General features: G+C 48.4%; 3 protein-coding genes across 10 annotated transcripts in view; 1 reads left to right on the plus strand and 2 right to left on the minus strand.

Moving 5' to 3' along the window:
• Positions 1 to 23,637: 23,637 nt before the first annotated feature.
• Positions 23,638 to 93,958, minus strand: IQGAP1 (IQ motif containing GTPase activating protein 1). 4 transcript variants are annotated; one of them, XM_061595903.1, is made up of 38 exons: positions 93,350 to 93,958; positions 87,207 to 87,306; positions 72,056 to 72,212; positions 70,538 to 70,615; positions 69,939 to 70,015; positions 68,495 to 68,562; positions 68,002 to 68,115; positions 67,487 to 67,665; positions 66,400 to 66,490; positions 65,857 to 66,020; positions 65,338 to 65,422; positions 64,284 to 64,447; positions 62,918 to 63,078; positions 62,337 to 62,461; positions 59,442 to 59,605; positions 56,784 to 56,874; positions 52,576 to 52,743; positions 52,125 to 52,270; positions 50,376 to 50,546; positions 49,434 to 49,517; positions 42,414 to 42,485; positions 42,108 to 42,177; positions 41,376 to 41,584; positions 40,574 to 40,729; positions 40,301 to 40,464; positions 39,133 to 39,357; positions 37,935 to 38,075; positions 37,762 to 37,846; positions 36,163 to 36,395; positions 32,310 to 32,442; positions 32,070 to 32,172; positions 30,539 to 30,677; positions 29,155 to 29,242; positions 28,719 to 28,931; positions 27,748 to 27,914; positions 26,968 to 27,090; positions 26,263 to 26,371; positions 23,638 to 24,121 (listed from the first exon to the last, which is right to left on the minus strand). In XM_061595903.1, the coding sequence occupies exons 1-38, from the start codon at positions 93,402 to 93,404 to the stop codon at positions 24,008 to 24,010; spliced, it is 4,986 nt and encodes a 1,661-aa protein (XP_061451887.1). In that variant the 5' UTR covers positions 93,405 to 93,958; the 3' UTR covers positions 23,638 to 24,007. The 4 variants fall into 4 exon arrangements, with proteins under 4 accessions (XP_061451887.1, XP_061451888.1, XP_061451891.1 ...); XM_061595904.1 differs by lacking the exon at positions 93,350 to 93,958 and adding an exon at positions 92,751 to 92,832; XM_061595907.1 differs by lacking the exon at positions 93,350 to 93,958 and adding an exon at positions 92,451 to 92,715.
• A 4,202-nt stretch (positions 93,959 to 98,160) lies between these two features.
• TUBGCP4 (tubulin gamma complex component 4) lies at positions 98,161 to 115,762 on the plus strand. Of its 4 annotated transcripts, none has more exons than XM_061595196.1 (18): positions 98,161 to 98,246; positions 98,573 to 98,803; positions 100,110 to 100,214; positions 102,124 to 102,177; positions 106,455 to 106,511; positions 106,851 to 106,930; positions 107,212 to 107,413; positions 107,883 to 108,048; positions 110,122 to 110,246; positions 111,020 to 111,070; positions 111,184 to 111,289; positions 111,586 to 111,693; positions 111,968 to 112,106; positions 112,302 to 112,479; positions 112,683 to 112,817; positions 113,481 to 113,597; positions 113,893 to 114,032; positions 115,492 to 115,762. In XM_061595196.1, the coding sequence occupies exons 5-18, from the start codon at positions 106,479 to 106,481 to the stop codon at positions 115,505 to 115,507; spliced, it is 1,596 nt and encodes a 531-aa protein (XP_061451180.1). In that variant the 5' UTR covers positions 98,161 to 98,246; positions 98,573 to 98,803; positions 100,110 to 100,214; positions 102,124 to 102,177; positions 106,455 to 106,478; the 3' UTR covers positions 115,508 to 115,762. The 4 variants fall into 4 exon arrangements, with proteins under 4 accessions (XP_061451180.1, XP_061451178.1, XP_061451177.1 ...); XM_061595194.1 differs by having other exon boundaries at positions 98,166 to 98,491; positions 100,128 to 100,214; XM_061595193.1 differs by having other exon boundaries at positions 98,167 to 98,491.
• Positions 115,763 to 117,106: 1,344 nt separating this feature from the next.
• TP53BP1 (tumor protein p53 binding protein 1) overlaps positions 117,107 to 141,616 on the minus strand; it is a 33,118-nt gene continuing 8,608 nt past the window's right edge. The window contains exons 9-25 of one of the 2 annotated variants that reach the window (XM_061594870.1): positions 139,997 to 141,173; positions 138,937 to 139,056; positions 137,795 to 138,019; positions 137,210 to 137,261; positions 136,676 to 136,768; positions 135,102 to 135,660; positions 132,115 to 132,267; positions 126,585 to 126,868; positions 125,813 to 125,986; positions 125,266 to 125,690; positions 124,962 to 125,153; positions 124,445 to 124,642; positions 123,912 to 124,112; positions 121,716 to 121,810; positions 118,128 to 118,327; positions 117,852 to 117,997; positions 117,107 to 117,435 (exon numbers count right to left, since the gene is read on the minus strand). In XM_061594870.1, coding sequence (XP_061450854.1) covers positions 117,251 to 117,435; positions 117,852 to 117,997; positions 118,128 to 118,327; positions 121,716 to 121,810; positions 123,912 to 124,112; positions 124,445 to 124,642; positions 124,962 to 125,153; positions 125,266 to 125,690; positions 125,813 to 125,986; positions 126,585 to 126,868; positions 132,115 to 132,267; positions 135,102 to 135,660; positions 136,676 to 136,768; positions 137,210 to 137,261; positions 137,795 to 138,019; positions 138,937 to 139,056; positions 139,997 to 141,173 — 4,479 coding nt within the window. In that variant the 3' untranslated portion in view covers positions 117,107 to 117,250. The remainder of the gene's footprint in view (positions 117,436 to 117,851; positions 117,998 to 118,127; positions 118,328 to 121,715; positions 121,811 to 123,911; positions 124,113 to 124,444; positions 124,643 to 124,961; positions 125,154 to 125,265; positions 125,691 to 125,812; positions 125,987 to 126,584; positions 126,869 to 132,114; positions 132,268 to 135,101; positions 135,661 to 136,675; positions 136,769 to 137,209; positions 137,262 to 137,794; positions 138,020 to 138,936; positions 139,057 to 139,996; positions 141,174 to 141,616) is intronic. The other variant, XM_061594871.1, reaches the window with a different exon arrangement.

The raw sequence follows: 141,616 nt of genomic DNA on the forward strand, positions 1-141,616 counted from the left end.
TTAGAAAAGACAAGCCTTTGCTAATTTGTAAAGTTAAGTTTCATTTTTCCAGCTGAAGATGGTTAGAAGAAGCCTTAACAAGCTGCACCTGGTTATCTTGGCTGATTAGCAAGTGCCTGGCACCCAAGGTCATCCTTGGCCTATGCAGTTGGAAAACACCGTTGGGAGGGGGGCCTGAAGGCGCGAAAATGTGAGAAACATCGAGAAGAAAGTTACATCAGTCACTTTCTGATTGGTCAATTAATCTTGGGCCGTTAGGATCCTTTTCCCTTAAGTATAGGGCTAGGGACCCACAGCCTTTGTTCTCTGTTCTCTGCCTATGCTGACTGGCACCAGAGTTCCAAACCTTTTCTGCCTTATGGTTCCTGGGGTTGCTTATGGGAAGGCAACCGATGTCTGGTTCCATTGCTTTATGTTGAACATCCATCTCTCTTAGGAGAGGTGCCACGCAACCAACTACCTCGTATGTAAGTAGTTAGGTGAGCTAGTTTATTATTTTCTTGTTGTGTGTATGAATTCTCTTGTAAGAACCTAAACCCCTGTTGGGTGAATGGTCTTAAAGGATTACTTGCTGCTATATGATATGTGCACTTATATATTTTAATAAAGCTACTTCTATTTAACCTGGTGTGTTCATTTGAGAGAAGGGGTGGTTCTAAATTCAGTGTTTTGACCCAACCTCAGTCACTCACTACCAAAGAGGGTTAAGAAGTTAAAAGCTTGGATTTTAAGTGTTAAACCAGAGGTGCCTGGCAATGAGTGTAACTGTGACTCTTGCCTTTTAGGACCTTGGTTTTATATACCTTCTGGGCTCAGAGATCCCCTGGCTCTGAGTGGACCAGTATACAGGGGTGGTGGCAGCCTACCTTCTACCTTGCAGGGTTGTTGTGAGCGTACACAGCCTTGGCAAGGGTGAAGTAATAGCTTTTGGTTCCAGTCTCATTTCCCTAAGGGTGGGGGTTTGAGCCTGATGCATGATCCCGGGACCCTGAGGGTCGGGCGGGCATGACATGGCTGGCAGTGGTGAGGATCGAAGCCATTCCTGCTCTTAAGTGAACACGCTGTGTGAGATAAGTGCATTGCAGCAAGTTGTAAATTTTAAAGAGACTTCTGACACAATTGTTTGTTATTTTGGGTAGTAAGGTTAGTGCAGAATGTCGCAAAAGATAAAAACCAGATCTCAAAAGAATGGAGCCGAGGATGTGCTCCTGGCAGACACTGCGTTGCCTAGTCAGCTTGCTCAGCTGGAAGAAGGCGCTGCTGCTCTGTCGTTTATACCTCAGCCTTCTGTGGATGACAAGGAGTTCGTGTCTAAGCAAACTGAGGATAGCGAAGATGAGGAGGAATCAGATTTGGATGAGGAAGAGCTGCCTAGGAGCATGCAGCGCTACCTGGCTAAGCAAATGAAGCTGTTGTCCCTGCAGTTCAAGGCTATGGAGGAAGATCGCCGGAGTAGGGAAAGCTTTGCTCGTGAGATGCAACAACTGCGAGGAGGAAGACCAGACCTCCATAAAAAATCCTTTCCGACCTTTCGTAAGACAGATGACATCTTTACCTTCTTCCAAGTTTTTGCTCACTCTTGTAGAGATCAAGGTGTGCCTAAAAAGTACTGGATGAGTGCTTTACGCATTAATGCTGAAGGCGAGTTGAGAGAACTGTTGAACTCTTTGCCACTGGAGTATGCAGATGATTTTGACTACTTTTATGCTTTCGCCAAGTCTCACTTTGCGGTAACGGCAGAGGATTGTTTTCGGCACTTAGAAGCAGACCAGAAGAAGTCTCGGGAAAGCTTCTCAGCCTTTGCTGCACGGATGGGCAGAAATGTGGAACGTTGGGCTGACACAGCCGAGGCTGTAACTCGAGAGGAGGTCTTAGATCTGTTTGCTAAAGAACTGTTTTACAGACGCCTTCCTCGAGATTTGATGGCTCTGGTCAGAGACCAGCAGCCCCGTTCTCTGACTGAAGCAGGCATGCTAGCAGATCGTATGTTTAAAAACAGAGCTGGAGAAAAGTATACTTTGTTTCGGAGACCGGAGTACGTTCCTGTGAAACCGCCGGGGCGAGAGACTGCAGGTATGCAGAAACCAGGGCAACCAGCGAAGGAAGAGAAAGGGGGGCCTGCTGGCTACTTCAAAGTGCCTTCCGCCCAGCCCGAGGCTGCATTGCAAGAGAAGCCCCGTGGAGAAATAATTTGCTTTAAATGTGGGGAAATTGGTCATAAGGCTAATTCCTGTTCTAAAACCTTGTCTAAGCCCAATCCTGCTGGAAGGAAGAACCCCAAGGTTGCTCTAGTTGCAAGTGTGAGAGACTTAACGTCCCCTGGAGCGGAACCCCCTGAACTTTCTTCATGGTCGTCAGCCGAGGAGAATGAAGGAGCAGAATCGGATTTTGTATTTTCTGCCCCAAATTCACAAGACCGTCCTGAGACTCCTCGTGGACCAGTTGTTAAAGCCCTGCCGGTGAGTGTTGTACAGACTGTGTCAGGGGACCGAGAGGGAGGAGTAAAGAATAGTTTGTTTCCAGAGAAAGACTCTCCAGGACCCCTTTCATTGGAATGTAAAGAATGGGTTCAAACGCAGTTTTCTGAATCCATATATGTAAACTGTATTAAGGTCAAGGGAAGAATCGATTCAGGCTCAGAAATTACCAGTATTGCGGAACGGCTGGTTAAGCCGGAGCAATATGTTCCAGAGTTACAAGTGGCGGTCACAGCGTATGGCCAGCAGACAGTGCAAGTGCCTGTAGCTGATGTGGTGCTTTCATACCGAGGCTGGACTGGACGCCATAGAGTTATAGTTCATTCGGATGACCATTTATGGGATGTTTTAATAGGAGTTGATCTGTTGTTCCTAAGCCATCAAGAGACTGTACGTGAAGCGGAAATAAACGCTCTTACCAGGTCTCAAACTTTGTCACAACCTATGGAAGACTGTGGGGAGAAATGGCCTCTGGGTGGCGAGGAAGAAAGGGCTGCCGTTGGGAGGGCTGGGACCCTGCCCGAACAACAGGGAAAAAACTCCTTTCAACCCAGTGTGGGGGAGACGGAGGAATGTAAATTACCGGCAGCCAGCTCTCAAGCCTTTAAGGCAGCTTTATTGAAGGATGAGAGTTTGCAAAACTGCAGAGAAGAAGCCGAGAGAAGCCCTCCTGCCTTATCAGAGACTGTGAAAGTGAGATTTTATTGGGACAAAGGCTTGCTTTATCGAGAACATGTTCCTGGGGGGAATTCTACGGACTGGCAACCAGTCAGACAATTAGTTGTGCCAAAACCTTTTCGCTTGGATGTATTGCGGCTGGCCCATGATGTTGTGACTGCGGGGCACCTGGGTGTGAAACGGACTTTGTTTTCTGTTACCCAGCATTTTTATTGGCCCTTAGTGGCTAAGACTGTTAAAGAATATGTAAAATCCTGTGATATTTGTCAACAACTTGGGTATGCGCGTGATCACCCCAAGGCACCCTTACAAGTATCCCGGATTGTGGCAGAACCTTTTGCTCAAGTGGCTGTGGACGTGATCGGCCCTTTCAATCCGACTAAGACTGGGAGAAGATTTATTTTGACTGTAATTGACTTTGCCACGAGATTTGCCGAAGCTATTCCTTTGAGTTCCATCACTGCCCCAGTCATTGCTAAAACCTTGTTAGAGTTATTTTCGCGTTGGGGGTTTCCCAAGACTATTTTGTCAGATCGAGGGCCGAGTTTTGTGGCCAAGTTAACTAAAAAACTTTGGGAACTTGCTGGCATGGAACATCACATTACGACTGTTGGTCACCATTCCTCGAATGGGTTATGTGAGAAAATGAACGCCACTATTAATAAAATGTTAAGGGCGTATGTGTTAGAACATCCTAGAGAGTGGGATGTAGCTTTACCTTTCCTGATGTTCGCCTATAGGGCTACTCCCTCTGCCAGCTTGGGCTATAGCCCCAACCAGCTAGTTTTTGGAAGGGATCTGGTGGGGCCTTTGTCATTACTCAAGAATGAGTGGGAAGGAAGATTGGAAGCTATGCCTGTGTCGGTAGTAACTTACCTCCAGAAGTTACAGAATATTTTAAGAGATGTTTTGGCTGTCGCTCATGAGAATTTGGGGGAGGCTCAACAACAGCAGAAAGCCCATTATGATGCTCACGCTAAAGAAAGGCACTTTGTTGAGGGGTCAGAAGTTTTGGTACTAAAGGCCCAAGTAGACAATAAGTTGTCGGTGGCCTGGGAAGGCCCTTTGATTGTCAAGACCCAGTTGAGCGACACCAACTATCTGCTAATTGACCCTAAATCCCATAAGAAACCTAAAGTATACCATGTGAATATGATGAAGCAATATTTTTCTAGGAAACACCTGGTTTTGACTTGCACTCCTGCTGTGGAGGTTGCTGAAGATGCCCTATCTCGGTTACCTGTTCCCGTTGACTGACATTTGATTCATGCCTATTCCACGGACTGATTTTCCGGCTCTGATGACCTCTGGACTGTTTTTAGACCTTGTTTTACTCTTTTACGCTTTTAATATGTTTTATAGACTTTTATAAGATTTTATGGCTTATGACCTTTTTTTTTGAATCCGGACCAGCTTTTGGATCACCCCATTTTTTATTCTATCTCTTTATTTTTTAATAAAGTCTTCTTTTCTTGGGTGTTTTAGGGGTCCCTTAATTCTTTTTTTTTGTTTTGTTACTTTGTAATTTAGTATATATTAAGAAGGCATAAGTCAAGAAGTAGCTCACTTGCTTAAAAATGTATTAACTTGTTCTTTTTTCTTTTTCTTTTTTTTTAAATATATGTTGTAATGTTGGTGGAATTTTTTTTTTTATTATTATTATTTTTATTTTTTTTTTGTTTGTTTGTTCCCTTATCCCTGGTTGCTGTGGCGATGACGCAGAACTATCCAGAGTTCTGACATCATCTTCCCAAAAAGGGGCGTGTCATGAACCTGTAATGGTCATGAGTTATTAAAGATCTGATAACCATACTTTGGCTCCAGTAAGGGACTCTGGGAGATGGCTATAGTTAGAAAAGACAAGCCTTTGCTAATTTGTAAAGTTAAGTTTCATTTTTCCAGCTGAAGATGGTTAGAAGAAGCCTTAACAAGCTGCACCTGGTTATCTTGGCTGATTAGCAAGTGCCTGGCACCCAAGGTCATCCTTGGCCTATGCAGTTGGAAAACACCGTTGGGAGGGGGGCCTGAAGGCGCGAAAATGTGAGAAACATCGAGAAGAAAGTTACATCAGTCACTTTCTGATTGGTCAATTAATCTTGGGCCGATAGGATCCTTTTCCCTTAAGTATAGGGCTAGGGACCCACAGCCTTTGTTCTCTGTTCTCTGCCTATGCTGACTGGCACCAGAGTTCCAAACCTTTTCTGCCTTATGGTTCCTGGGGTTGCTTATGGGAAGGCAACCGATGTCTGGTTCCATTGCTTTATGTTGAACATCCATCTCTCTTAGGAGAGGTGCCACGCAACCAACTACCTCATATGTAAGTAGTTAGGTGAGCTAGTTTATTATTTTCTTGTTGTGTGTATGAATTCTCTTGTAAGAACCTAAACCCCTGTTGGGTGAATGGTCTTAAAGGATTACTTGCTGCTATATGATATGTGCACTTATATATTTTAATAAAGCTACTTCTATTTAACCTGGTGTGTTCATTTGAGAGAAGGGGTGGTTCTAAATTCAGTGTTTTGACCCAACCTCAGTCACTCACTACCAAAGAGGGTTAAGAAGTTAAAAGCTTGGATTTTAAGTGTTAAACCAGAGGTGCCTGGCAATGAGTGTAACTGTGACTCTTGCCTTTTAGGACCTTGGTTTTATATACCTTCTGGGCTCAGAGATCCCCTGGCTCTGAGTGGACCAGTATACAGGGGTGGTGGCAGCCTACCTTCTACCTTGCAGGGTTGTTGTGAGCGTACACAGCCTTGGCAAGGGTGAAGTAATAGCTTTTGGTTCCAGTCTCATTTCCCTAAGGGTGGGGGTTTGAGCCTGATGCATGATCCCGGGACCCTGAGGGTCGGGCGGGCATGACAACCACTATTCCGGCACAGGATGTAGCGCTTTGGGTAATGAAATATGCAGACATTTTAATACGATGAAGAAGGTTATTGGACCGGAGAATACCGATGTGTGGTTTCTTTTAGAAATCGCTCTGAAGAGACTAGGCAGGGTTATATACCTAAATATTTCTTTTTGGGATCAGACCGGGGTATTACAAGATACAGTGGCCAACCTGCTGCATGTTTTCAGTGTGGGGCGTATGATCACATATGACGTAATTGCACAACATCGCTTTGCGCAAAGTGTGGGGAGAGAGGTCATCAAATGGCTTATTGTCATCGTGGTATCACGTGTAATCTGTGCGATGAGATGGGTCATACGTATTTATGGTGCCCCCAATCATACTATAACAGACAGGATGCAGATAGAAGTGCAAAGGCTGAAAGAAGGGCAGAGTCAGGAAAACAAAAAGCTGTTACGCAGATGAAAAGGAAAGCTAGGCAAGAAAGAGATATGGGAAAAGAAGAGAGGACAAGTAGACCACAACCCGAAAATCGGGCAGAGACTGATACTCAAGGGTGGAAAATTGATTCTATAAGAAATAATTCTCAAGAAAGACAGGATAATTGGAATACAGTTCAGAAGGGAAAAGGAGGAAAAAGTAATCAAAAGACAAAGCATTTAGAAATGGTAAATAATGGAACATTAATCACAGAAACAAATAGATACCGAGTCTTAGGTGAAAATTTGGAAATAGTACAGGATGCAAGGTTAGATCAAAATTTAGATCATGGTGTTATGAGTCATAGTAATAAGGAAGGACAACAAAAGACACAAAATAATATTCCAGACAGAGATTTCATAAAAGAACAAAGGAAACCAAAGAAAAAATATATAGAACAAAGGCATCAGGAAGGAACTAATCTAGAAGAAGAACAAAGGAATGAAAATATTAAAGAAACAAAGTCTCAATTTTTAGATTCACAACAAGAAAATTCTTTGCTCATCAAGCCGGTTGTTGAATCTATCGGAAGAAAAGACTTAGAGGAATTGCAAGAAGTTAATCTGTCACAACAGAATTTGCATGTACAAACAGTGGTAATAGATAACAGTTCTCCAATTTTCCCTTTAAATATCCCTGAAGAACCCCCTCCTATTCCTTTTACCAATACTTCTCCCAGTAAGACTACACTTAGGCATGTCGGAGATCGAAGGGAAGAGAATTCCAGAGAGTGGGAGCCACAACCGAGAATGCCCTCTCTCTGGTCCACACCAGCCTAGCAGTTTTGACTGGTGGGACCGAGAGAAGGTCCTGTGTGGCTGATCTTGTCAGGCGGCATAATTGGTGATGCTGGAGGCGTTCCTTCAGATAAACTGGGCCGAAACCGTATAGGGTTTTAGAGATCAGGACCAACACCTTGAATTGGGCCCGGTACACAACTGGTAACCAGTGCAGATCTCTTAACACCGGGGTAATATGATCCCGGCGGCGACAGTGTGTGATCAAACGTGCCGCCGCATTCTGTACCAGCTGCAATTTCCAGACCGTTTTCAAGGGTAACCCCACATAGAGCGCATTACAGTAGTCTAAACGAGTGCCTGGAGGCTGGGAAGCTCTTCCAAGACCCTTCTTTCCCCGCGGCCGCCTCTTCCCTGGGCTACAGCGAACTGGGACCAAACTCCTACAAAACTAAAGGCATCGTCTGGAAGAGACCGACGGCATGTGGGTAACTTTACTCGAATGCACTCGGGTGCCCACCCTCTCCTACCCCTTTGTTAGTCCTGAAAGCTGTCGGGAGGCAGGAAGAATGCCGCTGCAATCTGGAGCCGGGGGACGAGCGTGGTCTACTCACCCTTTTTGTCGGGAGGTCGGTGTTGAGGGGTCCGGCGTTGGGGAGAGTGGGGGGTTGAGAGGTGGTCGGCTTGGGCCTCCCTCATCTCGTATTCTCCTGATGGCTTCCTTGCCGCCTCTCTCCCGCCACCTCTCTTCTGCTGTTGCGGCTTGCTCCCTGCCGCCTGGCGGCCTTTCTGGTGCGGCGTTGTTGGGTCGGCCCCGGGCCGCCTCCTGTTCGGACTGGGTTGAGATTGCGGCCCGGGTGGCGGCCCGAGTGGAGGTGCTGTCCTTGGGCGGCTTGGAAGAGATCTCTGGGGAGCGGATTGGAGTGGGGCACGGCGCCTTTGCTGGCCACAACAGTGGTGATACGCCCTCCATCGGCCCGAGTGGCGGCAGCGCTGCTCGCCTTGTTCTCTGGGCATCCCAGGAGGAGGAGGAGGACTCTGGGGTGCAGTGCTGGGGAGCGAGGCAACGTCTTCCACTGGCTGTAACATCACGACACGCCCTCCATTGGCCTATAAGATTGGCGACACGGCGCGGCATAGTACTTTTGCTAGCCGCGACATCGGTGAGGCGCCTTCCATCGTCCTGTGGATTTGGGCGGACGTTTTTTGTCGGCCCGAGAGGGGAGGAAAGAAGAGGACGATGGGACGCTTTGGCCGCGATGCCTTGCCGCGAGGGAGACGATCGCCGCGGTGGAGGCCTAGGAATGGGAGGAGGTGGAAGGTCCATCATCAGCTGCAAGTGAACTAACCCCACGTTAGGGGAGACGCGGACTATTTTTTACTTTTATTTTTAATTATTTTATTTTTATTTTATTTTTTTATTTGTTATTTGTTATTTTTATTTTTCATTATTTATTGTTATTTAGGGACGGAAGGCCTGCCTGTTGGCGAATAGGAGGGAGCTATGTGTAGACCGGAAGGGGATAATATAGGAGGGGTGGAGAGCCACAATATTCAGAGGCTAGGCGGCATATTCTGGAGAGGCGTGGGTAGCAGGCCAAGCCGGCATCAGGGAACCAGGGATAGATGCTTAATATCCATCCCTTGTTCCGGGCCTGTTTACCACCAGAAGATAACTGGGGAAGGCAGAACTCCATCCAATCTTCGACTGCTGTTGTGTAACACCAGGTCTGTGGTACAGAAAACATCACTCATCCATGATATGATCCTGGATGAGAATGCAGACTTGGTGTGTATTACGGAGACCTGGCTGGATGAGGCCTCAGCTCCTATACTTGGGGCCATGTGTCCGGCCGGTTTCCGATATGCACAGCAGCCGAGGATTGGTAGGCGGGGAGGGGGAGTGGCAGTCATCTATCGGGAATCTTTGTGTTTCACCAGACCCCCTCTCCATGAGACCAAGTTTGTTGATTGCATGTACTGGAGGCTGGGCCCAAAGGGCAGTTTAGGGATTCTACTTGTGTACCGCCCACCCCGCTGCACAGCAGAATCCCTGACTGAGGTGCTCGAGGTGATCTCGGGCGTGCGGTTGCTCTCCCCCAATCTTATGGTGATGGGGAATTTCAACGTACACGCCGAGGCTGTCCTCACAGGAGCCCCTCGGGATTTCATGGAAACCATGACTTCCTGGGATCTGCACCTTAGTAATATAGGGCCTACCCATGTAGCCGGTCATGCTCTCGACCTTGTGTTTGTCTCGGGAGGGGAGGATAGTGCTCTGAAAATGGGGGTGAATTCTTCTAACCCCGTGTCATGGTCAGATCACTATCTGGTGAATATAGATCTCTCAATGCCACACGCCCTCCGCAGGGGACAAGGACCTATTAGGATGGTCCGCCCCAGACGCCTGATGGAGCCCAATGGATTCCTGAATGCACTGGGTGATATGGAGCTGACTGAAGGACGCCCGGTCGAATCGCTGGTGATGGAGTGGAATAAGGAGATCACTAGGGCAGTGGACCGGGTGGCTTTGAAACATCCTCTCCCCCTGAATAGAACTCAGACAGCACCCTGGTATATGCCATGGTTGCGTGGTCTGAGACAGGAGGTGGGACAACTTGAGCGCCGGTGGCGGAAAGTTCACACTGAAGACGATCGGACACGGGTTAGAGCAGCAATAGCTGCCTACCAAGTGGCAACAAAGGCAGCAAAGAGAAATTTCTTTGCTGCCTCTATTGCTTCGGCAGAGTGCTGTCCCAGGAGACTGTTCCAAGTGGTCCGAAGCCTGGTCGGTCCAGTTGCTCAGGAACCCATGGAACATTCTAAAACCTCCTGTGATACTTTTGCTAAACACTTTGCCGATAAAATCGAGCGCCTGAAGAACATGCTTCCGCTCGCCGTGGAGACAGGAAGTGGGCCAGAGTTGGCCAGTTGCATTCCGGTCTGTTGGGATCGGTTTCAGCCTCTTCTCTCTGAGGAAGTGGACAAGGTGCTCAGTACTGTGAAGCCGACCACCTGTCTGGTTGATCCTTGCCCTTCATGGCTCATTATGAGCTGTAAAGAGAGACTGAGCAAAGGGATCAAGGCGGTGGTGAATGCATCCTTGCAAGAGGGTGCAATGCCATCAGCCCTCAAGGAAGTGGTTATAAAGCCCATCCTAAAAAAACCGTCCTTGGATCCCCAAGAGCTAAACAACTTTCGCCCAGTCTCTAACTTACCATTCTTGGGCAAGGTGATTGAGAGGGTGGTGGCTGCGCAATTACAGACACACTTGGAGGAAATGGATTGTTTAGATCCATACCAATCGGGTCATGGAACGGAAACAGCCTTGGTCGCTCTGGTAGATGATATGAGGAGGGCATTGGATAGAGGTGAATACACCTTCCTTGTCCTCCTGGACCTCTCAGCGGCTTTTGATACCGTTGACCACGGTATCCTTTTAAATCGCCTAGAGGGATTAGGAATAGGAGGCACTGTTTTGCAGTGGTTCTGTTCCTATCTCTCGGATAGGCAGCAACAGGTGGCATTGGGAGATGAGGTTTCAGACCCTTGGCCTCTTCATTGTGGAGTGCCACAGGGCTCTATCCTCTCTCCCATGCTATTCAACATCTATGTGAAACCGCTGGGGGCTATCATCAGGAGTTTTGGGTTGCAGTGTCATCAATATGCAGATGACACTCAGCTCTATCTCTCATTTAAGTCCTTACCGGAGTTGGCTGTGAACACCATGTCCAAGTGCCTGGAATCCGTAAGTGGATGGATGGGAGAGAATAGGCTGAAGCTGAACCCCGATAAGACTGAGGTGTTACTTGTGGGAGATAAAAGAAGGTTAGGAATTACTGACCTGATACTTAATGGGGTGAGTTTACCCCTGAAGGACCAGGTCCGCAGTCTTGGGGTCATTCTTGACTCCCAGCTGTCCATGGAGGCTCAGATTACAGCAGTAAGCCGGGCAGCTTGGTATCAATTACATCTGATACAGAGACTGCGACCCTACCTTCCTGTTCATCTGCTCCCCCAAGTGATACATGCCCTGGTCTCCTCTCGCTTAGACTACTGCAGTGCGCTCTACGTGGGGTTACCCTTGAAAATGGTCCAGAAATTACAGCTGGTACAAAATGCAGCGGCACGCTTGATTAAGCATAGCCGCCGCTGGGATCATATCACCCCAGTGTTATTAGATCTTCACTGGCTACCAGTTGTTTACCGGGCCCAATTCAAGGTGTTGGTGTTGACCTTTAAAACCCTATACGGTTTCGGCCCAGTATATCTGAAGGAACGCCTACAGAATCATCGATCATGCCGCCTGACAAGATCAGCCTCGCAAGACCTTCTCTCAGTCCCACTGGTGAGAACAGCTAGGCTGGTACAGACCAGAGAGAGGGCATTTTCTGTTGTGGCCCCTGTCATCCCCACCCTTTGGAACTCCCTCCCTTTTGATCTTAGACATGCTCCCTCCTTGTCCAGCTTTCGCCGAGCCTTAAAGACCTGGCTATTCAGGCAAGCCTACCAGATTGGGACAGATTAATTTTATGTTATTATGAACTGAAGGATGGTTTTTTAGCTTAATTTGGTTATGCTGATATTTATATGTATTGTTTTTAATTTTGTTGTACGTGGCCTAGAGTGTCCCTAACCCGGACAGATAGGCGACTGAAGAATAAAATGTATTATTATTATTATTATTATTATTATTATTAAGTGAGAGGAGACCAGGGCATGTATCACTCGTGGGAGCTGATGTACAGGAAGGTAGGGTCGCAGCCTCCGTATCAGATGCAATTGATAGCAAGCTGCCCAGCTCACTGCCGAAACCTGAGCCTCCATGGACAGCTGGGAGTCAAGAATGACCCCTAGGCTGCAGACCTGGTCCTTCAGGGGTAATCTCACCCCATTAAGCACCAAGTCGATATCTCCCAACCTTCTTTTGTCACCCACGAGCAACACCTCGGTCTTATTTGTATTTTGTACGTCGCCTAGAGTGTCCGTTAGCTCGGACAGATAGGCGACTAACAATTTATTTTTTATTTTTTTTAATATGTTTTAAGATGTTTTTCATGTTTTGTCCCTTGTTTGCCACCCTGGGCTCCTTCTGGGAGGAAGGGCAGGATAGAAATAATAATAATAATAATAATAATAAGCAGTGATGTGTTTTCCTATTCCCCTGACAGAGCTCCAGTGGCCAGAGTGGTTTAACAGTCAGCCCCTCTTCTGGCAGCATAGGTCTGTAAGGGAAGAGGGCATCTCCTAGCAACTCTCAGCCCCCTTCACAAACTACACTTCCCACAATTCTTTGGGGGAGGCCATGACAGTCTAAAGTGAAATAAAGGTCTGATGTGGATGTAGCCAGGGACAACTTTGGTTTAAATTTGGGTGGGAGGTTACATGTGCCTGCTGTAGAATAAAAAGGTGGGGGAAACCCTGAACAGTGATACTGTTCACAATGTTTTCCTTTCGGAAAGGGCTTTCCCTCTGTCCAGTGCCCGCCCACCCACCAACCCAGTTTCCTACCTGCCACCTTCCTCCCTACCTTCCACCCCTTGTCTCCCCTTTTCCCCTCCTGCCCCAGGCCAGTTTTACCTATTCTAAGCATTGTAGTGAAAGCAGGAAGTTCCACTCCTCCTACTTTTACTGTCCCAGGAATCAATCCCCAGCCTTGGGCAATTGATCCTAGCAAACCTGGTCTGCTAGGGCTGTGTAGGCTTACACCAACCCTGCACGGTAGTACTGCCACCACCCTTCTATTGGTTAACTGGGGTGAAGGGACCCCCAGAGCCCACTGAACACCTAAACCTCTCAGGACCAGAGGCTTGATACCCTCCTGGCCCCTTCAGAGGTCTTAAGTGAAAACGTTCCTCTAGTACACGGTAGTTTGGTCAAGCAGCCAGGACTGAACTTAGTAACTGAACCCCTTCTCTGGAATAAACACACGTTGCTTTAAAATAAGTAAAGTTTATTAAAAGAAAGAAAATAAGAAAAGGGATAAAGGGTACAAAAGATAAAAAGGTACATACAAATAGTTTGGAGCAGCAAATCAAATCCTAAAACCAACACCCAAAAGGGGCAAGGTATATAACAAACAGGATATAAAGGTTCTTGGCACAAAATGAAAATAATAAAGCTAACTGCCTCAGTCGTACTTACAAAGCCTCAGCTCTTTCTCAGTAGTTAGCGTCCTTCCCCTCAGAGACGGCCAGTCAGGAAGTATAATGGAGCCACCGCAGAGCATCACCATAAGCAAGGTGGTGCCCACAAGTGGAACACAGCCCAGAGACCGAGGCCTTCTCTTATGGAGAAAATCCCTGCCTCAGCCGGAGACAATCAACTAATTAGTGGTTTCATCACAGGAATGATGAAATGATGTTCCCACAGTACCAGGCCCCGTTCCTCCTGGTTTCCCATAACAAGCCGTAGGAGTTTTTACGGCCTTGACGGAACCAGGCCCCTCTTGCTGATAAAGAGGTGCCAAATTGCTGTAAGCTGATACAGCTGGGCTGTAAAAATCACCGGGTCACCGGGATGGAAAAATATCAAAAGATTTAACTATCTATGACCAGGGACCCAGGAAAATAATTAAGGGGATCAAACTGGCATGACACGCCCCTTTTCGAGGAAGATGACATCAAAGGTTGAACACCTTTGATATCATCGCTCTAGAAGACATCAAAGAAAAAGAATTGTCACAATAAAAATACAAAACTGAATTATACACTTATTAAAAAAATTTCAGGCATAACATAGCAAGATCAGTTACAAATCACAGGATCAGCATCAGTCATCTAAATGATACATACGAGATAGAGCATCTGCGGCTTTATTATTCTTCCCAGCCACATAATTTATGGTGTAATCAAAATCTTGTAATAACAGAGCCCACCTCAATAGTTTTTGGTTTGAATTCTTCATTCTGGACAACCAGCGCAGGGGAGAGTGATCCGTTTGCAAATGGAAGTGACGTCCCCAAAGATATGGCCTTAATTTCTCCAGGGCCCAAACTATAGCAAGACACTCCTTCTCAATGGTCGCTAGATGGCGCTCTCGCTCTATTAGCTTTTTACTCAGATAGGCTACAGGGTGGAGTTCTCCATCCGTATCCTTCTGCAAAAGTACAGCACCCAGACCAAAATTACTAGCATCAGTCTGTACCACAAAGGGTTCAGCAAAATCTGGGGCTTTTAAAACAGGGTAATTTATTAATGCAGCCTTTAAAGCCTCAAAGGCCTGTTGGCAATCCGACGACCACACCACCCGTGCTGGTTTGCATTTCTTACATAAATTAGTCAAAGGAGTGGCAAGACTACTGAAGTGGGGAGTGAAACGCCGATAGTAACCAGCAAGCCCCAAGAATGACTGAACTTGTTTCTTGGTTTGAGGTATTGGCCAATTAGAGATTGCTTCAATTTTGGCATCCAAAGGTTTCAAACAGCCACTACCCACCCTATGGCCTAAATAGGAAACCTCTCCCAACCCAAATTGGCACTTCTGGGCTTTAATGGTAAGTCCTGCATCCTGCAGCCTTTGAAATACAGTTCTTAAATGTTTCACATGGGATTCCCAGTCCCCACTATACACCGCGATATCATCAAGATAGGCGCAGGCGTAATCTCCTAAACCATTCAGGACAGAATTTATTAATCTCATGAACGTACTAGGAGCATTCCTAAGCCCAAAACTCATCATTTTAAATTGATACAAGCCCATATGGGTAACAAAGGCATATTTCAAGACAGCATCTTCATCTAGGGGTACTTGCCAGTAACCCTTAGTTAGGTCCAAGGTGGTGATGAACTTAGCAGCCCCCAACCTTTCAATCAGATGGTCCATCCTGGGTAAGGGGTATGGATCCACTTGGGTGATTGAATTTAATTTCCTGTAATCCACACAAAAACGAATTTCATTAACATCCTTCTTGGCTACCAGCACAATGGGGGAAGACCAGGGGCTAACAGAAGGTTCAATAACCCCTAAGTCTATCATGGCCTGTATTTCTTTTTCCACCACTTTAGCATGTGGTCCAGTTACCCTATAAGGGGAGGACTGCATTGGTGGATGATCACCTGTCAAAATAGAATGTTTTGCCAAATGTGTTTTTCCTGGCTTACTAGAAAACAAGGATTGAAAGTCTACCAAAACTTGGCGTAGTTGTGAACATTGTTCATATTCCAAGTTATCAGGCAAAAAAGCCTCATCAATACCCCCTTCTTGTTGACTTTCTGCCACTAGGTCCACAAACCCTTCTTCCTGCTCTTTCGCCCTAGTGCAGGCCAAAACCAGCTTTGCCCTAGACCAAAATTGCTTAAGGGTATTAATATGGTAAACTCTTGGTTTCTTTTTTGAATCAGGATAGGCCAATAAGTAATTGGTATCACTCAGTTGTGCCTTAACCAGCATAGGCCCAGTCCAGGCTACTGACAATTTAGATCCTGATTGTGGTTTTAACACCAGTACCTCAGAGCCAACTGCAAAATGACGTGCCTTAGTATGAGAATCATAATAAGCCTTTTGCTGTTGCTGGGCTTCTGCTAAATTCTCATGGGCAGTCTCCAATGCATTCTTTAGGGTCTCACGCAAGTTTTGCAAATACGTGGTTACTGGTACAGAAGAAACTTCCATCTTTCCTTCCCAATCTGCCTTTAACAAAGACAGGGGACCTGCAATATCCCTGCCAAATACCAACTGATTTGGAGAAGATTTTAAACTGGCCTGGGGAGTATCTCTATAGGCAAACATAAGAAACGGCAATGCCACATCCCAGTTACCTGAATGTTTTACAGCATGTGCCCTTAGCATTCTTCCACTCACTTCCTCCGCCCGCTGGTTGATTTCCTTTGTAATTGCCCGGTTTTTTAACATATGCCTTAGGCAATTCCTCTTTGTCCTGAAAGGAATCTAGTTCATCAGCATAATGACCTGCTTCCTGCAAGCTTTTTGGCTTTTTGCCTCGCACCGCCGCGGCAAGCTCTTTTGGCAGCATTTTGTAAAATTTCTCCAGAGTATACACAGTCCTTAACTGCTCAAAAGTATTAGCTTTTGCAGCTGCAATCCACAAGTCCATAGCTTGAGCAGTACGAGCGCTTAATGCTGAAAACGTCTCTTTTGATTTTTTTGTCAAAGTCTCAAACTTTTGGTAACATGCCCTGGTGGATAGCGCAAACTGTGCTGTTGCCAATTTTACAAAGTTTTCATAATCATCAGCTAGCTCTCTCGGGAGTTTACACATTAGACTTCTTAACTCTCCCTTTCCTTGAGTGCGTAGAATTTTCATCCAGTATTTTTTATCTAAAGACTGGTCCACACACGCTTGCTCAAAGATTAAAAAAAACTCGGAGATATCCTCTCCCGCTTGATAAAACGGAAAATCTGCTGGATCTGCTCCTCCCAAACACACTCTGCCAGACCTCAGTCCTTGGCTTGGTGGGGCAAAAGCTTGTTGTTGTTGTACAAGGGTAGTCATAAGAGCCATCTGTTTCGAGAAGAAGTTGTGCATTTCTGCCCACATATCCATGGGTGGCACACCCCCACTCTGGCTAACTTGACTATCCATACTCCGTCGACCCCGTACCGGCGACGGTGCTCGTTCTCCCTCCGGAGTAAAGCTTTGGACTGGCAGCCCCTCTGCGCTGCCTCCTGCTGCTTCAAAATTGCCTTGAGGTAACATCTCTGTTTGTTCCTCATCACTACTCTCAGTAGAAACCTGATCTAATGCCTTCTTTTGTTTAGATCTTGTATCCATCCTGACTTTCCAAAACAACAAACCTTTGTGCCAGAACCTTTAATAATTATAATTTATCCAATTGTACCTTTTCCACAACTATGTTTAACCAGAGATAGGTTCAGTCTTTTTTCGACCCCAAACGCTGCCAACATGTAGTGAAAGCAGGAAGTTCCACTGCTCCTACTTTTAGTGTCCCAGGAATCAATCCCCAGCCTTGGGCAATTGATCCTAGCAAACCTGGTCTGCTAGGGCTGTGTAGGCTTACACCAACCCTGCACGGTAGTACTGCCACCACCCTTCTATTGGTTAACTACTCTGGGGTGAAGGGACCCCCAGAGCCCACTGAACACCTAAACCACTCAGGACCAGAGGCTTGATACCCTCCTGGCCCCTTCAGAGGTCTTAAGTGAAAACGTTCCTCTAGTACACGGTAGTTTGGTCAAGCAGCCAGGACTGAACTTAGTAACTGAACCCCTTCTCTGGAATAAACACACGTTGCTTTAAAATAAGTAAAGTTTATTAAAAGAAAGAAAATAAGAAAAGGGATAAAGGGTACAAAAGATAAAAAGGTACATACAAATAATTTGGAGCAGCAAATCAAATCCTAAAACCAACACCCAAAAGGGGCAAGGTATATAACAAACAGGATATAAAGGTTCTTGGCACAAAATGAAAATAATAAAGCTAACTGCCTCAGTTGTACTTACAAAGCCTCAGCTCTTTCTCAGTAGTTAGCGTCCTTCCCCTCAGAGACAGCCAGTCAGGAAGTATAATGGAGCCACCGCAGAGCATCACCATAAGCAAGGTGGTGCCCACAAGTGGAACACAGCCCAGAGACCGAGGCCTTCTCTTATGGAGAAAATCCCTGCCTCAGCCGGAGACAATCAACTAATTAGTGGTTTCATCACAGGAATGATGAAATGATGTTCCCACAGTACCAGGCCCCGTTCCTCCTGGTTTCCCATAACAAGCCGTAGGAGTTTTTACGGCCTTGACGGAACCAGGCCCCTCTTGCTGATAAAGAGGTGCCAAATTGCTGTAAGTTGATACAGCTGGGCTGTAAAAATCACCGGGTCACCGGGATGGAAAAATATCAAAAGATTTAACTATCTATGACCAGGGACCCAGGAAAATAATTAAGGGGATCAAACTGGCATGACAAGCATGACTGCACAGAAATCCCACTGAACTCAATAACCATGCAAATTAACAAATCTATCCTCCCCTCCCCCTTCCCACTCCCTCCTCCCAGTCAGTTTTCTCTATCCTAAGCATGATTGCATGAGAACAAATCCCATTGAACTCAGTAAGCATGCAAATGATCAGACCTGTGTTTCCTTTCTCTCCTCCCCTTCATTCTTCATTCTCCTCTGCCCACTCCAGCCCTCCCATCCCTCTCTCCTGTCGCCTGTGGTCAATTTCACCTATACTTAGCATGATTGCTCAGGAGTAAATCACATTGAACTCAAGCATGCAAATGATCAATCCATTCTCAACAAGCTTGCACAGGATCCCATTTCTTACCTCCTGGATTAAAAAGCAGAGAAATTCACTATTAGGCCAAAAAACAAAAACAACAAAAACTTGCGGTTCAGGAGTGTGCCTATAGCCAACAGATATTTCTCTCAAACTTTAAAAAGCAGGGAAATCGGGCAGCTATAGTGAATGCACCAGGGGAGCAGGAGACCTGACCTCCTCAGAGGCACATATTACCAAATTCTTCCAAGCTACAGAGGAAGTAGATTGGACTGTGAGACAGACTAGCTCAACTTGTATTTGCATTTTGACCAATTTGTAGGGCAGTACAGTATCTCAGAGAGGAGTTCAGGTCTCCTGTTCCCCTGGTGCCTTCACTATAGCTGCCCGATTTCCCTGCTTTTTATAGTTTGATAGAAATACCTGTGGGCTATAGTTCAAACTCATCCAAGCTTGCTTTGGATCCCTATAAGGATTCCATTAATCACCTAAAGGGTAACAAAACCGAGGTTTTTATTTTACCAGCAAAACGTTTCTGCTTCCATCTTCATCAGCTGCTAACATACAAATGTTGCTACCAAGGTGGCAGTTATAGAGCTTTGAGGATGAAATGTTGGGCTTTTCTATAACAGCTGCAGGGATGCCAACAGATCCAGCAGCATTGACTAAGAGGGAGAATGTCTGGATATACTCTCTGGATACATTGGCATCAGGTGGCCTTAATCTGTAGGTCAGTACAAACATTACTTAGCTTCTGCAAATGAAGCCCTTCTGAGCTTTCCTGAGGTACCAAAGACTAATTAAGAGTTCTGTTATGAGTGCTCAGCTAACCCTCATTTTGGTTCAAGTGGAATCAAGGGGGTGCAAGGCCCAGGTGCATTCTGGACTATAATTCCCACCCCACACCCCGTTTTACTCGTTATGCATTCCTGAGGTACTGTGAAAAGGACAGCAAGGCCATCCTGTGAGCAACAAAAATAACCAAGAGAACCTGAAATAAATGTTACCTTCTTCCTTGGTAGGCTTCCCTCCAGCATTAGAAAATAGCCTGAGTTTCTCAGTGTCAGCTAGAAACACACACACACACACACACACACGAAATCACCCATATCCAGATCGCTCCTTTTTCAGGGGAGTTGGAAGAGAAAAAGGTCTTTAAAAAAGAAGTGGGGCTTGAGACCGGGGGGGGGGATGGCAATCTGAGCTCCAATACAGGTAACTACGCTCTCAAGGAAAAACATGGGACTGTGGGCCACAACCAGGAAGGGAGTCTGTGTCTTGGCATAAGCCTTGAGGCAGATTCCTTCCTGCTTTTTGGCCAGAGTTCCTTCACATCACTTCACCTGCATTCCACTGCCCACTCCTGGGCCTAGGATAAGTAATCTCTTCTGTCACTCCTTGTAGTAATAGGGTCCTTTGATCTCTTTAAAGTCATGAATGGGTTAGGATATTAATGATTAATGCTGCCACACACCCAGTAATTTTGTAACACTATTCTTCTTTTCTCTCAATAAAAGAAAGCTTTGCTTTAGTCTGGTTTGGACCTGCATGTCTTGGGTTATACATGCACCATTTAGGCACATCTCAGGGCAAAGCGCTTGTTTTATCCCTAGCAAAAGATCCCCATCCTCTCAAGTTTTCATGGGTGGCAGGGTCACACACTCAGGTTCCCAAGGACACATGTCATAACAGTTCCCATGACTATCTGAGGATAATTAAGCCTGGTTAAGAGTTACCATGACAAAGACTAATTTAGAGTAAGACTAGACTAAATAAGACTAATTACAGGTAATAAGTTTGATTAAGCATATGTTGCACTTATTAAGGGTAATTAAGCATATAAGTAATTAAATTTCTGTGATATAGGGGCTCTTTGGGCTGCTCCCCACTTAGGGACTAGGGCCAAAAGTAGGCTCAGGGCTCATTTTGGAGAATGCTAAACAGACCAACTGCAGGTTCATCATCCTCAATAATTAGGGCTTGGGCTTGTGGCTGTTCATGTTTAATCAATTTTATGTGAGGCTTAACTATGCTAATTGTGATTGGCAGTCAAGGCTTAACTGAGCTTAATTTGGAATCATGGCTAACTACTACACAATGAGGCTAACTGGAATTCAGGTCTAAATTCGGCTCAAGTGCTTCATTAGGGTTAGGGCTAATCGTACTAATTAATTAGGGTTAGGGTTCAGGGCTGTTCATGCTTAATTAGGGTTAAATTAGGGTTAATTACACCTGTCAAATATTGCCCTCCTGGGGTCCCTTGACTTCTGCTCCCCAAGGGGGTTCTTTTGCATCCGAGAACAGTCTCAACACGTTTGGGTCTCTGCTTCCGAGGCAAACCCTCCTTCCTTCAAGATTAAGTTTACGGTAGTAACTGCCACCACCCCTTTTCCAGCTTCCTACTCTGAGGAAGAGGACCTCAGAGCACCAACAGAATTCCTAGAGCAGACTGCTTGTTACAACCTCTACTCTGGAGCATTAAACCACACTAATCAACTGTAGTCAGTAGCATTCAGCAATCAAGGACTGGATTTTGAATCATTAATTTCAAGCAATACACACCATTTATAAAAGGATAGTTTATTTAAAAGAAAAGCATGTACAAAAAAGAGAGCAGCATTTGTTTCCTTAAAGCTAATTGCCCCCAGCCGGGTTACAAGAGGTACACTGGATAACAAAGGTGAGAGGCTCAATACAGAAAAAAGAACTTAACAAAACCTTTCTTGCCTAAGATTCTCTGCTCATAGTATAGTAGCCTGGTTCCCAATGGTCTTTACTGGAATCCTTAGATGAGTCAAGGTAGATGGAAATAGGGAACACTAACCGAAGGATCATCCTTCATTCTTATGGATTTTAGTGGTCAACGGGGAGAGGGACCGATTAGCCATATTTGGCACCCCTGCTGTGATCAGCTTCTTTGAAGATAAGGGGGGCTAGAAAGTCCCACTAAGGGGTCCTGATCTATAATACCCCCTCTTCCTTTTGATCTCAGGAAGCAGGTAAGAGATAAGAGCTAAGGTTCAGTCACATCTTCTTGACATTTGTAAATTGCCTGTCTGGCACTGAGCCGTGGACCTTCCTCAACCAGGTGTCCCAGGGACCCACAAGGCTCCCAGAATTCCCTCTGATTGAACCATTTTAGCTTGACCAAAGATAGCTATTCTTGACAACACCTATTGGGATTTCATAATATTAAGGCTAATTAGGATTCAGGGCTTAATTAGGGTCAGTGCTTTATTAGTCTCAGCAGTAATTACAAATAACACAGACTGGCTGTCTGGGGGCTGATGGGAGATGGCGTCTCTCCCCCCAGCACTCCCTTGCCTTGTAACATTCTCCTGGGTTTTGCCAGTCATCCCATTGGGCCAGAGGACTGTCAGGATGATTGGGGGCTAGGGTGGAGGGAGTACATGAACTGATTAGCTGGGAGGGGAGGGGACTGCTTTGAGATATAAAAGCCAACACACACACACACACAAACACAGCCCACTGTGCTATGGGGAAGGAAGAAATGAATCTCTTAAAGCTGCTGCAGGCAGCTAGGTACAAAAGGAGCAGAAACCAAACATACATATGTATTGCATGTATTTGCAGTACAGCCCTGCGAGGTAGCACCACCACCTGGTCATGTTATGTTCTGCAAAAGTAAGCAATTGACTGAAATTCTCATTTTCTCTCTCTCTCTTTTATTCTCTTACCTCCCTACCTTAACAGGGCTTTGATTCCGGCATTTACAATTTGGTGCCTGACGTATTTTGTTCCTAAACATCTGTTTGTCAGAGCTATTTTTTTTCAATATATATGGTTTTCATAAAAAGCAAATCTAATGCCAGATGTTGACTCTTATGTTCTACTTTGTTCTATTTGTGCTGTACTGAAAAGATTAATTAAATGCTTGTTAAGGGAAATACTAAACTTCCTCTAGTTTTTTGGTTCTGTTCTTTTGGGGTTTGGTTGAAGGGCAGGGGGAGAGGGGGGATTAATAACAATAATTAGCAACTGCATTATAAAAAATTGAATAATCACTCACCTTCTTTCCTTGTATTTACACACACACCTCCCCCCCCCCATTCTTACACTCTACAGTGGCATCTACTTGTAAAGGGAGTGCTGACAGCGCTCTCAGAAAGGCACCAGCAGCGAGGAGGTATGCTTCTTCACATCTACGCTGCCACAGCAGCAGCCAATCTCGCTCCTGGACCACCTGACTGAATCCTGCTCCAGGTCCTTGGCTAGGTGCAAGACCTGTAGCACCTTCGTGGTGTTCTGCCCCACCTCCAAAATGAGGCCTTCAGGTCATTCTGGCAGGGCCAGATGAACTACGGCTTCTCCAATGGTACTATGCCATTTTGGAGTTGGGGCACAGCTCCCACCTCAGCATGATGTATGATGGCCTGGGGAAGGTCTTTGCTTGCTCGCTGTTCCTGGTGAGGCCCCTTCTGGTAAACAAGCTCCACCAGCTCCTTTTCTGTCTCAGATGGGAGTCTGGGCTGGAGGTTGTCTTGCCGGAGACGGCAGCGGCAACAGCAGGCAGAGGGCAGGTGGCAAGGTTGGACACCTCTGCCTTTTACAAATGGGTCCTGTGGCAAGAAATAAAGGGCACCCTTGCCACTCTTACCCTCAACAGCCTGAGGGTGCCCATCAATGACTGCCGTCAGTGCCATGCACACAACACTCACAAGAGAACCCGGCACACACCGGCAACGCCAGGCTGCTCCCCAGGAGCCAAAGCAAGGCAAGCTTGGAGAAAACTGCCATGGTAATGTGACCGCCTTTCTAGCCTCTCAGCATGTGAAGCTGTCTTCAAAAAGGCCAGGCTCAAGTTGGGTTCCAGAATGTGAATGGACTCCATGATTACCTCGACAGCACACTCCCCGTGGACTGGAATGCAAATTCCATGACTAAATCAAGCAAGTCTTTCCCCCCTCCATTACAACCACAAACCCTATGACATCTGCGAAGGCACCTCCTGGCTGGTAGCACCTATGACGACTTGCTAGTTCTCACTTCCTGTAGGCAGCCCATGATATAACACACAGAACTTACTCACAGAAATCATTTTTTTCCCTCCCATGGTTCTCCTTAACATAGACAATCAGGCTTTAACAGAATATTTAATAGTCACAATTCAGTTATACATTTGTAAGTGCAGGCATTAACGTGTTTCTTTTCTTTTAAAACAGGTGTGCCTTTTTAAAAAAAGTACGCTTACTACTGTTGAAATTATTTTTAATGGTTTTTATTCACCCTGCAAAAAGTATGTGAAATCCAACCTGCCAATGTAGCCCAAAGGTGCCAACCACCCACATACTTACACAAAAGCACAAAGCAAAACACACAAACCACTCAGAACTTGAACAGAGAGTCTAATAATGGTTTAATTCTTGGTGCCACTGAGTGAGTACATGGGAAATAATATATGCAGGAGCTGACACAGAGGTATGCCAGGTTGGGGTGCAAAGAGCTGCAGTCTCCCTACAGAGGGTGGCTACGCCTGTGAGGGTAAAGGGCTCAGTTAGGGATCCACTGCTGGGCAAAAAAGCTCACAGAAGGAAACACAAAGCTCCCTTTCCACAGACCTCCAAGGAATGAGTTACTTCCCGTAGAACTTCTTGTTCAAGAGAAAAATAAGAAGATTAACGTTTACTTTTGCTCGGTCAAATAACTTCATGACAGCCACACCTTCATACTGAAGCTGCAACAGATCCTGTGGGAGGGAGGGAAAGGAAGAGTGACTGAATTTTCAACCATAGCTCTACCAAGAAGGAATAAAAATAACTCCAGTGTGGCAGATGAGTTGCTGTTTCCTGAAGTGGTGACGTCAACTCCCTACCCTGGTAAAAGTGATAGGTTACTTCGTTCCACCTCCTCCCAACTTTGTTCTCAATCCAGATTTAGCAGATTCCTGCAGCTAAGCGCTTTGAAGGTTGGGGGATAACAAGCAGGCATCCTCTTCCAGGCAATGAAGCGAGAGGCACATTATTGTGTCATTTTGGGAAACCTCCCAGGGACTGTAATCTCTCGGGGGGGGGCTGTAGCTTTCATACTTCTTGCCCAATTTAGACCCCAAATATGGGCAAAATCTTACTTTGGGCATGTGCTGTGGTATGTGAAAATGAAGAGTGTCTTGATGCTTTCCCTGAATAACTGGGAAAAGACTTCAAGCCACAAGGATCAATCTATTGCATGCTTGAAAAATTTGCATCTTCAATACCAAATGTTAACAATTTCTAACATAAGATGCTCTGGACAGCAGTTCTTTCTAAGAAGAATGGCACATGCTATCATCCATTGATGAGGCTCAGTAGAAAGGAAAACTATAAAGCTGCTATAATGAAGTACCCTTTTTTTTTTTTGGCAAAGAGTTGGGAAGGACCCTTTTCCATGCACTGATACCTCAACCCTAACAGATTTCCTCCTTGAAAGCATTGATGTCAACCATGCTGGGCAACTGGAGTTTTAATTTTATGTACACATTTCTCTTCAATGCTGCCAAATGGGCTCCTGCTGCGAGGAAGGGCGGGTTATAAATCAAATAATATATAAATAAGAGAAATAATTTTACAAATTTCCCATGTAAGAATGTGGATGTGCTATTCTTCTTGAACAAATTATTCTTGAAATGTCCATGCACTGACTCGTCAACTCCTTTACAAGAAATGAAAATGGAGCGCACATGAGGTACCATGAATGTTGCCTCTGGTAACATCTGGAAAGCAGGGGGAGCAAGTGAAGTTTTAAACTAGCAGTTATACCCGAATTGTTTGCTTCTTGCATAGTTTCTGAGAACATGCTAAATGGACACATTTGTTAGCAGTTAAAAGATTTAAGTTCTAGGAGTTAATTTTCCTACACATTATACAATATTTTGCACTCCTTATTCTGCATATTTTCCATTATGCTGTCATAAAATTATTTCAGCACATTGCAGATCTCTTCAAGTTATTTTGAAACCTCTAGGGAGCAAATTGGGCAAAAAAGGTGAGTGAGAGAGCGTCAAACTCTTTCACTGATCCATGTACAAATTTTGATTTCAGGACTGGAGATCCCAACACTTTCCTATACAAGGAGGGAAAGGAGGAATAATGAACTACCTTAAAATAATAGCTCTAGACCTCTGGCATTAGGCATGGCTGATTTGGAGGGTGGGGTGAAGGAAGGTCCATGCACCCTCCAGGAGCAACTAAAATTGGATTGACCCCTATAATGGCCAAGAAAGGGCCTATTCCCAAACAATCTGGGAATGCCGATTTGCCTCAGGGAAGAAAAAGCAGTTTTTCAGAAAACTGAAGCAGCCAAATCATTCAGCACCTGCATTCAAAGAGGAGCAATAAACCTTCCCACAACCAACCCCTGGTGGGGAAAAATAAAAAGTCATGAGTAAAAGTTCCAGCATATTTAAATACATCCGTATTTGATTAATGTACTTTTCATCGAGGTCTGCAGTTAATTGACTTTTTTTTTTAATTCAACTAAAACCTCATCTAGGGCCCACTGCACGTCTCCCCTCAGATTCTAAACACACAAGCCCTTCCATTTCTTTCTTCCTGTTTATGTGTCCGGTTCACTTTAGAGAACATAGGCTAAGATTTTGCTCCAAAAGTTCCCCAGATCTTCATCTTACACTTCCTAGAAGAAATTTGCTCCCGGATCTAATTTAGATAAACCTGGAATAAAATAGGATTAAAGTGACTTCCATGTAAAGCTATTTAGGAGAAAAACAGGTAGTAATAATTTTTATTCAGCATTTAGTATCTTCCTCTCCCCATCAACCACAAGTCAGAAAATCTTTCACAAAATCCCCAAATGCAAACTAAACTCAAGGGTGGATGGTACCCAAATGCATACCTGATAATGCAGCATGAATGTCTCCATCTGAACACCCATGAACTTTGCTTTTACTTCAAAATCTCCAACTTCTTCTGTTGGACCAATTTCAAATATCACATTTTTAAATCTATACACAGTTAGGGGACAAAAACAGGCATTTGTTACTTTAGCGTGCAAGCAGGAGTCAAACTGCAGAATAAAAGAATATTGCATTGGAAATCAAGCTTTTGTGCTAGGCTCCTTTGCAGCCGATTAGGGACTGGAAAAACTGAAAGGCATTGGCTTCCCAGATAAAGTCATTCCTCCGATTACAAGCTTGAGCTGCCAGCCACAGCAGCCCGTTTCCCCACTCTCCCTTCCTCCATTATTCCACTGGCATAGAATTCCCTTTCACTTTTAGCAGATGCTTTGCAGCATGTTTTTTTTAATGTCTGAACCACTGAGATACTCTGAAATGCTGAGGCACTCCCACTTTGACTTGTGCTATATTGTATAGCTCCTGTTGTGCCTTTGGCAAGCTAAAAAAATCCCTCCAAGGCACCCTGCTTCATTTCAGGATTCATCTAAATCTGATACACACCCCTACCCTACATGTATACATACATACATACATACAAGCACTCCCAATCCATGAAAATGTTCATGCACAATTTTATCCTGGCATGCTACCACCTGGGTGAGATTTGCCTCTTCACATGCTCCTGTGATAAATGACATACTCACTGGCTGACTTGCAGATCTTCAATTTCCAACAGGACTCCCTTTTCATGGAGCCGGGCTGCTGTGTATTTCAGGAAAATCTTTTTACTCTTCTTTCCTTTCATCTCCCGTGGCTTTTTTGAGACCCTGATGAAAAGACAGGCAAACATCTCACAGAGAGACATTCCCCTACTTGCAGGATTTGGTGGCCTTGGCTTGACAAGTGTTGGGCTAAAGAAAACAGCTGAGGAGGCATCTTCCCCTCTTCCCCAAGGATCACTGACACACCAGGAGGTGGAAACATCTCTCCCTTGCTCCCCCCACAGCACTTTCGGAGTTTACTCCGTGCCAATTCCCAATTTTTTATTCTCTCATAACCTGGCAAGTCCCTCCCTCCCTACCTTCCCCCCATAAGAACATATTGGTAGCTTCATTTTCGATACTTTTCCTAATGATCCCTAACATGCAATTTCCTTTTTTCACAGCTGCCACACACTGGGTCGACACCTTCATCAAGCTATCCACAATGACCCCCAACGACTCATTTCTGCCCCATCACTGCCAGTCCAGACTCCGTGAGTGTATTTACTAAGATTTTTTGCTCCAATATGCATAACTTTACACTTGTTTACATTGAATTGCATTTGCCATTTTACTACCCATTCACTAGTTTGGAGAAGTCTCTCTCTCTCTGTCTCCCTCTCTCCATACCAGGAGAGTTCCTAGGGCTTAGTATGGCCACAGTAAAACACAAAGTCCCAGGCTGAAAGGACCTGGGGGAAAGGGAGGATGTGTGTGACTCACTTGCCCTTGCTAGCCAAGTTATCCAAGCAGGTTTTGATGTAGCTCTTGTAGTAATCCACCTGCTCCTCATAGAAAGTAGCCTTGGAGTTGAGTGCATTGTAGGTCTGCTGCAGCTTCACCAGTTCCGCTTTCCTTCTTTGGCGATAGCGCCGCTGATTCCGGATGTCCTAGATTGGGTGAGGAGCAGATGGAGTAAGAAAGTCTTAACTTCAACTCATCACCACCAAGTCCAGCAGGGACCACAACCGGGTCATTATTTTTAATGGTGTGTTCCAAGGGTTCCAAGGGTGTGCAGGGGGTGGGGGGTATCACCAGGGCTGGCACCAGAGGGCAGCCAGGGCTGGCACCAGAGGGCAGCCAGGTCAGGCCCTGGCCATGCCCCTGAAGGGCCCCTCCTTAGGGTGGGGGGTTTGTGCTCCCTTCTGCGATCTGTAGCAGCAGCGGCTCCCAACCCTGCCGTGATTGAGAGGGAACTCCCAGACACCCTCCCGACAGTCACGTAGGCCCCACCTACCTCTCCCTTGATATAAATGCTGCTGGCGCTGTGGGCACAAGCCTGTCATCAACCAAGATGGCGGCCAAAGTTTCCCTAAGGAGCTTATTCCCCTTCCGCCATCTTGGTTGATGTCAGGGATGTGCAGATGTAGCACGCATGAATGCAATAAACCAAAATGGCGGCAGAGGCAGTGGGGGGGGGTGTCTGGGAGCTCCCTCTCTGCAATCTGTGGCAGGGTCAGGACCCGACGCTAATGCAGATCACAGAAGGTAGGTAGGTGGGATGTGAGTGCAGGTGCTGGGGCCCAGGGCAGGCTGGTGCCCAAGGGCCCCAGGTATCACCCCCAACTCTGCCCACCACCATCATCTTTACCTGCCATACAGCTATTGGGGCAATGAAGCAGGAACCAGCTGCCAACCTACTGGCTGCAACTGCTCATCTCCTAGAGCGCCATGCTTCCACAGGCGCCGCCTACCTTTGCCACGTCATTGATCAAATCCTGGTATCTGTTCTTGGGGTTCACTGTGCCCAGCTCAGTCAACTTCTTCAGCCCCAATTTTATCTTTTCCTTCTTCTCTTGAAGACTGAGGTTGCTGTCCTCCTTGACAGCTTTCGATTTCTTCATCTTGTCAGGAGTCTTGGCATCCCGAATTGCTCGCCTCTGCATGGCTCTCTGGTGTTCAGCTTCCTGGGCAAGGGGTCAGAAGGACTGTTGCAACCGGTTTGTTCAGACCCACTTTGTTCCCTGCCCCAACCAGGTGCCACTTGCTTAAGCCCTGCCCTTCTTCAGTCACTCACAGGTCTCTACCCCAGGTCTGGCACACAAGCTCCTGCCCCGCAGACACAGGAATACCTTCACTTCTGCTCTAACATGGCTAAGCCAGAAAGGTAAACATGGTTCCTGCCCATACCTGCTCAGCAGTGGCTGAACTTTCCAGGATCTCAGTCAGGGTCTCTCCTGGCTGGAAGCGGATTACATCCACAATTAAGCGCTTTGTGCTGAAAAGCAAAATGAAAGAACAAATGCACAATCACTGAGTGCCTGATGTCTCCATTGGCAACTATTCTCTGTCACGGAGCTGCTTAAGAGGAAATAATTAATAGGAACAGCCTCGACGGCTCACATCTCAGTGAAGCAGAAAGCAAGCTGGGGCTGTCTCTCAACAGTGAGAGCCTTGCCACTGTGACTCAAGCACCATTAACTTCAAGGCTGGATTACTGCAATGTGGTCCATCTGGGATTGCCCTCATGGCTTGTAAAGAAGCTGCAGCTAGGGCAAAATAAGGCAACTCTGCTACCATTGGGGTACTGTATCACCTGTCCTGAAGGATTTGCACTGGTGGCCACTTAGCCACTGGGCCAGTTTTGTTCTTGTTCTGACCAATAAAGCCCTAAGTAGCTTGGGATCTAGTTACATGAAGGATTGCCTCTCAACTTGTTCATTACAAGCAGCCGAGGAAGCCCCCTTTGTCAAAACACCTGGTTTGTAAGGTTGTTAACTAAAATGGTTCTGTGGCAAGGAATTGTGGGGGAAACATCTTGCCTGAATTAGGACCTCTGGGAGGCCATGAGACTGCTGGTTCTCACAGCTGAACTCAGTTAACTAGGCAGTGAGTGAGAACACCTGCTTATCAGCCTGAGACTGGTACCTCAAGCCCACAGGCCTGGGAACGCTGGAGAAGCGGGTGATCATTAGGCACGAAAGCTCCAGAAGATTTCATCATAGAAAGCCTCCTGATTGGCTAATTAATTCCTGGCTGTTGCTGGGCTTTTCCCCATAAAAATAGAACTGTGATTCTGGGTCTTTGTTCCCCCAATGTTCCTTGGTGCTACCTGAGGTTGGGTTTCCATCTTCCATCTGCTATCCTGGCTATTCATCTCTTAGGAGATGTGGAACCATGATGTTACTCCACTGGTTTACCTATATTATGCGAGTATAGATTAGGCCAGACAGATTTGTTATTTTTATCTGTTACTTGAACTCTCTGCCTTTTGTATTTTACCTAACCCTTGGGGATGTTTGGATTAAGGAATTATTTTGCTGCTATATTTTTTGAATTTATATTTTGTTCTAATAAAGCTACCACTTATTTACCAAGAAGAGCCAGTGTGGTGTAGTGGTTAGAGTGTTGGCCTACGACCTGGGAGACCAGGGTTCAAATCCCCACACAGCCACGAAGCTCACTGGGTGACCTTGGGCCAGTCACTGCCTCTCAGCCTCAGAGGAATGCAATGGGAAACCCCCTTGGATGCAAACCTGAGAGAGGCACAAGGGCTGTACCAGCCCCCACTTACTTTAGCAGAATTGTCTTTGCGTCCATCTCCGCATTCTCGTCCCCAGGAACATCAAATTTATTAGTCAATGTGAGCGAAACTTCTGTCTTGGCCAGCATCTCTTTACTGGCCGGATCATTCACAATGCCAGATCCCTCTCCTGGGAGAAAAACAGAGAGGGGAAGAATGTAGTTGCTTGCTTCATTCCTTTAGTTACTTGCCCTTGTCAAAACAATTTTTTTAAATAAATGCTTTTAAATACTGGATTTTTTTTAAAAAAAATCTCACTTTCTGCACAAATGTCACCCATGGTGAGAAAAGAGATGAAGGGCAATAAGATTAGACAGAAATAAAAACCAAACTCCAAAAGGCTCACCCAAGGTTGCAGCAAAGCATTTCAGCTTTAAACCATTTGTTGCTTGAAAAGGTTTATTTACTTATTTGAAAGAAAATTTCAGGGAGAACACAGATGGAATGGCTTGTATTTAGTTTCATATACCTATAGCCTGGGTCTCCAAGGTGGTTAAAAAAAATCATGGGACAGAATATAAAACCCTAATTTTAAAAACAGCAACAACTTCACCAGGTCCCCCCTCTGAAGGAAGCTCAGAGGATGGTGGCAAGGGAGAGGGGGGCCTTTTTAGTTGTCGCTCTCCATCTGTGGAATGCACTTCCCAGTGAGGTCCACCTGGTGCCTTCACTGACATCTTTTCAGCACCAGGTGAAGATTTACCTTTTTTCCCTCAAAACATTTGAGAGTCTGAGATGATGTCTGTTATTAGTATGCTGCCAAAGCTACCTGTGTTTCATTGTTTTGTTTTTATAGCATGACATATTTATTTTTGTTTTTAACATTGTTGTAAGGTGCTTGGAGACCGTCAGGTATCAAGCAAGTACTAAATTTAATAAATCTAAATAATAATAACAATAATACAAACTAAATACAGGAAAAATAAAACCCTAATCTCTAACTGCTTAAGGAAACGTATATCCCACATTTTTTAACAAAAGATAGCTTAATCAACTTAATAAAACAATTCATTAAACAATTAGCAATTTAGAAAGTTGAATGCTTGCTGAAACAATGTGGTAAAAGATCAACGAGGCATCCATAGGAAGGGAGATCCAGTCTAGACATGACCAATGGAAAGACTCTCTCTGCTGCCAGGACACACAGGAAAGCCTTAACAAACACACACATCTGTTTTCTGAATCTCAGAGGGGTGAATATCCAAAAGGATTAAATGGCATGCCACAAGAATGGCCTCTGTGTGTGTGTATGTGTATGTTCCTAGATGCCAGCCTTGTCTCTCCTGTATAACACTGTCCAATCATTTTAGGAATAGCAATGGCGGCTTGTGCCTGCACTGTGGCTGCAAGGGATTAAAGTGAGCTTGGCCTCAGTATGGAAGCAGAAGTAAGGCTGGTGTGGCCTTGAAGATACTGGAGAAAATCTTAGTTTTGCTTCTGGACCTTTTGTGGTTAATTTTTTTTCATACATTAGGTGCACTTCAGCCATGTTCCTCATTGCTAAACATCATAAAAAGCTCACCTATCAGAGATTCAATGGTGGAAACTTCCCCCAGGTCATCCAGCAGTTCATGGATCGGGTCATTGTGCTCAGGAGCAATTGCATCTTGATGATCCAAAAGCAGCTAGTTTGTGAGTAACAAAGATTAAGTGATTCACTGCTGCTTCCACCTCGCTTCCAATAGTCTTTGGAAAAAATACTTTAATTTATACAAAGGTAACGGAATACAACACTACAGTCCAATATGCAAAAAAGACTTACTGTGTGTGTATTGATGATTTCTCCAATGGAAATATAGATCACTGGCTTCGTGAGGGTCACCAGGTCAGAATATTCATCAACATTAAACTTATCTTGCAGTTCTGGGACTTCACAAGCAGCCTGGAAAAAGCGCCTTCAGAAAGACCAAGAGAGTCAACCCAATCTGGCAAGTCCCACTCTTGGCACAAGCACCATCTTGTCCTCCACTAAGAGACACTCAAGAGGGATACTTAATCATGCTTGACACAAGTCACTGTGGAGACCCATCCTAAGCTGAGTCCTTTAAAGCAGGAATGAGGAACCTGTCACACTCCAGATGATGCTAGCCCACAGATGCCGTCACCCGTGACCACGAGCCATGCTGGGTTGCGCTGAAGGGAATTTGGAGTCCAATAACATAATCGGAGTCCAACAATAATCTTGTTTTTTTTAAATGCAGTGGCCAGTTTGGTAACAGGGACCAGACGGTCTGAACATATAAAACCGATTCTGGCCCGCTTGCACTGGCTGCCTTTACGTTTCCGAGCTCGATTCAAGGTGCTGGTTTTGACCTATAAAGCCTTACACGGCTTGGGACCACAATACCTGATGGAACGCCTCTCCCTATACGAACCCACCCGTACACTACGTACAAGATCAAAGGCCCTCCTCCCGGTGCCTACTCCAAGGGAAGCTGGGAGTCTGGCAACAAGGGAGAGGGCTTTCTCAGTGGTGGCCCCCAAATTATGGAATGATCTTCCTGATGAGGTGCGCCTGGCACCAACACTGTTATCTTTTCGGTGCCAGGTCAAGACTTTCCTCTTCTCCCAGGCATTTTAGCATGTGTTCTATATTGTTTCAAAATTTTAAATTGTGTTTTAAATTGTTTTTTAAAAGATGTATTTTAAATTGTATTTGTTTTTAATTATTGTAAACCACCCAGAGCGCTTCGGCTATGGGGCGGTATAAAAGTTTAATAAATAAATAAACTTGATTTTAATTTTTTTCTTGAGGCCTAGGGAATATTTTGTTTAGTCTACTATGTTACGAGTTTTTCCCCTTGTATTTCTTGTACTTAATTTTATATGTAATGCTTATTTATTATTTATTTTATTTATTTATTATTTGATTTATATCCCACCCTTCCTCCCAGCAGGAGCCCAGGACGGCATACTATATACTATATATATTATACTATATGTTGATACTAAAGAGGATGTTTTGTTCAGTTAATTGTATTTTATCGAGTATGGTTTTTTGTATCTACTGTTTTAAGATGTCTGACTGATGTTGTACACTGCTTAGGTTTTATTTAAATATAAGCGGTACATAAATGGTCTAAATAAATAAATACATATGGGAAGGCCACTAGTTCCCCATCTCTGCTTTAAAATTCGGTCAAAAGACCCCAAAGCCTCGTTTCAAAGCGCTGCTTGCTCAAACTTGCATGTGCACATGGCCGCATGTTCCCCATGTGAATTGGGAGTCTGTCCCCTGGCAGGCATCTATCCTATCAGTTGTGCCAAGGAAACTTGGCCTATATTTCCCGATTGCTCTGTCTGCCTGAATCCACAGAGGCAATGGTCTTTAATGGTTCAGGTACCGTGGGTTTTGCACTAATGGGAAGGGAGTAGCTCTATTTCTCTGTAACATCTGAATCGGGAGAGGCCGTGCAAGCCCTTGACCGCTGCCTGGTGGTGGGCTGAGGGCCACTAAACTGAGTCTGAACCCTAGCAAGACGGAGGTGCTGTGGGTTGGTGGTTCCAGAGTTCAGATAATTGGTCAGTTGCCTGCTTTGGATAGGTCGTACTCCCTCTGAAAGAGCAGGTCTGTAGTCTGGGGGTGCTCCTGGATCCATCTTTGTCGCTAGAGGCCCAGGTAACCTCAGTGGCTAGGAGTGCCTTTTACCAGCTTCGGCTGGTATGACAGCTGCAGCCGTTTCTGGACCGGGATAGCCTGACCACTGTTGTCCATGCACTGGTAACCTCCAGGCTGGATTACTGTAATGCACTCTATGTGGGGCTGCCCTTGAGGTTGGTCTGCAAGCTGCAGCTGGTGCAAAATACAACAGCGCAACTTCTCACTGGGGCAGGGTATCACCAACATGCCACCCCAATGCTGAAAGAATTGCAATGGCTGCATATTAGCTATCGGGCCAAGTTCAAGATTCTAGTTTTGGTGTACAAAGCCCTTTACAGCTTGGGACTAGGATACCTGAAAGACCGTCTTATCCCTTATATACCCAGTCGATCACTGCACTCTGCAGGTGAGGGCCTCCTGCAGATACCATCTTATCAGGAGGTCCCTTCCGCACAACATAGGCAACAAACCTTTAGTGTGGTGGCACTGACCCTTTGGAATTCTGTCCCCTTAAATATTAGACAGGCACCATCTCTGTTAACTTTTTGGCACCACTGAAGACATTCCTCTTTCAACAAGCCTTTTGAGACCATATCCCAGTCTGCGTCTGTGTTGGAATTGCTTTTTAATGTTTTTAAACCTTTTTTTATAGATGTCTTGACGACTTTAAAAAAATGTTTTTAAAGATGTTTTGTTTCAATGTATTTTAAAGTCTGTTTTTATGATATTTTTATGGTGGGCTCCTGCTGGGAGGAAGGGTGGGATATAAATCAAATAATAAATATGTTGTTTTTGCTCTCTGAATACAGAGATCTCTCCCTTCAAGGAGGATTTATGGGATGGGCTAACGCACCCAGGTAGTTATTTTGTTCCTTGGGGACAGAAAACTATGGAAATAAAAACCTCTTGCTCCTTTTCTGATTTTGTTTGCAAGTTACAGCATCAATTTCTCTTTAAACGGCTGGCTGGCTCTTCTGTTTTTTCTGCCCTGAAGAACTGTGGCAGAGCACCTGCCTGGCATGCAGAAGGCCCCAGGTTCAATCCCTGGTGTCTCCAATGGAAAAGAAGCAGTTAGCTGGTGATGGGAATGACCCTTCTCTGCTTGAGACCCTGGAGAGCTGCTGACAGCCAGAGCAGGCAAAAGCAGGCTAGGCTCAAGGCACAAATAGTAAATCTGACTTTAATGTAGCTCCGCAGGTTCCTGGCCCTCCAGCACTGTGGAGCCAGGAAGTATTTCAGTTAGAAACCTAAAACTCTTAAAGACTAATTTTTGTGTTTACTTTCCCCCACTTTCATCTGTAGCAGGGGTCATTTTATTATACTTCGTGAGGGTCTGTATTTGGTTTGTAGAGTGGTGGTGGTGTTCTTAAATTAGGGCTACATATTATATTCCATTTTTTTAGCCACTTTGGAGACCCAGGCTGTCTTAAAATAACCCTAAATCTAACACAAATTTTACCTATGCTACTGCAACATTACATTATCAAGTGGTTTGAACCTGTTCTACTATAAAAAGGTTCATTTTTCTAAACTCTCTGTGGATATCTCACAAGTATTTGAGGGTAGTGATGGAGTTCTGTCTATAAAAGGGGTTGATACCCTGAATTATCAAGTGATGGCGCAAATGGAGAACAGGGACATTTTGGGGGAGGGGGTCCTGAATTTCCCCTTCCTAGTTTGCTGGAAACCATACTTTAGTTGGTCATCACATCTGAAGTGGCAAGCTAAGGTTTGCGCTATCCCTGCAAGGTAAGATTGTCAGTCAAGATCAAACCCTGGTCTGGAGGAGGGCACAAGTGTAATACCAAACTAAGGCATTTGGACTGTGTATGAACCATCCTATGATGTAAGCCAGGGGATGGGAACCTGTGGGGGCCCTTCTGACGTTGCTGGACTCCAACCCGTCAGCCCTTGCAGCCAGCATGTCCAGTGGTCAGGAATGATAACCCCATCATTACTTTCAAAATATGCCCTCCAGCCCACTTCTCACCTATCACCTAGAATTCCCCATTACCTGAATTTCTGGTAAGACTGAGAGAGGTATTCATTAATGATACCAAGATGCGCATTGTCCCCCAGGAACATCTTATTGGACGCTGCATGCTGCAACATTTTTGCAATGGAGCCAAGATTTCGCCGCTGGTCAGTAGTCAACTGTCCTCCGGCTGACAAATCAATGATGTCGAAGGCATCAGGAGCCACAATGGCTGGGTTCATGTAGCGATAGTACAGAAGGTTACCTACAATCTGAGGAAATAGTTCTCTGTGATCACACCTGTTCAGAGTAAGCCACTTTCCCCATTTCTCTCCCCCAATGCCAACCTGCTCAGTTGCACAGAGATGCAGAGGGAAGATGACAGTTCTCTAGAAAGGAAAGGAAGTTGCAAATGTTTGTCAGCTGCTGTTTTTCTCACTCCGTAGCTAATTATCTGCATTGGCAAGCACAGCTCAGGTGCAGAAAAAGCCAGAACAGCAGAAACTAGGTGATTACTTGGCAAACAGAACGCCCGGGTGGAACGTTTCAGGGCTCCCCTTTGTGGCTGCATTACCAAGGTACCCTCTGACCATCTCTTAATAGGCCACTTGGAGACATGCAGGGAAAAGAAAGGAACAAAGGGTTGTTTCCCATGGAAGTTACATTGGCTTCCCTGCCAGCCTCCCCTAGACACTTGAAAGGCACAGGCCAGGAGGCTGTAACCATTGGACTCAGGGAAAGGCGAGTTACCTGTGGCTTGAGAATCCCTGCTCCTTTCTCACAGGGGCATTGGGAAATCATAGACAGAAGGAAGATGCCACAAATCCACAGGGTGCTTGTATGAAGAAGCCCCAGAGTGCCAAGAATGGCTTCAGCTCATTGGCTGCTCTAGCAAAGCCCTCCCCCAATCATGTGCGCACTTGCACCCTACATCTGCTGCTACACTGTCATCACTGGAAGCTACTCAGCCTGTTTCCCACTAAATGCACGCTTTAAAAAAATAATTCACCTGCAGAGAAAGCCTAGATTCGATGCTTCAATGTGGGAAAGCACAGAACTAGAAGAGAAGAAGAAAACAGCATTCAGGACGTTTTTAGAAGACGTAAGATGGCTTTTTGTCTTTAAGAGAGAAACCACCAGGCATACGTCACGGCTGTTGCTCTCACTGAGCCAGAAACACAGAACAGACTCACTGAACCAACTCATGGAATTAAAAAGGTCAAGTCCTCCTGGCTTTAAACTCAAATGCAGATTTTTTTAAAAAAAGATATATATCCAAGAGCAGGGTCCCATGGCCATCCACCACACATCCAAACGCGAGGGACTTCCTTGTTCTTTTAAAAAACATGCTTTACAAGTTTTTTCTCTTTTCACCTGACATGCTCTTTTTAAGAAAGAAGAGCTGGCCACCGAGACAAAGTGAGGTCACTGACTGCAGCTCTTTAGAGAGGATTAAGAAGCCCAGCAGAAAAAGGGGAGAGAGAGAGAGAGAGAGAGATGCAGCAGAAGCAGCGTGCCACCCTTCTCATGCCACTCCTGAAGCAACGCCCAGCCTTGGGCCACCTGAGTTACCAACTCGGTTGAAACGTAGCATGACAAGACTCAGACCGGAGGTGGGTGGGAGACTCCCTTCCTCACCTTCAGCAGTTCATCCTCGCTGGCATCAGGAAATTTCTCGTGCAGCGAATCTTTCAAGACTTTGGCAATGAAGCGCATCCCATAACTGCAGTGGGAACAAAACAGGGAGTAAGGAGAGAGGAGAGAAGGAACTTTTGCCCGTAGCTGTCTTTGTCCCAACTGGTGGAACTCACGGGATTTTTTCCAGGGAGCCAATGATGGCCAGCAGAAACTTGTCGGTGACGCCCCGCATGTTTTTGATGGAGGCATCCAGGCGTGTCTTGACCTCATCATGAGCCAGGGCTTGCTCTGGGGTAACATCATAAGGCAGCTTACTGTCAGAAAAAGCCACAGGCAGATGCGTGTTAGAAGGGGTTGAAGTGGGCCCTGGTCACATTCCCCTCTTCACCCCCTTCCAGCTCAGGCTGGACACACACATACAGCAATCAACAGCAACATATTAAAATGGCATCGAGATCCTTTCCACAGAGCAATTGATGATAGATGGTCCTGGGGATGGAGGGAGGAGAGGAAGGGTCCTGCTGGAGCCAGCTGTGAGGAGGGCTCTGCCTGTGTCCCTCTCCTGGGATGCCCCGCCCTCTGCAAAGTGCCCCCAAGCAGGAAGGAAGGAAGGAAGGAAGGAAGGAAGGAAGGAAGGAAGGGAGCTCTCTCAATTGTAATCGCTGCTTTTTAATAATGTTATTTGTTATTTAATTTTTGTAAATTGTATTGTTTTTATTGATGTATTTTTATATTTGTGTTTTTCTTGTAAGCCACCTTGAGGGCCTTTTGGCCAAAAGGCGGGGTAGAAATAAACTAATAATAATAATAATAATAATAATAATAATAATAATAATAATTCCCCTTCCCTGAGGGGATGGCACAAAAACAAAAACAAAAGGTTCTAAAACTTCTTCTGTGGATCCAGAAGCAGCAGGAAAAAAAGGGGAGAGGGCTTGTGGTTTAGAAAGCTGACAGCATTTGAGCCAGAGGGTGAGGTTGGGGGCACACACTCGCACCCACTTCCACAGATGGGGACAGCTCATCTGCCTGGCAAGGTTTCAGATCGCAGGCATTCCACAGAACAGAGACAAGATCTTTTCTAAGACAAGGGATGCAATGCCTCCCTGTCTAAATGTTTAGAAGTCCTCATATCTATATGAATCGCATATATTTTTAAAAAACTTTCCAGAAAAAGAGAAGGGAGCATTTTAGATATCAACCTCCACAAGATGGGCAAATCAAGATGAGTCTGCCTGGTACTTTGGGGCACTAGCCCTGGACTCTTCTCTCTCCTTCTCTTTCTCATTGGAGTCTAAAACCTCCAGAACTTCTTTGGCTCGTCAAACACCTTAAGCAACCAGAAGCTTTGAGCGTGAGCAGCTGCCACACCTGGCCTCTCCGGTCTGTGACTCCATCTGGTTGACCCATGACTTGTATATATCCACGGGATCAGTTTTGATATTGAGAGACTTGTCCTCCATGATCTCCTTCACAACAGGTGCCAGGATCTGCCTCAAGGCATTCTGCCCACGAGCACCACGATTGAAGCTCACCACCATCTTGATCACTGTGGGGTTTCCAGTCACAATCTCATGCAGCTGATCCACCTTTGACCTGGGAGAAGGCAAGAAAGGTCTTACTACAAAACACATACGTATGAAAACCAGATCGCCTTCCCAGGCGAAGGCTCAGCTGTTCAAGCCCAGAGAACGACACTCTGCCTTGTCCTTTTCGTGTTTCTCATATGTGCATTTCTATCATCATCATTCCCAAGTGCCTGGGCCTGCCCTTTGTTTACAGGTTCTTTCAGAACCTTAAAAAACAGGGATTTCCTTCCTGCTTCTGGAAAACCCTTCCTGTCTCTTACAAATCAACTGCCTGCCTGCCTGCCACCAAGAGGACGAGGGGGCACCTTCCTCCAGTGTGAAGGCTTCCCCAATCCTGTATAACTGAGAATGCAAATTCATGAGCAAGACACGTTCTCCTTTTTGAGAGATTACATTTAATCATTTTCTTACACTGGGAGGGGGATCCTTTGGCCCTCCAGATGCTGCTAACTACAACTCCCATGATCCCTGGCCATGCTCTCTGGGGCTGATGGGAGCTATAGTTCAGCAACATCTGGAGGGCCAATGTTTCCTCACCATTACACCACTGCTCCCCCTCACAACCTTACATAGATTTGTTAGGGGTTTGGAGGAGAGGGGGGCTTGTTTTATTGTTTTTTTTAAAAAACTGCCTGCCTTTCCAGCCTGGGAGCCAGAGTGAGAGCAGGAACCAAAAGACCCAGAAGAGCTGCTCCCTGTGACAATGCTTGAAGGACCTGAGCCTGAACTCAATTCCGCAGGCAGCTAAAGCCCTCAAGGCCAAACTGCTGCCTGAATCACAACCAGCTTGAGCAGAGAGCCTGGGTTGCTCCACTGAAGAAATGAGACCACAGCGTCCAATGACGGAGGAGGACCGTCATCTTTACACCCCAGTTGGTCACTGAGAGTTCCAAGTCAGAGAGACAAACAGCACTCAGCATGCAGCATTCCAGGCTCCACAGCGGACATACTTGATCTCTTCCTGCAGCGCGGTCTTGAACAGGCGCAGCAACAGGTATTCCTCTCGCTGATTGGAGGCATAGTTGTACAGTGTGAAGATCACAGAGTCCATGAATTTAGTGGATTTGTTCTGGGGCATTTGGAAAATCAGCTTAGCCAGGTAAGTAGGGTTTGTCTGCAGCAAAAGAGGGAAAAGGTCACAGGGAGCAGCTTACAGAGGAGGCAAGGATGAAGAGGCACCTCTGCCTGCGGTGCAGACCCAAAAGAGCCGGCTCCTCTCTCACCTGCAGCAAGTAGAAGAGATGCTGATAGGCCTCCAGCTTCTCCCTCTTCTCTTTGCTCAGGGCCTTCAAGCCTCCTCTTTGCTTGTTTAGCATCATCATGTCCGAAAGCTGCTCCTTATTCTTTTTGGTCAGCTTCTTACTATGAGACACGACATCCTGCAATGAGAAACGCCTGGTTAGTGTCCTATCCCTCCCGCTCACACTCGCCTCATTTCCACGCATGAGGCTGGAGTGCAAATGCAAACCCAATCCAAGAACAGACTTGAAAATTAGCCAAGTTACTCGTCTGCCTAGATTCTGAATGGCACCTTCTGGTCTTCACATTTAAGACTTCCTTACCTGCTGAGTAATATCACTCAAAGAGAAATATTGAGGCACAAAAAGAGTGAAGATGTTTTGCAAAGCCACACAAACCACGGGCCAAATCTGGGGATTTCGATGTTGCTTGAATTGTTGAGAATTAGGTCATCCACTGGCCAGTAAACCTTGGCTGGCAGGCACATAGTCTACATATTCAAAGACGGATAGAGACCTCCAACTGCCAGGTTACTTGGTCAAGAGCAGAAGGTGGATGTGGCTATAGTGGGGCTGCTGTCAGCATTCGAGCCACTATGCAACATATGGATAATTGATCTGACCTGGCAGGGAAATTCTTGTCTAGAGGAACAATCTTGTTTTATGAACACACAACTTCAGAGCCTGCCATGTGCATCTGTGCCCTTATTGTCTGAGCAGGATTTGTACAGCAGGCCCATGGGATTGCTCCCCTGCCAGCCATCCTCCAAGAGGGCAGCTGCTATACCTGCAGTGTGATTTTGTTTTTCACCAGCAACCCAATTTTGATATCCATGAGGTTGAGGTCATTCTCCAGCTGCTGATTGGACCGGATCAAGGTCACAACCTCCTCACGCAGCTTCATCACGTCTAGTTCCTCTTGAAAATCTTGATCGCTCTGATCCAGCAAGTGCACAAACTTCCGGACAACAGCCATGGGGGGGTCTTCAGCACTGACTGTGGAGGGAAAAAAGAGGGCAGCCAAGCAACAGTGAAAAATGTTGATGGTGCAAAGAAGGCAGACCTTTCCTTTTCCTTGAAAAGTGGGGGTTTCGCGTTCTTGTGTACAGAAGAAGCAGACGGAAAGGAAAGAAACCCGAAACCCACCCTTTTTGCCCAGTTTTGATGGGAAGGGGTCAAGAAGCCACAGCGAGCACTAGGCAGGCAACACAGCCTAAAAAAACTTTGGCTGGGGCCACATGCCAGCCCCACTACCATTACCAGCAGAGAGAGCACCAGGGCAAAATGCTGGAGGACTGTTGCCACGGCAGCCTCACAGAAAAGGAGCTCCATCAGGTACTGGGCTGCCTCTCCCAACCTACGTTCCATATTCATCTCCTTGAGATCTTCATCACCCAAGAAGTACAACCCCGGCAGGGTTGGGGAAACCAACTAGAAATTGCTACACAGAAGAATCCTCCCTTGGCCAGGTGAAGGACATGAGTGGCCACTCTGGGCCTCACTCCCTGGCAGTACTCACTTAATGTCTTGTAGTCATCACGCGCTTTATTGGCACGGATGAAGGCCTGAATCTTCACAATGTCGTTGATCTAGGCAAGAGACAAGAGCAGACTCTTATGAGTGTACAACAACAATGCTTGCACGTGGGCCAGGGGTGGCTAATCTTTGCCCACACGCCCAGATGTTGCTGAACTACAACTCCCACCACCACCATCGTCATCATCCCCTCTGTCCATTGGCCATGCTGGCCACTGGGGCTGACGGGAGGGAATCCAGGGGGAAGAGAGACGGTTCGCCACCCCAATGCAGGAAAAGGGCTCCTTACATGATCTCGGAAGTACTGAAGCCGATCTCTGTACCGCTTTCGGGCCTGGCACATCCGTGTCATCGCTTGAATCTGTGGAAGCCAGAAAAATCCTCACCGGGGCAAGGGTAAAAGGCGGGGGGGGGGAAGAGGAGGAGGGATGAGACCCACCAGCTGAACAGACACAGAATTGTAAAGTCATGAGATCAAGGTAGCGTTTAGTTTTATGATAAAATTTGTACTCGTTTTATCTTTTACTTTATGCATGGTTTATTTTTATGTACACCACTTAGAAATGTTAATGATTAAGCCAGCCTTTCCCAACCAGTGTGCCTCCAGATGTTGTTGGACCACAACTCCCATCAGCCTCAGCCAGCATTGCCAATGGTCAGGAAAGATGGGAATTGTGGTCCAACAACATCTACACTGGTTGGGAAAGGCTGGATTAAGCGGTATACAAATGTCTTAAATAAATAACTAGAACTTGATAGCTTCATTTTCAGTAAAAAAAAAAAGTCAGAATTGATGGAGGTTGAACTGGGATGTCAATCAATGTGGGTGGAAATCCTATCTCGGGTGCATTTTTTTGCAGTAAATTGCAGAATTTACACAAAAATAGGGCAACAATGTAAACAGTGTCCCCAAATTTCAGCAATTTATTATTATTATTAGATTTATATCCCACCCTTCCTCCCAGCAGTAAAATTTACCATTTTACAGTTTTCTTTCTCAGTACACAAAATGCTTGAGACAACAACAACAGTAGCAAATATCCCAAGTAGTTTATTCATTTTTGCCACTGAGTTGCTTTTTTGTCCCAGGCAAATGTTAAAGTATTAGGGTAAAAAAAAATCTGTTTTACAGAATGAATGCTAAAAGTGCTAGGTTTAGAAGAATATTATTCCGACTTAATTTCAGTTGACTGAAACGAAAACCTCTATACGAATCAATACCAATAGTATATTTTATGTCACAGATAAAGCCAAATTTATCATTCAGGGCAAGACTTTGTTGCTATGGTTACACATCACCTGCAGACATTTGTCTGATTGCCTGCTTATTAAATGATTTTGGAAACTGACAAACTGAACAAAATTAAGAAGGTAAGAAGCGCCTGGCTGCTGGATCAAGCAAACCTGTCCTCACAGTGGCCAGCCAAATGCCCCAAAGGGAAGTCCGCAAGCGGAACCTAACAGCAACTCTATATATCTCATATCTGGTATTCCTTTCCAGATGATCCTAAAATAATGCTATTATTTTATCCGATGGATCTAGGGTTGGAGGCAGATTTGGAACCGGTAATTAATCATTTAAATGCAGCAAAGATTTGCAGTATGAATTATTCAAAACAGAACTGATGTTCTTTTACTTTCTCATTGGTATTCAAGAAGGTATGACTTATGACTGTTAGGTTTAAATGGGGGCAGGAAGTGCAGCTGACGGCAGTCAAGCCTTTCCCATCACAACCAACCAAAGTAGCACTGAGGAAGTCTAGAGAGAACTGGCCCCAAACTAACCAGTAGGACCTTTGATAAAGAGAATGGCCCATCCTGACAGGAGTATGTCTTTGAATTCTGCAGATAAAGGAACTGCTTTCTGTGACACTGTTGAAGGGGGCAGTACTGAGGCTCCCTCAGGTGTTAGCTCAACCTGGAGGCTGATGGATCCAACTGGTTTCCAGATGGCTCTGGGGGATTTTCCAGCTAATATGACTGGTGCTCCTGTTGAAGCCCTGGCTGATCTGTGGAACACCCAGATGGCCTGGGCTGTTGACACCAGTAGTATAGTGGTACATTCAGAAGTGCAGGGTCCCTTCATGTTAGTCACAGCCACGCCCCCCTTTTTTGCTGCTGAGTTGAGAACGAGATCCTTGTTAATGCCTTCTCCCACAACAATGGATGTCCCTAGGAGCAAATAAGCATAAAAACGGGGAGTGTTAGCTTCCGAGGAGAGTCTTCTCAATGGCTGGCTCACCTCCTTTCCCTCCGATTGGCTCCAATCAACAGGAAAGGACAAGGAAGCATGGTAGAAGACTCTTCTCAGTGGCCAACACACTCCCCTTTCATGCTGATTGTCTCATAGGATGCGGAAGAGACAGGGACCATGCTGGGACCCTGTTCCCAAAAAAGTAAAGGGTCTAAGACCACCTGAGACCCTGGACAACTGACACCCCTGGTTGACACTATCGCTCCTGAGTGCCCTCAGATATTGATAGAGCCCAGTTGGCTCCTTGGTACACGCCAGAGCTTTGGGCAATGAAACAAGCCAGATGACTTCAACGCAAGTGGAGAAAAACTCCAGACGAATGCAACCGAGCGCTAGTAAGTGTTGGTCAGTGACGCAGGTTGTGAGACTTACAGATAAGGTTTTTAGCAGAGAGAGGGAAACCTGAAGCAGAAGGGTTAAACTGTGAGAACAGAGTTCCAGACAATCAAGGTCAGTCTGGCTAGCTGAGAGTGTGATAAGCTGGGAACTGGCAGGAACTCGAGTGTGGGGGAAGAATTGTCAATGGAGGAAGATGTCTCTAATGTCTTTGCCTAGTAAAGACTCTTACATGAAACTTGCCTGGCCTGTCTTATTCCTGTTCTAAACGGCTCTTGGATCCATACCACGTCTCACCTACACACGCAGTGCGCTACAGGGGTTATGGGCCCAGATTATGAAGCGTTGTAGCGGGTTCGAGAACTGGTGAAGTGGCATTGTTGCAGAGAGAAACAAAGCGCAAGTGAGAGGCAAGTAAGAGTGGGCAACATGGCTGTAAATCTGTCTTCCGGGATGCCGATGGAGAGACTGAATGATGTAAATTACTCCAGCTGGAAGTGGAGAATGAGAGCTGTTCTGATTAAAGAGGATTTAAATGATGTCGTGGAAAAACCCCCTCCGGCAGCTCCTTCAGCAGCGTGGCTGAAGAAAGACGACAAAGCGAAGGCTTTTATTACTCTGGGGCTATCAGATTCACAACTGTTGCTGGTGAATAATGAGCCGACGGCTAATCAGATGTGGGAAAAGTTAAGAGCTGCACATGTACAGCAAACTGCGGGAAGCAGGCTGTGTTTGGCACGGAAGCTTTATCAGATGCGTTTTACTGATGATGTGACTATGGAAGAGCATTTGGCTGAATTTCGTAGATTAAATGCAGAGCTGCAAGATCGAGGCGTACATCATAATGACTTGCAGATGGTTTATCTCCTGTTATCTTCATTTGATCAAAAATGGGATGTGCTGGTTGCTGGTCTTGAAAGTCAACCAGACGGGACTCTATCTTTGGACTTTGTGGAACAGAAACTTCAACAAGAATGGTGTAGGAGACAAGAAAACAAGAAAATGGACAAAAGAGGCTGGGACTGTGTCTGTACAACGGAATCAAAGAAGCAGGGAAGAGACTAAAACATGTTATTTTTGCGGATCACGTGGGCATATACAGAGACATTGTTTAAAGAAGAGGAATGACAGAGACTTTGAAAGTCACAGGGCAAGCGTGAACTTTGTTTCTAAAGAGAGCAATAAACTGATTAACTCTAAGTGGCTTCTTGACAGTGGAGCGTCTAATTGCCTAATCACAGACTCTAGTTTATTTTACACTTCAAAGCCGAGGCAGGAGAAGCTTTATCTGGCTGACGGATCAACTCAGAACACGACAGCAAGAGGAACGCTGAAGATGGGTAATTTGGGAATTTTAACAGATGTATTATTGATTTCTGGTTTAAAATATAACATTCTATCAGTGAGAAAATTGGCTCAAATAGGTTGTAAAGTTACATTTGAAGGGGATAGATGTTTTGTGAGAAAAGATGGTGAAATATGCATGCAAGGGAAATTACAGAACAACATGTTTATAGTTGAATGCAAGATTGATAAAGACATGTGTGCTTGGATAGCAGTAAATAAAGAGAAACATGAGAATTGTGTCCATGAATGGCACAGAAAATTAGCACACGGACATTTTCAAAAGATACAAAACACCCCAAAGCATAGTCAAGATTTGAAGTTAACACACTGTGAGCATGTGGATGAGTGTGAGGTATGTTATAAAACAAAAATGACTGTGAAGCCAGTAAATAAGAGCTGTGAAAGCACGACTTCAGAACCATATCAGCTTATACATGTGGATTTAGCTGGTCCTTTTCAGTGCTCAAAAGGTGGAGCAAGGTTTTATTTAGTGATTGTGGATGATTTTTCCAGATTTACACATGTGTTCTTATTGAAAAAGAAAAGTGACGCAGAAGAGAAATTAAAGGCATTCATACAGAAAACAGAGACACAACATGGGGCTGTTATCAAAAATATCAGATCAGATAGAGGAGGAGAATTTACCAGTAATTCATTTCAAACATATTTGGAAAAGAAGGGAATAATTCATAGTCTCACCGCTCCCTTCAGCCCTTCCTCCAACGGCACAGCAGAGAGGAGGAACCGGTCATTGCAGGATTCATTGAGAGCAATGCTAGCAGATGCTGATTTGAATAACACTTATTGGGGTGAATGTATGCTGTACACTGTTTATATTCAGAACCGCCTAATGCACAGAACAATAGGGATGTCTCCCTATGAGAAACTGACTGGAAGAAAACCCAGGGTGAAACACATAGAACGTTTTGGGGCAAAATGCTGGGTACATGTAGTAAAACAAAGAAGACATGGCAAATTAGGCTCAAGAGCACAAGCAGGACGCATTTTGGGATTTCAGAATTCATATTACAGAGTTTGGTTACCTGAGAAACAACAAGTAGTGTTAAGCAGAAACATAAAGGTGATAGATAAACCTTGGAGACACAGCCAAACAGTGATCTTAGAGAGTGAAAACAAACAGGAAGCTGCAGATGTTCCTTTCGGGCAGCAAATTCCATTAAAAGCTGCTTTAACAGATTTAATATATGGTGGCAAACGTACTGTTAAAAGGCTGAGAGGTGAAGACATAACAACACATGATACAGAAATGCCAAGTACGAGTGCTGGTCCAACTAAAGTTGAAAGTGAGGAAGAAATGGAAATAGATAATGTCAGGAGATCAGAGAGAAAAACGAAAGGTCAACCTCCTCAGAGATTTGCATTTAATGTTACACAACAGAATAATGAAACAGATGAAATTCCAGAGGAATGGGAAAAAGAGGGGCCTATAGATAAAGAAACAATGGATCTAATGTGGAAATATTGTGTTGAAGAATGAAATGAAATGTATCATCAAATAAAAGCAAACTTGAATCTGTGAAACTTGTGTAAATAAAGAATAAAGAGAAACTGAACTGAACTAAAACTGTAAATAGAAATTGTAAGAATCCATGTACTGAAATGTATTTGTAATGAAAAGTTAATGTTGTAGTAATGTAATAATTGTAACTTGATGTTTTGCAGTCTGCAAGTCTCAGGTGGGGGCTGTTGGTCAGTGACGCAGGTTGTGAGACTTACAGATAAGGTTTTTAGCAGAGAGAGGGAAACCTGAAGCAGAAGGGTTAAACTGTGAGAACAGAGTTCCAGACAATCAAGGTCAGTCTGGCTAGCTGAGAGTGTGATAAGCTGGGAACTGGCAGGAACTCGAGTGTGGGGGAAGAATTGTCAATGGAGGAAGATGTCTCTAATGTCTTTGCCTAGTAAAGACTCTTACATGAAACTTGCCTGGCCTGTCTTATTCCTGTTCTAAACGGCTCTTGGATCCATACCACATCTCACCTACACACGCAGTGCGCTACAGTAAGTGCTCATTTTTGAGACTACTTTGAGGCAGTGAAGGTGGCAAAGAAGACATACTTTGCTGCTTCCATTGCGTCCTCACTGTGTCAGCCAGCAGAGCTCTTCCAGGTAGTGCAGGGCCTTTTACAGTCTGGGCCAAAGGAGGTGGTGGAACCTACAGTCTCTCGCTGCCACTTGTTTGCAAGACACGGCAAGGATAAAATCGCTTGCATCCACCCAGGCCTTGTCTCCACTATTAGGGCAGTTAAATCTCAAGAGATGTCCAGAGGACAGTATGGTCCCGTTGTGTTGGATGAGTTTCAGTTGGTAGGGCTCGAGGGCGTGTACAAGACGCTTGGCTCGGTTCAGGAAACCTCTTGACCCTTGCCCTTCATGGCTGATAAAAATTTGCAAGGAAGAGGTGGCTGGCTGGGATAGGGAGGTGATTAATGCCTCCTTGCCAGAGGGGGTGGTCCCCGCCTGCCTAAAGGAGGTGGTGGTAAGACCACTCCTTAAGAAACCCCCCCCCGGATCTGGAAAATCTGAATAATTATTGGCCAGTTGCTAATATTCCCTTCTTGGGCAAGATCTGGAGTGTGTGGTTGCAGGCCAGATCCAGGCTATCTTGGATGAAACTGATTTTCTAGATCCACTTCAATCGGGGTTTAAAGTCAGTTTTGGCACAGAAACTGTCACGGTCACCCTGTGTGCTGACCTGTGTCGGGAGATCTCTCAGCGGCTCTTGATACCTCCAACCATGGTATTCTTCTGGAGCGTCTTTGCAGTGGTTCCAGTCCTACTTGGACGGTCACTCTCAGAGGGTGGAGCTTGGGGAGTATCATTGTTCAGCCCTGTGGCGCCTTCAGTGTGGAGTTCCACAGGGTTTGATTTTATCCCCCATGCTATTCAATGTCTACATGAAACTGCCGAGCAAGGTCACTCGGACTTTTGGAGTGTGTTGTCAGCAATATGCTGGAGATACGCAGTTCTCTCTCTCCTTTGCATCTGCAGGTTTGGCAGTGCATGTGCTAGACTGCTGTCTTGCCTCAGTAATGGACTGGTTGAGAGCCAATAAACTGAAGCTCAATCCAGACAAGACTGAGGCACTGTTAGCGGGTGGTTCCGTAGACCAGATGAAAGGGATGTGGCCTGTTCTTGATGGATTACACTCCCTCTGAAGGAACAGGTGTGTAGCTTGGGGGTACTTCTGGATCCATTATGGAGAAGGGCAGAGCAGCAAGCATCCTCATTACAGCCCACGTGAGAGGGAGGCCACGGGAGGCACTCCACACTCTCAGAGATTGGGGACAGACAAAAGGAGCAGTGAGGAGGTGGCATCCACTTCCAAACCGCCTCACCTGGAACAAGAATTACCTTCACAGCTTTGTCTTTGTGTGCCTGCAGGTACTTCAAGCGGTCTTGGTATGCTTTTCGCTGCTTGTAACCACGCCACTGAGACTGAAACCAAACCAAACATCAGGTCAAGGGCATTCTTTTCCTGGCTGCTGAGTTTCCTGTATGCCACTGCACAGTGGGTGGTCTGGCATGACCTCCCCCCACCTCTGTACTCAAGGGCACTATCCCCCCCAAAAAACAACATTTTTGCATCCAAAACACCAGCAGCTGGGGGCTGCCACTGATTCTCTCTTTTCAGCTGCTAGACTCACAAAGGCTTCTGAAGCAAGATGCCCATTTGAAAGGCCAAGCCATCCCAAGGTAAGAAACTCAGACAAGAGCCGGTGCCAAGGAATTACGAGCAGCAAACAGGATCTGAGTTTTTTGCAGGCTTGCTACTGTCTGGCTTCCTGTTTTCAAAGTTGGACGAGACAGCCGCCACCCTTGGAACAGTTCACTGCAACTCCAGCACCCCAGCACCTAGCTGGGGAACTTCTAGCATAAACAACCCCCCCAAGGCAGAGTGGCTGGAAGTGAAAGGGCAGAGCAAGAACCTCTCCCAAGGCAAAGGGTGAGCTGCTCTCCTGCATGACTTTGCGTGCCATTCACTCTGGCACCAGAACAGGGCTGCCCAGTCACTCCACAGCAGCGAGTCAGCCTGGAGTGCCCCTCTGTTAACACACACGTATGTGTCCCCAGCCAGTTACACTAACTACAGGATGAGAACAAGAGGGAGCACTGTGGGCACCTGAGCAAGCCCAGCCCGTGGAGCAGGAGAAGCTTTGCGAACAGAGTACGGCCACAGACCAGACCCCCACCCCCGCATCTTCCCCCAGCAGTTCTTCACTTTCCCTCCCAAAGCTCGTCTCCTTCCCCCACCTCTGCTTAACCTCTCAGCACATCTGCCAAGAACCTCCATACCTGGATGCAGGTGATGGCAGGAACTTGCTTCTTCAAGAAGTGCATCCGGGCATTGAACTCCTGGCGAACGAGGTAGCCACGGCAGTAGGCCTGCAGCTTGGTGATAAGGCTCTCATTGGCTAACCAGAGCTGCTCTCGGTTGTACGCGGCAGTGACTGCTGAGATGGAACTCTAGAAACCAGTTGCCAGAGGAACAGAGAGGGAGAAAGACGAGAGGGAGTCAGTCCTATTGCCAGGCTGAAATGCAAGCAGACCAGCCACGTTACACATCCTTGTTCCAGAGGTCCCCCAACTCAGGGTGACCAGAGAGGGCCTTCTCTGTGGAAGAGCTTGCTGCCTCTGTGGCTGGGCACTTTCACTATCAGCTCAAATAGTGTTTACTCGCCCAGGTTTTGGGGATCTTTTAGTGCTGGGCTCTAGGCCACTGGTTTTCTCTTTGCTGCTCTTTTGCATTTTTTTGTCTTAACATTTATTTTAATATTTACAGTAGAATCTCACTATGATGTGGCTCGCTATACCGTGGGTATGATGATGTCCCCAAGTACAATGGTGTATACAGTACCAGTTTTCATTACATCGTGGAACCCCTATAACGCGGGTGCATCCTTTCTCCCCCCGACCCCGTGTTATAATGAGGTTCCACTGTACGTAAGACATTTATATACCACTTAATTATTTGCATTTCAAAGCAATGTAATATTGTATTGATATAATTCAGTAATTTTATAATAAAATAAAATGCAATATGTTATTTTCATACGACCACTGATTTTAAGCCTGTTTGTTTTAAAATGAAGAGCAATCTATAAATATAATGAAATAACATAAATAAATAGTCCCACCACCACACAGGATCCGACCTAGAGCCCTGAGTTTGGCAGGTTTATTGATTTTATGAAACTACCTGAATATTAACAACTTTGGGAGAGGGGTCTCTCTCTCTCTCTCCACCCCCAATCTCAGAGGACAGTTTGCAGGGGTATGAGCTCTAGCCTCACCCAGGCTCTGGACTTCCCTTCCTAGGCAAGGCCTGCCTGCCACCACCCCCACAGCAGTCCGATTATCCTTTCTGTTCAAGAAAGGCCTTTAGCCCGTCAGGCTGGTTACTCTTTCTTGTGGCTGGTTAACAATTTTAGCTTAGTTAACTGCTGGCTCTTGTTTGTACATGTGTTGACATATTTGTTTTTAATGATGCTATTTGATTATTATTTAGAAATTATGAAATGTCTAAAGCTTAGGCTATCATACATTTCTTAGTTTTTAAAGTACTACAAGACTATTTTTGCTACAACTGACTCACACACCTAATCCTCTGGGAATTGATACAATTTTCCAGGCAGCGTACAAATAGTTAAAAAGCAATCTTTGCCCACAGGCTTCTAAGCTAACAGACATGGCTACAAAGAAAGAGGGATGGGGCAGCAGGAGGAACACAAGCAATCTCAAACATCAATTATTCAAGTGACAACAGTTCTTATAATGAGCAGCTGGAACGGCAGTTCCACTCTGCCCTCTGCTGCAAAAATTCTATTGCTTTTTTTTTATTTTACTGTTGAAAACAAATACAAAATGCTGCAACAGAAGCACCCAAAGCTGCACCCTGAAGTCATCAACAAACTTCAGCATGTTAGTGACGGAGGCAAGGAAATCTGGGGTCTCCTGAGGTAAGGCAAAACCAGCCAATTCCCTGCAATGATTTTCTCTCTCACTGACTGATGCAAGCGGTCCTTGGCACTGGTGGCAACATACCTGGATATCCTCCCGCGAGAGCTGCGTGTTATTTGGCACAAATCCTCCCTCAGGCTCCTCCCAGCCTCCTTCTTTGGTCCGGAGGTTATGGTAATAATGGTAGCCTCCCTTCACCCAGTGTTTCACCCACTCACTGCTGTTGTCTCCTGGAAGAAATGGAATGCTGTCCTGGTGCTGAAGAAGTCAAAGAAACCCTTTGCTGCCTCTGTGAGGAGGCAGCTACAGCTCAGTGGCAGAGCGCACACTCTCTGTTTGCGGATGACACCAGGGCTCAATCCCTGGCAGCTCCCAGTTAGGAGGAGGAGCAGGCAGGAAATGACCTTAGAGAGCTGCTGCCAGGCAGAGAAGACAGCACTGGCCTCAATGGGCAAACAGCCTGGCCCAAGGCTGAAAAGCCAGCAGCAGCCCATGTCCCTACCCACAGCCCTTCCCAGGCCCCAGGCCCTTTCACCTGCGGCCAGTTTTGTTCTCTTCACTTCCGCCAGTCCCTGCTGGTACGTGTCTGCGCATTCCGGGGTCACGCCATACAGTCCAACATCAGGTGAACGCAGGCAGCTAAGGGTTGTTCCAACATCACCTTGATCCACTGCCTCATTAATGGCCAGAATTCCTAAGGAAACTGGGATAAATGCAAGGCGAGCCCTTGTTATCTCTGTACAGACACAGGCCAAAAAAAAGGCAGATGCTAGAGGAGCTATGAGCTTCTCTGTGGATAATTTGAGCAACCACTGATATGTCTAATTATATGGTATTTTTGTAAGTCATCATGCACGGGAGTGGGGTGTAGCAACAGAATGGCAGGCAAGTGAGGTGAGGAAGTGATGGAGGCAAGGATGGGCAGGCAAGCACATAGGTGAGTGTGGACGCATGGAGGGCGCAGGCAAGCGAACGGGGAATTAGTGTGGGGGCTGATGGCAGCAACAACGCAGGAAGCCAGTAAGCTGCCTAAGCGGGGCAACCAGGGGGGCTGTTTTGGGAGTTTCCTGTGTGTGTAAACATTTGTGTGTTTGGGAGTTCCCTGTGTGTGTCTGGGAGTCCTGGGGAGGGGGGCTGACATGCAAAGCATGCAGGGGTGAACCCCCTAGTGGGCGCATGTACACAAACACAGGGATTTGCCCCTGCGTGCTTTGCAAGCCAACCCCTGCCACACACACAGGGGCTCGCAAACACACATACACAAAGACCCCTAAACATACACACAGACACACAGGCAACTCCTGAAACACCCCCCACCCATAAGCAACTCACACACACACGCCCCCTGGCACTCGACATCACTCTGTTTAGGCAGCTTACTGGCCTCCTGCCTGCCCAGGCTGCTGCTACCACCCGATTTAGGCTGCTTACTGGCCTCCCATGTTGTTGCTGCCATCTGCTGCCACCCCTCTGCGCCCCCACACTCATCCGCTCGCCTGCCATCCTTGCCTGCCTCCCTCGCTTGCCTGCTGACATGGTCCGCACCATGCATGACAGCTTACAAAAACATTGTATAGATAGAACACAATTTACAGCATTACAAGTCCAGATAAATTTACAACCCAATTATCTTCCACACCTTTCCACAGGGCTAGAATTATCTGCTCCAGTAAAGATTGTACTTGCTCATGAACATTCATTCTCTTCAATGGATGGAGGTTACCCTGCTTCAGAAGCTGCAAATGACTTTTTTAGTGGAAGGAACCTCTCCCAGTTAATGCAGCTTTATTTAAATAAAAAAGACACCCAGAACTTGGAATCCAATAAACTGTTAATTTCTGCAACAGTAAATTATAAGATGAGAAGGAATATCATTTCCAGGGCTCAAAATAATTTTGAACTATGCACTCTGGGAGCAGGAAACAGCAGCTGCCCATCAATCCCACCAAGGCAGCAGTGGGTAACCTCCCCCATTGATGAGAATGAGCACCCACGGCAAGTCTGATGGCGCCTTCCTCTCTCAGCAGCAGGAGGCAAGAAAACAGGGCGGCTGTTTCAGGCGCTAGCTGGAGCATCTGCCTGTCAAAGGCAGCATCAGAAGAGGAGGACTCATGCTGTCTACAGTACTGAACAGAAGGGGCAATGCCAAGTGACCAGGCCTACTAAAACAAACACGCTAGTTCTAAAAGGGGGCAGATGCAGCAAACAGAACCTGGCAAAGTTGCTAGGGAGGTGCAAGATCTTCCTCCGGCTAACGAAATACACCCTTGAAACTTTTTCCCCCACAGCGGAAGGAAACAAGCAACCCCCACAAATTTGTGAAACTCCCAAGTCTCTTTAACAGACACCCACAAGGTTCTGCTTCCATCGAGTCTGTCTCATCCTTTTCCCTTGAGGTGGCTCAGGGCAGCGACGAGAACAACAACAGGCACCCCGGTCTCTTGGCTTCTGCAGAATGAAACGCTGATCTTGGAATCAGACTAACATGAGGCAGCGGCTACACCAGCAGAACCGTGGCAGTCTCCAACGCGTGCTTGGTCAGGAGGGGGAAATGCACCACCAGAAAACACGAACTTGGCATAGAAAAGGCAGGCATGCCCAGTGCCATAGCCCACCAACCAGGGACTGAGCCAGCAATGATGCCTGCATGCTGCCCATGCAAGGAGGGAGCCAATGAACTCAGGGGCACGTGCCTGTTTCAAGACTCACTTCCTTTCATCCAACCAGCTTTCACCCAACCACCAAGTCACAGAATCTGATCCATGTTGCCACTTCTTGGCAGGAGAAACACAAACGTGCGGTGAGACAGTCCTTTCTTCTGCAGAAGCCGTGCTAATTCTTCCAGAGTTTTTTTATGTGCTTGATAATTTTTTATTAAGATTTCCCACCAATTGACTTGAAACAGATGTAAAGCTAAATGTAAATGTACTGCCTTCAAGTCGATGCTGACTTATGGCGACCCTATGAATAGGGTTTTCATGAGGCTGAGAGGCAGTGACTTGCCCAAGGTCACTCAGTGAGCATCATGACTATGTGGGGATTCAAACCCAGGTTGTAGTCCAACAAGCTAACAGGCCTGCAATTGCCTGGATTCTCACTGAATCTTTTTTTAAAATCAGGCGTTATGAGGCTGACTAGCAACAAACAAATATTTTTGCTAGAAGATCAGCAGTTTTTCACTTGGGCTGAAGAACTCTGGAATGGAAACCATATGGATGCAGGGATCTGTGATTTTTTAATTTGCTGGGAAGCCTCAGGACTTCATCTCCTCTGTTTTTCTTATACCCTCCCTGGAAAGAAAATTACTCGAGGCACAGGTGTGGTATACATTCTAGCTAAGCTTCTATTAATATGGCTTTAAAACACACACACAAACTTTCTAGAGAGATCTGACTAACACTTGATTCTCCCTTTCAACTTTATTTTTATTGGCTCCTCATTTTTAAGAGATTTTTGAAATCAAGTGTGACCATGTTAGTCTTTCTTGGCAGCTGTCCACTTATATACATGTTGCATTTGATAACACTCTGCCCTCTGTTTCCAATCAGGCCAGCAACATCGACATCTTGCACCAGGTCTTGGGTGCAATTCCTATGCTTGTCTATTCAGAAATAAAGTCCCATCAGTTCAATACAGCTTTACTCCCAGGTAAATGGGTATAGAGTTGCTGCTTGAAGATTTACTCAAGTCACACTGAAGGCTCTTTCGGCTTCCCCTAACAGAACCCAGCCCAACTGGCTCCATGACCAACTGCTCCAGGGCACACTTATTTAGGTAGGTTATCTAGAAATTCTGCATCTTTTTTGTGACACCCTCCCCCACCCCCCAACAGGCATTTACACATTCCCTACAGCACTTTCCTCCTTTTGGATGTTCCTTGATTACATTCTTGATCTCAAGGTCAGCCTCAGTATTTTGCTCAGGGGAGTGATCATGGCACCATAGAACTGGAAGGGGCCTCTAAGGCCATCGAGTCCAACCACCTGCTCAGTGCAGGAATCCAAATTAAAGCATACCTGACAGGTGGCTGTCCAGCTGCCTCTTGAATGCCTCCAGTGATGGAGAGCTCACCACATCTCTAAGTAGTATGGCCTTAGTGCACAATTTATTTTGGGGCCTGCTATTGCTGCCACAAGGATCCTGCGAAGGAGTCTGTATTCCTTGAGCTTCAGTTATTTATTTATCTACCAATCAGTCATCTTTGTGACTAGTTCTGGTTCTCTCCTCAGTGGGCAGAAGCTGCCTTCATCAAGGCCAGATAAACCACCAGATAAGCACACACAGAATCTGGCTGCTCTGAGAATGTAAAAAGGTCCACACAGCCAGAGCAGCGACATCCCCGCTCCCTTGAAGCAGGCAGGGATGGGACTGCAAGAGGCTCCTTCCCCTGAAGTCACTTGCGCAGCCCCTCCCCTTCTCTGAAACAAATGGGAGGAGCAACCCACTCTGGGCAGCCTCCACCGGATCACGAGCGAACGCTGCTCATGTGCAATTAGGTCTCAGGCTACTGCCTTACGCACGCAACATTCCAAGAGACAAAACAAACAAAGACATCCTTGACCACCTGGGCTAAAACCATCGCTAACACAGGTTGGATATTAGGAGACAGGCTTGGCCAAGAAATACCAGTGTTTGAATAAAGTCATCTGCTTCACTCAACAGAGGCCAGCAGCACTGTTGCATCTTCAGATACACAGATTGACAAACCCACTCCAGAAACAGCTAAAATATGAGGAAACTTACACCTTTGGGCTTCCTCCGTGTCCCTGTTCGACTGGGAAACACCACCCTGAATCTCATCTAGCCAGAGGACAGCCGTTTCATCCCGAGTTTCCTGAAAGCAAAGCAAAGAAGAGTTCATCCCCAGCTGTGAAACTGAATCAAAAAAGGTGCCTCATTCCGGGGGGGGGGAGGGCCCAGCTTGTCTGTACGCATTTTCCAGGGCAGCTCAGCCAACCCAATTCACACACTGCTGGATGGGTGTCATGCGAGAGGAACAAGACAAGGCCTGCCATCCTCAATGGATGGAATGTACTGGCTAGAAGGCAGAGCCCTACGCAATAAATTACTTCCTTCACAATGAAGCTGCAGGGAAGGTCTTTTCAAGAAAGGTAAGCTTTTCAAGAAAAATGGACAGGAGTGTCCCAGAGAAAACCCACCAGACCCCCAGCATCTGCCTCTTCAAAGAGGCACACTCTTCGTGCTGGAGGTGCTGAAATTGGACTAACCCTGTAACCACCTCAGAACAGACCACACGCTATTTCTGTAGGCTGTGCATCTCTGCAACAGTTGCCAAGTGCATTTGAAGAGCAAGCCCAACGCCACAGGTTCTTCAGCCCAGAGAACCTACTTTGAATGACTGAGGGAACAGCCGGGAGCAAAGAGTGAATAGTAGAGAAGCGACACAGAGCTCACCAGAGAGGCAGAGGAGAGCAAGGGCTTCCCGGCCTGCCAGACAGATGCCTGTGAGCAGCCATCAAGGTTTCCGTGACTGGCACGTGGGGATTCCCTTGGGATGGGTCCGGAAATTGAACCTGGTGCAGAATGCTGTGGCCAGGTTGCTGCGCAGAGCACCTGTGCATAGGCACGTATTATACCTATGTAGAGGTAATATTAACATACAAAGCCTGGGACCAGGTTACCTGAAAGGCCGCCTGCCCCTGTACAGGCCTGTAAGATCATTTAGATCATCTGCGGAAGTTCTTCTCATGGCCCCGCACCCTAAAGAAAATCCTCAGGCAGCAGCCCCAAAACAGGCATTTTCCAGTGTTGCTTCTGTTCTGTGGATCGCCCTTCCTTCCCTCCGCCATATGCGAAGCAGCAGCCATCAGTTGCTTCAGACACCTTGTGAAGACTTAGCTTTTCTGCCCAGGCTTTCCCCAACCCATAAAATCAGACCCTGTTTTATGTGTCTGAATCCAATGATTCCCTTTTTAATTTGTTTTTATTGATTTTACATTGCAACAATAGTTTGCTTTTATACTGTACACCACTTAGAGATTTTTAAAATATTAAGCTGTTATAAATGCTCTTAAATAAAAAATTAATTCCAAATCCAAATGCTCACATCCTAAAAGCATCAGAACCACCTGGCCTGAAGTGGGGATGGCATGGATATCTATGGTATGACAAAGTAAAAGTAAATGTAGACTTTAACAATCATTTTATAAGACGTCCTCTGTTGAAAATATGGAATAGATATAAACCAAGGTTTTATTCGAAAATACCATTATGTGTCTCAAGCCAAGAAGCGTTTTATAGAAGAGAAATGGCTGGAAAAGAGAAATGGTTAACTTATCAAGAACTATTAGAAAATGTACATGGAGAATATATAATGAAAGAGAGAGAACAACTGACAAAGGAAGGATATAGTTTTCAATGGTTCGCCTATTTACAATTGTTAGAAAGATATAAAATGGACAAGAAAATGTATGGGTTTGAAATAAGTAAATCTGATTTTGAAATAGGATTGTGTACAAATGATGAAAATATAATTGCGAAAATGTATAAACTCTTATTGAAAATGGATATGGAGGAAGAACAAGTAAAAGAGTGTATGGTAAAGTGGGCAAAAAATTTTGGTTATAACATACAAATGGATCAATGGGAAAATATGTGGAAAAAAGGTTTGAAATTTACACTATGTTATAATCTTAAAGAAAATTTTTATAAAATGATGTACCGTTGGTACATGACTCCAGAAAAGTTGTCAAAAATGTATAGTAATGTTTCTAATGTTTGTTGGAAATGTAAACAACAAGAAGGATCATTTTATCATATGTGGTGGTTGTGTAAAAAGGCAAAATCATTTTGGGCACAGATAGGTAGGAAGATGCAAAAAATTCTAAAGATAAATATTCAGTCAAAACCAGAATTTTTTTTATTGGGTTTTATGGATAAACAAATAGAAAAGAAATATGGAAGAATAATATTGTATATGATTACGGCAGCAAGATTATTATATGCACAAAAGTGGAAAATGGAATCAACACCAACAATGGAAGAATGGCTATTGAAATTAATGGACTTAGTAGAAATGGATAAATTGACATGTTTACTTAGAGAAAAATCGACAGATACATTTCTTAAGGAATGGAAGCCTCTCTTAGACTTTTTGTTGAAAGATCAAAATAAAATGATGATACTGGGATTTGACGATTAATTAAGACAGCTTATGGAGAAAAGGGATTCTGTATGTATACATTAAGGGACAGGTTTGATGTATATTATATACTTATAGCTGATCTGCGACAAATCGGAAGTCAACTATTTTATTTTTATTTTTTGTTGTTGTATTGTTATGTCTTTTTGACTTTGTTTTGTTTGTTTTTGGAAAAATTTGAATAAAAATTATTAATAAAAAAAAAAAAAGAACCACCTGGCCTGACACTCCTGACGTACCTGCGCTTTCTCCCTCTTTGTGCGGAGCAGCACATCTTGGTAATGCTGAGCTACTTTGGGGGTCACCCCCTCCAGTTTTGCAGCAGGAATCTGTAGAGCCTGCAGGGTTTTTCTAGAATCTCCTTCATCCAAAGCCTCATTGATGAGTCCAATTGCTAAAATCCCTGGAACAGATAGGACAGTAAAAACAAACGTAGGTGCTTCGTGTTAGCGCAGGGAGACACAACCAAGCAAGCCAACGACACGATGAAACCGTTCTGCTCCTGAATGCACAGCTTGCTCTCAGCTGGTCCACCCATTACAACAGTCCAGCCAAGCATCTGAGATGTCAAGGTCCCTTCTGCTCCTCCTCCTCTTCCTCCAGTGTTCCTGGCCCCTCTGGAAGAGGGAAAGGGGCTCCCCAGTTTACTGACAGGGCTGTGGGAACAACCGGGGTAGACTGGAAGAGCCTACAGAGGGGAGCCCTGATTTTGCCATTCAGTTCTCAAAAAGATTTAAAAGCCACCTTAACTAACTTCCCAAGGTGGCTTTCACACAATCTTAAAATATAAAATAACAAATTACAAAGATCATCATACAATACTGACAAACCTTATATATCAGTTGAGAGAAAGAATCCAAAGGGAAAAAAGTATATTCTGTGTGAAATGATTTTGTTTTATGAAATATATTTTAATCAAAGAACATGATTGGTTTCTTCCTCGCCACTGATTAATTTTTTACACTTGAATTGTTGATTGATGATCCATTTATAATTTCAATCAATGTTTGTTCATGTGTATTTGTGGAAGAAATTCTTCCTTAGCGATCTTATGTTTGCTGTAACGGGAAATGTATAATGTTTGTATATGTACCATTCCTTTTCATCAGCTATTATAGTGGATTTATTTGTTTCTTTATTTTAGTTTTAATTAAACGTTTACTTTTCTGTTATACATACTACTGTCTTTTGTGTTAGAACAGCGTAAGTTGTTTTTTGATGCTTTGTGGCAATGCATGTTTTCTTTGATTTAGAAACTCTTAACAAAAAGAAGAGTAACCCTAAATATGAATTAACAGACACTGTAAAAATCATAAACCATAAACAAAACCCTCTGATCAGACCAGCAGAGTAAAACCAATTTAAAGCTAACTAAAACCTGACAAACCCTCCAGCCAGTCATCATTCTTCTCAGAGCTGGGGCTCCTAAACCTTTTCTTCCTTTGGACCTATTGAAAATTGCTAAGAGTCTTCACTTAAAGACTTTTCTGTGCCAGGTGCTGTATGTTTTTTAATTGTATTTTAATTGCTTCTTTTATTTCTTATCTATTGTATTTCAAGTTGAATTCTAACAAATAAAAGATGCAATAAGAATAGAATTAAAAATAGATTGTGAGTATTTAATGCAACGGACTTGCCATCTCCCATCTTCAGACACAAGTCTGCAGACCCACCATGAACCACCTGAATGAAGCTCACAGATGACTGGTGGTCCATGGACCAGTTTGGGAACCCTCAGAGCAACATAAACACCTGCTGGACACAAGAGATGGATACTGAAAGAGGCCCCCTTTGCTCCTGTGCCATGTGCCCAAACGGGCTAAAGGAAACCCCACCACTCTACCACTGAGGAGGAGGGCTACACCACCCCCATCCCAAGGAAGACACCGGTCTCACCATAACGGAGGCCAAGCAAGCAAGGAAGACTCGCATCCTTGCCTGCTTAGCACCACAAAGGCCTGGGGTTGCACCGTGTCATTTTCCGCCTACACCTTCCTGTTGATCTGATGCTTTTGTAGATAAAGCAACAATCTGATCTGATTGGATCTTCCTCAAACCCACAAAAGAATCAGGAGAAACATAACGTAGCAGATGAAACAGGTGGCTCAGCTGCCGCAGGTAAAGCCAGCCAGCCAAGTAGAACCTGTTTAAGGCCGAAAGGCTAAACTTGCTCCAAGGTGGATGAGAAGCCACGGCTTTTTCTCAGCAATCGCTGCCAGCTTCTGTTGAGGCTGGAGCTACAATGAGGAAGGGGGACCTTGGCTGTAGGAGAAGAGCCGCAGCCCACACGCTTGGCATGCAGAAGGTCCCAGGCTCAATCTGTGGCCTCTCCAGAAACAGCTGAGAAAGAACTCCTCTCCTGGAGAGCAGCTGCCAGCCAGTGCAAACAGGACTACTACTACTACTACTACTACTATTAAGAAGCAGGGCCTTAATGACCAACATGTTACTGTAAAGAGCGCCGAATCAGAAAGCTGACTTGGCAGAAAGGGGACAGGTGGAGCTAGTGATCAGCAAGAGAATGTGGGAAGCCACCTTGCACTGAGTCACACACTTGGTCCATCTGGCTCGGGATCATTGACACTGACCGGCAGCAGCTCTTTGGTGTTCCAGGCATGAGACATTCACAGCCAGCCTGAGGGTGCTCTGGGGACTGAAAACTGGGGCCTTCTGCATGCAAAGAATGTGCTCCACCACTGAGGTAGGGAGGAAAGGGATTGTCAGAGACTCTCCCTTGGCCAAGCAAAGTTTATCATGCCCTCCAACAATGAGAGGGTGGGACTAGAAAACTGCCCTGAACAGCTACCAGCTAAATCAGCCATGTGCCCAACAAGAGATTATTGTTCTACAGTTAAGCAGCCCTTACATTTCTTCCACCGGTGCTTTGCTGCCTTTGCATCCATCCCCATAATGGCCCTGGATTTCACCATCGTGCCTCAGGCTCACTTAAAAGTCTTGCCCACCACCCACACCCCAATGCAGGCCTTCCAGATTCAAGCGCAGCTCTCTGGCTTAGCCCAAGCCACCAGTGAGCATGGATGGGCCTTGATGCGAAAGCTTCCAGCTAGGAAGCACACACCAGAGCTGCTTCAGCTCCCCTCCTCCCTCCCTTGCACCACCAGAGAGCCACTTACGCTCATGCTCTTCATGCACCGCAACATTCACTCGGTCAACACAGGACTGGATGTCATTCCATGTAATGAACTCTGTCCCTTCGTCCCGTGCCTGAGCCTTCAACTTCAGCAAGTCATCAACGTATCTGCCAAGAGACGGCAAGAAGGCACCTCATGGAGCCATCGGCAGGAACAGCAAAGCACCCACACACAGGCAGGGCCAGAGAAAGAACTCAGGTGACAGGCACACAGGACACAATCCCGAGTGGCAATGATCCTGAGCACAAGGATGGCAGCCGGCAGCAAGCTACACAAGTCCCCCTCCAACCCCTGAGGGGCCAAAGACCAGAGCCACGCCTGGAACTCTCACAGGTCAGTGCTGTCCTGCCCCCCATCACGTGCTTCCTACTGGCCACCAGAGGTGCTCCTAGGACCTCTGGCCCCTCCCACTCAGATTCAGCAGCACCAGAAGGCTCTGGACCACACAGCTGCCACCAGCGCCTGCAAGCACCATTTCCTGGTCTCCTATCATTTGTCCTCTTGAGCCGCCTTCTCAGGGTGAGAGGGCAAAAGAAGCTCCAGACACCTCAGCAGAAACTGACCTCTGGGAGTTTTCATCCTCGACATTTGTCAGGCCTGTCACTGGGCTGCTCAGCTGTTTCCAGACCATGGTGACATCCCCCGAATCCAGGGCTCGGTTGATCAGGGCCACTGAAGACAGCATCTCCACAGCCACTGACAATTCTGGGTGCGTGAGGTTACCCTGAGGAGAGGGGGGCTCTGAGAAGCATGCTTACCTCACAATGCAAATAAATTGAGCAAAGGAAGGAAGGAACATAAAGGCATCAGGGCCATGGCAATTTAAGAGGGAGGAGGAAAATGAGGCATAAAAACACAGCGAAGCAGGCTGTTCACACAGAAGGGCAGCGGCTCTCAGGCAGGAGCCTTTTCCCCAGGCCCACCTGGAGACGTCGGGAACCTTCTGCATGCAAAGCTCACTGGTAGAACACTGGCCCTTTTTGCTAGGAGCCCCTTCTATCCCCGAGCTGCCTGCTCACGCGCTGTTCCAACACTCACCCCCTCCTTCCTAAGAGCCTAAAGCCTAAAGGCATTCCCTCAGCCAAGGTAGGAAATCCACATGGTGGATAATGGTGGCGCGCCTGAACATTTGCCACCCAAACTCTGCCACCTGACTACAGTTTGCGCCACTCTTAAGTAACCAAAGGGCCAGCTCTCCCTTCCAGGGTGGGTGGCCATGGCATACCTCTGCGCACTAGGTGCTGGGGACGAGCCACAGGGGAGAGCAAATCTCCTGCTTGGAAGCTGGCTAGACTCCCTTGGAAGCAGAAGCACCAGATGAGGAGGGAGAGGGAGAAGGATCTACTCTGTGCCAGCAGCAGCCAGTTCCCAGGTCCTTCTCATTACTTCCTCTCTAGGAGAGCAGAGCAAACACAGCGTCCTGGCATATCCCTGGAAAACTGGGCTCAACACGACTCAGAGGGTTCTACTTGCGTAGATGTGGCAGAGAAGAGGAAGACAAGCACACCTAGATCACCTCTGCCAAAATGTCAGCAGCACATGCAAATGCAGGGAGAAAATCTCACCCTGAATTCAGCAAGCAAGCCAAGAAGCGGCCAAGAGGCAGGCACAGCCAAGTGCAGCTTGATCAGCCTTCCAGCCCAAGCTATGCCACAGCAGGAGAGGAGGATGAAGGTGCCGCTAGCAGAGCGGCTGGGGGGCATGTGTGCGTATGGGGCTGGTGGAAGAGTTCCTTGCCCAAGGCCACTTCACCCCACTATGTATGGGTCAAAGGCCCGTTTACCACAGTGTATACATGCAGCAGGGAGCCGCAGCCAATCCCAGCTCCTTGGCATGTGTACCTGCAAGATAAACGTGGATGAAAACATGCATTCTTCACCCGGGGTGCCCAGAAGCCGGTTTATGGGTATGCGCCCGTGAGGTACTTACATCAGGGCTCTGCTGCTGCAGGGTAGCCAGTTCCCGCTGGTACAGCTCAGCAGCAAAGGGATAGACCGGGGGCAGCTGTGCCTCAGGGTTCATCAGCTCCACTACCGTCTTCTCAGCAAGGCCGCTGTGGACAGCCACGTTGACCCTCCCCACGGCTGCCAATCCTGAGAGCACAAGGAGCAGAGGAAGGAGACCTGAGGGGCTCAAGCCTTTCCTGCACAGCGGACCTCAGAGCAGCTTCCACAGGCGACATCTTTGGGTCCTGGGAAGGGCCTGGATGCATTGACAAGTAGGCCACCACCTCTGCCATGGGCCAGCCAGATGCTCAAAAAAGGGCAGCTGCTGCAGGTTGCTTGCTGCAACAGCTTCCTTCCGGTGGGAGCAGCCGCTCCCAGACAGACGGCCAGGTTGACTTGCTTCTTCCTCTTCCAAATGGACAGACAGCAGGGAGATCCTGTTGGTTCTGAATTGCGTGGAGGGGGTGCAGAGAAAAAACATGCCTGCCCGCTCCACCCACAGCACAGACCAAAGCCAACAGCAGCAGGTTTGTTGGGACTGCTTGACTGGCTTTTTGGGGGCAATGGGGATGACACTTCACACGCAGCTCCTCACTCAAACAAAAGGGGACAAAGCTGATGGCAGTGAGACGTCAGGGCTTCACCCCACATCAGTGCCAGGGCTTCCTGGGGGTGAGCAGCTGTGCCCAAAGGCACCTGGGCGAGTAGGAGGAAAGTGGGGGAGAACTGAAGCAGTGTCAGCCACAGATGGGTCAGCTAAAACATATGATGGTCAGAAATGAAGAGAAGGGGGCAGGGTTAAGAAGAGAGAGAGTTCCTAAGTGGGAGAAAAATCAAGCTCTAAAAAGGCGATGTTAGGCAGGAAAAGTTCTCAGAGATGCTGCTCTCACGGTAGTCAGAAGGAAACTGGGTGAGAGGACACACGCACACACGCCAACCCCTCAGAGCCCGGTGGGAGGGTGGTGGAGGCAGTAGCGCCCCAGCTGAAGTGCAGAACCCAAACTCTGGGACTGCAGAGACCGCAGAGAAGCACTTACTTTGCTGGTACTGCTGAGCTACACCGTTTGCCACGTCGACCCCAGTCTGCAACTCCTCCTTCTGCAAGGACCCACCTCTGCCAGCCTGAGGGTAAAAGAGGACACTTTCCTTCACTGCCTCCACAGCTCAGACAGATACAGATCCAGCCTTCTCCTAGCTGTTTGCACTGATCCCAGAACAGGAACAAGGCGGCGGCGGCTGCTGCCTTCTGTGCAGCGCCTTCCACATTTCTGGTGCCAAAACACGGACAAGTTGCAGTTGGGCTGGAACTAACATGGTTGCTGCACACTGCTACCGTGTCACGATCCAGAAGAGGAAGGCAAGCGGTGAGCTCTTGGAGAAGAAGCCAAGAAAAGGCCGCACTGGCCAGGTGATTAAGCCAGCAACTGCTGCTAAGCTAACTCCGGTGCTGAACTAACCTCAAGAACCAAAACGTGAGGGTTCCCAATTGCATAATAAATAGCAAAAGGGGCCCCTCAATAGCAATGGGCCAAGGCCGCACATCACCTCTCCCGTACCTCCAGCTTCTGCTGCTTATCCCTCAAAAGCTGCTTGAAATACCAGTCGCTGTTTTCTTGCCATAGTCCCCGGAGCCCCAGGGCTGCCAATGACAGCGCTTTGTACAAAGCTGAGGCGTCTCCTTGGTCCAGAGCCAGATCGATCTTTGACAAGGCTGAGTGCGCTGAGGACAAAGAGAAGGAAAGCTGAACGGAGCAAGCCTTGCAAACGGGCCTCGGTAGGATTGCTGCCCAACCCCACCATCCTGCGCAGAGCCCAAGTTCCATATCTGAGACATCGTCCTAGAGCGCAACAGAAGGTCTCAAGGATGGGGTGGGTGGGAAGCATTCTTGCAGCCATGGAGGGCATTTCGACCCTTCTCCTCCCAATCCTGCTGCTCACTCCCAGCTATGTCTCCATCGCGCTCACAAGGCAAATGGAGCGTACGGCAATGCTGGAGCCGGGGGGGGGGAGAGGAATTCCCTGCTTCCAAGAGGAGCTTTTTGGACAAAAAGGGTATCAAAGGGAAGCCAGGAGACAGGCCAGGGTGGAGACAGGCTTACTGTTGACTTTGTTGATGTTGCCCTGAATCTCTGCTTGAGTAAGCAGTTCTTCGTAGACATCCCTTTCTCTTTCCATATCCTCAGAGGCAATCTGAAGGAAGGACAAAAAGTACCACTCAGGAGCACCTCCTCAGAGCTGCCGCCTGTGGGGCCAAAGCTTCCAGCACAGGGGGGCACTGACATGGGGCTCAACAGGGTGGTGGATGCGCTAGACCCACAAGGAGACACTGCTTCTAGGGCCTTTGTGCCTTCCTCCCCATTTCCAGCCACCCACTGCCCAGAAGCAGGATGTTGCTGCAGACTCAGCCTCAAGTCCCCTGCAATAAAAAGGAAAATTCCCCCATGGGCCAAACAGCAGGGCTGCCAGAGGCGCATGTTGAGGTTCTCAAGCAACTCGCAAGAAGAGACTGAAGGGCAGCATCTCCTGGGACAGAGAAGGTTGCTGGCCAGAATTCCAGCAACCCAACACTGCAAAACATTTACTTAATCAACCTGTTGCAGGTGTGAGGAACCTTTTTTAGACCGAGGGCCACATTCTCATCTGGGCAACCTGGCCACATGCCAAAGGTGGGCAAAGCCAGAGGCAAAAGCAGGCACAGCAATTGATGGAAATTTCACTGCAAAAAGCTGTGTGTAAGTATTATAGACAGATTCTTTTTTTTTTAAGAAAAATCAGGCTTGGGTCATTTTACTGCCAAGTTCCATCCAAGTCTTTGCTCTTATGCAGAGATGCTTCAATTCAATTTTATTTTAGAAACATAACAGCCCATGTACCTGGACACATCCTGGTGCTGTATTCACCCAAGCACATGCCCTGGGAAGGTGCCAGACAGCAGCACTGCAGGCAACAGCTGCCCTGCATGGCTGCTGGTTTGTGCTTCAACTCTTCCCCCGCACCAGGCAGAAGGACCACCCTGTTGCAAGCCTGCTTTGCCCTGGTGAGGTTGTGGCTCTAACCCATCATAACAATCCCGCCCTCTCCAGCCACGAGTCCACATGCTTCCACAATGAGAAACAGAAAGAGCAACATGTAGAAGTTTCAATGATTCAGCAGGATGTAAATCTTGTTAAATAAAATAAACCCTACCCTGTTTCGTGCATTCTCTGTCTTTTCCTGCTTTGCCTGGTACAGGGTGCCCTGGTATACTGGTGCCAGGAGCTCTTCCAGGTTCACCAACATGGCATTGGGGTTTTTCATTGCTGCAAACGTTTCTGCAGGAATCTGGCGGTCGATGGCATCATTAATGGCAATCACAGCTGCATGCACTGGAGTGAACACGGCACAGACTCAGTCAGTCACGGTCCTGGAGACCACCAACAAGCTCCCACCACCCAGCAAGCTCAAGAGGAGCAGAATTTGGGCACCAGATGGGAATCCTGTGGCACCAAACCGGTGACCAGCAGGCAAGCGCCTGTGGCCTCAAAGCTCAGCTCAGAAAGGACGCAACAGGTGATACGCTTGCTGCAAGATATAAACTCTCTGCCACTTTCTACAAACCAAATACTTTCTGTCGTATTTTATTCCGCTAATATAAAATGTCTCCATGATAACTTTCTATCTAGTGTGAGCAGCCCGGAAAGAGAGAACTCATCTTGTCTTACATGCTGCTTCATCCACAGAGAGCTCGTTGGCCAAGATTCCACCAATCTTGCCGAAGGCAGGCATCTGGATGCCATACTTCTCCAGCTCACTCCTCATGTTGCTGATCTCCTCCTCTGAAATACACAGTGGGAAAGAACTGCCAGGTGAGCTCAGAAAACCCAGCTCCCCCTGACAGAGGCGCCAGCCAAGAGGCTAAACCAAGAAGCGGCCAGGGGTTTTCCCCACCTCCTTCCCCCAATTCCAGTGGAAGGTCTCCAGGTACACAAGATGGGCCATCAGTGGAGAAGAGACAGAAAGCTCCTGGGGAGGTCCCCGTTCTGGGAAGGCCAGGCTCAGCCCTAGTCTGGGGCTTGAACTTTGGCAGGGGCAGCAGGGGGTACCGCTATCCAAGCCCTGTGCCAGTCAGTGCCCTTTCTAACACCCTGGAGCCGCCTCCTCCGTGGTCTTCCCAACCAACTTAAGCAGCAGAAAGGTCAGGGAGGCTCCCCTCACCTGTGAAGTCCACTTTGCCATACAGGTCTTGAATCTGTGGGGCCAATCCCAGCTTGAACAGGTACAGGCTGAGGACAAAGAGACACCAATCAGATAAGCTGGGAGACAGAAGCAACCCAGAAAATGCTGCCCTCCTGCCTGTCAACATCCTTGGCCTCATCCTGCTTTTGAACAGACCACAGCCCCATCTCCGTGGCTTGTGCACCATCTCCCAGGAGGAGAGCTCGGGGTGGGGTGCCAGGCTGGGCCTCTTACTGTGCCAAAGGTCATCCAGCAGGGAGGGTGCGCCTTCCACGGGAAGAGGCACCTGGGGCTGCAGGGAGGGTGGAGCTGGAAGGCAACAGGGTGGGAGACGGACAGAGACTTCTCTGCTTGGCTCTGCCACTGCCCTCAAGATTCCTGAACTCTTTTCAGGAATTGAGGACAATGATCAGCCCCTATGCACACACGCACACCCCTTGTTCGCCACATGAAGCTCAGGTGAGCCCATACCCAGGAGCATTTCTGCAAGTGACCTCAACCCTGCCCAACGCATGCCCCCACACCTGGAAGTCTGGCAGGAGGGAGTGCGCATGCCTCACGTGTCTGTGTACACAACACAGCAGCGCATCACTTGGCATTTGGTACAGAATTCAGCTTCTGGAGAACCTAAGCTTTCATTACCCAAACAAAACCAAAAATAAAATAGGGTTCTTGCCACATCGGTACAAAGCAAAAGTGAAGGACGGATGGATAAACAGATGGTGTAGATGGCCCCAGAAAGCAAAGGGAGGGGAGGAAGAGGAGCAGCCCCCCCTGGATGCAACCAGCCCTGCCCTCCCTGATGCTGCCCCGCCCCTTCGCTAGCCCAGGTTCTGCAAAACACAACACCACCCGGGCAGTCCTAAGACAGCCACCCAAGTTATTCTGCAGATGTCTAGACCTCCTGCAGTATTTGACTAAAATGGAATGTAAGGTATTATTACATTCAATAAAGCAGGAAATGAGTGTGTGTGGTTTAATCAGAGCTTGGAAAAGTTACTTTTTTTAAACTACAACTCCCATCAGCCCCAGCCAGCATGGACACTGGATTGAGCTGATGGGAGTTGTAGTTCAAAAAAGTAACTTTTCCAAGCTCTGGGTTTAATTTATATTAGAATGTAACAAACATCATTTAAGCCCAGACGGTGCCGAAGTAGGCAGTGGAAAAGAATGGAAGAAAGGAAACGAGAACTGATCGCTGCTGGCTGGGCTGGGAAACAGAAGGCTTGTGGCTGTTCCCCTCTGTGGTCGCGTGCGCGCGCACACACACACACACACACACACAGAGAGAGAGAGAGAGAGAGAGAGAGAGAGAGAGAGAGATAGCACTTTCCCACACACACAGGCTCCAGGCAGGGAGGTTTCTTCCTTGCTTAGCCTGACATCAGTCAGTTTGCCTCACGAGCCCCCTCCACGTTATTACCTGAGTGCATGGATGCAATAGATGCAGCGGGGCATATTCTTCCGGTCATAGATGTCTGTTGTTTCTGGGTAGAAAATCTGAATGCAAAGAAAAAACAAGAGAGAGAGAGAGACATCCTCAATAGACCTGGTATAGCAGAACAGAGTAACTACTGTAACCAGGCTCATTTCCCCACTTGGGCTGCTCCTCAGCCTTTTGTGGGGGAGGGGAGGGGGAAGAACAGGGAGACTCTGAGGTACCCCACGGAAGGAGCCAGCAAGAGGAAGAAAAGTGAAGCTTTTGCCATGAAGTTGGGGCAAAGAGGTGGATCAGTTTAGAGTGCATGCGCATGTGCTCTGGTGATGCCACTCTCATTTCCTAGAGTGCAAACAGCAGGATCTTATCCTCCCGCGTTGCAGGACGCTGCATGGCATCTCTCTCTCACACACACACGGCCTTACAGAGGGGCTTTCATCACCAGCATGGCTGGGAGACAGGGACACAGGTGCTACAAGTCCTCTGAAAGAAGGACTTCCCAAGCAGAACCTCTGATGTCCCCATGGCCATCACTACCTCTTCATTCAAAGGCTCCTTCTGTTCCCAAGTCAAGGAAAATTTACCTTGGGGAGGCCAATTTCAGCCATTGCATTCAGCCACTGAATCACGTTGTCCGTATGCCGGAAGTGGAGACCTGTGGCCTGAAAACACAGAGGAGGAAGTGGGGCGAAGTGAGGAAGGTGCAAGAAGAATAATCAGGCAGGTAGGCATGTTAGGGTGGGCCGGATCAGCAAACACCTTCACCCCCAGAAACAGGAGCTGAAGCATTTCTATGCAGAAGCTGCCACCTGAGCCCACGGTTGCAGCATGGGCCTTAAGACCCATTCAAAGCCCTCACTGCTGCCCAGCACTCTGGTGCTGAGAGTAAGAGCCTCTCCACTCCACCAGTTTTGCTTTGGGCAGACCAACAAGACCCCAGAGTTCCTGAAGAAATTTACAGCCAGGGAGCCCCCCCCCCCGCGGCCACACTCTTTGGGCCACTGGCCACCACTTCCCGCTCTTCCCCGTCTGCGCCCAAGCTTGTCAAGCTGGAGCCAAGGTGGAGCATTCGTTGGAGAGTGAGGGAAAGTGTGCAGCGGCAGCCAGGAGCAAGAGCCCCGCCGCCAGTGCCACCAGTAGCACCACCAACACCAGCAGGCCCGCTGAGACTCTTCCCCACACAGCACGCCCCTGCCTCATGCCAGTCCAGCAGCGGCCTTAGCTCGGCCTCAAGCACGCAGGCAGGCCGGTGGAGGAAGAGGAGGCAACAGCAACAGCAGCAGGTCTGTTTCCTCAGGAGCCTTGCCTGCGTGTTCCTTCAGGACTAATCTGACTTTTGCCTTCCTGAGCCACTTCAAGGAGCGAGTTAGCTACCAGGAAGGGCCTATCGCAGGCACCAAGCCTCCTTCCATCATGGGACTCAAGGCAGCGTACGTGAGGTTTCTTTGCAGATATCCATCCAGGCCTGACATACCCAGACCTGCTTAGTTCCAGCTGGGTAGTGGACTCATGGACTTACGTGCTTTTAGACGGTGCCTTGGGGCCAATTTTAGTGCTGCATGTTGGATATGTAGATTGTGATGGTTATTGTTATTTAACTCTTGTAAATTGTGTTTTGTAAATCGTATTGCTTTATTGTATTGCTTTATTGTTTTACTGATGTATTCTTATATTGTATTTTGATATTTGTGTCTTCTGTAAGCCGCCTTGAGGGCCTTGGGCTGAAAGGTGGGGTATGATTATTATTATTATTATTATTATTGAGGATGATGATGATGATGATGATGATGATAATAATAATAATAATAATAATAATAATAACAATAGAACAGCACCTCACATTGTCCTTTAAGGAAGGGAGCCACAAGCATCATAGTGTGTTTAACAGATATAGTTTCCATGCTTGCTTACCAATGGATACTGTACATGGTAAAGTGATGCTTGCAGTCAGTTCTGCTAGAGAAAGGCCAACTACCAGCTTTTAACAAACAAAATAAAAATCACCTCTTGTATATCCTCACACATTTTTCAGCAACTGCAGCATTATTAATTAAGACTGCCCACACTAGACATTTCATTGGGAAATGGAAATGCTCAACTACCTTGTATCTAGTCTGCTCCCGGTCATAGATCTTCTTGAGAGACACCACTCTGGGGGAGAAAAAGTTTCCAAGCTTGGCCAGGTAGACCCCATTCCTGAGCCCCTCCTCCAGCTCCGTTGTGGGGGGCAGCTCTTCATTAAGGCAGGCTTCCATCCACCTAGAAGCAGAAGGGCAAACGTGAGCCAAGGAGCAAAACGCACTCATTTTGAACATCCACACACATGCCTTTCCATAAATAATTACTAGGATGGCTCATAAGGAATTAATAAACACAACTGCCAGGGGCGGGGAGGAATGTCCAAGTGCATTGATGCCCACACTTGGAAGTCCAGATCAGAAGCTCCTTCTGGTCCGAGAGGACCTGGACTTGCCTGCCAACCACCTGCCAGAGATGGCAATCCTCCGTTCTAAGGAGGGTTCTCTAGCAGCAGCCTCACAGCCACTCCTCCCTCCCTGCCTGCTCTCACAGGGAGATATCGGCAGGCCCTCCTATCACCTGTCATAAGCCAAGATGGGCAAGAGTGGAGCAGGCAGGCAACGTTGCACTCCTTCAAGCACTCCACCCACATCCTCAAGTTGTAGCAACTAGAATTCAGCCCACAAACTAGGACTAGGTGGCGCCCTGGACATATGTGCCCCTTGACTGAGCTTCAGAAGTCCTCCTCATGTGTGCGTGCGTGCGTGCCCACTGAGGAGAGAGGAACCTCTTTCAAGTTCTGCTTCGCTGTACGTATGTCAAGGCACCACATTCTGAAAAGACCCCAAGAAGATCTTCTGGGCAGCTGACAGAGCTCCCTTGCAACAACTTCCTTCAGAACTGCAGAACACAAAAATCTCTGAGGAGGAAACAGCACAGATTCAGGAAGCAACTTGGTTCCTGCATTGGGGGAGGGGAGAGACGATGCTTTGGCTGAGCCAAGGTTAGGGTTAGACTGACTTTTCCCCACACGAGGGCGACTCTGCCCATCCTGCAGGGCGAGCGAAGGGGGGGAGGTTGGAGCTCATCAGCTCCCCCGCATCAACCCAACCGCAGCTCTGCACTTCCTCCTCTGCAGTCTGTGTTTCTCTCTCTCCCCCCTTCCTGTTTATCACTTGGGAAACCAGCCTCCCAAAAGCTCTCTTCAGAGGGCGGGGGGGGGGGCTGATAGCCAGGTCTGATGCCACATCCCAAAATGAAAAAAGGAAGTGGATGCAAAGGGCTAAGAAAACAAGCCACAGAGGCCTAGGCAAGAAAAATGTGGGCAGGGCGGGGCAGGGACAGATGCTTTCCACATGGGCAAAATTATGCCAAAAGGGAGGGGCAACTGCCCCCCCATCTCTCCAATGGAGCAATGAGTTTAAGCCACAAGGAAGTAGACTGCAGGGGAACTAAATAGCCCTCAGCAGCCAATCTTTTGCCACTGCCGGGGGGGAGGGGGGGGACGGACGGACACGTGAACTCCCTGAGCGCCCCCCCCATCCCTAAGAGAGCAGCTGCCTGGGCAGCCTGTAAGAGCCGCTGCTGCCACCCAGACTCCAGAGAGGAAGGAGGGCTCACTCACCCTCCAGGGAGTGTGGCTGGCCTTTCTCTGCTCCCGCACAGGGCAGGCAGACCAAACAGGGCCCCTCACGGCTCTTCAGCAAAGGCAGCCTTCTAGGCCAGCCAACAGGTACCTGTTTTGCTCCCAAGAGCCAGGATCTCTTTTCAAGCAAGTGCTGGAAGGAGGAAGGCAAAGGCCAAGAGAAGGCGGAGAGCCGGCTGCAGGCTAGGGAGTCACGCTGGAGCCACCAAAATGGAGGGCTTGGAGGACCCGCCAGCCTCCCTCCAGGCACGGGGGATCCTCCTCCCTGCTGTCTTTGCCCAGCCAAGCAGAGCGGTGGGGCCGGGGCTGGCCACCCACTTCTGGTCCATCTATGGGGGAGGATGTCCGTTCGACAAGCCTGGGGTGGTGGTGGAGAAACAGCCACTGCTGCATCTTAGTGGCAATCAAGTCTACAAGGCTCACAAAGGGGAGAGAGGTGGCAGAATCCCCCCCAACACCCACAAGGCCTGTTTAACAATGGGGCTGGGAGGCGTGTAGTCAAGCTGGAAGGTCAAGAGGGAGGGGGCGCATGTGGCGAGCGCAAGAGCAAAGTGCAGGTGGTAGATGGGGGGGCACAATTTGGTATGCTCCAGAAGGGCCAGCTCACTTTTGCAAGCTTTGGAAGAAACTGTTTATAGTGGCTCGCCATGCCTGCAGAATTGCCCCGCACCTCTTCCTAGCCAGAAGGTGCTCGCTGGCTGCAACTGTCCCATAGCCCTCGGGTCCAGGCAGGCAACAAGCCAGGTGAGGAACGCAGCTGGGCGCTTCCTTCCCCCCATCCGGCAGCAGAGCAACTTGAACAGACTGTCCCAGCACAGAGAGGGAGAAACTGAGAAAGTGGCCAGAAGGGAAAGCCCAGCCAGAATGCCTTTTCCACTGTTGGACAACCAAATTGCCTACAAAGGTAGGGCAGCAACTGCCACCACCCCTCCTCTGTAGCTCAGGACTTTCCTTTGGGTGGGGATTTGTATGTGGGAAACACCTCTGGAAGGGTAAGAGGGTGAGGGGGTGTGTGTGTGTGCGTGTGCGTGGGAGAGAGAGAGATGTCTTTTGACTGAGCTGCAAAAGCCCTCCACGCATGGGTGTGTGTGTGCATTTAGACTCACACAGAGAAACAGCTAGGAGAAGGAATCCAACCCACCAGGAGGCAGTCCCAAAATGGAAAGCTATTTTCCAAGGACAAAGAAACTCCAGCCAAATCCTAAGATTGCTCAGTTCCATCCTCTTCCTCCCACACCCACTGTAAGAAACTTTCCAGTGAGTGGCTCAAGCAGGCAATTCTGCCAAATTTAAAGCATGACATCACCCCAGGCCACACCCAGGGCTGCTGAGGCATGAAATGTGCTTGCAGTTAGACTTAGTAACCCAGCGAGAGGCCAGGGGGGCCCAGGCAGGCAAGATGGCGTGCACCAGCTGTTCTCAGGGGGGCCCAGGACCCGGCAGAAAAGAGGGGCCGACATTTGGCACTCTAAGGAAACATCCCACAGCTTCATCAAGCCCAACAAGGGTGAACAGCCTGTCTGGGCAGGCCCTCCCCCCCAAACCCCACACCCTTCAGCCTCTGGCCCCTCGTGCATGATGCCAACAGCTCCTCTTGACAAGTTTGCTATGCAGAGCTCCAAATGCGGTCCCAGCACCAGCACCAGCCCTCTGCCCTTTCTCCAAGGCGGCCTCTCCACAAACAGCATCAGATGTTGCATGCAGGGCCAGATAAGAGCCTCACGAGAGGCAAGACCCGACTGGCCCAGGAAGGAGGGTTGTGGAGGAAGGGCCTGTGACTGGGCTAGAGTGGAAGAGGCAATGGGGAGAGGGGTGTGTGTGAGAGAGAGAGCACCCCACGATGCTGGGGAAGGGGAAGGCAGACCGAGGCAAAGGGGTCAGGGCAGGAAAGAGCTGTGTGGGGCCAAAGGGTGCCAGGCAGGCAGCGTTCAAGGAGAACCAAAGCCATGCCCACACACTGGTCAGGCCCCCGTCACGAAAGGCAGGCCGGCAGGCAGGCACAAGGGCCCTCTGGAGAGGACACGCCACCAGCTGCGCCTCTTGCAGCTCCTGCCGACCTCCAGCTCTTTTATCAGTGGGATGGAGCTGCCCAGCGGCCTCCTCCCCACATGTGCCCCTGAGAAAGAATCTGCTGACAGCCGGGCACAGAAGAGCAGGGTAAGAGCCCCATTTATTTCTACAGGCAGCTGAGCTGTAACCTGCGTTGGAAAAAGAACACTGGATCCTCCTTAGAGTAGACCCACAAACATCAAAAGCTGACAACTCCACTTCAGGAGAGAAACAACTCCCTCGGCACAGCAGGGGCAAAATGGGAGTGGAAGGACACAGGGCAAACCTGCCCAACCTGCTTGGCCGCCACCGCCGCATCCTCCCCCTCCCAACGACCTGCCTCAGTTGCAAAGAACTAAACAGCAGCTGCAGGCAGGCAGCGCTTCGGCAAAAAAGAGGAGGCCCTGAGGCGATTCCCAGGAGGGACCTCCCCGCTCTTCTCAGGCTTACACTCCTGGGAAGCCCACAGCCCCTTGGCAGCCCCTTTCCCCTAAGCTGCAGCTCCATCCTGGCCTCCCAAGCCAGGCCCTGCAAATCCCTCGCAGACTGGGACCTTGCCTGGAGCACAAGGAGTTGCCTGCTCTCCTGAACCCTTCCCCAACAACGCCCGGCCGCCCGCCTCGGATCATGACCCCTTCAGCCCTCCAACACTGACGGCTCTCGCTCTGGGCATTGCTCCTGGCCGTTCGCGCCTCCTGCGCTTGTCCAACTCCACCAGCCCATCTGCCTGTGAGCAGTGACCAGGTCCACTGCCCTTCTGGCCCTCGCCTGCCTGCCTGCCCTCTAGGTAGGCCAGGGCCAGAAAATGTATAAAATCTCAGGAATCCATGCCTCCTCTTGTCAGGAGGCAAGCTATTCAACAAGCACTTTAAATAAAGAAGTATTCTGAAATATACTTCAATCCTATATGTAAGCGATGCCAGATTGTGGGGAGGGGGGAGATTTAGGAGAAGCCCTGCTATGTCACCAGAACACCAGATATACCATGACAGGCTATGTCCATGGAGTCCTCCTCCCCCCTCCCATATGCTGGCAAAATGGGTCACAGAGGATCACCCAGACGTTCTATCCCATAAACCTCCTGACTTTGGCAGGCCCCCAACTGATGCAATCCTGGTGCAAAAACTTTCTCTCCCACTGAGTGAAATGGGAGGGAGGAAAAGATAAAGACTAGCCCCCACACACACAGATACAACCACCCTGCCCTACCCTGTCACGACAGAATGGAGAATATAGCAATGCTCAGCATCCAAACGGTAGCACCGCTCACAACCACCAGAATATAAACCTCACCCAGGGAGACCATAAAGCAGAGGGCCGGCAGGGGGTGGGCAGGGGACTCTTTCTGCCCTCAGGTCATGCACGCTTAAGAGCTCACAGGGGGGCGGGAAGGGGAACTCTGGCAACGGGGAGCTATGCAGAACAGGCACTCTGCGTGCAAAAGGGATCGCTCTGCAAAACAGCAAGTCTCCAGAGCTCCTAGGGCAAACTGGTCCCCACCAGAAGTTTTGGACAATGCCCCTCAGTCCCAGCCAGCATGCCCAGTGGTCAGGGGCTCTGTCAGCAGCTGGAAGGCACCAGGTGGGAGAAGAATGCCCTACAGACTCAGGCACATGGCCAACCCCCCTCTGCCTAAAACCCCAAGAGGTCCTTTGTCTTGTGCCTCCTCAAACCCCACTCCCACAGCTGAGGGGCACTGGGCAAACCCACACAGGTAAGCAAGGGCGGGGGGACACAGGCTGCAAAGCAGGCTGCTGCTGCGGCTGCCTTTCCTGTCCCCCACCCCACCCCCTTTGCTATGCAAACATGCCTATAATGAAATAACTCCTAAAACCTTGGGGGGCAGAAGGTGAGTGCCTTCGAGACTGTCAGAAGGGAAAAAGGAGAGAAGCTGAGGATGTGGAGCAGATAATAATTTATATTTAAAATTTCTATTCTGCTTTCCCACCAAAAAGAGGCCACACCTAAGGATGCCACTGAACATTTGCAGGCAGCCTGACACAATTCACCCAAAGGGACGTCTTCCTTTCGGGGCCATTAGAGACAGACCACACAAACTTTGGAGACTTGGGGTGTTTTTGCGGGTACTAGTATAAAACAATGTTAATACAACAGACTTGGGTTGTTCTTACCATCATCATCGTTTGTTGTTATGTGCCTTCAAGTCGATTACGACTTATGGCGACCCTATGAATCAGCGACCTCCAATAGCATCTGTTACAAACCACCCTGTTCAGATCTTGTAAGTTCAGGTCTGTGGCTTCCTTTAGGGAATCAATTTTAATTGTTGTAAATGGCCCAGAGAGCATCAGCTATGGGGCGGTATACAAATGAAATAAATAAATAAATCTCTTGTCTGACCTTCCTCTTTTTCTACTCCCTTCTGTTTTTCCCAGCATTGTTGTCTTTTCTAGTGAATCCTGTCTTCTCATGATGTGTCCAAAGTACAATAACCTCAGTTTCATAATTTTAGCTTCAAGTGACAGTTCTGGTTTAATTTGTTCTAACACCCAATCATTTGCCTTACTGTACATACGTGGTTTTTGTCCGTCTCTTACAGGAAGCCCCTGAAGGGAAGGCAGCCTTTTGGCTGAAGTGTATTGATTCACCAAAGTCCTGAAATGTGGCCTTTCTTTGGAGGTTTCTTCAGCGGAAGCTTCCTGGTGCTTTTTGCGTGTTATTCCATATTCCCAACATGTATTCAAAGCAGCTTGTAAAGGAAAAAATGTTAACCACAACAACAATGACATGTGACATTTAAAGCAGCCACAGTTGCTCAAGGGACAAGCATTCTCTGAGGGACAATCCTAAAGGCCAGTAGCTGAAAAACTTGCACCAAAGACCACAGCAACCTGCTTCTCAAAGTGCAAGGCAGGGACCCGCTGAGCAGCCAGCTCACAAGCAGAACCTGCAATTTGTCCTTGGATCCCAAGACAATTATGCCTGCACGGCTGAACTAGATACTGCTGCAAGGAAAAAGCAGTTAGCAGCAGCAGCTTCCCCAGACAGATACTTCAAGGTTGTCACTGAAAAAACTGGGCCACAACTAGCCCACCTCACTCCTCCAGGCTGATCTTGGTGATACCCTCCAATATTAAATCATTGGGGGGGGGGAGAAGAGCTGTTTTAGCACAGGAGCAAGGTCAGAGAAGAGAAATCATCTCTGCATGTGTGCATTTGGGGGAGGGCTCTTGGCAGGAAGTGTTTTCTGCTTAACTGTTATGGTTGAGCTCTTTTAATCGATGTTTATGTTATGTGGTGTTTTATGGTATTTGCTGCACCACCCTGAGAACCCTTGGGATAAAGGGGTGTGTGTCTAGAAAAATAAATAAATAAACAGAGGGGCACACATGCCGAGCTTTGACAGAGACTGGTTGAGAGAACAAGCACACAGTCATCCCTCTCTCCCCTAGAATAATGGTGCATCCTCCCGCCACCAATCACTGGAATAAAAGCCCCAAGACCAACCTCTCCCCTCCTTGTCCTTCCAGGGAAAAACAAGGATACTTGTCACCCCAAAACAGAACAACAGAGCCCTTGGAGGGGCAGCACCTTTGGGCAAGAGGGGTAACCAATCCGACTTAGCATGAGAAAGCCCCCCCCCACTAAGAGAGATGTTCTCCCTCGCCCATAACACTAGAACTCGTAGCCAAATGAAGCTGAATGCTGGAAGAAAGTCCTTCTTCATACAGTGCATAGTTAAGCTATGGAATCCACTCCCAGACAGGCAGCAATGCCGCCAACTTAGAGGGCTTTAAAGGAGGCAAATTCATGGAGGATAACGGTATCCAAGGCTACTAGCCACAATGGCTGTGCTCCTTCTGAATACCAGTTGCTGGAAACTGCTGGAGAAGAAAATGCTCTTGCCCTCAGGTCCTGCTTGCTTTGGGGCTTCCCTTTGGGGCATCTGATTGGCCACTGTGAGCAGAATGCTAGACTACATGGGCACTGGCCTGATGCAGCAGCCTCTTCTTATGTTCTGATGAAAGGGTCCTCCCCAAAGGAAGCTTGTTCTGATGGGCCACACAGCCAAAAGGCCCACCCCTGTATGTAGCCAACCCTGTCAATCTTTGTTTTCAACCAGAGGTCATGCCACAGGCAGGGATGAGATGAGGAAGCCCCAAATGGTGCTGAGCGCCCGACTCCCTCAGGTCCCACAACAGTCGGGGACCACAGAATAATAGAGCTGCAAGAGGCCTTTAAGGCCCTCGAGTGCAACCCCCAGGTCAGTGCAGAAATTCAAATTAACACATACCCACAGAATCATAGAATATGCTACAAGGGGAGATGGCATCCAGTGGCACTCCCCACCCTAAGTAAATATTACTCCAGAGGAGAAGGAACACCAACACCCTTTGCAGGCCTGCCCACTGAGGCGGAATGTGAGTATATTCTACTAAATAAAAGGGACACCAACATTTATGGACAGTGCAGCTTGAAGTGGAGAGGGAGAAGAGAACAGGGTAAGGACTCCGCTGGCTGAAGGGGCCACTCTTCACCAGCCCTTGAAGAGGCAGAGCTTACAAGCCCAGAGCCAAAGCAGGGCCTAAAGCCGGAACCAGCGGCAAGAGGCAAGCAGCCCCCTCCTGCCTCTAAGAAATGGCACAACGCCGCAGCCTCCTTCCTTGCGCCAGGCAGCTCTCTTGAGCAAGCTGCTCATTGGGGGGGAAGTGAGAGCCAAGAGGTGCTTCAGCATCGTGCTCCACTCACAAAGGGGCATTTATGGGCTTGGCGTGCTTGACAGAAAACCAAAGCTCTTGAGGGCCAATCACACACCACACCATGCTTTCAAACAACTATCATTGCAAGCAAGCGCCCCAACAGCAGCCGCAGGGTCAGTAGCATCATCTGTTCCAGGCCAGCCCAGGCAGCTGGGGAGAAGGGGATAAGATGTCTTTCCACTGTGTCAACACACGGTCTGAATCACCAGCGCACAACCAGCTGGGCCACACAGGCTCACTGCGCAGCCAAGCCTTGAGCGTCACAAACAGCAAGACACAGAAAAGGACAGCGACAGCCACAAGGACAAAGGCAGCTGATCAGGCATGTCCTCCAGACAAGCCGTCCTCCTGCAGCAAGAGAAAGAGTGGGACCAGGTGTGGGTGTGGGTGTGTGGGGGGGGATAGGCGAGAGCTGGAGAAGAGGATATGCCTCGACATGCAGCCGCTGCAGAATCTGGGTGGGAGGGGCCTTCCCAGGTGTGCAGCCCAACAGTTGTCGGCTGCCAAACCCCAGGATCCTCCCCCATGGTCAACAAGCCCAGGCACCTGCTGGAACTCCCCTGGCTGTCAAGCAGGGACAAGTCCCTGGTGAGCCACTTCAGAGGATGCAACCCTGGAGGGGGAGCAACGCAGGCTCCCTGGATTCCCAAGGCATGCAGGCCAGTGCTCAGGGCTGGAAGAATGGCTGAGGACCAGCAGCATGTTTTAGGGGGGTGAGGTGGGGAGTCCATTGCCTAAGTTCCAGTATCACCAATTTAAATAGTTGCTGGGATTTATCCAGCCTTGACACTCACAAAGCCCTCTGGATGAATCTGAGAGCGTCAGGAGGACATAAGGCAAACATTAGCCAAGGTAGGAGCGTGGCTCTCCCAGGAGCCGTGCCAGCCATTTGGCTTCCAGCTTTACTGAGTGTGAAACTGAGCAGAGGGGCTCGAATTAAAGCCAAGCCAAGCCAGAGGAGGAGGCAGCCATACCTGCTCATGCTTCCCAGAGAGCACATGACATCAAAGGGCATCACAAAGCCCCCTGAAACTGGAGGGGTTGGACAGGAGCGACTGCAGCAGGCAGCTGGTGTGTGTTGTGCTGCCTACACTAGAGGAGGGAGAGGCTGTCTTGAGCTCTGGCACTTCTCCAGGCAGAAGTGCAGCACCTCCAGAAATGCAAAAATGTCAATAAGCTCCAATCCACAGCAATTCCTGTTGTTGCTTTTAATTATAGCAGTTTTTAAAGTTTGCTTTTAAATAACTCTCATTGGTGCATCTGAGATATGAATAAATCTCCTAGTGCCCGCAGCAGTTCTCAGCTGACATTACAACCCCGCCCAAGTCGGTCTTGGAAGCAGAGAATGGCATTTCAGGCAGAGGACGGGCAACGGGAGGCTCTAGTGTTTCAGTACAGGAACTGCTTTATGTATCAGGCTGTGCAGATGGAGGATTTCAAAATGGCAACAAGCTTAAAACTTCTGAAAGCACAACAGTGGAAAGCTTGTGCCCAAATGGCTGAAAAGCAGTTCTGGCACAGACCAAGATGGTGCTGGTGCTTTCATATCTGCCAGGAGTGGGGCAAGGGCCAATCTCCAGCCTGGCACCAAAGGAACTCTAAATCAGCTGTACTCAGCATGGCACCAGCACACTGCCACCATCTCCCAAGTCCAGGGCATTCAAATTACAAGAAAATGGGATTTTGTCTAAGCAGGAGGCGGAACCTCCTGATGGTATTAGCTGTTGGCAAGTGGAGCAAACTGCCTTGGAAGCGGGTGGACTCTCTTTCATTAGACGTTTTTAAGGAGGCTGGACAGACGCCGGTCAGGGATGCTGCAGCCTTTGAGGTCCCTTCCAGTTCCAGTAGTCTATGATTGTGAGACTCAAACTGTAACAGCAGCAAATTGGAATTGCCTGCTTATTTGCTAAGAGTTCTGCACATGCCAACTTTGCTACATATGTCACTGCAAGTGAATGAAAGAACTCTCACAAAATAAAGCTGACTTCATACTGCAGATGAGCAGGAGCGGAAGTGCTAGCTTCACAGCTCCACAACCACAGTGCACGCAAAGCAGAGTCATCCCAGGCAGCTGAAAACAAGGAAGCATTTGCTGTAGATGGCAAAGCACCATCACAAGAGGAAACTGGACAAAACCAACAGTTTGTTTTACGTTTACAAACTGTTTCTACTGATTTTTCAGAAAATACAACACAAGCAAGGAGGAAAAAGCAAAACAAGGAAAAACAAAAAGGAAAAGAGGTGGTAGCAGGTGGCCAGGAGGAAGGGACGCTTACGACTGCACTAGGAAGTCCATCCAGATCAGAAGTTGTCTAAGAATATAGTCGCCAAAGTTAGAACATCTGATCAAAATGACTTGTGATGCACTGAAATGTGCAAGCTCTTATTAGCCAATGGAATAAATAGAAACCAGCATGGGGCTGTTGGAACTAGCATCATGGACTATGCTGTGTTAATTTGTTTATTAAGGCCAATTTCCAAGTCTTTGATACCACTAATGATTGACACTTGGCATCAAAAGCCCTTTCTTTCTGAGGCACCAGGATTCCTCATATGGCTGCCAACAGGAAAAATCCAACCAGCTGCCTACTACATGGATTACAAATGCCATCACCTTCAAAAATATTGGGCAGGTTAGCACAACATCAGTTTATTCAACTCAGGCCAGATTTCATGGAAATCTTGAGTCCAATAATCATGAACCACTTGGGCAGGACCACCACATAGGTCAGTATAGACTCATTTCCCCACAACTTCTCCAGCATTTGGATGACAGCATCAAAGCAGAGCTAGCATGGCATCTACAAGGGTACGTCTTGTCTCACCAGCCTATTTGAGTCAACAGGAATACAGACAGAGGTGATCTGGCTGACATAGTACACTTGGACTTTCAAAAAGTTTTCAAGAGGGTGCCTCACTAAAGACTCTTGAGTAAACTTAGCAGTCATGGAATAAGAGAAAAGGTCCTCTTGTGGATTAGGAACTGACTAAGTAGCAGGAAGCAGAGAGCAGGAATAAATGGGCATTCTCCCAGCAGAGGGCTGTAGAAAGTGGAGTCCCCCAAGGATCGGTATTGGAACCTGGTGCTTTTTAACTTGTTCATGAACGAGCTAGAGTTAGGGGTTAGCAGTGAGTTGGCCAAGGTTGCTGATGATGCAAAATTGTTCAGGGTCATTAGAAAAAAAAGAGATCGCAAAGAACTCCAAAAGGACCTCTCCAAACTGAGTGAATGGGTGGGGTCATAGTGGAGAACTAGATGAAGATGTTGACCCAGTGTGCAGCAGTTGTGAAAAAGGCAAATTCCATGTTAGGGATCATTAGCAAAGGTATTAAAATAAAACTAACAATATCATAACGCCATTATACTAATCTATGGAGCGACCACATTTGCAATAATGTGGACAGTTCTGGCCGCCTCACCACAAAAAGGATATTGCGGAGTTGGAAAAGGTTCAAAAGAGGGCAACAAAGATGATCAAGGGGGTGGAGCAACTCCCCTATGAGGAAAGGCTGCAGCATTTGGGGCTTTTTATTTTAGAGAAGAGTAAGAGGCGACATGATAGAAGTATTTACAATTATGCAAGGCATGAGAGAGTGGATACAGAGCTTTTCTCCATCTCTCAGAACTCATGGACATCCAACGAAGCTGAATGTTGGAAGATTCAGGACAGAGGAAAGAAAGGACTTCTTCACATAGAGTTAAAGCTTTAGAACTCACTCCCAGAGGAGGCAGTGATGGCCACAAACTTGGACAGCTTTAAAAGATTATATGAGGATTAGAAGGATAAGGCTATCAATGGCTACTAGCTGTGATGGCTATGATCTACCTCCACGGTCGGAGGCAGTATGCTTCTGAATACCAGTTGCTGGAAATTGGGGGAGGGGGATGAGAGCGCTCTTGCGCTCAGTCCTGCTTGCGGGTTTCCTTCCTACAGGCATCTGGTTGGCCACTGTGAGAACAGGATGTTGGACTAGATGGGCCACTGGTCTGATCCAGCAGGCTGTTCTTGTGTTCTTAACTTGAAGGGGTAGAAATACTATTGCTGTGTGCAACCTTCAAAACAGAGAAAGACCAATACGGTACCTTATTCCCACACCAACATTTCTAAATATTCTCAGTGGAAAGTCATCTCACCATGAAAATTTGCAGAAACACAAGAGCCTCTCTCAAAAGACTGCAGGCTCTGCACCTTGGCCCGGAAGACAGACAGAAAGGAGGGAGGAAACATTGAGTCATTTCCTCATCGCATTCTTGGGGCAACAGTTCCTGTCGTTTTAGGAAGGAATAGAGTGTAGGAGAGAGAAAGATTGGGGCCAACCAAGTTGCACAAACCTAGGCAGCAAATGCTGCTGTGGGAGATGAAATATTGGAAGAACAGAGGACTAACTGTCAGCCAAAATCATGTGTTTTCCTTGAAGAGGAGAAACTTCTCCACCACCACCCAAAAAACTCCAGACTGGCAGGCAGAGCCAAGTCATTGTTCATATTCCTGTTCCAGAGTTACTCTCACCACAGAAAAGGGTCTTGTGGATACTCCAAGGCAAGACCCCTTGATGGCTCCACATCTGGGAGGAGGCGGTCCCCGAGTCCTTTCTGCATGGGGGCTGCCCCAATTCAAGAGAGCATGGAACACATTCTCCTTGCCATTTTGAACGCCTCTGTGCGAATCCCATTCACAGGATTTGAACGCTAAAAACTCAGGCCTAGGCACAGGACCTGAGGCCAACAGGAGTGATGCCCGTTGTGTGGAAAATTCTGAATTGGAACATTTCTGGGGGGGAAATCTATGCAAATTGGATGAATTTCTGATGCCCTCAAGCAGGGGTTGCCAACTTTTTGGGACCAGAAGGCACATTTCAAACGTTGAGAGAGAGCTGGGAGGAGCAGTCACAAAATGGCTGCTATAGGGGCGTGGTATAATGGAAAATTAGAGAGTAGTCATTTCCCCATAATTGTACTTCCATACTGGAAAAGGCTTGACCTATTGAATCTCTGCCTGTCATACAGCTATTAAAGGTACAAGACCCTGTTTTTCTACAATGCCAACCCTAAACCAAAGCCTAGGTAAGCCCCATTAAACACAAAGACACATACTTCTGAGTAGACATATATACCATTGTACGGTAAGTTAACTATACAGTGACAGTCCCTGGTCTTTAGCTCCTGCAAAGCAGGAGACATGTCTAAGCCTCTCTGCAAAGTTTTCACATTTGCCTTTTGGGAGGGAGGGGGGTTCTTTAACATTCACCCACACTTATTGTGTAGCAGTAGTTGCAGGAAATAACTATAGAGATTCCAAGGACTAGAAAAAAGACAGAAGCAAGAAAAGGGCAGTAAAAGGGAGTACCAAACAGTAGCTCTTTAGGGCCCCAAGGATTCCTATTTCCTGTGTCCAAACAACTCACTTATCAGTCATAGCTCTGGCTTCACTCATTGGCTAATGACACTGACAGGCAGGAACAGCTATGCTGGCTCAGTTCACAGAAATCACTTAGAAGGGGACCAGCACATTTTGCTCCATAGCTTTCTTTCCAGCAGGCTTTTTTTACAGAAATGAAAGGTCAGATTCTGGCTACCTGCTGGGGGTGCCACTGATGCACAGATGCCCACAGGTGACAGGTTGGCAACCCCTGCCCGACAGAGTGATATAATATGAGCATGTTTGTTTACAAAATACAAGTAAAATAAAACTAAAAACTTCCAAACTTGACTAATATTGTATTTGGAATTGGCATCCATTCATTGTGAACTTATGAAACAGAACATTTTCTACGGAAAAATAAAGCATTGAAATATTTTCTGTTTTGCAAAAAAAAATCAAAAATCACCACACATTAGGATCCACATTTCGGTACCAGTTCGATTTTTGCTCTGTCAAACTTTGTTCGGGTACCACTTCGTCAGGGATCAACATTTGCTCTTTGCGATAAATACCAATTCTGGATTTGTTCCACAAAAATATCAATATCAAATTTTTTTAAATATCATTTTTTCATAGATATTTTAAATTTTTTGATATTTTCCTCAAAATATAAATATTAATATTGATATTTTGAGGGAAATATTAATGTTGATATTTTGAGGAAAATATTGATATTGATATTTTTGAGGCAATTTTTTAAAAAAAATCTGCTTCAGCCATGGAAAACTGCTAGAAGAAAACCAAATATCCGTGAGAAGCAAAAAGCGAATAAACAGGAAATCCGGTGTCAAATTCAAATTTTGCAAAATTCAAGCACATCCCTACCACAATCACTGGTCCACCAAGACCACTCTAGGAGCCTACAGTGGTCTGTGTGTCTCCAGTTCAGCTGGTACAATGCAACTCGGCAGGGCTGAGCTCACACCTGCAAGGCCACTGGATGGAGCAGCATGATAAACAAGCACTCTTCTCCCAGGAAAACTGGTAGAAAGCATTATTAAAGATAGAACTAACAATCATGGAGAAGAGCAGGCTTTGCTGAAGGAGAACCAGAATGTCCTTCACGAGGGTAAGTCCTGCCTCACTAACCTTTTAAGAGTTCTTTGAGAGTGTCAACAAGCATATAGACAGACAGAGGTGCTTTTGATGAAGTACCTCATCAGAGACTCTTGAGTAAGCTCAGCACTTATGAGAAAAAAGGACAGGTCCTCTTATGGATCAGTAATTGGTGAAAGCAGAAAATAGGGGGGGAAATGAACCATTCTCACAATGAAGGAGTGCTGCAACGCATTTAATTCCCTGATGGGTTCACCACTGATGGTTCAGCACACGTATGATGCCCTCTGCACACAGCACAGGCCTCGTGAACCCACCCCTTAAAGGGCCACCTCCTTACCTCTTGGCTTCCTCCAGGTGGCAAAGATATTCGTAGGCCACGTTCTGCCGTCTCCGCTCATCCATCTCTTCCGCAGTCATCCTCTCATTATCCAGGACAGCTGCAAGAAGGCAGGCAGGCACACAGTCAGGCCAGAGAAAGCAGGACGTCTTGAAGCAAATGGCACAACAGTGCCCCCCCCCATTCAAGCAATGAGTGGGGCCTGCAATACACAGCAGTCAGCTCCTCTATTTATTTAATTTAAAGAATTTTTACACCCTCTTTAGCCAAAAGATTGCCAGAGTGCTTACAAAAAGTCAGTGGTAGGTAGTTTAACCCGACACCCATCTGACCATGCGGCAGACCTCAGCCAAAAGCAGTGCCAGGAGAATCCTACCCACTCTGGACTCTCCAAATGTAAGGATCCACCACACACAGCAGGAAGGAACCGGACCAGCCAGTCCAAGGTCAAACCTGTCAGGCGCTCCCACCCTGAATGACCACAAGGTCTCCCAACTTCCTGTGCCCAGTAGCCACTCCTTGCGCTCCTTTCCTCCCCAATCCAGAAATGCCACAAAAAATAATAATTTTAAAAATCATAAAGTGGGGGAAAGAGCTGACAAACAACAAATTTACCATTCTTGGGCAAGGTCATTGAGCGAGTGGTGGCTAATCAGTTGTCGACACACTTGGATGAAACTGATTACTTAGATCCATACCAATCGGGCTTCAGGACTGGTCACGGAACTGAAAAAGCCTTGGTCGCTCTGGTAGATGATATAAGGAGGGCATTAGATAGGGGAGAATTCACCTTTCTTCTCCTCCTTGACCTTTCAGCAGCTTTTGATACTGTTGACCACAGTATCCTTTTATATCGCCTGGAGGGATTGGGAATTGGAGGCACTGTATTACGGTGGTTCCGTTCCTTTCTCTCTGACAGGTACCAACAGGTGGCATTGGGGGAAGAGGTTTCAGACCCTTGGCCTCTCAATTGTGGTGTGCCACAGGGCTCTATCCTCTCTCCCATGCTATTTAACATCTATATGAAGCCGCTGGGGACAATCATCAGGAGATTTGGGTTGCAGTGTCACCAATATGCGGATGACACTCAGCTCTATCTCTCGTTTAAATCTTCACCAGAGTTGGCTGTGGAGACCTTGTCCAAGTGCCTGGAGTCCGTGAGTGGATGGATGGGAAGGAATAGGCTGAAACTGAACCCCGACAAGACCGAGGTACTACTCGTGGGGGACAAGAGAAGGTTGGGAACTGTTGACCTGAAGTTCAATGGGGTGAGTCTACCCCTGAAGGACCAGGTCCGCAGCCTCGGGGTTGTACTTGATTCCAAGCTGTCCATGGAGGCTCAGATTTCGGCAGTGAGCCGGGCAGCTTGGTATCAACTACACCTTATACGTAGGCTGCAACCCTACCTTCCTGTTCATCAGCTCCCACTGGTAGAACACGCCCTGGTCACCTCTCGATTAGATTACTGTAATGCGCTCTACGTGGGGTTACCCTTGAAAACGGTCCGGAAACTACAACGTATACAAAATGCGGCGGCTCGACTACTTACAAACAGTCGTTGCCAGGACCACATCACGCCAGTGTTGTTCGATCTACACTGGCTTCCAGTTGTTTTCCGGGCCCAATTCAAGGTGTTGGTATTAACCTTTAAATCCCTATATGGTCTCAACCCAGTGTATCTAAAGGAGCGCCTACAACGCCACCAATTATGCCGCCTGACAAGATCGGCCACACAAGGCCTTCTCTCAGTCCCGCCAACCAAATCAGCTAGATTGGCGGGAACTAGAGAGAGGGCCTTTTCAGTGGCGGCCCCCACCCTCTGGAACTCCCTCCCACAAGATCTTCGGCACGCCTCTTCCCTGAATATGTTCCGCAAGGCCTTAAAGACCTGGCTTTTTCAACAGGCTTTTGGGACTTCTGGGGAGGCTTAATGTTCTTATGATCGAAATGCCTCCTACCCTGTATTGTTGTTATCTTAATTTATATTGTTATATTGTATTTTATTGTGTTGTATTTTGCTGCATTTTACTATATGTACGTCGCCTACAGTGGCCATCGGCCAGATAGGCGACACATACATTAAATTTTATTATTATTATTATTATTAACATGGAAAAGCTCCACTGCCCAAAACCACCATTCTTCTGAGGGTTCCTGTCTATACACACATCCATTCACAGCATACTAACCACACATATCTGGGAGGCAGATGGACTGAAATCAATGTCTCTTGCAGTCATATTCTTTGCCTGAGGAACATGTATACTAATTTGATGCTATAATAATCAAAGCAACCTAGTTTGCCACAAAATTGAGCAGTTATAAATCCTGGGAGCATAAAGCAGGCTTCTGGCTCTGGAGTCCACACGCCTTTTGCAGCAAAAACAAGGGACACCTTTAAGACTAACATGGCAAGAGCTTTTGCAGCCTAGAGTCTTCATCAGATGCAAAATTTTGCACCACAGAACAATTTGCTCTGAGGCAAGGTGAGTAACTGTGAAACAAGAGGGCTTCGTAGGGGCACTTTCTGTATGTACACAAGCTAAGAGCACTTGACCACTCAATGCCCAGAATTTTCCAGAAGCAAGAGATGGTAGTTTCTCTCCGAATCAGAAAAGAAACAATTAAGCGCACTGATGCTCTGCTGACTTCTCTGGGTGAACAGAGCAGGGATCTACCTCCTCCACGCCCTCCCATGTCAAGGGGACTTAGGCTTCCCTTGACAGCTGCTTTTAAACATCCAGGCTGCTTCGTTGAGTCATAAATATCCATCATTTGCCACAATACTACATTTAACAAACTACAATGTTTACAACACTTTGCCTCAGAAGTCTGGTATCTTCCCCCCCCCCCCAATTACATTCTTCCCTTGCATAGGAAAGTCAACTTTAATTCACTTACTTTGGTAAGTGGTAGAAGTCACTATCAATTCCCCCTCCATAAACATCTTGGAAGAGATAAAGCTATAAAGACCTTCCACAGGAGGGCATTCCTGAACATCAGCCCCACAACCCAAAAGGCCCCACTCCATACACCTGTCGGCAGGAGCGGGGTTGGGAGTGAACCTGAAGCAGGGCTTCCAATATCGAACAAGGACACATTCTATTCCTAGGCAATGATTTAAATCAGAGGGTCCTAAGGTGGCTTCCTTTATACCAGTGGTTTAGAACAAGTTCATTCAGACAGGCAGTCCGGACATGGCTCTCTTAAGCATGTTCCACAGCCTCAGTCCGGGAATGGAAAAGTCCTGGCTCAGATTATGCCTCTGACTGGTCATCTACTGGGATCCTTTCTGCAGGGGTGATTTTTTACTTCTTTACTTCTGCCGCATGGCACCTACAGTTCTGTTCCCCCCCCGTTGTTCAAAATTTATTATTATTTTACTAATTGCCTTCTACAATCATCTCAAGGTAATGTACAATAAAAATAGCAACAAACAGTTAAAAATACAAGAGACAGCAGATAGATTTAAAACAAAACAAAACCGACACGCATGGCAGAGATGCATCCATCTGGCTGAGAAAGACTGGGAAGAAAAATGGAGTGGGCTGGAAGGAGAAACTCTTGCAGGCCGCAGTGACCTCCTGTGTGCCGAGGGAATAAGGCAGTCTATCAAGTCACTTGCACAGGGCCTTACACAAAGCCACTGAATGAGACCATCAGGAGAGATGGCTGAGAGTGTCACTAATATGCTGGGGAAGGCAGCTCTGCTTGTCTTGCAGGAGAAGTGCGGATCCAGTGTTTGGAAGCAATACCGGATGGCACAGGGGTCAATGGACAAGCCAGAGGTGCTGTGGGTCAGCAGTTCATCTCATCTGCCCAGGGAGGTGGTTTTCCACCAGCTCTGGAGAGGATTGTACTTTACATAAGAATGTAAGAAGAGCCTGCTGGATCAGGCCAGGGGCCCAGCTAGTCCAGCAACCTGTTCTCACAGTGGCAAAAAGAAGGCCCTGCTGGGAAGCCTGCAAGCAGGACCTGGGAGCAAGAGCGCTCTCCCCCTCCTGCGGTTTCCAGCAACTGGTATTCGGAACCATACCACATGGACTATGGAGGCAGGGAATACCCATAGGTTACAACAAAGGCCAAGCTCTTTAATTTGGCCCCTCACTCTTTCTTGGCCTAAATCCAGCACTCAGCTGCAAGCAGAAACCTTGAACTCTGTCAATGTGTGTGTGTGGGGGGGGCTGTTTTTAAAAATGTTAAAAACTAAAATTAAATTTTGAAAAAGCAACATACAGTATTTCAGACACAAAAAGGAACTCCTTGCTGGTATTGCCTTTTGCTAGGGAGGCAGGCAGGGTGGATACCCTGCTGCCCAACCAGGTTGGACACAACTAAGTTCAACTGAGAGCAGACCCATTGACCTAAATTAGCCACAGCTCTTAACTTCAATGGGTCTACTCTGAATAGGCCTAGGCTTGAATACAACTCAGCCAAGCTAAAATCTTGGGTTCCTCCACAGTCCCAGATTGGGCACTTGGTGCGAGTCTATGGGGCAGCCCAGAGAGCATCAGGAGACATGTTAGCAGGGCAGGAGAGGAATTACCTCATTTTAGGGAAGTTCCCTCTTCTGAAGTAAAATGTGATGGTGTTGGCTTTTCTTGGCAATTGGCCAAGAATTACATGTACAGTAATACCTCAGTTAACAATACCTCCAGGAAAGAAGCTCCTTTTAACAAAGTCTTTTGGGGGGGCACACACTCTGACTTAGAATGTGGCTCGTCTACTGGACTGCGGCTGCTGCAGGCAGCTCTCACGTGTGACTAGAATGGCACTCCTTGCCAGGTGGTGCTTGCGCCTTTGCAGTAAACAGTGCCTGGAAGCACTGTTTACTGCAGATGCATCTGCTCTAGTGTAGGGCAGGGTGGCAGAGACATCAAGCGCAGGGTGATAGTGGTGGCTGCCCCTTGCCTGCCTGCTGGAGTGTACAGAAAGGAGAACTGCTCAGAGCTTTAGGTTGCCACAGCAAGATGTTGCACGATGAAAGAAAAAAGGCAAGGCAGGCATCTCTGGAAGGATTTGACCCACCGCTGGAGACCACACCACTGCAAGGTGGGCAAGGAGCACAACAAAGAATGTGAGGAGGAGGGGGTGCCCTGGGGTCTCTCGGACAAATTGGGGGGAGGGAGGTGGCCTTAACAACTGCCTGGCTGCTCTGGCCATGACTTCACCGCTTGCCCAAGACTGGCACTCAACAGAAACCAACCAGTCACCCGCTGACATTTGTCCCCACAAGCAGCCCACCCTATTTAGAGCAGACTGCCCTTAACCAGGGAGGCTCCATGGCACCATCGTGGCTCACAGTCACTGGCAGCCCTCTCCCTTCGCTTCTCTTCCCAAGGCTGCCATTCGGTTCGGACCGAGTCCCGCCGAACTTTGTGCGCTTTATTTCCAGTGCAAAGCGGCATCCGCGACGGGGCAAGGAAAACTGGCGGGCAGATGGTGAGGAGCCCGCCCCACAAGATGCACGTCGCCGCCCTGCCTGCTGCGGGGGTCAGGGTTCCTTGCCGCCGCCGCCTCCCTAAAATCTGGCCTAGCCCTCACCGAAGGCCTGCCAGGGGAAGAGGAAGCCCTCCGCGCCCATGGATGCCCGGCTGCTGAGGCACCGGGAGGAAAGCAGGCCGCGTACAGACGGCCAGGAGCGCGTCCCGCCCTATTCACACGACCAATCAAGCGTGCGCTCCCCACACGTGCGCCAGCCATACTGAGGGTGGGGTAGGGTAGGGGAGGAAGAGGAGCGCCCCGCCTGCGAGGGGGCTCAGGATCCGGAGGGAGGGAGGGAGGCGGGGCAAGCACGCTGCCCCGGAAAAGTCCTTGCTCCTAAAAAGCGGCCTTGGCCGCGACGCCCAGAGCCAGCGAGGGAGGGCCCTCCCGCCCCGACCGAGCAGCCCAGACTCCTAGCCTCGTAAGCGCCGCCGGGGCGGCAGCTCCCACAAAGCGGGCCCGGAGGAGGAGAAGATGCGGACGGACGCCCCGCGGGAGCCGCCTCCCCTGCCGCCGGCGCGCTTTCTCTGTGGCGGCGGCTGCTTGGCTGCAAAGACAGGGCCGCCGCGGCGGGCGGGCGGCCAGCGTCGCCCTCCCTCCACTGGCGGAGGAACCGTGGAATTCCCTCCCTCCAGCCGGTCTTTCGGACCGACACTTACAGCCGTAGTGGGGCCGGGCCACGACCGCCCCGTCGGTTTCCTCCGTTGAGGCCATGAGGGCGAGCCAGGCGGTGGATGCGGCGGCTCCGTCTAGTCCGAGGCCGTCGGTCGGGGCGAGCTCAGGGGCTGCTGTGGCGGATGCGACGAACGAAGGCGAGGCGGGAGGGGAGTGGCAGCTCCGTCCGTTGGGCGGCGGAGGGAAGGAGGGAGCGGCCGTTCTCCTTCCTGGCGCGGCGGTGGCAGCGGCAGCAGCAGGGACGGGACGGGACGGCCCAGCGGGGTGTGTCTCCGGCGGCGGCGCCTCCTCCCCGACAAACCAGCTTGGCAGGAGAAGGCTGGGCGAGGGCTGCCTCAGAGCTGCCTGGCGAGGAAGGTAGTCTGCCTGCCGGCGGCGACCCACGACCTGTCCAAGCAAGACTCCGGACAATGCGCGGCCCCTTCCTTTAAGAGACGGGGCGTCTGCGGAGTCCTTGGTTAAGGAGAACCTCCATGTTCACAGGCAGAATACCCCATCCTTCCTGCTGCTGCTGCTGGGGAAGGTCTCGCCTCCTGCCTTGCATCGGGCTGGCTAACTGGGACCCTCCTGGTTTCCTTCACTTTCGCCCAAGGCAGCGTTTGGCTGTCCGGTGAAGACGGGAGACCCACCCAACTCCACTTTGAGAGTAATCCAGGATCTGCGGTGATTGGGTAGCAACATGACGCGACCTTGTCCCCCCCCTCCAAAAAAGATACTTACGATACTTGTAATTTAGAGAATAAAAACAAATGCAAATCTAGGGTTGAACCCAATGCTAGACCGACCTCAGCAAGGGAAAGTCCAAGGGTCCAACTGCCTCCCTATACGGTCACCTGCTTTGAAAGTATTTAAAGAATTTTTTCTTGTTGGTTTTTATGTTTGTGGCAATCTGATCCTCAAATTCTTTTTAGCATCCCTTACTGTCTTGCATTTCTTTCGCCAGTGTGTTCCTTTCACTTTCCTCATTCGGAGACTTCCTTTTCAAAGGAAGCCTTCTTCCCTCAAATAGCTTCTTTGACTCTGTTCATTAACCACACTGGCATCCTCTTGGCCCTGGTGGTACGGGATCTGAGGTATACACTCCAGCTGAGCTTCTATTGTATTTTTAAACAACTCCCAAGCATTTTGGGATTTGACTCTCTGGACTTTGCCTTTCAATTTTCTTTTTACCAATTACCTGATTTTAGGGAAGTTCCCTCTTCTGAAGTAAAATGTGATGGTGTTGGCTTTTCTTGGCAATTGGCCATTTACATGTACAGTAATACCTCAGTTAACAATACCTCCAGGAAAGAAGCTCCTTTTAACAAAGTCTTTTGGGGGGGCACACACTCTGACTTAGAATGTGGCTCGTCTACTGGACTGCGGCTGCTGCAGGCAGCTGTCACGTGTGACTAGAATGGTGCTCCTTGCCAGGTGGTGCTTGCGCCTTTGCAGTAAACAGTGCCTGGAAGCACTGTTTACTGCAGATGCATCTGCTCTAGTGTAGGGCAGGGTGGCAGAGACATCAAGCGCAGGGTGATGGTGGTGGCTGCCCCTTGCCTGCCTGCTGGAGTGTACAGAAAGGAGAACTGCTCAAAGCTTTAGGTTGCCATAGCAAGATGTTGCACGTTGAAAGAAAAAAGGCAAGGCAGGCATCTCTGGATGCATTTTGGAAGAAGCCTTCAAGTGGTCTGTATGCAAAACTTACCTGACCTGGTTGTTTCATTTCAGACATGTGTCTTACTAGTTTTGAATAAAAAGTTTGCTGAAATATGTTGAACTGTGCTTTTTTGTTTGTGGTGTCCTAACCTATCCCTACATTTTCCATCTTATTCCTACCTCTGGTACCAAAGTTTCTGTTAAAGAAGTAATGTCCAGGAACGCATCTACTTTATTAACTGAGGTATTACAGTATGAAATAATAATAATAATTTAATTTTTAGGCTGCCTATCTGGCCGAAGCCACTCTAGGCGGCGTACATATTAAATTCAATAAAATACAAAATACAGTAAATACAATAAAATACAAATAATCATCAGTGACAGAATAGCAGCAATTGCAATACATAGCAGCGGGGATTGAGTATATAATTAGCCCATCCCGATAGTCTCAAAGGCCTGACCAAACAGCCAAGTTTTTAATGCTCGGCAGAAGGTATCCAGGGAAGGGGCATGTCGAAGATCGAATGGGAGGGAATTCCAGAGAGTGGGGGCCGCCACCGAAAAAGCCCTCTCTCTAGTCCCCACCAACCTAGCTACTTTTGTTGGTGGGATTGAGAGAAGGCCCTGCGTGGCGGATCTTGTCGGGCGGCATAGTTGGGTGACGCTGGAGGTGCTCCTTCAGATAAACCGGGCCGAAACCGTATAGGGATTTAAAGGTTAACACCAACACCTTGAATTGGGCCCGGAAAACTACTGGAAGCCAGTGCAGATTAAATAATACTGGTGTAATATGATCACGGCGACGGCTGTTTGTAAGTAAACGAGCCGCCGCATTCTGTACCAGTTGAAGTTTCCGGACCGTTTTCAAGGGTAACCCCACGTAGAGCGCATTGCAGTAGTCTAATTGAGAGGTGACCAGGGCATGTACTACCTGTGGGAGCTGATGAACAGGGAGGTAGGGTTGCAGTCTGCGTATAAGGTGTAGTTGGTACCAGGCTGCCCGGCTCACTGCCGAAATCTGAGCCTCCATGGACAGCCTGGAATCAAGAACAACCCCCAGGCTGCGGACCTGGTCCTTCAGGGGCAATTGTACCCCATTAAACCTCAGGTCAACAGGACCCAGCCTACCCCTGTCTCCCACAAGCAGTACCTCGGTCTTGTCAGGATTTAGCTTCAGCCTGTTCCTTCCCATCCATCCACTCACGGATTCCAGGCACTTGGACATGGTCTCCACAGCCAACTCTGGTGAAGACTTAAACGAGAGATAGAGCTGTGTGTCATCCGCATATTGGTGACACCGCAACCCAAATCTCCTGATGATAGATCCCAGCGGCTTCATGTAGATGTTAAATAGCATGGGAGAGAGGATAGAACCCTGTGGCACTCCACAAGTGAGGGGCCAAGGGTCTGAAACCTCATCTCCCAATGCTACCTGTTGGTGCCTGTCAGAGAGAAAGGAACGGAACCACTGTAAGACAGTGCCTCCAATTCCCAGTCCTTCCAGGCGATCCATCAGGATACTGTGGTCAACGGTATCAAAAGCCGCTGAAAGATCTAGGAGGACAAGAAAGGTGAATTCTCCCCTATCTAATGCCCTCCTCATATCATCCACCAGAGCGACCAAGGCTGTTTCAGTTCCATGTCCAGTCCTGAAACCCGATTGGTATGGATCCAGATAATCCGTTTCATCCAAGTGTGCTGACAATTGGTTAGCCACCACTCGCTCAATGATCTTGCCCAAAAATGGTAAATTCGAAACAGGGCGGAAGTTGTTCAGAACTTGGGGATCCAAGGAGGACTTCTTTAAGATAGGTTTTATAATTGCCTCCTTGAGGGCCAGTGGCATCACACCCTCCACTAAGGATGCGTTTACCACCGCCCTAATCCCTTCGCCCAGTTTCTCCTTGCAATTCACAAGGAGCCATGATGGGCATGGATCAATCAGTATGTTCTATTTAATAGCACTAAATAATAGCACTATTTAATAGCACTGTTCCCGATCGATTCAACAACACTTGCATCTCACACCAGGTCCTCGGCACCACTTAAGATTAAGTCCAGGGTCCCCATCCCTCTGATAGGTTCCATGACCAGCTGTTTTAGGGCACAGTCATTTTAAGGTATCTGGAAATTTTGCTTGTCATTATTGGGACACACGTGCAGCCAGTCTCTGTCAGGGTTGTTGCAGTCACCCTTCACTGCAACATTTCCTAGTATGGATGCTTCCTCAATTTCATTTCTCATCTTGAGATCTCCCTGAGCATTTTGATTGGGGGGGGGCACACAATAGAACGTCCCCAGTACTAAGCTACTCTTGGGGTGCAGTATCACTACCCACAACAATTCTGTGGATGAGTCTGCCTCTTTGGGGGTTTCTACCTTGCAGGATTCAATGCCCTCTTTCAAATATAGAGCAACCCCACGTCCAATACATCCTTCCCTATCCTTCTGATATAGTTTATACACAGGGATAACCATGTCCCACTGGTTCCTCCATTCCACCAGGTTTCCGTTATGCTCACTATACCAATGCTGGCCTCTAAGACCAAGTGCCCCAGTTCTCCCTTCTTAGCAGGGAGATTTCTCCCATTAGCATATAAACACTTGTGTATGATGTTCAAATGTCTTTGGCATTCGTTTTGGCCTGTGCTACTCTGGCCTCTCTGGATTGCCATCCTGTGCACCCACATGCACAGTGCCTAGCTCTAAGCCTGCCCCATTTAAATTTTCATCTTTTTGTTTGTTTTTTCCCAGGGGTAGGTATTTTCCAAACTGGACCCTCTCAAGCTCCTGTCAGCTCCCCCCCCCATCAGTTTAAAAGCTGCTCTGACACCTTCTTAATTCTGGTCAACTCTGAATACACTCAGCTGGATGCAGCCCACAGTCGGGGCATCCTGCTTCTCCCGTACTAGGTGAAAGAGCGTGGCTTACAACAACCTTCCAAAGCAGGCCACTTTTCCTGCATTCACAACCCTATCGCGGGTGCCGGCAGCGAGCAGCGCACAGGAACGCCCCAAATTCAGCCTTGCGCCTTTTCCAGAGAAATTCATGCGGGGAGGGTCGGAGCGCCTAACCCTTTCTCTGCCGGAAGTTTTTGTGCTCTCGCCCGCCCCCGCGTGGCAATTCGGGTGGGCGGGTGGTGTTGACCGCAAAGGCGGCCGGGAAGGAAGGGTGCTTCCTTCCCCACAAACAGCCGCTGTTCTGACGCAGGGGCGACACCGACGCCCTTTAGTCCCCCAGGTCAGGAGCTGCTTGAATCGCCCCGCCACAGCCGGCAGACGCGCCTGCGCCTTTTGCTACGGCTGCATGCTCAGACCCACCTTCCCATCGTGCCCCGCGCCCCACCCGCTCCCTTCCTGCCGCCGGCCCTTGAGCGGCGCCTCGCCGCCGGCGCGATGATCCACGAGCTCCTGCTCGCGCTGCGCGGCTACACCGGCGGCCTCTTCGTCGCAGGCGCAGGAGGAGGCGGCGGCGTCTGCCTGCAGGTGGGTGGGCCGGTGGGTGGGCTGACTGGCTGGGCCAAGGCCGCCGCCACCTCCTCCTCACCGCCTCCGTCCGTCCCGCAGGTGCCTCAAGAGCCGCCGCCGCCGTTCCTGCACCCGAGTGAGGCCGCCCTCCTGGCCCGCGTCTGCCGCCTGGGCGCCTTTTACATCCGCTTCAGCGACTTCATCGAGCAGTTCGCCGCCGAGCACGTCCAGCCGCCGCTCCCGCAGGGACCCCCCCAGCAGCAGCCCCCGCCCGCCGCCGCCGAGCACGCCCCCGCAGCAGCAGCAGCCCCGCCGCCCACGCAGCCGCAGGTGGGGGCCCAGGAGCGGAGCCTGCCGCCGCCTGGCCTGGAGGGCCTCTGGGCATGCACAAAGTGCCTTTCTCCTTGGCGGTCCAGGGGCCTTTCTCTCGAGCCCATCAAAGGGGAGCCTGCGAGACGCCCCCCACCCCAGGGAAGGGCCGTTCCTAGGCAGAAACGGCCGCCGGGAGTAAGGGAGGGGCTTGTGGAATCCCAAGAGAACTGGGGGGCCTTGCAGGGCTGTCATCAGGCCCTTGGCCATCTTCCTTCTGGTAGGCTGTTCTCCACTCGGATTTGCGTCCATTAGGATCAATTCTGAGGCAAAAAACCAAAACGGCACCTCAGCCAGAAGAGGAAGAAGCGCTTAAGAGGTCGGCTCCTCTGCGCCCCTTCTGCCCCCCGATCTCCCCACCTGCCTCCCCTTTTATAGCGGGTTGGGGGGAGGCCTGTTTTTTCCATCCAGGGCCTTAGGAGTTAACACATGTTGAAGGGTTATGCTGGCCCTTTGGTCTGTGTTGCTCTGGCTGAATTCCGGGAATAAATGTTACGCTGTAGTACTGCTGTGAGAGCAAAGCCGGCATTTATATTTGTATATTTGTTTTAATGTTTTTAGTTACTGTAAACCCCCCAGAGAGCTTCGGCTATGGGGCGGTATATAAGTACAATAAATAAATAAATAAATTTATTGAGTAACCGCTCCTCGGTGCACCTGCTGCTGTACAAGGGTTTTCCTAGCAGGATGCAGCCCCAGAATGTTGCAGAGGAGGTAGCTTCCACGGCCTTTGGTTCCCTTGGGCCCATGCCCTCTGAGATGTGATTGTGGCCCCTATGCATGTGGCGTAGTGGTTGTGTTGGACTATGACCTGGGAGGGGAAAAAATGTAAATGGACTGCCTTCAAGTCAATCCGCCTTATGGCGACCCTGGGAATAGGGTTTTCATGGTAAGCGATATTCAGAGGGGGTTTACCATTGCTGTCCTCTGAGGCAGAGAAGCAGTGACTGGCCCAAGGTCACCCAGTGAGCTTCATGGCTGTGTAGGGATTTGAACCCTGGTCTCCCAGGTGGTAGTCCAACACCTTAACCATTACACCACACTGGCTCTCTTGGAGAAACCAGGGTTCAAATCCCCACACAGCCATGAAGCTTACTGGGAGACGTTGGGCCAGTCACTGCCTCTCAGCTCCAGAGGACGGCAATGGTAAACCACCTCTGGATACTGCTTACCATGAAAACCTTATTCATAGGGTCGCCATATGTTGAAATCATATATGTGTGTGTGTGTGTGTGTGTGTGTATATATATATATATATTGGCTTCAGGATCTTCACCCCTCACAGCAAGGAATTTATCTACGGGCTTTCTGCACTGGGCTTGATGCCATCCTGCGGCCGTACCGGCAGGCCCTGCTTGACCTGGAGCAGGAGGTAAGGGGGCAGCCGTGGTTTTTCATAGGAAACATTGTATGAGGCTCTGCCAATGTAATCAATTTGCAGGTTTAAATAATTAATGATGGTGCATTAAACTTTTATGACTATAACAAAATGTGTGCACTGCTTGATTGTAATGCAATCACAAAACAGTTTGCAAAAGTAAAACATTAAAATTATATTTTAAAAAAGGTATTCAAAAGCATTCAAAACATAATTAAAGTCAGCAGCCACCTAAAAAAGAGACTAGATCCTGTGTCAACTACACATCTGGGTAGACTTGCCTGAACAAAAATGTTTTAAGCAGGCACCAAAAAAAGTACAGCAAAGGTGCCTGTCTGAAGTCAACAGGCAGAGAGTTCCAGTGTATGTCCTGCCACTCTAAAATACTGATTTCTTACAAGCGCAGAACAAGTATAATGCGGCACCTACAGTTCCACAGATGGAAGCAGTTGAGTTGGTACATATGGGCTAAGGCAATCCCACAAGCAAACGGTCCCATCCTGTTATACTAATATACACTAATAGTTATACACCAATAGTAACAGTTTGAACTTGACCCAGTAGCAAAACAGCAACCAGTCCAGATCTCTGAGCAGAGGTGTTTCTATGCTGACAGGGTCTCGCTCGTGTCAGCAATTGTGCTGCAGCATTCTGCATTACCTGCAGTTTCTGGGTCAAGCACAAGGGCAGCCCTGCATAGAGGGCATTGCAACAATCCTGTCTTGAAGTCACCAGTGCCTGAGCTATTATCCTCTTAAAATCTATGTAAACTGCGCTAAAACTAAAAATTGTAGAAGGCAGGACGTAAATGATTACTTAGGAGCAAAGAGATTTCTTGGGTTGATGGATTACTTCATCATTAACAGAACAGAATCACCAGTTATATGGATAGATATGCTAATGAGCATTGAATTCCAATAGGATAGCTGTATTCTTCTGTTGTAGCTAAACCACAGAGGAAGTTATGGTGCCTTAAAGCAAGGGAAGGCAGACCTTTAAAATGAACAAAAAAACCCAGGGCCATGGGATCTACCCATCTGAGCCAGTTGCAAAAAGTCAGACGGGGGAGTTGTTCATCCTTGTGAAGTTGCAAGTTATCCCCAAATCTGAAGCAGTTGTGGGGAAGGAGAAATTAACAAAGCTTAGCAGTCAGCTGTGGTCTGCTTAGCTTTGCCAGTAATAGTCATAATGGGTGGTTGTCCGACTTTCTGTGGCATACAGCCACCTTTGCTAGTTTTATAGTCTCTGGGAAATTACTGAAGGACTTGGATACCAGTCTTCCTGAGAATACAACAGATAATTAGGGGTTGTATCCAGGTCAGAATAGACCCATTGAAATCAATAGACTTGTTAGACATGCCCATTGATTTTGGTGGGTCTCCTGTGAGTATGAGTTAGTTGAAAACAATCCTAGGGGGCAAAGGCCCTGAGTCTGCCAACATCCATAACAATTAGGGCGCCAGGATTGTCTGGCTTGTGAATTGGGATAGCAGCCTTCTGGGATATATGTAGGTTTACCCCCACTGGTTGCATAGTTCCATCTGCTGTTCCTCAGTAGTATTAAATATCCTGAAGTAACTCCCTGGTTCATAAACTCTTTGCCACAATAAATGTATTAGCCTTTAAAGAATTAGCACACTGTTAGGGCCTCTACAGGCTTAAACTGGTTCATTGATGCAGTAGAAGCAAGCCAGTCAAGCAGCAACAAACAGCCATAGAAGTAGTGGGGTTGATCAGGACAGGATACAGTCTCACACGTAAACACATCAGAAGCTTCTGCCTCTCAGTAAAGCATTCTGCCATTGCTAGTTCTCTTCAATATGCTGCCTGTTCTGTTTGTGTAATTTGAAGATTTCAACCCAAAGACTTGTTTTGAACTCCCTCACCCCTTTGTTTTTTGCAGTTTCTGGCAGATCCTCACCTTACCATCTCTCATGTCAACTATTCTCTGGACCAAGTAAGTTCTGCTGGGAAGCCCCTTCTTTGAATGGTAGAGGGAAGCTTCTCTACAGTCGCATACTGAAAAGAGGCTTGCCTAGATCTATCACTTCTGGCTGGCTATCTTGAATGAGCCCCAGGCGAGGTGCCAAAGGACCTAAACTGCCCTTGTTCTTGACTGGCTGATGCCTGGAATGGATATGGGGGAGGTATGAGGCTCCACAGCAGCACTTCTTTCTTCAGCTAGCACTGCAGTTTTTCTCTGGCTGTTTTCCTACAGTGCTGGAGGATGTCCTCATGGGTTGCTCTTCCCACTCACTCCAGTAGGCAAGGCTGCCACGGGTACTCCATCTTTCCTGCCAAGGAACAGGATCTTAGCAGAGCTCCAATTATTTTCTTTGATGCAGACCAGCATTTTTTCTTTTCTTCCCCCTTTTTCTGGGAGGGATTATTAGTCAGTTGGGAGTGTGAAGAGATTTGGGAGAGGGGGATGTCTTCTGTTTCTTTGTTATCTCAGAACCATGTCAGATCCTTAGCAATAAGGATAAGAGCTAAGGTGTTCTCTGCCCAGGTGGGGGAAGACAACCTCTTGGACAATTTTATTTGAGGAGATGGTGGAGAGGAGTGAGGGCATGCCTCCCAGTCATCACACAAAACCTGCCTATCTAGGTAGAAATAACATAATAACATAAGAAGAGCCTGCTGGATCAGGCCAGTGGCCCATCTAGTCCAGCATCCTGTTCTCACAGTGGCCAACCAGGTGCCTGGGGGAAGCCCGCAAGCAGGACCCGAGTGCAAGAACACTCTCCCCTCCTGAGGCTTCCGGCAACTGGTTTTCAGAAGCATGCTGCCTCTGACTAGGGTGGCAGAGCACAGCCATCATGGCTAGTAGCCATTGATAGCCCTGTCCTCCATGAATTTGTCTAATCTTTTAAAGCCATCCAAGCTGGTGGCCATTACTGCATCTTGTGGGAGCAAATTCCATAGTTTAACTGCGCTGAGTAAAGAAGTACTTCCTTTTGTCTGTCCTGAATCTTCCAACGTTCAGCTTCTTTGAATGTCCACGAGTTCTAGTATTATGAGAGAGGGAGAAGAACTTTTCTCTATCCACTTTCTCAATGCCATGCATAATTTTATACACTTCTATCATGTCTCCTCTGACCCGCCTTTTCTCTAAACTAAAAAGCCCCAAATGCTGCAACCTTTCCTCGTAAGGGAGTCGCTCCATCCCCTTGATCATTCTGGTTGCCCTCTTCTGAACCTTTTCCAACTCTATAATATCCTTTTTGAGATGAGGCGACCAGAACTGTACACAGTATTCCAAATGCGGCCGCACCATAGATTTATACAACGGCATTATGATACCGGCTGTTTTATTTTCAATACCTTTCCTAATTATTGCTAGCATGGAATTTGCCTTTTTCACAGCTGCCGCACACTGGGTCGACATTTTCATCGTGCTGTCCACTACAACCCCGAGGTCTCTCTCCTGGTCGGTCACCGCCAGTTCAGACCCCATGAGTGTATATGTGAAATTAAGATTTTTTGCTCCAATATGCATAATTTTACACTTGTTTATATTGAATTGCATTTGCCATTTTTCCGCCCATTCACTCAGTTTGGAGAGGTCTTTTTGGAGCTCTTCGCAATCCCTTTTTGTTTTAACAACCCTGAACAATTTAGTGTCGTCAGCAAACTTGGCCACTTCACTGCTCACTCCTAATTCTAGGTCATTAATGAACAAGTTGAAAAGTACAGGTCCCAATACCGATCCTTGAGGGACTCCACTTTCTACAGCCCTCCATTGGGAGAACTGTCCGTTTATTCCTACTCTCTGCTTTCTGCTTCTTAACCAATTCCTTATTCACAAGAGGACCTCTCCTCTTATTCCATGACTGCTAAGCTTCCTCAGAAGCCTTTGGTGAGGTACCTTGTCAAACGCTTTTTGAAAGTCTAAGTACACTATGTCCACTGGATCACCTCTATCTATATGCTTGTTGACACTCTCAAAGAATTCTGATAGGTTACTGAGACAGGACTTTCCCTTGCAGAAGCCATGCTGGCTCTGCTTCAGCAAGGCTTGTTCTTCTATGTGCTTAGTTAATCTAGCTTTAATAATACTTTCTACCAGTTTTCCAGGGACAGAAGTTAAGCTAACTGGCCTGTAATTTCCGGGATCCCCTCTGGATCCCTTTTTGAAGATTGGCGTTACATTTGCCACTTTCCAGTCCTCAGGCACGGAGGAGGACCCAAGGGACAAGTTACCAAATCATTACCAAACACCATGATTACCAAACACCTGAAGATCTGGCACAGAGAGAGAGTCCCTGTGGGGCAGAGCAGTCATTCCAGGATGCCGCGTACCCATCCCATCTGAGGAGCAGTGAGCACCTGGGAGGGAGATAGTTTGGGTAAGTGAGGAGCTGGGAATAGCCCTTCCTGAAAGCGTTCACCTCCATTGGCCCATATTGATGGGAAATGATTGGACCCCAAATTCTACCAGTGGATTCAGCAGGTGTCAATGAAAAATCTGAGGCAGAAGATTTTCCTTCCCCACATCCTTTTTCCCTCAGTGCAATTCACTGGCTGGCCCAGTCTCTGAAAGGATCACCTTTTGCCCATGGGCACATCCTGTCAACTGCCAGTGCAAATGTAGGGTGTTTGCTTTCTTGAATGGCTCAGAGAGAGGCTTGTGACCTGAGATGCTTGGAAAAAGGGCAGCAAGAATCTTAGGCCTAAGTGGTCAGAAGGTGCAAGGAGATGAGCTCTGGCTCCATCTGAGGGGCCATATACCAGCTTCCCTGTTTACTCACCTGCTTAAGGGAATCAGTGAAGTACTAGACAGTCTGGAGAGGGTGGGAGGTTCAGCCTCTCCCCTTTCCTCCAAAGAGGAGGGAGCACCATCTCAGGATGGATTTATTACACCACTGTAGGCTGCTTTCAGCTGAGAACTCTGAGATAGTACTGAATAAAGCCTGCATGGTCCTAGAATTCATCAAGAAATGTTAGACAAGGAGGTAATCAGACCACATCCTCTGCAGCAGCTGAAATTTTTCTCAAGGCAAAGCCTCTGGACTTTGTTTTCCTGAGGTTTTTGAAGAAGTGGTGCAGGGATATTAGAAAAGTCCTGTGCCAGACAAACCCTTGAGCGCTTCCCTCCCAAAGGAAATGGTAAGTTAAGGTTGCCACTAATAGATGTGCCTGTGGCAGTGTTAGTATTAAGGGCTGTGGTGTCATGAGTGGCAATGGGATCTTTAAAAACCAGCTGGTAAAAAAGCAGCCAGCTCTTGCTATCAGGGCTGTATTTGCAACCTCAGTTTTTGCTTGCATACCCTTCCTATGTGCACAGGACCTCCTCAAGGAAGATAACCCTAGGCTAAGGCTGGGGATTAATTTGTTGGCCACTCCTGTAGCCTTTATGGCAGATGCCAGTTTCAATGAGGACAGCAGAACTGCCAGACCTTCCTGGCATAGGACGAGTAGCCAGGCCCAGCAGCAGCAGAATTGGACATTTCCCCAAGCAAGCCCGTAGAGGAATCCCATTAGCTTCTTAAATCTTTTTTGCAGTTGGTTCACTGAAATAGGAAACCCTTTGTTCTGTACAGTATTTGGGATGTACTTTGGGTCAGAAGCAAAGCTTAATCTTCCAGAGCTGATTTGTAGTCTGATTGTTGTTGATCCTTGTTAGTTATTGTATCCTTGCTTATAAAAGCCTAACGTGGGATGCAAGCTATTGAACCACGCATGGTTTAGGGATAATGTTGTGGCAGAATGGATCTCTAAGAATACGGGAGTTGCTGCAATGTTGGTGGCCAATTCCAATATCTGATGTCCTTAGAAGATTAGAGGGGCCAGAGAGTATTTGTCATAATATCCCCTACAGAGTCAGGGTAGGGTCTGCATCTAAAAGAGGGCAAATAACATTTCTTGAATTCTCAGAACTAGAGACTTTAGTGAGGTCATCTTAATAGGGAACTTTAGCACAGTATTAGATAGATAGAATACCAATGGTTCTAGGAGCACAGGGGGAAGCTCCATCTGAATGAGGGTGGAGGAGATGCAGCATCAAGGCAACAAGTGAGGTGAAGGTTCAGAAAGGCTCTCACAGGATGGAGGGAAGAGTACACAAAGCTGTTTTGCACAGCCTTCCCAAGTGGCATGAGTGGGAGGAGCAACCCATACCAAGAATTTCCAACCCACCGCAGGAAAAGCCCTTGTCACAGTAAGTCTCATTCTCTTCTCTGCAAGCCCCAAATCTCAGCTAGCCAATCTTTCTGGCTGTTTCTTGTTTTTCAGTTTCAGCTCCTTTTCCCCTCACTGATGATTGTGGTGGAGCAAATAAAGACCCAGAAGGTACAGTTGGCAGTTTGGATTCCCATTGGCAGTGGCCCCCTTTTTTCACAGCTGCCTGCCTGCCTGGCTTGGTAAGAGAGCACAAATCCTGCATGCAACTGAGATGCTGTTGGTTTTTCTCACCTCATTGGAGATGAGAAATGTGAAGTAAGGAGTTTTGTTGCCATCATCAACAGAAAAGTAGAATGGAGGGCTGGAAATGCCGCTTGTGTGTGGATTAGGAACCTGGGATGAGAAGGTATCTGGGCCTTCTGGAGTCCAGCTGCCAGCCACTGTTGGAAGAGCGGATGTGAACTTCAGCTCTTACCAGGGATGTCTCTGGATCTGTTTCCTTTGCAGATCCATGGCTGTCAAATCCTGGAGGTTGTTCACAGACACAGCCGTGGTGGCCTGCCACCTGTACGCCATGCTCTAGAGAAGTAAGAGGCTTCTGTTGCAGTTTTTCTGTGGGTGGGGTCATCCCAAGCATGAAAAAGGAATGCCAGTTTGTGGGTCCCAGGAATCTGTCCCCTGAGTAAGCTAATCTCCCTGAAGCACCTCTGCTGCTTTTGATGGTGCTGTCCCCCACAGCAGACCCTACTGAACCAGCTAGGCCTGTGTTCCATGGGCCTTTTGTTGGAACATGCAGCTGCTCAGTGAGGAGGCACAGTGGATAGCCTGAGCCTGAAGCCCTTCCCCGCCCCCATCCGTGTGTCTCCAGGGTCTTGGCCGTGTGTCACGCAGCCATGTATAAGCAGCTCTCTGCCTGGATGCTGCATGGGTTGCTCTTGGACCAGCAGGAGGAGTTCTTCGTCAAACAAGGCCCTTCTTCTGGGACGATCCCTGCCCAGCTCGAAGAGGAGGAGGAGGATCTGGGAATTGGAGGGCTGACAGGGAAGCAGCTGCGAGAGCTGCAGGATATGGTGAGGTTTTGGTGCCGGAAACAGAGGAGGCTGCCTTGCATGACATTGTGCCATAAGGCCATCTAGCTCAGTGTTGTCCACACTGACTGGCAGCAGCTCTCCAGGGTTTCCAGCCCTACCTGGAGAAGCCACCAGGGATCAGACCTGGCCCTTTTTACACACAAAGCATGTCCTCTCTTACCCCATGAGGCCTGCTGGTCACCTTTCCTCGTTCACAGTTGGAGATGGAGGTTTAAAAAAAAAGTCAGAGCTAGACCATAATTTGTACTTCTTAAGCATTCTCTTGGCTCCTCAGTCATTGCTTACTGGGATCAAACATTCTCCCCTTTGATACAGCTGACCCTAACATGCACCTGCCACTTGATGGACAGACTGAAAGTTGGTGGGGGTCCCACTCAGATCCTCTGGAAACCAGCGTTTGGACTTGGTGCTTCCCCCTATTACCATCCTCTCTCCCTCCCTCCAACAGAGGCTGATTGAAGAAGAGAACATGCTGGCTCCGTCACCAAAGCAGTTCTCTCTGCGGATAGAAATGTTGCCTTCCTACATTCCCATGCGCGTTGCTGAGAAAATCCTCTTTGTAGGCGAGTCTGTCCAGATGTTTGAGAGTCAGAATGTGAGCCTTACCAAAAAAGGTAGGACACCCTGGTTCACTTCATTCTGAGTGGGGGCAGCAAAGATCTGAAGCTCAAGTGTTGTTTCCTAAGATCGTAAAAAGAGCCTGCTGGATCAGGCCAGTGGCCCATCTAATCCAGCATCCTATTCTCAACCAGATGCTCATGGGAAGCCCTCAAGCAGGACCTGAGTGCAAGAACACTTTTCCCCCTTGTGGCTTCCTGCAACTGGCTTTCAGAAGCATACTGCACCTATGGTGGTAGAGCAAAGCCATCATGGCTAGCAGCCATTAGTAGCCTTATCCTCAATGAATTTGAGGCCCTAATTCAGGCAAGATGTTCCCCCCACAATTCCTTGCCACAGAACCATTTTAGCTGACATCCTTACAAACCAGGCGTTCTTGAAATCAGCAGTTTCACATTAGAGTTATTTGAGAACTCTCCAGTGGAAGTCATCTGGACCTGGCAACTTGTCAGTTTTTATTTTGCCTATTAAGTCAGGAACTTCTCTCATCACCACTATTTGCCTCAGTTCCTCAGACTCCCTTCCTGCAAATGCTAGTTCAGACTCGGGGATCTGCCTTATATCCTCCTCTGAGGACAGATGCAAATAATTCATTCAGCTTCTCTGCACTCTCTTTATCCTGCTTTAGTGCACCTTTGACTCCCTTGTGATCCCGGGTCCAACCGCCTCCCAAGACAGTCCCTAGCCAGGGCTGTGGAGTCAGAGTCATGGAGTTGGAGTCGGAAGCAATTTTGGGTGGAGTCGGAGTCGGTAGAAATGTTCCGACTCCGGCTTCAAAATAAAATTAATAGATTAATATTAATAAATCAATATACATTTGGCATTTATGAAGGAGTCAGACAGTAGAAAAATAGAGGAGTCGGAGTTGGAGTGGAAGGTTTGACATACCAACTCCACAGCCCTGTTCCTAGCAATGTGTTCCTCAAATTCTTTTTTAGCATTTCTTCTTGTATTCTTGCATTTGTTTCGCCAGAGTTGGTGTTCCTTTTATTTTCCTCATTCAGAGAAGACTTCCATTTTTTGAAGGACACCTTTGTGCCTCGAATAGCTTCTTTGACTCGGTTCATTAACCACGATGGTATCCTTTTGGCCCTGGTGGTACCTTCCCTGATCTTAGCAGGGTTCTGTTCAACATGGAATTGGCCCTCTTGCTGGCTTTGGGACCATCACTTTGAATACAAAGCCTGGAGGCTTCCCCCTGCTGCTTCCTTGGGGTAGAGCATTGTGGCTTTAAAACAGTGAGACCCAGTTTCTTCGTTACCTCACCAATGCAGCCTCCAAAGACATGCCTCAAATGTTTATGATGAGTTAAACATTCTCTCCCCCCTCTCTTAACCTGGGTCCAGTTCAGTTCACGGGCTGCCTTCTAATGCTGCCTACGAGAGAGAGAATAGATTATGGAGCCACAATGTCATACTCTCACAAGTCTTCCTTGGAACTCCAAGAGCTTTTTCGACTAATACCAGTCCAACTATTTCCATGGGAAAATAATCCACAGCCTACTTCAGCAACCTATTATTATTACAGTTGCTAGTCGCCTGTTGCCCAAATCTCTCCAAGTGACTTACAACACTGTTAAAAACAAAAGTAAATAATACCACAAAAACAACAATAAAATGCACACACACCCCGTACAGCCACAGGAAGCTTTGGCAGCACACCGCGCTTTGTGTCCTGCTCTGTCCTCATTGGGCTGGAGCGAAGCAGTACATTTGAAGCCTCTCATCTATTGTGTAAGCTAAACCACAGACCAAAACAAAGAACAGGCTCTGGTGCTCACTGATGCAAAACTTTATTGAAGTTCAATATGTTTTGTAGTTAAAAAAAAAAGCCTGCTGCTAATAGCTTGCAATTTCTGAAAATTCAAACACCCCTCAGTTTTAAAGTACGACCAATACAAGAAACAGCTTCAAAAATGGTAGAGCTAAAAACACTTTTTTCCCTTCTCCCCACTTTTTCAAGCTGATTCTTGAACATCAGCAGCCACCTTTGTCTTCTTTGCCAAGGCTCTGGCGAAAGAGGCCCCAACTGGATATCTTGTCTCTTCCTTGCCTTCCATTGCCTCACAGGCTCCATCTTGAAGAACCAGGAGGACACCTTTGCTGCGGAGTTACATCGTCTCAAGCAACAGCCTCTCTTCAATCTGGTGGATTTTGAGACTGTGGTTGACTGGGTGCGGAGCACCGTGGCTGAGGTCAGTCGGAGTTGAGGGGTCGTGTGTGCAAAGCTTTTTGTGAGGTAGCAGCACTGAGCCCTTCCCAGACCCCACAGAGCAGGCATGGGAAGCCCTTTTCAGCATGAGGGCCAAGCTTCTGGATGCAGGTTGGGCTGGAGTCAGAAGTGGTCAGGGAGAAAGCCATCTCCACTTCCTCTCTCTCACACACACACACTTGCACAGAGAATCCATTCAGTCAATTCTCTGTCTTCCCCTCCTTTATATACATCACTTTATATTAAGCTCCCATTAGTATCAGTGACAGCCTTAATAATGTCTAAACCCTTGTGGGAGGAGTGACTAAGGGCAAGTGCATTGCATGAGGAGGGCTACTCTTTTCCCCTGATGCCCCCCCCCCCAATGTGGCATTTAGGTTTTGTGAAAGTCTAACTGCTCACAGCTGGGGATCTAGCATTAACCCTTCCCTCCCCAGCTGCAGTCACCTGAAAATCACACACACACACAACCATTAGGCTTTTTAAGAGCTTCTTTGGGATAATTATTTTTTACAAAACTGCTACAGGGTCCTGCAGCCTGGAGGTGTCCTACCCTGCTGTAGAGAGCATGGCGGCCTACATAGCGACAGGCAAATAGTCTCTGTCAATAAGAACAGACAGAAAGTCTGGCTACATGGACTAGGGAGTTAATGTGCAAGTGCCCTGTCTTCTCTGGGGAGTGAAGAGGTGGCAGCAGCTCACAGCCCCTGGAGATTTCTGGTTCTTGATGCTGATGGGCTGTTTTTTCTTCCTAAGCACTTGTGGAAGCTGATGGTGGAAGAATCTGACTTAATAGGACAACTGAAGGTAAATGCGTAACTCCCCCTTGAAGCTCCTCCTCTTTACCAGCTCCTGCCACTGGAGCGTTGCTTGGTAGCAGGATTTGCATCCTGATGCCTTCAGTAATTCCTTCCTTCTAGATTATTAAAGATTTTTATCTGCTGGGGAGAGGAGAACTATTCCAGGCTTTCATTGACACTGCACAGCATATGTTAAAGACGCCTCCCACGGCAGTAACAGAGCACGGTGAGTGTTGCATGGCCAGAAATGGCCGGCTGGGTCTGGCGCCTCCCTCAGGCTGTGCTGGGGGTTGTCTAGGGTGAGCAGGACCTGCAGGGAATTAAGATTCTCCATCAAATACTTTCCTGTTTTCCAAGCCTTTGGGCCAAAGGAGAGCTGGATGGTTTGGTTCTGGAAGCTGCTGGTGGGCAAACTCTGAAAAGGGGGTCGGGGTGGCAGCAAGAGATGTCTCCGTCTGCCTTACTCACAGGGCCATGTCCTGTGCCCTGATGGAGTGAATAGTTCTCGCTTGGCTCCCTCAGACGTCAACGTGGCCTTCCAGCAATCTGCCCACAAAGTGCTGCTTGATGACGACAGCTTGCTTCCTTTTCTTCATCTGACCATCCACTACCATGGGAAGGAGCACAGAGGTAGGTGCTGGTGCCGGGGGGCTTAGTCCCCATTGCAAATGTAAGCACAGAGCCACAAGACCAATTCTGCTCCATAGACAGGATGGTGTGCCTGGCTCTGGGAGCCCAAAGCCTAGCCAGTCTGGTCACCAGCCTGAGTGACCTGGAGCGAGCCCCTCTTTGTTTGCTCCCAATTTGTAGAGGGGAAAGAGGGGCGTTCTCGTTGGGCTCCGTTCTCCTGTTGCCTCACTGCATGCAGGCTGGAATTCATGCTCTTCCCTGGGCTTCCTTTCAGATGCTGCTCAGGCGCGAGAAGCACCTTCTCGGGAATTATCTCCTCACGAATCCCCCACCTCAGGCTGGGCTGCTCTGGGGCTCTCCTACAAAGTGCAGTGGCCTCTGCATATTCTCTTCACTCCTGCCGTCCTGGAAAAGTGAGGGCCGCCTCTCCTCTCTCAGTTTTCAGGTGGATTTTGTGGCATTTAGGTGCCCATGGTTGGAAATAGCAGCAGAGCACACTTGCCAGGGCTGGGAAAGAGAGCAGCTCCCCCTGAGAGCCCACATTCCTGCTCTTCGTAGCCAGTGGCTGGGCCTAGTTATCTTTTGCTTCATCTTCTTCTCGGCTGCAGGTACAACGTGGTCTTCAAGTATCTGCTGAGCGTGCGACGAGTCCAGGCTGAGCTACAGCATTGTTGGGCCCTGCAGATGCAATGCAAGCGCCTGGAATCCAACAGGACAGACGCCATCAAGTGGCGCCTGCGCCATCACATGACTTTTCTTGTGGACAATCTACAATACTACCTGCAGGTGAGCACTAAGGAAGGTCTGAGCTGTAGAAACATGGGAGGTGGAGGTGCTCCTGCTGCTCCAAGGGAGATCAACGTTCACTTCTTCCGATGATATTGCTGGTTTGAAATGGCTGGAAACATGGGGCAGTCTCTCTTCTCCCTCGCGTTTCCCTGCCCCTTGCACACAGGTGAAAGGGGTTTTTCTGGCTTGCTTACCCTCAGGTGGATGTCCTGGAGTCTCAGTTCTCTCAGCTTCTACAGCAGATCAACGCCACCCGTGACTTTGAGAGCATCCGACTGGCACACGATCACTTCTTGAGCAACCTCCTAGCGCAGTCCTTTATTTTGCTGAAACCAGTGAGTGACCCCCATAGTCACTTTGCCTCATGGGGCCCCATGAAAAGGAGGTTTCTTGCTGGTACAGGCCAGAAGCCCATCGTCCAGCACAGCACAACTTCCTGCCTCACTTCCATGCAGATACGGCATGAAGGAACTGTGGCAAAAGCCAGGCCTCTATGAACGTGGCTGGCTTATTTGGCCTGAGCATAGCAACATCCCACTGAGCTGACTGGAAGACAGACAAAAAATAGATGAGATACCAGCGTGCCTGTTTCCTTTGAATGTTTGTGGGATGGAGGGAGGGGTCTTCCTGGTACCTCAGTAGCATCTGCATTTGTGGAGAGGAAGCCTGCCAGAGTCCCCAAGAGCACCACGTACAAAGGTATGCTCAATGTTCTTGGAAGCTCTCGTCTAGAGCAGCATGGTGCTCCGACAGAAACCTCTGGTAGCTGCGGTGTATAAAGAAAGGTTTTTTGGTACCATCTCCTTTAGGCCATAAGAAGTGCACTAAACAGAAGTGTAAAGATTTAAGTGAACATGTCCAAAGATGTGTTCCTTACTGAATATTCTATCTCAGGCTACACATGGGCTAGGCCAGTGGCGGCTGCAAGGTGAGAGCCATCAGCTTTTGTGAGGGACTCTGGGGCCCTTTCATATCTTTCCTGCACTTTTGCTTTGCAGGCTTTTCACTGCCTGAATGAAATACTGGATCTCTGCCACAGCTTCTGCTCACTTGTCAGCCAGAACCGGGGACCCCTGGATGAGCGGGGTGTGGCTCAGCTGAGCATCCTGGCCAAGGTGCGCATGCCTCATTTTTGCCTGAAAAGGAGAGATCAAAGCCCTGGGGGTATCTCTCCTGTGCGGGGAGCATTTTGGAGGCTTAGAGCAGGCAGTTCTTGATGGGCTAAACTGGAGCGGGGGAGGAAGCAGTGCGAGTCTGGCCACGGCTGCTCTGCAGGAAGCCCTTCAGGAGGAGCCTCTGGAGGGCAGGTGCCTGGGAGACATCCTCCCCACATGTGGCACAAAGGTCCTCAGTGCGACTCAGGGCAGAGGCATCATCCGTGTGGCTCATGGGTGGTGTTTGCCTTGGCAGGGCTTCAGCTGCCAGTCTTCACTCCTGTTCAAGATTCTCTCCAGTGTTCACAACCACCAGATAAATTCAGACTTGGCTCAGCTGCTGTTGCGCCTCGACTACAACAAATACTACACGCAGGCTGGAGGCACTTTGGGCAGGTATGACTGGGCAAGGGCCAGGAAGACGTGCGGGCCCCTCCAATTTTGGTCCAGCTGACATCCAGCAGTGGGCTAGTGGGTGTGCAGTTTGAGCAACTGTGGAGGCAGGAACCCCTGAAGATTTGAGGGGAGGGGGTTGCAGGCCCTGTCTTAACGTGGGCTCTTCTCATGCTTTTTATTTAAGGAACCTGTGGCTGTCCAGCATGGCCAATTGTAAGGGATGATGTGGGTTGCCCATGATGGAAGGCCATAGGTTCTTTATCCCTTCTTTAGGATATCAGTACTTCCCCCACCCCCAAATATCTATTTAATCTGCTGCCCCATAAATGATAGAATCCTCAGTCTGGGCTCCATGTCCACAGGGCTGTTTCCAGTTCTTTGTGAAACCCTGGATCTTATCACACACTCCTGTTATTAGTAAGACGCGTGCAAGGTCTGGAGCCTGTGTGAAAGCTACTGTTGAAAGGGGAGTGGCTATGCATCTTTTCTAGACCTCTAATATGTTGCTTTTATGTGTTTGTTAATCATTAACAGGGCCATTTTTGAGACTGAAGATGTGGGTTATAAATGAATTTATAAATATAAATTATATTTTTAAAAAGTGGTTCAAGTCCCAGGCTATGGTCCAAAGGCACATGAGGCTGGCTCCCTGCTGAAGTTAAGCAGGGTCAGGTCTGGTCAGTGCCTGGATGGGAGACCGCCTGGGAACCATATATGGAAGCCGCCTTGGGTTTCTATCGTGAAGAGAAAGGCGGGGCATAAAATGGAATGAATAAATAAAGTCCTGCACCGTGGTCCGTAAACATTATGCAAATTGATCAACAGAGCAATCAAAGTCATGGCGGGGCAGGGAAGAGGAGGACCCGGCAGGAAGCTCCACAGCACCCACTTTTTTTAGGAGCTGCCAGGCCGGCTGAATGCCAGCTCAGTTGCGAGCTGCACACGGGGCCTGGGAGGTAAAAGGCAGCTCCAACAAATACTCCTACCAGGGAGTAAGTGCTCCCCATTGACCACCATTGTAATTATATACTGACACCGACCTTTTTTCTGGTGGAAATTTTGGCTGGTTTGGGACCCATGGGAGCACTCCAAAGGGGAGTTGGATATGGCAGAAGTCCCCTCCCCTCGGCTCCACCGCTGCCACACCCCTGGCATGCTAAGTTTTTGGGCCTTCCACCAGCTATGTCCGCCAGGCTGGGCTTCCCCAGCAGACCCCTGGCTGAGCCAGCAGGGTCCCATTGGTACTGCGGCTCAGCGGAGACATGGGCTTCTGCTAGCAGAGCCCAGCAGCACCAGGAGTCTGCCACATCCAACTCCCCCCAGCCCGGCACAAATACAGGTTGGATACTGAGTCCCAAGTGGACATGATTTCTGACTGCCATTTTTCCTATTCTGCCTCATCTCCTTCTTGTAGGCACATGGCCCTTCCTGCAGCTAACTGTTCTTTCTTTCTCTGCAGTGTGGGATTAGAATAGACCAGTCCAGGCATGGAGGCTGTTGCCAACATTTCCCCAGGAAGCAGAGCTCCCTGTCTCTAGTCACAATACCCGTTCTGGCTTCTGGAAGAGGTTGTCAAGGGAGGGATTGACTTGCATCTTGGTTATCGGATCTATTGGGACCTCACCCTGGCACTTAAAAAGCCACTGTACTTCATTAAATACATCTTTAATGCTGCTGCCCTTGTGATGAATATTTTGCCACAGGAGAAGTAAAAGTGCTGCATACAATTAGCCTGCTGTCACTTGTCGGCAACTTTTGTTCTTTTTCTGCTGTGTCAGTATTTGCAAATAAGGCTGCCAGAAAAGGAAGGACCACCAATTGAAGTTGCTCTCCTTCACTCTTCTGCTTCTCGGCCCCCTGCATTGTCCTGTTTCCACAGCTGCCTGCAGCCACGTCTCTTGCCCTGTTTCTCTCTTCTGCTCTCCTTTCTTCCTTCAGTCTTATTTTTGCTCTTTTTCTCCAGCAACACATCTTTATTTCTATTCTTCTGAATACAAGGCATCTCCCAGAAAGCCACATCACATGAGAAATCTCCAGGTGCAAAGGGCTGGCTATATTAACCTATAAAGCCCTATATTAACCTATAAAGCCCTATACGGCTTAGGTCCAGGCTATCTGTTAGATCGTGTCTCCCTCTATGACCCTGTCCGAGCTTTGAGGTCATCTGGTGAGGCCCTGCTCACTATTCCATCTTTCTCACAAGCTTGCTTTGTAAAAACACAGAATAGGGCCTTTTCAGTGGCTGCCCCTAGATTGTGAAATTCCCACCCTAGCGAGGTTTGACTGGCTGCCTCACTTTCATCCTTTCGTGCCCAGGTTAAGACTATTTTATTCAGATGGGCTTTTAACTAATATTGTCATTTTTTAACTTTTACTGATTTAATCTATTTTTAATTGCTTTAAACTGTATATTACTTGTTTTTAATTGATTATGGTTTTTATTTGTAAGCCGCCCTGAGTTCCTTGGAAATAGGGCGGGGTATAAATATTTTAAATAAATAAATAATAAATAAATAAATAAGTGGCAAACTGGTGCCAGTTCCATTGTACTTTTCTGAACGCTGCAAGGGTCATTACAGGCGTTCTCCCTTGGCAGAGCATGCTCTAGTGGATTATTCAGTCTGATGGGCAAAACCACACAAATTAAGCTTGCTTAGCCCCATGAGGTAAAGGAGACCCTACCCAAGTCCTGCCCATCCCAAGGAAATCAGGCCTTCATAGAGCTCTACTACTTTTGCTCCGAGCTTCAGGCTGGTTCTTCCACCCTAACTTTAACCCGTCCTGAAACATGTGAGAGGACAAACGGAACAATTCCACTTTTGTCAAATCCTGCAGCTGCCTCCTCCCCCATATTTGACAAAGCCTCAGTACTCTTTATCAAAGAAGCCTTCAGGAATCTGGGCCTCCAACAAGTTGCAAAGGCCACACCACTCTCCTGGCAGACGCTAGCATGAATATCACCACGTGAGGCAAATAATAGGAAGTGTATCAAACTAACAACTCCCCCTTCCCTCAGACAAAACAGGTTGCAAGAAATTACCACTTTTAGTCAGGGTAAGAGATGAAATCCTATATACCGCAACAAGAAAATCAACATTTATTATCATAAAAGTCCAGAAGTTAAAATTATATACAGCACTTCATGCACAGGTCAAGTGACACGGACATTTAAAAACCTGGGTGATGACAGACAGCCTCCACAAAGCAAAAAGGAAGGTTCAGCTGGAGACAGAAACATGTTGATACTTTGGATGCTTGTATCCAACTCTCTTCCCAGCAATGAGACTCTGGATCACCCACTCTTGGGTTACCACCGGCAGCTGCAGTGCTTCAGCACATTTCAAGATGTCTTCCGGGCAGGAAGGGTCAGTCACCACTACATCAAACACACCCAAACCCACATCTGTAGAGACAGGAAAGAAGAAATTGCTCCAGCTGGGGCCAGACCTCCCGTTCCTTGTGCCCAGCAGCAGGAGGTGCTCTGGTCTACTGCCTTTGGACAAGGATGGCACTTCCAGGCAAGGAAGGGCCTGGGAGGCTGGCACGCATGCCTCTTCCCCAAAACAGGCCACCAAGCCTCATCCAACTTCTCAGCAGCATCTTGTTAATTATTACTTATTTAATCAAACATACTCCTGAAGTTAAAGCTGCCGCCACATCAGTCTTCTCTTCTGTAATGGAGCCAAAGACCAGTGTCGAAGGAGAGCTGCTTGCCCACCCATTAACTTGCTCTCTGGCCCCCTCTCCAGGGCACCCCTGGACAGTGCTGCAGCCCTGAAGACAGAGCAGGCCCTATGGCTGGCTTCCAGGTGCCCCTACCTTTGCTCCACAAGGCTGACTTCTGCTGCTTAATAGAAGCTGCTCCCCCCATCATGAGAATCTCAGACCAGAGTTCCAAGAAGTCCTGCTGCTCATTAGACACCAAAAGCACCTTCAGCTTATGAAAAGGGTTCTCTCGGGGATGCCTAGGAGGAAGCAAAAGGCAAGGAGTGGCCCACAGGAAATATAGGCTCCCGTGCAACAGCAGTCTCTATTCCACCTGCACTACACAGGTGTGCTTGTAGCTCACTGGCCCTCCTGCATCACAGCACTTACCACTCCAGCAGTCTCTGCTCCTGCAGGCTATAACCAGCCGGCAACAAGTAATTCCGGTAGTTCTGGAGCTGGTTGGCATGGCAACTGTCATGGACCCAGACATGCGAGACGCAGGGTATTCCTCGGGCAAGGCACAGCAAGTACAGCCGGGTGCGGCAGTGCTGGTCTGCTATCAGAAGACACCGATAGGCTGCGCTGCACTGAATAAAGGAAGGGGCAGAGACGGGTGCTGGTACCTGGCTTTAATGGACACACAAAACCCTGGCAGAGGTTGCCCTACCCTCCGCAACAAGTAGACCTGATCAGGACCAGTTCCAGGAGCTTCAGCACATGCTGCCTTTCTCAGTGTTAAGAAGCTACACAAATGCAAGGGGTAGCAGATCAGCAAAGGCTGGGATTCTTAGGAGCTGAGAGACGCATAGCCACCTGTACTGCAATCTGTGCCCATCCCTACCTCCTTTTCTTCTCCTGTCTTGAAGGAAGAGCAAGTGCCAACTCCAATTTGAAACCTGTTCAGGTGAAACTGCCACTATCATGGATTTAGTTATACATCACACAATACCTGGCAAAAGGAGACGCTCCACCTTGTACAACAAACATGGGAACTCATTCCTAGGAGGGCAGATTTTGAGCTCTGTGTTAGAACAGATATCAAACGCCCTGCGGGACATCCCTGATGGACAGAGGCCTTGTTTTTTGCCAAGGACCTCTAAATCTGTCTGTCTAAATCTAGCTCCAACTCCCAAAATAATGCTGAAGGTGGCTTTTAATCAGCTTTCCACAATCACACTCAGCATGGGGAGCAAGAGGAGAGACAGTCAGCAATGTCAGTGGCTGTCTTTGCCTGGTCAGGCCACAAGGTCTGTCTGTACCTGAACCTCTTCCTTCCCCTCACAGGACTGCAGCGGCCCTGTTTGGCTCACTTCAAGGTCCTTTCTCTCCCTGACCCTCCCTCCTTTGACAGTTTCTCTGACACCAGGACTATAAAACCAGGAGCGATTTTCAGAAGAGGCAGATGTGTGACTATTTCACTGCTAACTGTTCTGCCACTGCAATTTCCCCAGCAAGAACACTAGCAGTCACCCAACATTATTTTTTTAACCTATCCCCTCTCTCGCTTTTATTTATTTTATTTATTTATTTATTCTTGGGTTTATTAGTCGCCCATCTGGCTGGTTACCCAGCCACTCTGGGCGACATACAAAACAGAATAATACATTAGACATTAAGCATACCATAAGCATTAAAATTTTTGAAACATACAGTAAAAGTTTAAACCCATCCCAAAAGCCTGCCTGAAGAGCCAAGTCTTTAAAGTCCGGTGGAAGCTCATCATAGAGGGAGCATGTCGGAGATCATTTGGGAGGGAGTTCCATAGGGTGGGGGCCAATATTGAGAAAGCTCTCTCTCTGGTCCTCACCAGCCTAGCTGATTTAGCCGGTGGGATCGAGAGAAGGTCTTGAGAGGCTGATCTTGTCGAGCGGCATCCCTGACGGTGCTGGAGGCGCTCCTTCAGATAAACTGGGCCCAAACCATACAGGGTTTTAAAGGTCAAAACCAACACCTTGAATTGGGCCCGGTAAACAACCGGTAACCAATGTAACTCCTTCAAAACTGGAGTAATATGATCTTGTCAGCAGCTACCTTTGATCATACGAGCCGCCGCATTCTGTACCAGTTGCAATTTCCGGACCGTTTTCAAGGGTAACCCCACGTAGAGCACATTACAGTAGTCTAGGCGAGAGGTGACCAGGGCATGTACCACCGGCGGGAGCAAATGGTTGGGAAGGTAGGGGCGCAGCCTCCGTATCAGATGCAGTTGATACAGCGCTGCCCTGCTCACAGCCGAGACTTGAGCCTCCATGGACAGCTGGGAGTCAAGAATGACCCCCAGGCTGCGGACCTGGTCCTTTAGGGGCAATCGTACCCCACTGAATATCAGGTCCACATCCCCCAGCCTTCCCTTGTCTCCCACAAACAGTACCTCGGTTTTGTCAGGATTCAGCTTCAGCTTGTTCCTTCCCATCCAGTCACTCACCGAGTCCAGGCACTTGGACATGGTTTCTACAGCCAACCTCGATGAAGATTTAAATGAGAGATAGAGCTGCGTGTCATCTGCATATTGATGACACTGCAGCCCAAATCTCCTGATGATTGCTCCCAGCGGCTTTACATAGATGTTGAATAGCATCGGAGAGAGGATAGAACCTTGTGGCACCCCACAAGTGAGAGGCCACGGATGTGAAACCTCCTCCTCCAGTGCTACTCTTTGGTACCTACCAGAGATGAAGGACCGGAACCACTGTAATACAGTGCCTCCTATGCCCAGCCTCTTCAGGTGGTCCAAAAGGATACCGTGGTCAACGGTATCAAAAGCCGCCGAGAGATCAAGGAGGACAAGGAAGGTACCTTCGTTCCTATCCCATGCCCTCCTCATATCATCTACCAAGGCGACCAAGGCTGTTTCAGTCCCATGCCCAGGCCTGAAACCCAATTGAAATGGATCTAGGTAATCCGCTTCCTTCAAGTGTGCTTGCAACTGTTTCGCCACCACCCGCTCAATCGTCTTGCCTAAGAATGGCAAGTTTGAGACTGGGCGAAAGTCGTTAAGATCATGAGGATCTTTTAGATGAGTCAGCTTACAACAATAAAAATCACATATGAATAAAAATCCAAGAACAAAACAGATCCCCACCAGCAGAACAGACAAAGACGCACACTAGGATAAGAACCCACCACAGGTTCCAATTCAGGCTAATTTTGATAGAAACAAAACCCTCCCCAAATGCTTTCTGAAAACAAGGTTTTCTTTCACACATCACAGGAAAAAGAATTCCTGGGTGCTGCTACAACCCCAACCCACAACTTCCGCCACACTGAGAGCAGAGCCAAGTCTGGAGACCCGAGAGCAGGCAGCTCCACAGGGGACGGCTTGTTTGCTGTTTCATTGGTCTCTGGAAATACAGCAGCTGATGGCTCGAAGACCAGGACAGTTGCTGAGGCGGCAAAGCAGCATCTGGACCTTACACTGGTAACAGCCTACTACATCAGGCTCATGACATGGGCTGCAGAGATGGAGGGCCCCCTGAACTCACAGGAGTAGCAGCAGTCCTGGAAGATAAGCCACATGTGGTACATCCAGACACCTGGGGTGGCCGGGCACTAAATGGCTCTCCAGATCCCCAAAGGGCACCAGTGGTCTTCAAAGCAAGAACCCTGCGTGTCCCCTACTCCAAGGCCTGCAACCCTATTGCCCAGGCCTCCCACTCCAACAGCTCCATGCAGCAGCAAACAGGGAAGCTTCGTGAAAGCAAGAGTCCAGTGTGGAGAACAGAGTGGTGGCGGTGGCGCACCCAAGTCTTAGAGCTGGATTGCTGGAGTCAGAAGGTCTGTCCCACTCCACCTCCCAGACCTCACACTGATAATTGAGAATGGAGAAGCACCCATTTTATCCTCAGAATTACCAGAGCAACAAAGCGCAAGGCCCTTCCCAAGGCACCCACTCTGCCCTGCTGAAGCACGCCTGCCAACCTGGACAAGGGGGCACCTTAGGTAGCATCACCCTCTGTAGCTCCTCAAAGGCCTGACCTGGCTTTCATTGAAGTCTTCCAGGATGAAGCCACCACCAGCTTGCAACTGCAGTTCAATGTAGTGTTTGTTGTAAGGTGTATCTTCCAAGAATTCTGGAAAACAGGATCAAGTTAGTAACATGGGAAACAAAGTCGTTATTTTGTTTTTATGCACATATAATGTTACAGCCCCTCTCCTTTCCTCCCAAGAGGGTTGTGAAACAATCCCACAAGATCAAAATAAATAAAACCTGCAAATTTTGAAGACATTTATGTGAATTATTTCAGTAATATGCTGAGAGCTATTATGAACTGAGACACCATAAAATAATAAAACCCACAACATGAAAGCATAACAGCAGCAGATTATTCAGACCACATTTTAAGATGTCTAGGAAAATATAAAAAGATTACAAGAGATACAAGTTCCAGGTGAGGAGAGTGACCCAAGGGCAGCCCTGTATGTAGTATGTTGCAGTACTCTAGAACCTGAAAGGTGTAAAAGGAGTCTGTACCCCATCCTCAGAGCTATCAATGAGTTCTCTGTGCCAAGGATCATGAGCCACTAGCCAAGACTGCCAACACTTTCTGCCCCACAATTGACAAGTTCCTTATCTTTTGGCTTTGAGAAACTGGGGTGACAGGAGGCAGGACTGCAGTCTCGCACAGCTCCTCCTCAAGTATCCTTCAAGGGAGTTCATGCCACCAGTTTAACCAACAGCCTACATGACAACATTTGCCCTTCTGTGATGTACCTGAGCAAGGCACAAGGCCCTGCAACTACTACTGCAAGCCAATCATAGCAACTTCCACACTCAACCATCACCTAAATCATCTAACTTCTGAAATTGCAGGAAGATACTAGAAGCCAACAACCCAAGAACTAGCTAGTTCATTTCAACTTCTCACAGCCTCACTACTTGCTGGGTCCTTGGCTCTAATTGACATCTTACAGTCAGCATTCCCCCATGCTGCACAGACAACAGAAACCGCAGCTGACAGAATTGCCCATCAGGGCATAAAAATCTTGTTGCCTTGCTCCTAGCAGCAGCCTGCATGGAGATAGCAAGTCACTGGAAAAGTGATGTACCTCCCTCTCAGGAGGATTGGCTTAAAAAACAAATAAAATGTGAGACGTAGCTCTGTCAGGAAAATTAACGGGTCTATCCATTTGATGAGACATGGCTTCTTTTCTTTAAATGTATTAATGGAGCTGGACACACGAGGCCTCTTCCAGCTTCTCAAGCAGCCTCTTGGCTGGGCTACGTGGAGACATCTTAGTGGACCAGTTATGCCCGCTTTTATTTTTTCTTTGTTAGCTTAAGTAGCCATGGAATCCAGAGCATTTCTCTGAGCTTATTAAAATCCAGTTTCCTGAAATCTAAGTCACACATTTGACTGCCCTCACTTCTGGCTTTATAGAAGACCATGAATTTAAGCAATGCATGCCTACTCCCCCCCCCAACTTCCTGCTACTTTAAGTCGATTGACCAAGGGTTGCAGCCATCTATAATCTGCTCAGAGTAGCCTCACTGAAATTAATGGACTCAAGTCAGGCATGTCCATGAATGTCAGTTAATGGGTCTACTCCAAGTATGACTAATGTTGGATACAACCTCAACTCTTCCCTACAAGTTCAGGTCAAGTCAGGAACAGCTAATCCCCTTGTTCCTTCCCCCTTTTTCTGAAACAGGAATTGGTGAGCAAGGCCTGTCAGGCTTTGGTTGGAGATTCCATGCTTAGCAAAATCACTCTCCCTGCAGGAATCAGGGTAGTTAGTCTCAGCCCCCAGTCCTACTAATTCCTGCCATTCGTTTCAGGAAAGCATTCATCCTGTTTCTGTCTCTCAGTCCGCTGCCAGTTCTGCATTCTCCCTTCAGCCCCCATGGATGACTGCTCCCCTGTGTGAGCAGCTTCAACCCCTAACTGAATTAACAACTGCCCCTTCTCTCACAAAATATGGGCTGCGAAATTCTTTGTTCTCTGAGCAACTGGACTTGCTTAGCCAGCAACAGCAGTGGCTCTGCTTCACCCTTCTTCCTTCCTCCACTTTCTGAAACAGGAAAGCATCAGAAAACATGAGCCGCAGCAGTCTTCACCACCACACGAAGAATAGTAATAAAGAATCAGATTCAGTCACAGAACCCAGAATTCTCCCAGGAGGGAATCACACACACAAAAACACACAGCCTGCCCTGAGAAGCTGGACTCTCACCTTCCTCCTCTTCGCTGGTCACTGCAGGCTTTTGGCAATGGGAGAGTTTATCTGCGGGGTTTGCCATTGTGAGGAGAAAAGCATAGCCCAGAAAGAGGGTCTTGTTGGGGGGCAAAGGGCCCCATCGGTCATCAAGTGCCTGGACATCTCCCAAGTCCCCTCCACCGACAGATGGGCTCACCACTTCCCTGGAACGTGCACCTGCGGTGGAGGGAGGGAGGAGAAAAGGAAGTCTTGTGACAGCAGGTAAGCAGTTTCAACAAGGCGGCATTTTTCCCAAGACTGAGGGGAACCTCCCTCCTCATGTGGGAGATCAGTACCAGCTCTTTGGAGAGAAAACTCTGGCCCAAGGATGCCTCCCTTGAGATCAACAAAGGTTGAAAAGGTACCCCTCAGGAGTCTGGAGTGCCACAGACCAGAGCAAGAGAGATCACTGTGCCATTTTCAGAGTGGGAGGAAAGGCCAGAAAATATCAAGGAAAGGGAATCAACAGCAGAGTTAGAAGAAGAAAGGGAGACAAAGCAAAGTCTAACCTGACTTGGTGGGGGCTGATCGCCGTCCTCGCTTGGCGGGGAACTTCTCCTCCTCGGGGGCAGCCAGCTTCCTCTTGCCAGGCAGCAGCCTGTGGGGCGTCTGGGGGCTCTCGGGGCCTTTGCGGGTGGGTGTCATGCTGCTGGAGGTACTGGGGGAGCCAAGGTTGCGTCTCCTCCGCTTTCCCTCAACCAGGTTATCTAGCCCCGCCAAGCAGAGAGCAGTTAGCCACTCCATCCACACCCAGGACAGCCAGGGCCCCTGCACAAGCCTCCCACAGACATACCCCTTGCACGTTTTCCATGGGGTGGGGTAGAAGGAAACCAGTGCCAACCTTGTGAGCACCTGTGAGTTTCAAAGCTGAAGAGCAGCCGCACAGCTTAAGCCTGCAATTAAAATGCCCCTGGCCTGGCAATACAGCTGCCAGAATTTACTGTTTCTCTAGGCCACACACCCTCTGGCACCTCAGGAGCATCAAACCCTGCAGAGACCCAGGGCTGTTGTCTCCAGGCTCCTTACCTAGGCTGATATCAGCGGCTTTTGTCAGGGGTGTGACGGGCTCATAGGGGCCAAGCCCAAACTGCTCCCGGAGCCTGTTCCCTTGCTCCAAGGACAAGATGACAGCTGCCCGCCTGTACCACTTCCGCTGGCCATCCTTCTCGATGCAATAGAACAGCTCCCCAGACTCTTTCCGATGACCCTTCACCACCCCTACACAGCAGAGGCAAAAAGCATCAGAGCAACTGGCAGGAGAGGGGCCCAATCCTAGCCCCAGGGTGCTCCCTCCCCACGGCAGAACTCTTCCAAGCCAGACCACAGTTACCTGCACTGAAATACTCATCCTCCGAGAGGGCTGTCACCTCTGTTTCCAGGGGGAGAGGGTCACACAACAGGATGTCTCTACCCGGAACGTCACATTCATAGCCATCATCAAAGAGCAGCTTGTATTTCGCACCCCCCACGTCCTGTGTGATAGTCCCAGAGTAGAAGTAGCCGTTTGAGGACCACTTTGCCACCACCCGGAGGCCCACAAAGCTGTTTCCAGAGGAGGAGAAGGTGGAAGAGGAGAACCCCATGCTATGAGAGAGACCCAGCCGCTCTTGCAAGGGGATTTCAGGGGAGCTGCTGCGGCGCAGAGAAACGCCAGCCTGCTCCTGCCCCTCCAAAGGATGACCTGAGATGTGTGCAGGGCGGTTTTCGTCAGGCGAGGCTGTCACTGAAAGAGCTTCCACTGGCAGCAGACTGCCCCTGCAGAATCAGGGAAAGCAACAACTGAAGGAGGAGGCAGTTACTAGTCTCCCTAAACATCCCCACCGAACTCATCTCACACTGTCTCCCTCACTGGTTACAACTGACCCTCACTACACTACCTTGCTCCAGTTGATCGTGAAGTGAAGCGGCCCCTTCTCCCTCGTCCGCGGGGAGTAAGAGGTGTTCTCCCGCCCTGCTGGTTGCTCAGGCCTGGCTCTTCCTCCTCACACACTGCGGCCGCGACATGGTCAGGCTGGACTGGAAAGTGGGGCTGGCTACCGCCCTTCCTAGGGCTAGCAAAACAGAAGGCAGCTTCACTTCTGTGCAGGCAGTCAGCCAGCCAGCCAGCCAGCCACCACTCCCCTGGAGGCAATGCATAAGCCTCACACTTTCATGGGGTTACTGCACGTAACTATGGACATGAAGTCAACATTTAATTAATTTTAACCCTAACATTAAAAGGTAAATAAAAAACCCAAGAAAACCCACCCACAAGGCAATGCAACATGGTTTGCCGTAATGCTCCTTCAGTCTGAGGCAATTTTAAATAAAATGCTGGCCTTCAAGTATTTCTGCAGTCATTTAAAATCTTCATTATACAAAAAATATCAGTCCCCAATAGTGAATAAATTAGAATTCATGGCTAAGTGTAACACAAGCTTCCAGTTTGGAATTGGGCTAACAAATGCACTGAACTCTTTTAAGTCTCTCATTCACACCCACAACAGCCCAGAGAGCTTCGGCTATGGGGCGGTATATAAATACAATAAATAAATAAACAGAACGCAACATGCCACAGAAGGCAACATGGACTCTCCTGCAAATCTCCCTCCTCCCCACCCTTGGGCCATGCCTTCCTCTTCACCTACCACCCAGAGGCCCTGTACACACCTGAGCTTCCTGATCCCAGGCAAGACGACGTCTCCATGCGCCACTCCTTGGCCAGCTCCCTCTGCTTTAAGGAGAGTGGCTCCCCGCCCAGAACTTGTGCTACTATGAGTGCCTGACATGGCGCTGCTCCCTCCGCTGCATGTGTGCCGGAGTCCTGAGGCCTTTGATGAGAAGGAGCTGACATCTCCCAGGTCTCCAGAGGCCAGCAGAGAAGAGCCTCCTGTGCGAGAGGGCGACACCTCCACCTCACTCTCTTGGCACTCCACAAGGGGGCCCTCACGCTCCTGAAATAAAAGCAGGCTGGAATCCAAGGGGAAGGAAGGGGAGGCCAGGCCAGGCCCAGCACAAGGGGAGAGGGCACATAAGACCAGCCCCATCACACAGCTCTTCCAAATCCCAAGATGGATCCGCATGCTAGTGCGCCCATCCAGATGCATCGATGTGTATCCAAGTGCTGAAAGTAGAAGTGCAACACAGAGCAGGCTCTCCTCCAAAGGACCTCCTGCCCAACATTCCAGATGTGCAATTCTTTGGGTGTCCTGCTGAAACCCAGCTCTACCAGTGAGAGGGGGAAAGGCTCCCCACCCCCAAAAAGTGTATCCCCACCCTTTAGCCATAAGGCATTTCATTCCACTCTCCTTCGCTTAACAAAACATTTATTTGTAAAGTCAGAACATGGAAAATAAAGTTCTTGTCTTGCGGGGGAAAAGGCACGCCCGCAAGTAAACTGGTCTCAAACTGTTAAGGGCTTTATATACTAAGAGTAACAGGTTGAATTCAGCCCAACAGCAAAATGGCAACCACAGCAGATCTCTGGGCAGAAGAGTTATAGACTGACAGGGTCTCACTCCTGTCAGCAACCATGCTGCAGCATTCTGCACTAACTGCAGTTTCCAGATCAGGCACAAAGGAGGCCCCGCTGAGAGTAAGAGTCATCATACCAGCCGCAGCTGGTAAAAGGCACTTCTAGCCACTGAGGCTACCTGGACCTCCAGTGTCAAAGCTGGATCCAGAAGCACCCCCAGACAGTGCATCTTCTGAGTAATAGCCTCAAGAAAAAAAGCCAGTGGAAAGTATCAGAGGCATCAGAAGGGGGAGAAGATCAAAACAAAACTGCAAACCAGAACGGTGGAAATACTAAATATATAAAAATAAGACGTTTGCCTTTTCACTCTATCAATGCAGCCAAGTTCCCTGAGGTGCTGCCTCTGTGGTGGTCAAAAGAAAAATAAGCAGGAATTGGGGGGGGGGCGCAAAGGGCACACAGCAGAACTCCAGCCCAGCTTTGAAACAGGGAATCTGCATGGGCAGAGAAATCAGAGGCAGGGCTTCCCGGAGATTGTGAAGAACCACCACCAGTCGTTACGTTCTGGGACACCTCACAGAAGTTTCTCCAAACCCTCTCAGAACAACTGGGAAAGCAAACAGCAGTTCGCAAGAAAACAAAAGCCCTGTATTCTCCTCTTACGAAGATGCCCCCCCCCTTCTAGGTGCAAAAATGCATCTTGGATTTGAGCTTTGTATACATCTACAGAAGCAGCCCACAACATCTGGAGGGCCACAACTCCCATCGCCCCAACCGCTGGCCATGCTTGTTGGGGCTGGTAGGAGTCTGAGTCTAGCAACATCTGGAAGGGAAGATCCTCATTTCTGGTTTACTGCAAGGGTGGGCAGAATGTAGATCTGGATTTTATTTTCATTATTTTATTTCATTTTACTTTTATCTTTATTTACTGTTACCGAAGGAGAAGGCCTGCCTGTCGGCGTACCGGAGAGAGCTATGTGTAGATCAGAGGGGGTTAGTGTGGAGGGGGTGGGGGCCACAATATTGAAAGGCTAGGCGGCAGATTCTGTAGGGGCGTGGGTAGCAGGCCAAGGCGGCATCGGGGAACTAGGGATAGATGCTTAATATCCATCCCTTGTTCCGGGCCTGTTTACCACCAGAAGATAACTGGGGGAAGTAGAACTCCATCCAATCTTCAATTGCTGTTGTGTAACGCCAGGTCTGTGGTACAGAAAACATCACTCATCCAGGATATGATCCTGGATGAGGACGCAGACCTGGTATGTATTACGGAGACATGGCTGGACGAGGCCTCAGCTCCTATCCTTGAGGCCATGTGTCCAGCCGGTTTCCGATATGCACAGCAGCCGAGGATTGGTAGGCGGGGAGGGGGAGTGGCAGTTATCTACCGGGAATCTTTGTGTTTCGCCAGACCCCCTCTCCACGAGACCAAGTTTGTTGATTGCATGTACTGGAGGCTGGGCCCAAAGGGCAGCTTAGGGATTCTACTTGTGTACCGCCCACCCCGCAACACAGCAGACTCCCTGACTGAGGTGCTCGAGGTGATCTCGGGCGTGCGGTTGCTCTCCCCCAATCTTGTGGTGATGGGGGATTTCAACATACACGCCGAGGCTGTCCTCACAGGAGCCCCTCGGGATTTCATGGAAACCATGACTTCCTGGGATCTGCACCTTAGTAATATAGGGCCTACCCATGTAGCCGGTCATGCTCTCGACCTTGTGTTTGTCTCGGGAGGGGAGGATAGTGCTCTGAAAATGGGGGTGAATTCTTCTAACCCCGTGTCATGGTCAGATCACTATCTGGTGAATATAGATCTCTCAATGCCACACGCCCTCCGCAGGGGACAAGGACCTATTAGAATGGTCCGCCCCAGACGCCTGATGGAGCCCAAAGGATTCCTGAATGCGCTGGGGGATATGGAGCTGACTGAAGGTCGCCCGGTCGAATCCCTGGTGATGGAGTGGAATAAGGAGATCGCCAGGGCGGTGGACCGGGCGGCTCCGAAACGTCCTCTCCCCCTGAACAGAACTCAGACAGCACCTTGGTATACACCATGGCTGCGGGGTCTGAGACAGGAGGTGAGACGACTTGAGCGCCGGTGGCGGAAATCTTGCACTGAAGACGATCGGACACGGGTTAGAGCAGCAATAGCTGCCTACCAGGTGGCAACAAAGGCAGCAAAGAAACATTTCTTTGCTGCCTCTATTGCATCAGCAGAGTGTTGTCCCAGGAGATTGTTCCAAGTGGTCCGAAGCCTGGTCGGTCCAGTTGCTCAGGAACCCATGGAACGTTCTAAAATCACCTGTGATACTTTTGCTAAACACTTTGCCGATAAAATCAAACGCCTGAAGAGCACGCTTCCGCTCGCCGTGGAGACAGGAAGTGGGCCAGAGTCGGCCAGTTGCATTCCGGTCTGTTGGGATCGGTTTCAGCCTCTTCTCTCTGAGGAAGTGGACAGGTGCTCTGTACTGTGAAGCCGACCACCTGTCTGGTTGATCCTTGCCCATCATGGCTCATCATGAGCTGTAAAGAGAGACTGGGCGAAGGGATCAAGGCGGTGGTGAATGCATCCTTGCAAGAGGGTGCAATGCCATCAGCCCTCAAGGAAGCGGTAATAAAGCCCATCTTATAAAAACTGTCCTTGGATCCCCAAGAGTTAAACAACTTTCACCCAGTCTCTAATTTACCATTCTTGGGCAAGGTGATTGAGAGGGTGGTGGCTGCGCAATTACAGACACACTTGGAGGAAACAGATTATTTAGATCCATACCAATCAGGTTTTAGGACTGGTCATGGAACGGAAACAGCCTTGGTCGCTCTGGTAGATGATATGCGGAGGGCATTGGATAGGGGTGAATACACCTTCCTTGTCCTCCTGGACCTCTCAGCGGCTTTCGATACCGTTGACCACTGTATCCTTTTAAACCGCCTAGAGGGATTAGGAATAGGAGGCACTGTCTTGCAGTGGTTCCGTTCCTATCTCTCGGATAGGCAGCAACGGGTGGCATTGGGAGATGAGGTTTCAGACCCTTGGCCTCTTCATTGTGGAGTGCCACAGGGCTCTATCCTCTCTCCCATGCTATTCAACATCTATGTGAAACCGCTGGGAGCAATCATCAGGAGTTTTGGGTTGCAGTGCCATCAGTACGCAGATGACACTCAGCTCTATCTCTCCTTTAAGTCCTCGCCGGAGTTGGCTGTGAATACCATGTCCAAGTGCCTAGAATCCGTAAGTGGATGGATGGGAGAGAATAGGCTGAAGCTGAACCCCGACAAGACTGAGGTATTACTTGTGGGAGATAAAAGGAAGTTAGGAATTACTGACCTGATGCTTGATGGGGTAAGTTTACCCCTGAAGGACCAGGTCCGCAGTCTTGGGGTCATTCTTGACTCCCAGCTGTCCATGGAGGCTCAGATTACAGCAGTGAGCCGGGCAGCTTGGGATCAATTACATCTGATACGGAGACTGCGTCCCTATCTTCCTGTTCACCTGCTCCCTCAGGTGATACATGCCCTGGTCTCCTCTCGCTTAGACTACTGCAATGTGCTCTACATGGGGTTACCCTTGAAAACGGTCCGGAAATTACAGCTGGTACAGAACGCGGCGGCACGCTTGATTACGCATAGCCGTCGCTGGGATCATATCACCCCAGTGTTATTAGATCTTCACTGGCTACCAGTTGTCTACCGGGCCCAATTCAAGGTGTTGGTGTTGACCTTTAAAACCCTATACGGTTTCGGCCCAGTATATCTGAAGGAACGCCTCCAGAATCACCGATTGTGCCACCTGACGAGATCAGCCTCGCAAGACCTTCTCTCGGTCCCACCGGTGAGAACAACTAGGCTGGTACGGACCAGAGAGAGGGCATTCTCTGTTGTGGCCCCCACCCTCTGGAACTCCCTCCCTTTTGATCTCAGACATGCTCCCTCCCTGTCCAGCTATCGCCGAGCCTTGAAGACCTGGCTGTTCAGGCAGGCCTACAAGATTGGGACAGATTAACTTATGTTACAATTGAATTAATGAATGGTTTTTTAGCTTAAAATTTGATTATGTTGATCTGTATGTATTGTTTTTATTCTTGTTGTTCGTCGCCTAGAGTGTCCCTAACCCGGACAGATAGGCGGCTGAAAAATAAAATTTATTATTATTTATTATTATTACTGATAGCTCTCTGGGTGCTTTCCAGCAGATCAACAAGGATTTCTGACTCCAAATTGATTAAAAGCAGCAGCAAAATGACTCCCCCTCCGCCTCAAATTACACTGCTGAAATGAAAAAAGGTAACCAGGAGCGGAGGTTTTGTACAGAAGATTGTGAGCTCCTTTCAGTTCCTGGTACTCAGAACAACTTCCTGGGCTCAGAATTGTTTAATTCTAACTGTATACCTTTTGCAAGTGGCACTGGTTGCCGGTGCATTTCAGGGTTCCAGATAAACACAAAAGAGAACCTATAAGACCCTGAAGTCTGCCCACACAGGAATTTCATTCTCCAATGCTGTGGATAATCTTGCTTAGAACATCTTCATACTACACATAATTTGAGTGAGTAGAACTATTTGTTTTAAGCCCCTCTTATTCCAAAGGAGAAAGTATTTCATGAGTTTTATTCAGCATTCTCCAAAATTTAAAAATTTTTGGTAAGAAAAAGCAAGAAAAGTCCCCTTTTAAAAAAATAGGGAAACAAGAGTTTTCTGAATGTTCTGACCTTCACATCTCTAGTCTTACCTCAACCACCTTGCGCTCCACTTCAGCCCCATCCTTGTAGTAGACGTCGGTGATGAGTCGAGTCACAACAGTCCGCACTTCCCGGATGGTTCGAACATGGCGCCGCAAGACTCTGCCTGGGGGTGGGGGAGCACAGTCAAATTCTTCCTCGTGCTGAAGAAAAGAAAAAGGCAGGAAAGTGTCAGAGGGGTTCCTCTGCTTCCCAGAATAACTCAAAATGCTCCTGTCTGGACTGAAAGGGGAGCATCATAGCCAGAGGAACAGAGAAAGCCACCTTGCACAGAATCAGGGCACTGCCTGTCCAGCCTACACACCAACCAGCAGCTCCCCAAGGCTGCAGACAGGGAACCTGGAGAAGAGATGGCGGGGACTGAACTTGAGGCCTTCTACTATGGAAAGCCAATGCTCTACCACTGACCTATGGCCCTTCCAACAGGAAAGGCATAACACGTGCTAGGGCTAGGTGGGGGTTTGCTGCATGAAGAATTCTCCGCTGAAAACCCCACTCCATCCCAGAGCCATGCTATGCTAAGATGTAACGTTTAAAGCTGTGCCTTCAGAGCACTGGCTGCATTTAGAAGGCAATGTTACAATCATGGGGCTTTCAGAATAGTCTGTGTCAAAGAGACCAGCAGTTAGCACAATCACATTATTTGCAAGCGTGCTTCCAATTGAAGTACTTTATTTCTGTTACCTTTGCCATTTTATATTTTTGCAGAATAGAAACCCCCAAGAAATTATCCAGTTCATTACAAGATTTTGTTTTTTGTTTGTTAAATTTGTATCCACTTTTTCACCACATGGTGCTCAAGGCAGCAAACAGGAATAAAACGAAACAAAAGACACTGGTTGGTTTATTTGGTTTGATTTCTTGCCTGCCCTTCACCATCTAGTCCCAGAGGGAGTTACAGCAACATAAAAATAGAACATTAAACGTGCATCAGCAAAAACAGACAGAGCAGCCAGTTGAACAAATTCAACACAAAAATGGGGCATTGGGCCAAAGGCCTTTCTGAATAAAAACCTCTTTGCTTGCCAGCAGAAGGACAACCAAGTCAAAGGAGGGGCTAGCTGAGCATCCCTGGGCAAAGGAGCTCCACAGCCTGGGAGCAGCCACTGAGAAGACCCTCTCGAGTTCCCACAAAAATATGCTTCAGATGTTTGCAGGAAAGAAAGAGCGGCTGCTCCAAAGGATCTTAGAACCTGGGCAGGCTGGAGGGGGGGGGGGAGGAGAATACAGCCATTCAGATGACTTGAACCCAAGTCGTGCAGGACTCTGTAAGTCACAACCAGCACTTTAAATGGTGCCCAGGAATGGACTGGTAGCTGCTAACACTGTTGCAACATGCGAGCCACATGCTTTCTCTAAGTGGCCACAGCCTGACTGCAGCTGACGTTTCTGAACACTCTTCAAAAGCCACCCCGCATAGGGTGCGAGAAGTAATCCAAATGAAATATAACTAAGGCATGTGTCACCATGGCCAGATCTGGTTGAATGCCTTTTCCCTGATCATCAGCCACAATGTACGCCACCTCCAGCTCCTTGGAGGAAAACGGGCATAAACATAACAAACACTGAAGACAGGTATGGGGAGATCAGGGCCACCAGCACCAGGGGCACCTGCTAGGGACTGCCACCACCCTCTGACATTGCACTTCCTTCTGTGAAGAGAGGCACTGGACTGGTTGTGTTTGCTATCAGAGGAAATGTGCTGCAGCACCCCCCCACCTTCCTAACAGGAATGCTCCGGTTCAGAGTTCCAGCCAAGCAGCCCTACCTACTCAGTTTCCCGTTTCTCTTTTCCAACTGACACTCAACATTCCATGGCTATTGATCGTCCTAGAGTGCAGGACACGGAATAATGAGCTCAAGTTGCAGGAAGCCAGATTTCGACTGGACATCAGGAAAAACTTCCTAACTGTTAGAGCCATACGACAATGGAACCAATTACCTAGAGAGGTAGTTAGCTCTCCGACACTGGAGGCCTTCAAGAGGCAGCTGGACAGCCATCTGTTGGGAATGCTTTGATCTGGATTCCTGTGTTGAGCAGGGGGTTGGACTCAATGGCCTTATAGGCCCCTTCCAACTCTGCTATTCTATGATTCTCTGAGGCATGTTCAGTCCTCAGGCTATTTTGGGGTTTATTACCCCTTTAAAAATTAGGGGGAGATTTGTTGTATTTCTGCAAACCTCAAGATTCCAGTGAGCATACTGGCACCTCCCTCCTCCTCTTGCTTCCACATGGTCCCACTTTGGCACCAATCAATCCTATCAGCATTCAGCACCTGAGCTTGGCATTTAAGGGAGCAATTATAACAGAACTGCAGATGGCAACTAGGAATGGCTTACTGGCAGAAAGAGAGGTGAGAAAGTCTTGTGCAGGCCACCATTTTAGGCTTAGGGAGAAAAGACAGTGTGGAAGAAGGCAAAAGGGGCCTATGAAATTATCCATGGCTCAGGATACATTGCAAATCAAACCTTTTGAAACACTAGAATTTTGGATTATCCAATACAAGCCAACTGGCAGTAACTTCAGGATATGTCCCCAAATGAATCTGGACTTCACAATCATTCCTTTCTAAAATTCATTGCCCAAGGGCAGCACCATCGCATGCACTTGCATAACTAGTTCTCTAAGGATTAGATACATCTATGACAATAACTGGCTAGGGTGGAACTGCTACGCTCAGAGGCAGGATGGCCTCCCTTACCTTGTGGGCTTCTCACAAGCAACCATGTGGTTGACCAGTCTTACAAGGAAGATTTGATGGACCCTTGGTCTGATCCATCAAAGAGGCTCTTGCAGTGCCTCCCTTTTCCCACCTTGCCCTGGGTGGGTAAGATGGAGGGAAGCACATATGGCAATGGCCACCCCCACTCTCAAAGCTGGGGCCAGGATGGAGCAGAGAATGCACTACCTCTGCCACAGACACCAGCTGGCCAACACTCCCAAGCACAGGCTAACCCAGGACCAGCTCCCTCTCACCTGGCTGTGCAGGGGTTCTGACGCACGCCCAGCACTGGCAGCGCTCGACCCACAGCCTTGCTCCTCCTCTGTCTGCACTTTTGCATCCTGCTGTCCAGGCCACAACCCTGCCACGCTGGTCCCCACTTCCACCTGACTGTTGGATGTTGTCTGTGTGGCTGCTGACATGACGCCTGCTGGCCTTCCAGGCACCTGTGCCACAGCTTGGATTCCCTTGCTGCTGCCGCTGCCGCCGCCGCCGCCGCTGCTGCTGCTGCCGCCGCCACTGCTGCCGCCGCCACTGCTACCACCAGACTTTAACACATGGCCTTTATTGTTCCCTTCAGCAACCACAACTGAATCTGGCTCCTTTGGGGCCTTCTGTTCTTTCTCCTCCTGATTCCCTGCAGCTTCAGCCTCCATGGCCTCTCCCTCCTCCACACAGTCCACTGATGGCTTCTCATTCATTCCAGAGTCCAAGACCTGTCCACGACCCAGGGATACAAACCTCTGCTGGCTCTGCCAGGCTCCAAGTGGCTCTTGCTCCTCCTGGGAACTTGGGAAATTGAACAAGTCACCCCTGAAAGCAAAGGAGGCGTGCTGCTAGATCAGACCAAATCCCCACCCGGCCCAAGATCCGCTTACCAGACCTGAAGTCAATGGTGTCTGTCACTAATGAGAGATACGCTGACCTCAGCCTGCAGCCCCATTTAGCCTGAATGGGTTGACACACCCACCGTCCATGGCTTTGTCTAGTCTATCCATTCAGGTCATATTGCTCCCTGTAATACCTGTACTTAAACAATGACACATGCCAAGTGTCCAAGACTATTAAGAGTTTAGGTATACAGTAGGGCCCGACTCATACGGCGGGTTACGTTCCAGACCCCCGCCTAAAAGCGAAACCTGCCAAAAAGCTGAACTCATTCAATAGAATGGCACCCGACGCCCAAAAAATGGCGTAAAAGTGGAACAAGTGCAGTATGAGTGGGGCTTTACTCTAATTGAAAGCCGCCGTATTAGCGGAACACCGAAAAGCAGACCGCCGAAAAGCGGGGCCCTACTGTATAACAACTGTATTCAGGAGAAGCAACACAGCCACGTACGCACACAAACACGCACACACAAAGACATGGAATTCAGAAAACGTGTGCTCACAATCTACTGCATTAGCATGATGCCAGCAGTCCCAACAAGTAGTTTAGCTGCCCAGAAACACCCACCAGAAAAAGGGCCTTGCTAGAGTTGATGTTTTGTAGCCCTCACCCTGCAGGGCCAGCTGCCATGGGACGAAAGTTGCCCATTGAGCCAACTGCCTGGGAGAAGAGAGAGCTCTCCTGCATCCCTATCTTGGCTTTCTCCTGCATGCCTCAGGCCAGCACAGGCAAAGGAGACCCCCAGACAGGAGTGCCTGGAGTGCCTCAGCAACGCAGCATTAGCAAGATTATGCTGAGATGCACCTTCACCAGTGGAGGGATTTCACAGGAGCATCTACACCCAGAGAGAAGCGCTACATATCCAGGTCCAGATTTATTCATTCCTGTGCCAGGCAAGTTGCACAGAAGCAGCACCAAGGAGGCCTTCCACAGACTTGCCTGAACAGTGAATGGGGCAGCTCAGGGTCTTGAGCCTTGTCCTCATGCTGGTCTTCACAGACTCGAGTGAACACGGACGGCATCTTCCAAAAGCTATAGACAAAAGTGAGAGACAGACTCAGGAAGGGCCATTGCTGCCAAGGAGATAACAAATACCTGTGAGCTTCCCAGCAGCAAGACAGCTTAGCCAGTGGCCCGAGAAACTGCCACAGAATGCTGTTGCCTCACACAACCCCAAGAGCCTTATCATTCAGAAAACCCCTCAGGTCACATGTAAAAACTCAGGGAGGGGGGCAGGTAGTCAGGGATTCTTCAAGGCGCCATATGCCCTACTCTCCCCAGACAGCAATCAGCAGATTGTGTGGGGCATTCACAACTTCTGAGGTCAAATGGGGTGGGCCCTTCATCCAGGCATGGGGGAAACTGACTGAAGCACCCCTGTGTGGCCAGCTGGCTGATAGCACCTACGTACCCCCCATGAGGTGATACTCTCCTGTGCCACAGAGGGCTTAACTACCAGCACCTGTCCATTACCTGCAAGCAGCTCCTGCAACAGACCCGTTCTTCTTTTCCCCAGCTTCAGATTCTGGGGACAAAGAGAGAGGCATTAGAAACAGCCAAACTCCCCCCCAATCCCTTGGACCAGAAATCACCCTCCCATCGAACACCCATGCCAGCGGCTGAGTGACTTATTATTTATTTATTTATTACATGTATACCCCGCCTTTTTCTCCATCATAGAAACCCAAGGCGGCTTCCAAATGGTTCCCAGGCAGTCTCCCATCCAGGCACTGACCAGACCTGACCCTGCTTAGCTTCAGCACGGAGCCGGCCTCACATGCCTTCAGACCATAGCCTGGGACCTTGCCTAGGACAACTATCATCTCTCCTGGGCAAGCAGCCTGCTGACACTTGAAACCTATTAACGTGCCAGATTTGTGCAAGGCTGAGGCCAAGGGTGATGTTTCATGCATCTTCCAGTCCACCTATCCTCAGCCCCACCCAGGCAGTGAAAAAGTATCAAGAGAACTAGTCGAGGAAAGGCCAGCAATCTTTGGGGTGACCCATCCAGGAAAGAGGACTACCGCTCCACAGCTGCACTTGAATCAAGCCTCTTACTGTCCAGGCTGAAGGGCAGAGACTCGTCACTCTCCTCTGTCACAGGGGTCACAAGGTCCATTCGTAACGAGAGCTTCCCCCCCTCCTCATGGGTGGCCTTAGAACCCCCTCTGTCACTCTCCTCCAACTCGGCAGAGGCTAGCGGGCTCGCCACTGTCATGTTGTTGGTACCCTCTGCTGTGACATCACTGGTTGCTATGGTACTCTCTGGGCAGTTTCCAGCCTCTGAAACAAGAAAAAGTAAGAGGCAGCTTCACCAACAGCAGCCCAAGCCCGCTGCATACAGCCAGCACAGAAGGCCTCCCTCCCCTCGCAACCCGGAGGATGCTCCGGTCCTTGACCAGCTACCCAAACAGCTAAGAGAGTCTAAACTCATTGGGCTCCCAATACAAGGTTATAAGGATTGTATTTCTGCAGAGGGGCCTTCAAGAATTCTCTGGAGGAAGTCATAATAGCAGATTCAAGATTTGTTTCAGTCTGTAGTACGGGCAGCAAGACCCCAGTCTGACAGACCAACACACAAGCACACACACACACCATCCCTGCAGCTGCTCCAAGAGCAAAGTCAAGTATTGCCTTTGTGGTTCCAAAAATGCGGAAGAGCCACAAGTCCAATGGCGGAGCCCTTGCTCCGCTTGCAGAAGGCCCCAGGTTCAACCTCCAGTTAAATAGATCAGGCAGCTGGTGGAGCAAGATCATCTCCTTGCCTGAAGCTCTAGAGTTGCTGTCCCTCAGATTTGGCAATACTGGGCCCAATATTAGAACAAGCAGTCTGACCCAACACAAGGCAACTTCCTGTCTTCCAGACCCGTTCCATTCTGCTAATGTGTAAACTGCAACCACACGGGTGGGACACTGCAATCCCTGGATCAGGCCACAAGGCTGGCCTCCCTCCCTCCCTCCCGGGGTTTGCTGTACATAGGGCTGCTTGGATCAGTCCCCTCCTGACTGCCTTTCTCCCTGTCAATTCACTCCCCCTTCTGAGGGCAAGGAAGAGGAAGACAAGAGTGTGGCCTTGGGCAGGCTGGAAGGGAGCTGGGCTGCACACCATGCCAGTTCCCATCTCCATAAGCCACAGAGGGCAAGTTACTCCTCCCATGAGTTCTGCTAAAACATCTGCCAAGCCCATGTCTCCCACTCACCAATAGGAGTGCTGTGTCGTCTGGGACCTTTTTTAAGCTGGGCAATAAGACGTGGAGTGATGCTTGTCAGAGGCTGAACTACATCTCCTTCCTTCCGCAGGGCAAGATGAAAGGGGGAGGCTGAAACCATGTATGAGAGAGAGAGAGAGAAGGGGCATGGCGAGCTCAGTTTAGGAGTTTTTTTACTGAAAAAATCTATCATGGGCTTTCTTTTTAAAAAAGAATTTTCTAGTCCACAGGGTTGAAACCGTGCAAGCTCCTTGTGTGCCGAAGGGGCAAAGTGACGCCCATGTGCCCAATACAGATACCTACCTACCCCCTGCACTAAGCACATTGCATTCTATAGACACACTTACAGAACATGCTCCATGTCTCAGATTCAGATCCTCAAACCATGTAACAGCTGAAAGGGACCAACAGTGAATGATATAAGGTAGGAGAGAGCCAGCCTGGGCAGAGATTTTGTCAGTCATTAAGCCACACAGCACACGAGGACTCTGCTCATGCCGGCACTGCCCACAGGTCTGAAAGATTTCCACTGCAGCTGTACATAGTCTGGCTTGGTTTGCCCCCTCACATCTTACCGTTATAGTCATCTACTTTAGAGTTTTAATTTATATTGTGTGAACTGCCCAGAGCACCTCAGCTATTCGGCAGTCTACATAAGAAGTTAGCAATAAACAAAGAGGCCTCTAAAAGGCCACAGGCCAACGCAAGCTCTATGGAACAAATCCAATGCTCTTCTCACAAGCCCGAGAGGCAGGCAGGTGGGGGCTGGGGGGCTTAGAAGGGCCCAGCTCCTGTCTCTGTTTTCCTCCTGCCCTTCAGCAACCAGTACAGAGTATCAAGCTACTTGAATGAGATTATTCACACGGGGGGCACAACAGGGAGCGGAGAGAGCAAGAGACCAGCTGACATGGCCTTCCTAACCTGCAAAAGGCCGCTCCTTTTGGCTGTAAGACCCCTTGGCTCCAGCCTAGTAGCGACAAGACTGGCTTCCTCCACAGGGCATGAAACACTGCTGCTGCTCCCCAATACAGGCACATCCAGGACAACTTACCGCTGGGTAGGCTAGCAGGCAGGCCAGGGACCCTTTGGTGGGCCAGGAGCATCTCTCCCTCCAGCACATGTGGCTTCTGCTGGCTGTCCCCCCGACCCTCTGCTTTCCCAGGACTGGATCCCTCTTGTAAAGTCACTGACACCGCTGTCTCTTCCCCCTCCTCCGACAGTGGCACGTTTTTTCCCAGGACTGAATCTTCTCTTGCAGCAAGCGGCTGGCTCACTGGAAGGGCAGGAGCCTCCCTACTGCCGTGCTCTGGAGCTGCCACCACAGCCTGGCTCTCTGGTGCTTTGTCCTGCTTGGTGGTTGGCCCACCCACCCCTTCCTCTGGGGCCAGTGGCAAAGCCTTGTCCTCTCCCTCCTCAGCCAGACTTCCTAGGCTGCTTCTGCTTGCAGAGATGTCAGCAGGCAGGAGCGTTACACCAGGGCTAGTGCTGGCCCTCCCCTGGGACCTGCTGCCCTCCAGCTCAGGCTGGGATTGGGAGTCCGACAGCTTCAGCGTCACCCCTGGGCCGTCCCTTGGGAACGTGGCCTTTGCTTCAAGGACAGCCTCCCTGGAGTCTTCCAAGCAGCCTCCATCTAAGCTGCCTGGATCTGCAAGTGCCACCTCTCCAGCCACCTGGGGCACTTTTTGAGAGTCTCCACTGGTTGCAGCGGAGTCCACATGCTGGGCCACCTTTTCTTCCCGAGAGGAAGTCAAGCGAAGGCAAGGCCCCTCATCATCCCTCAGCAGTGCTGCTGCTTCTTGCTCCTCCCGGGGCGTCTCTGGGATAACTTCACATTCCGACTCCAGGGACCCCTTGCCCAAGAGGCTGCCCTGACTTCCAAGGTCATCCCCAGCTCCAACTTGGGCAGTGGAGTGGCTTCCTGCAGGCTGCACAAGTAAGGCCTGGTTGTCCTCGTTAAACTGCTGCTGTTTGCTGCATCCACCAGTCACCCGAGTGCCATGAGCAGCTACAGCCATTTCTTCAGTGGACTGGCTACGTTCACTAGCACACAGCGCCAAAGGACAGGCCTCACCCGAGTGCAATGGCAAGTAGCCCTCTGTGACAGACGCTGCTGCAGCTGCCTCCGGGACTTCAGAGCCATCTGCAGGCAAGCCTGCACCAGGACCAACTCCTTTCTCTGTTTGTGCCTCAGGCCCCTCTTCCAAGCTCGGTGTTGGGAGAAAGGTGTCCTAAAAAAGGAAAAACCACAAATTGTTCAGAATAGGACAGCTCCGCACCAGACATTCTGTACCCCGCCTAGCGCCTAAGACAACCAGAACCCTGCAGCCGCAGCTGCCAGTCATCACAGGTGCAAAGCCCAGCCCAGAAGAATGCAGGAGATGGACACACAGCAGAAGTCTCCACCCACTACCAGAGCAAGTCTTCCTGCAACTAAAGGCGGGATACAACTCACCTACATGCTACAGGTGTACCCTCCCCCCCCACAAAGTGCAAGGACTGCTCATTACACCCAAGCAGGTAAAGTACAAAGCAACATCTCTCATAAGGCACCAATTCCCATTTTGCTCTCTCAGGGCCTGACCTTTGCACAGCCAAGGTGGCACATCAGGAGATTTGCCTGTCTGTGCTCAAAGCCAGGCTAATATTTTACATTTTGTACTTCTCAAAAATT

The sequence above is a fragment of the Rhineura floridana genome, chromosome 14, assembly GCF_030035675.1.
Source record: "Rhineura floridana isolate rRhiFlo1 chromosome 14, rRhiFlo1.hap2, whole genome shotgun sequence".
Taxonomy (NCBI): Eukaryota; Metazoa; Chordata; class Lepidosauria; order Squamata; family Rhineuridae; genus Rhineura; species Rhineura floridana.

Excerpts from the sequence above, each read along its gene's own strand:
- IQGAP1 (XM_061595903.1), bottom strand. The coding sequence starts at position 93,404 with ATGGCCTCAACGGAGGAAACCGACGGGGCGGTCGTGGCCCGGCCCCAC. Across the intron at positions 65,423-65,856 it reads ATAAGCAGCAGAAGCTGGAG|GCTGGCAGAGGTGGGTCCTT; the intron begins GTACGGGAGAGG and ends TTTTACCCTCAG. Across the intron at positions 62,462-62,917 it reads GAGGATGAAAACTCCCAGAG|ATACGTTGATGACTTGCTGA; the intron begins GTCAGTTTCTGC and ends GTCTCTTGGCAG.
- TUBGCP4 (XM_061595193.1), top strand. The coding sequence starts at position 98,402 with ATGATCCACGAGCTCCTGCTCGCGCTGCGCGGCTACACCGGCGGCCTC. Across the intron at positions 110,247-111,019 it reads TGCGGAGCACCGTGGCTGAG|CACTTGTGGAAGCTGATGGT; the intron begins GTCAGTCGGAGT and ends TTTCTTCCTAAG. Across the intron at positions 111,071-111,183 it reads ACTTAATAGGACAACTGAAG|ATTATTAAAGATTTTTATCT; the intron begins GTAAATGCGTAA and ends CCTTCCTTCTAG.